The sequence below is a fragment of the Heterodontus francisci genome, chromosome 25 (assembly GCF_036365525.1).
Source record: "Heterodontus francisci isolate sHetFra1 chromosome 25, sHetFra1.hap1, whole genome shotgun sequence".
In the NCBI taxonomy this organism is placed as follows: domain Eukaryota; kingdom Metazoa; phylum Chordata; class Chondrichthyes; order Heterodontiformes; family Heterodontidae; genus Heterodontus; species Heterodontus francisci.
This window is the reverse complement of record NC_090395.1, coordinates 54,697,177-54,813,209: the sequence shown is the minus strand read 5'-3', so window position 1 is coordinate 54,813,209 and position 116,033 is coordinate 54,697,177. Positions and strand designations below refer to the sequence as shown.

Genomic DNA, 116,033 nt, shown 5'->3' with positions numbered 1-116,033 from the left:
GAAAAACATTAGCCCAGATTTTGCAGTGTGATGGAAACCTCACCTGTCAAAAATGAGATACATTAATTTTGTCATGTGGAACATTAATTTTTAAACTCTTACTGGACTGAAATATGGCTGTATCTACATTTTAAAAGGACAGCGGCTGGAAACATTTGCAGTCTGAGACAGTTGCCTGGAGAAGACAATGGAACGGATTCAATTAACCCAAACAGATTTAGATCATCAGACATTGAATGTGTAAAAAGCCAACATTGCATTCTGCCTCTATTGAGGGTGTCTAAGATGAATAATCCACAAACTGCAGGAGTGATTTTTTTTTTCCCAAATAAGGAGCTAGTCACATGACTGGCCTGCTGGCCCAGGTTTGGTTTGAATTGAACCTTTTTTACTTTTGTCTTTTTCTCTCTCAATCCCTACTTTCTTTCACTCTCCTTATTGCACTTTCTGTACATGATTTTACAATGAATTAAACATTCTAATTTATATTTCCTGGTTTAGACCCTCTCAGTGAGGATTCTTCAACCTCATAGAATGTCTTTTTCCTGTTGCTTTTCCTGCTCATACATGCAACAGAACCCCTGCAGAGGGCGCTGAACTGAAATGGATCACTCATAACATAAGTTGTCACTCAAAAGCCCACAAAAATTTGTGGGAAAGAACATAAGAAATAGGAACAGGAGTAGGCCATTCAGCCCTTCAAGTCTGCTCTTCTATTCAATGAGGTCATGGCTGATCTACTTCAACACGATTTTCCTGCACTATCCCCATAACCCTTGATGTTTTAATTATGTAGAAATCTATTGATCTCAGTCTTGAACATACTCAACGACTGAGCCTCCACAGCCCTTTGGGACAGAGAATTTGAAAGATTCACCACCATCTGCGTAAAGAAATTCCACCTCATTTCAGTCCTAAATGGCCTTCCCCTTATTCTGAGACTGTGTCCCCTGGTTCTAGACTCCCCAGCCAGGGGCAACATTCTCCCTGCATGTACCCTGTTGAGCCCTGTTACAACTGACCGCTCCAGTCAAAGCCCTCAATCAAAATCTAGGATTCTGATTGTGCTGGGACCAACGTACTGTTAATTCAATCCTGTCGCTCCACAGGTTGGCTAACATATCGTTTAAACTTTCCAAATTAAAGACCCAGCCAAATTATACAATCTGTTAACCCCCCCGAATGAGGCTAACCAAACCAGGTGTCTCTAAATCAACAAATTAACTCATTAATTAAGAAGAACTAAATTCTTAAACACTATGAAGATATAAACAACATTTAAAATAGAACAAATTAGAGTCCTTGTAAATTTACAGTCCAATGTTGCTTGAAGACCTCACAGAATGTTGCTTGCGATGAATTCCAACAATTAACAACTTGCGAACACTTTCAGTAGAATCAATCTGACTCTAGAGTTTTTGAGGGATAAAAGATTGTCACAGTCTAACTTCCCTTTCTTCAGTTCAAATTACCAGAGATCGCTGTTTTGGCTTGACTTTTCTAGAATTTTGAGAGATAATTAACAGACTAAAATCCTATTCCTTCAACTTAAATGGTTGACAGCTCTTCAGGTGCCAACACCAGCTGTGTCTGTATGTCTCTGTCTGTGTATGTGTTCTGTTAGAACAAACTGTCTTCAACTAAAAACAAGTTCAAAATTGAATTGTGACAAATGTATCACATGAGACTCACTCCCAGTGGCTGTATCTATGGTAACGAGAATACACCCTTTGAATCGCAGTCGCCAAATGGCTGTTTCTAAGGCAATGAAAATGCACCTTACTATAACTCCTGAGGTTTGCTGGTTCTTAAAGCAGTACTGATCCCTTGCAAGCCTTGAAGGCAAACCGCATATTCCTGAAAAATAAACTACAGGACCATGACACTGTATGTACGCTGTTGAGCCCTGTAAGAACTTTGCATATTTGAATGAGATCACCTCTCATTCTTCTATCCTCCAGAGAATAAAGGCCCAGTCTATTTAATCTTTCCTCACAGGACAATCCCTCCATCTCCAGGAATTAGTTTGGTGAACCTTCAATGCCCTCCCTCTATGGGAAGTATATCTTTCCTTGGCTAAGGAGAGCAAAACTGCAAAAAATACTCCAGGTGCAGGCTTACCAAGGCTCTATATAATTGCAGTAAGACATCTTTACTCCTATACTCAAATCTTCTTGTAATAAAGGCCAACATTCTATTCCCTGCCTTAATTGCTTGCTGTACTTGCATGTTATCTTTCAGTATGCATAACAAAATGCCTTTCAACTCATTGGGCCTTGAGCCTGTTCCCTCCGATAGTCCATTTTACATTATCATGAATTTTATTCAACTTATTTAGTCCTCTGAGAGGGCAAGGATAGATCCCAAAACTCAAATTTCTTTCTCAGTCCTGACATGGACATCTGTGACATCTTCAAGATATCAAACTAACACTGCAAGCTGTACATGACCACTTTTATAATCTAATAAATCCCACCAAGTCCAGAATCATAGAATATCATTAATAGTATAACAAAATACACTGCAATGAATATTAAACATCTATGCCTTTACTAACCTCCTTAACCATCAATTCCTTTCTTAATCACATTTGTCCAGCCGTGCATTTATTCTCTATTCATGTTGAAAAGCATGTACAATTAATACATATATAGTGGATTGATTTATATAATAGACAGCACATCAAGGAATTCTGATGACAAAACAGCAAATGTATGTTGAGGATGAATATTACAAACACTAGCCTTGTTTGTTCAACCTAGAAGAAGAGCATGTAACTATGTATTTCTATTCAAGGTTTTTTGTAGCCCTTTTTATTTTCTGCACTCCATCAATTTGACTATAAAATAAATTGAGAAAATGTGATTACTGTGTTTAAGATATTGTTACATGTTTCGCTTTGATGTTCAGTATAACTAAACTTTTAGTTTAGAAGGAATGCAAGAATCACATTAATAAGAAAAGTAATTTACTAATGCAAACAATCCACTAAGGTTAATTTCCATTCTACAGTATACATTAATCTACAAACCATTTACTGAAACACAGCTGGCAAGATTTACTAAAGGAAAAGAAACAACTCTGCTTTTTATAGCATCTTTCATGACCTCAGGATGTCCTAAAGTGCTTCACAGCCAGGAATGTCCTACTTGAAATGCAGCCACTGTTGTAACATAGGGAAATGTGGCAGCCAATTTGTTCACACTAATAAGATAATGAGCAATTCATTTGTTTTAATGATGTTGGTTGTGGTATAAATGTTGGTTCGGATATCAGGAGGACAAATAGTGTGATGTAATCTTTTACACACATGGGAAACAGATGAAGCCAACGTGAAGTTCATTTGGGCAGTGTATCTGATACTGCTAGAAGTTAAAATTACTTCCCCTGTGTGCAACAGGTCAGGAGATTTATAAAGCCATTTCATAAAGATCACAAAGATCATTACACATGAAGGAGGCCATTTGGCCTTTCTAGTTCATCTTTCCATAGAAATCTATAATCATCCCATATTGATATCCAACTGCATCTTGAGTGACTCCAGAGTCTTTGCTTCCTATCTGGAAGACTATTCCAGGTATTAATTGCATTTTGTGTGAAGTGCTGACATTAGTCCTGAATTAGTCTTTTACCACTTGAGACTTATGTTCCATAATACAGACATCATGGCTTAACTTCAAATAGTGCTGAGGATTAACCTATTCTGTTTCACTTATGCATCAGTAAGGTGTACCCTCATGTCCCTCTTTACAAGACTGAAAAGGATATTTATTTCTAGTCTTTCCTCATAATTCATTCAATACCAAGGATTAATTTTGTCCTTTTTGTGCAATGCCAGGATATTGCCTTTAGTGACCAGAATTGGTTGCAGTATTCAAAGTTAGGACTGATTAGAACATCATATTGCTTCAGCATTGTAACAATAGACCTATTGATCCACGTCTTTGTCAGCTCCAGAATTGACTGTTCTGATGCGCTCTTCTGGGTCACCTCCCATAATTAACTCTTTATTCCCCCCACCACCTCCAATTAACTTCAAGTCATGCAATACTCTGTTGCCTGTCCCTTACCTTGCACCAAATCTCCCCTCACCCCTGTGCTCACTGACTTACATTGGCTCTTGCTGCCCCAAAGTGTGAACTTTAAAATTCTCATCCTTGTATTTAAAACCCGTCATGGCTTTGCCCCATCTAATCTCCAACCTCAATCCAGCCCTGCAACCATCTGAGAACTCCGCATTCCTTTAACTCTTGCAAATCCTACACACTTCACTTTGCCATTGGCAGCCATTCCCTCCAGTGTCTTAGCTCGACAAACTATCTACCTTATTCTTGGCTTTTAAGACTCTGTAAAAGCCACCTCTTTGATCAAGCTTATAGCCACCTATTTAAATATTATCTTTAACCTAAAAACAAAGTGCTGGAAATACTCCACAGGTCTGGTAGCATCTGTGGAGAGAGAAGCAGAGTTAACGTTTCAGGTCAGTGACCCTTCTTCAGAATTGGCAAAGGTTAGAAATGTAATAGGTTTTAAGCAAATAAAGTGGGGGTGGGGCAAAAAAGAATAAGGGAAGGTGTTGATAGGGCAAGGGGCCACAGAGAATAACTGACAAGGAGGTCATGGGGCCAAGGCAGAGAGTGTTAGTGCAGAGAGGGTGTTAAATGACAGAATAATGAATGACCTAGCCAAAAGCACAAACATGGGGGGAAAAAACTGTGGGCAGGCACATGGTAGAAAAAATTGAATGATGAATTAAAATAAATAAAAATAAAAAATGGGGGCCAGTCATGCTCTGAAATTATTGAACTCAATGTTCAGTCTGATAGGCTGTAGCATGCCTAATCGGTAAATGAGGTGCTGTTCCTTGAGCTTGCGTTGATGTTCACTGGAACACCGCGGCAAGCCCAGGACAGAGATGTGGGCAAGAGAGCGGGGGGTGGGCATGTTGAAATGGCAAGTGACAGGAAGCTCGGGGTCATGCTTTTGGACTGAGTGGATGTGTTCTGCAAAGAGGTCACCCAATCTAAGTTTGATCTCCCCAATGTAGAGACTGCATTGTGATGAGCGAATACAGTATACTAAATTGAAAGAAGTACAATTAGATTGCTGCTTCACCTGAAAGGAGTGTTTGGGCACCTTGGATAGTGAGGAGAGAGGAGGTAAAGGGACAGCAATTGCATGGGACGGGGACAAGGTGTCCAGGGGTCATGGAGGAGTGAACTAGGGTGTTGCAGAGGGAATGATCCCTTCAGAATGCTGACTGGGGAGGGGAAGATGCATTTGGTAGTGGCATCACGATGGACGTGGCAGAAATGGAGGATGATCCTTTGGATGTAGAGGCTAGTGGGGTGGAAAGTGAGGAAAAGGAGAACCCTGTCACGGTTCTGGGAGAGGAAGGGGTGAGGGCACAGGTGTGTGAAATGGGCCGGAGACTGCTCCATTCCTAGTCAGGCCCCCTCCCCCAACTTTTTTTTTCCGGTACATTGATGACTGTATCGGTACCGTTTCCTGCTCCCGCCCCGAACTGGAAAACTTATCAACCTTGCTTGTAATTTCCACCATTCTCTCACCTTTACATGGCCCATCTCCGACACTTCCCTTCCTCTACTTCTGTCTCCATCTCTGGGGATAGGCTGTCTACTAATATTCATTATAAGCCCACCGACTCCAACAGCTACCACGACTACACTGCTTCACACCCTGCCTCCTGTAAGGACTCCATTCCATTCTCAGTTTCTCTGTCTCCGATGCATCTGCTCTGATGATGCAACCTTCCACAATAGCGCCTCTGATAGGTCTTCGTTTTTCGTCAACCGAAGATACCCCCCTCACTGTGGTTGAGGTCAGTGGCAGTCCTGTGGACAGTCGCTTGATGTTCAGTGGTGGGGCCGTGGTCCGGGGGAGGTAGGAAGAAGTGTCTGAGAGTTGGCGCTCAGCCTCTGCAAGATAGAGGTCAGTACGCCAGACAACAACAGCAACACCCTTATATAAAAGCAAAATACTGTGGATGCTGGAAATCTGAAATAAAAACAAGAAATGCTGAAACCACTCAGCAGGTCTGGCAGCATCTGTGGAAAGAGAAGCAGAGTTAATGTTTCGGGTCAGTGACCCTTCTTCGGAACACCCTTGTCTGCAGGTTTGATGACAATGTCGGGTTTAGACCTGAGAAGTTCAGAGGGGGACAGGTTAGAGTGAGTGAGGGGAGCAGAGAAATTGAGATGTCTCGCTGACAGTTTTCAATGAAAAAAGATCAAGAGTGGGTAAGAGGTCCAGGTGGCAGGAGAATGCTTGAGGCAGGTGAATGGGTCTGCTCGTCGGGGGGGGGGGAGGACTCCTCGTCAAAGAAGTGAGCCCAACGGCAATGGAAGAAGAGCTCAATATCATGCCGAGTGCGAAATTCATTGAGGTGGGGATGTAAGGGGATAAAACTGAGTCCTTTGCTTACAGATCGTCCAGCATCAGAGAGAGGAAGGTCAGAGGGGAGAGTGAATAAACGGCAAGGAGTCAGATCAGAAGGGATCCGGTCAAGGGGAAGAAGGATCTTGAGGGGCATTAGTCCCCATCAGCTGCTGGAGCTTGCATTCCTTAACACCTGAAGAAAACGTTTTGTTAATGTGTTGGATAAGACGCATTATTCTTATTTTATTTTAGTTTGTTTCATCTTTCAACTTTTTTTCACCATGTGTCTGCCCACGGTTTTTTCATGTTTGTGCTTTTGGCTAGGGCATTCATTTTTCTGTCATTTAACACCCTCTCTGCACCAACACTTTGTCTTTCACTACACCATTAACACACCCTTTGCCTTTGCCCCATGACCTCCTTGTCAGTTATTCTGTGACCCTCTGTCTATCAACACCTTCCCTTTTTGTTCTCTCTTGCTCCACTCCTGCTTTATTTCCTTAAAACCTATCACATTTCTAACTTTTGCCAGTTCTGATGAAAGGTCACTGACCTGAAACATTAACTCCTCTTCTCTCTCCACAGATGCTGCCAGACCTGCTGAGTATTTCGAGCACTTTTTGTTTTTATTTCAGATTCCCAGCATCTGTAGTATTTTGCTTTCATCTTTGACCTGATTTTTGTCTGATTTCTGCTTTATTTTCTACATTAAAGGTGCTACATAAATGCAAGTTGTTACTGATAATTTGGCTGTTTATTTTAGAATTCCAACAGCATTACATCCAGTTTCCAACTGCTTTTTTATTCTCTCTTAACTTCTTACTTGCCTCTCATATTTTATAGCCTACAGCAGGAAGGGGAGAGAATAGTATAGTGGTAATGTCACTGGGCTAGTAACCTAGAGCCCCAGGCTAATGCTTTAGCAACATGGGTTCAAATCCCACCACAGAAAATTGTGAAATTTGATTTCAATTAATAAATCGTGTATTTTAAAAACAGCAATGTGGTTGACTCTTAAATGCTCTCTGAAATGGCCTGGCAAGACAATCAGTTCAAGAACAATTCAGGACGGGCTAGTCCTAGTCCGTGACCCCCACATCCCACAAATGAATAAAAAAGAACAGAAATTTACAAAGCAGTTATACAACAAGACTTTTGAATGAAAATGTGATTGATTTGAAAGAAGATTTACTTCAAATAAATGGATTTGTAGAGACGTCTGATTAAGATGATTGCTAAAAAAAAATTATCAGAACAAAATCCTGGCTCAGAGGAGAGAGCTGTATCCCTTCGTGATGTGTTCAGCTCAAGTTCAAACACTTCTCACAAAGAGAAGGTATAGTTTAGGGGCAGTTTAAAGCAGGCAATGTCTGAACATTCTGTCAGTTGTTTAGTTTTACATTTGTGCTCGTTTGGAATCGAAATAGAATTTCAAAGGTGATCAGTTTGGATTCAGTGTCTAGAATGTGAATTATTTAAAATACAGAATGTCGAATTTTTATTTGAAGGATTCAATTGTCATTTCTCTCTTGTCCGCACCTGTAGGACAATATTGGAATGATGTAGTGTAACAATGTTTGACACCGGAGTAAGGCGTTGCAAGGTTATTTCGAAAGTGAAATACACTTTTGCTGCATGTGTTGGATGGTGTGGATCCCGGACAGGGGAGGAGCTCAGTCTCAACATCTATTTCTCCCTGGCTGTATAAGGTGGCGCACCTGCCACTTGTGCTGTGTGTGTGTGTGTGTGTGTGTGTGGGGGGTTCGTCCTCGGTCCTGGCTTTCGGGCATTTCCGTGAGTTTCTGCAAACTGACGAACAGACAGGAGCCGGCGACACCAGTTCATTTCCATCGTATTCGCACTTTTACAAGCCAGAAGCGCGGAGTGACAGCAAGGAGGAAGTGTGTGTGTGAGAGAGCGCCTGGCATCACCCAGTTTCTCTGCATTTAACACCATTGTCCACTGCATTTATCTCTCAGTCTGACTGGCCATGAATGGGAACAGCTTATCTTCTCGCTTGTTTTTTTGTGTATTGCTTTTCGCAACAGGTCTTCTATTACTGCCTCAGCACATAAGCTCACAGGAAGCATCCAGAGACAATCTTCCAATTTGCAAAGAGGTAAGGTGCTTTCGTTATTCCAGATATTCCACAACCTTCGTGACTGCGCATCTTTGACTCAAAATAAAAACAAGCTGTAGAATTTCCTCCCTGTATTTATCATTTTGAATTATTCTGTAAATAGGAATGCATAAGTACCAAGTTGTAAAGACGTGAATTGCGGCGATGCAGAGTTCTGCTATTATTAGGAGCACTTTGATTTTAATTGTCTTTGCCTTAAATGTTATAGTTGTTGTAGTTTGATGTGGACAAATAATTTAAATGATATTTTACTTGTTTTGCACCATTGTGCATTGCGTAGATATTTGTCCATATGGAATATTTAATTTTGATTTAGCAGCTGTCACACGAAACATTAAGGACCTTTAATGAAGACTGTGGACTGTAAAAGCTGTACACTGCAGATTTTATTCTCTGTATATACTGACGATTGCACGGTCTTGTTCAACGAAGGTGTGAAGTGTTTCCCATTAATTGAAAGCCATCATCCTCAGAAGGTGAGGGACGGTTCTTCCAAAAAAAAAAGTTGCGTTCTTCCGACTCCATCGAGTTGCATCCCAGTCTGTCCACATGAGTTGAAAATATTCTCGCCAAAACTACAGTTTGCGAAAAATCTGTTAGTGTACAGACAGACGTCACCACCTTCAGGGTTAAATACAGGTTCCTGTTGGCACCTGTTAAAGTCCGTGTATATTAAAGTCACAAAGTGCCGGAGCAGTGCAGAGTTGATGTAAACCACCAGATGGTGTATTGTATGGAATGCTGTGGCAAGCTACAGCAGTAGAACTGTAGGTTTTACAGTATGAGCAATAGAAGATGGAAAATCTGTACAAAACCTGTTTCAGAAGTTACATTCCCACAATGGAAAACACTTTCCTTGTCGGTATTTAATATAGTAGAGAACAGCAAAACAGTGTAAAATAAGAAATGAGAGATTATGAACTTTGACATTTCAATGAATGAACCAAGCCTTTCCTTCAGGAAAATAAAAACAAGAAATGCTGGAAGCACTCAGCAGGTCTGGCAGCATCTGTGGAAAGAGAAGCAGAGTTAACGTTTCGGTTCAGTTCCGATGAAGGGTCACTGACCCGAAACGTTAACTCTGCTTCTCTTTCTGCAGATGCTGCCAGACCTGCTGAGTGGTTCCAGCATTTCTTGTTTTTATTTCAGATTTCCAGCATCTGCAGTATTTTGCTTTCCTTCAGGATGATCGCTTACAATGTGTTAATTTCTGACTCAACCTATTTGGATGCAAATTATTCATGATATATTTGAATGCAGATTGTTTTTGATCAAATATTTCCTCAATACTTTTAATGTTGAATATTAAAATATATGCAACTGGAGCACACTTCCTCACTTGTCGTGCAAAGTAACAAATGTGTCTTGAATTCAAAAAGGAGTAAAAACTGACAAAATATTACAGACTTTGCCACGGATCTAAAAATGTTGTAACACAAAAGCCTTCCCAGGCTGTTTTGCATATCAAACAAGAGGTGCACCAGTGTGTTTGGCTGTGGAGGCAGTGATGCAGGGGACGGAGCTGTTAAGTCTATTTATCATAATTTTCAAACTTGATCTTAACCTCTGGGAAAATCTATGTTTGCTAAAATGGCAATGGGGCAACAAGTCATTTGAATGCTTTATTGTAAGTTGTGGTGACATTTATTTGACAAAGGTCAGTGGAGTAACAGTTTTTGGCAAATTCCTCCACCTCACCTCCTTTCACATCATGGGGGAGAGGGGGAAGCTTTGATGCAGAGGCATATTATAATGGTGAGAATGTGTTCACCTTGCAGCTTGTGTTCACACAAGAGATCTCTTACACAGGGCAGAATTCCAGAGATTAGAGCGCCGAGACAGCTGTCGATGGAGGAGGGAAGGAAATCAGGGAAATGGAAGAGCGCAGAGACTTTGTTGGGGGGAGGGTGTTGAAGGGCTGGAGGAGGTGACAAAGATAGCGAGGGACAAGACCACAGAGGTATAAACATAAAGATGAGAATTGTAACATTGAGGCAGTGCAAGACCAGGAGCCAATATATGTTTGCAAGCACAGGGATAATGGATGAGCAGAAATTTGGTGTGAGTTAGGAAATGGGCAGCAGAGTTTTGGATGAGCCCAAGTTTATTCAAGAATGGTGTTTGTTGCAACAGGCTCCTTCATCTCTGAATGCATCTTCCCTGACATCCTTCTGTGCTATTCCTCCAGGCAAATCTTTCAAATACACTGCCTCAGACCTCACAGGCACTATGGGATTCATGTTAACACATGAAGATCACAGTCCAAAGCAAGTAAAAATGTTGCAAGCTGTCCATTTAAATGATTTCATATTTTTAAGGGACAACCCAGCAACCCCAGACATCAGATTTACATGGGAAAAAAATTAAATGTTCACTTCTGGTGTAAAGTTCAAAAATGCTATTGAATGCTACATAGTATCACTTCCTGAACCAGGCAGTCAACCTATTGGGAATAAGTATCATGCACATTGTGGGAAGTGATTGAGCACAGCTGATCTCCTTCTGATTGGTTATGCCTGTCCATACTTCTAATTGTATCAATTTGAACATAACCAAACCTGAAAAGCAGCCCAAGTGAGTTTTTGATTTCCAAAAGTTAATCAGAGTAGCATAAAGAGGAAGAGACCAATTCAAATGAAAGGAGAGGGAAATTGGAGGATGAGTACATGTTGGGTTACAGCCTGAGAACAGTTTCCCTCAGTCCTGCCACAGCTTATGCTTACTTAAGCACTTCCAGAATTGCACACTAGCATTTTAATAGTATTTTTGTGCTAGTGTGGATCTGTAAGCAGGTTTACTTGCTCTAAAATGAAAAGTGAAATACTGTTAACATTGAATTTGAATTATATGAATGGGAACACAGACTTAAGTTTTGATATGTGGTCACCCCACACTTGAATGATACGTAAGTAAACAGCCCATAAAGACAAAAGCTTGGGCACCTTGCCCTGAGTGCTGCATTACACAGCACAGTTGTACTTTTCCAGACCAGCCATTATTCCTTAACCGACAGGGTAAGCTTCTTTCAAGACCAGTGTTGCTATATAACTTTGTCTGCTAGTTTTTAATTTTTAATACTGAGGAAACAATGAAGTTCAAACTTGTGGCATGCCATGAAAATCTCCATTGCAAGTGAAATGTATGAATGGAGATTATTTTCTAGTACATCGGTAATTCACTTCCATGGTACTTGAGTTAGAGGTGTATTATATGTGCAGTAAACGTCACATTCCAGCTGCTATGCTGAATCACCTAATATATAAGCAAGTAAAAGGGTGTGTACTAGTTTGCATTAACATAATATTTAACTAAGAACAAATATTTATTTTCAGTTAGGCCCACATGATATTGAAAGGAAAGTTGGTAACGGCAATGGAAGATATAAAAAAAATTACCAGAACCACAGTGTAAAAGACTGTTAAAAATCCAAAATGTGTAGAATGTTCAGAAATCTGTTATGAGCAATGTGTGGTCTCATGTGTTGTATTTTCTGAAACTCTTGTAATCTCCATCGATAGGCTAGCAGAATGGGCAGACAGGTGGCAGATGGAATTTAATATTGAGAAGAGTGAGGTGATACATTTTGCCAGAAGGAATAGGGAGAGGCAATATTTACTTAATGGCACAGTTATAAAGAGTGTGCAGGAACAGAGGGACCTGAGGGTGCATGTGCATTGATCTTTGAAGGTGGCAGGACATATTGAGAGTTGTTAGTAAAGCATATGCGATCTTGGGCTTCATAAATAGAGACATTGGGTTGAATTTTATATATCTGCTGCTGAAAGCAACAGTGGACATAATCTATGGCGGTCTGCTTGTCGTGGAGCCACCGTGATATTGAATGCAGCGGCTCACTTAAATTGCCAGCGCGGACTGCCTGCCCCCCGCCCTGTTGACATGGAGGGGGCGGGCGGTCTGTCCCCGGCAATGGCATCGGGCACCACTGCACGGGCATCAACTGCCATTTTTAAAGGGCTTCCAGCCCTCCATTGCAATTTAAATTTTTAAAGAAAAATGACTTTGAAAAATTAAATAGTTATCCCGACCCCCTCGCACCCCTCCCCCATGACCATCAGATTTATTACTTGCCCTCATTTCCCCTGCAAAAAACTTAACTTCTGCACTGCCTTCGCCCCCCAGTTCAAAAACTTTAACCTTTTACCTCTTCCCACCACCCCCTAGACCAATCAGATATATTTGACCCCACTCTTCACCACCCTTGCCCCATCGCACCCTGAAAACTTACCTGCTCTCCCTCCCCACCAGTGTTCCGCCTTGGATCTCCAGACGGAGATCCGAAGGCGTGGGAGTGCCGGCCACTGGCATGAATATCGCACCAGGACCGACGGCAGGAGTGGGTAAGTAATTAATTCATTGCTTTTAATGAATTAACATATTCAAATTTTGATGCTGAGCGGTGGGGGGGTGGGAGGTGGTGGGGCGGCTCCACGAGGCCTCACTGCCATCGGCAATATGGGGCCGGGCCTTTCCAGCATCAAGGCCCATGGCGGGCCTCTCTCAGAGGCATTCTCTAGCTCCCTCCCCCCCCCCCCCCCCCACCCCACCCACCACCATGACCTGTGATGTTGGCTGGACTGGGGGTCTGTAAAATTCACCCTGTTGAGTAAAAAAGCAGGAAAGCTGTGCTGAACCTTTACAGAGCTCTGGTTCAGCCGCAACTGGAGTATTGCATCCAATTCTGGTCACCACACTTCAGGAAGGATGTGAGGGTCCTTGAGAGGGTGCCCAGGAACATTACCAGAATGGCTCCAGGAATGGGGGATTTTGGATTCATAGTTAGGTTGAAAAAACTGGCATTATTCTCCTTAGAGCAAAGGGGATTGAGGGGAGATTTAATACAAGTGTACGAGATTATGACAAGCTTAAATAAGTTAGACAAGGAAAAACTGTTCCCATTAACTAATGGTACAAACTAGGAGACACAGATTAAAAGTTTTGGGCAAGAGATGCAGGGGAAATATGAGGAAGAAGTTTTTTACGCAGCAGGTGGTAATGACCTGGAACTCATTGCCCACGAGGGCGGTGGAACATAGGAAATAGGAGGATTAGGCCATTCGACCCTTCAAGCCTGCTCCGCCATTCAACTAGCTCATGCTGATCTTCTACCTCAATGTCATTTTTTGTACTATCCCCATTATCAATACCTTCAAAAGGAATTTGGATGGCCACTTGAAGGAAATAAACTTGCAGAGCTACGGTGGAGTGGACCGACTAGATAACTCCATGGAGAGCCGCATGACCTTGATGGGCCAAATGACCTCCTAAATGACTCTCTAACTCCATGTGTAATTGGGAATGCAAAGTGGAGCTGGGCACTGGAGACTTGCAGGGGGAAATGTTAACCTAACCTACTCAGTTAGAGCAGGGCATTTTTGACTTTGCCTACCATCTTACACCACACAATTTTATGCTCCATTCAAGTCAATGAAGGCTAAAATCAGGTGGCATATAAAATGGGTGGCCAATCCTGCTCCTTGCTTGTCAGGCTGATTTTAGATATTACCCTTGTAGTGTCAGAGTGGGAGATTGGAGGTTCATAATGTGCAGGTTATGTTTCTGTAAAATTTACAGTTCTGCGAAACCATGAAACATCCTTATGTTCTCTATTACCGACACCTTCCTCACCTTTCTAGTCAGTTCACTATGACACCGTTAGACATCGTTAAAAATTAAAAGAAGGGGGAAAAATAGCTTGTATACATTATACAACACAGCAGACAGTCAGGATTTAATTTGAAACTAGAACTTAACTGTGGTTATGGAGCCTTGAATAATATGTTTTTATTTGAGGCACTTTGACGCTGAACTCAGACTTTGTGTCAGTCAGGCTTTAAGGATGGCCAATTGGCACCTGTTCAAGGTACTGGTCAGTGAAGACCAGACAGTGAGAGAACCTCACCTGGTGCAGCATTATGCCAATAACAGCCAAAGCAAAAACCACAAATCTACTGTGGGAAGTAAGCGTAGAAAAAGATTTCTTTTGCAATCATGTAAATAACTGAGAGAAAGAGATTATGAGGCAGGTTGCAGAAGAATGAATAAATTATTTGCATCTTAAGCAACTGGATGAGCTAAACCTGCCCTGTTCCCACCAGGTATGTTTGATAAAAATCGGGCCTTACAAAATTACAGCGAGTTTCAGGTGGCATTTTCACAAGCATTAAGCTATGGCTTTGAAACCTGGCTATACCAAGGAATAAGCAGAGCAAATGCAGTTAATTCATACACACGACTGAAGAAGTTCAAAGATTAGATCGAATGAATACATCACTGAATAATTACAATGTGTTTTAATATAATGAAAGTCTGTCTCAAAATATTTTAAAAATTAACTCGATTTATCTGAGGTTTTCATTTTTTGCACAACAATACAGATTAATTTGTTGGAGTTCTGAAGTTGGAAGGTCGAAACCTAGTGAGAAAATTTAATTGCCTCATCCGCCCAAAGCCCTGGAAATGCAACCCAAGAAGCAAAAATTTTTTTTTTTTTGTAGGGCCTAACCCCAGCCTTCCACCTGAGTAAATCTCATGCCTTCAGTGCATATATCTCCCTTCAGGAAAGTTTAATTTAAACATTTTTTTTTGAGGTTGAGCATATAATCATTTTGCCAACTAGCTTAATCAACATTTTTAAAAATGTTCTTCTGTTTTCATCTCCCCCTGCCATCCTCATTAAGAGGATGCAGTATCTTACATTTCTGATGAGCCCAAATACATCTATGAGCGACCTTTCACTCTCCTGCCTATGTTGGTGCTAGTCTTTCCAAACCTTTCAATTGTTAAATTGCTGCCAAGCATGACTTGTCATTAAGTGCTTACTTTTTTAAGGAATGCCCAAAGCTGTATCATTTTGTATAAGTTTCCCTTGATTGCCTTTAACAAGCAGGGTTCCACCCAGTTCACTAACATTTGTTAATCCATTTTTGGAGTCTCAGCTGTCATTATGGAAGCACTAAACGCTGACAAATAAATCTTTCTCCTTAGCTGCTACATTTTTAAGTAAATACATCTATCTTTTCAATAGATTTATCAAATTGAGCAATTTTGGCTGCCTATCTTCTAATAGCTGTGAAAAACAAATCTACACTTCCAAAGGACTACATTGGTCATAAAATGCTTTGAGATGTCCAGTGGTCGTGAAAGGCGCTTTGTAAATGGAGGTCTTTTTTTTGGAGTTGGCTCCCATAATTTGTTCATTTCATATTGACAAATGCAGTATTTCAGTTGTACAAGCTAGTTTTCAGAATTTTTTTCGTGAGAATTTTGATGGTTAGTGATTAAATGTTCCAATGACAGGACATTGCACAAGTTGTTAGTCATCAATCATTAGATCAAAAAAAAGCATTTGCAAGCTAATTGATACTTGCTGCATCTGAATAATTCCAGTGTTTTCTTGAATTTTCTGTTATCTGGAAAACATGCAATGTGGATATTCATATGGATTGTATCCAATTTTTTGGCCTAAAGTGGGGACACCATCCAACCTCAATTTGTATGGAAAAGAATGGAGCAAAGATTTAATAAAACTTTTTGGTGATTGTCCTTTCTCTTTTGTTAAATACCTGATCGACTCAAAATGAAATTAGTTTGAATGTTTAAAAGTTTCCACAAGTATGACACAGTATCCAACGAGTCAATTGATAAAGTGAACCTAAAATGTGGCTTGTTAAGAGCAGTGGTTGAGGATGATTGGATCTGCATGCAAATAAGCTGCAGAACCAAGTAAGCTGAACAATTTATTTGGGATTTTGACCCACTGAAACTTTGCCTTTAATCCTCCGTATCCTATGCACCTGCACTTAAGCATTTTTCCCACAGTTTTCACTTGTGCCCTTGGGTGCATCATTCGTGAGAAAGGGATGTGTGGTTCCTCTACAAAAATATGTTCCCGATTTTTCTTTCTATTGATTATCTTTTTCTAACTTATTTCGAAAGTCAATTAAGATGTCGTAGGTGACATCAGTCAAAATCAAATTAACAAAAGTACTCACTTTTTAAAAAGATGCAACCAATAAACTCCAAATTCTAACTAGATTTGATATTGTTCCTGGTGTTGACTGTGCATTCCAGTCCCTCAAGTGTCCACTGATTGCAGAAGGCCTCAAACATCACATGCTCCCTCCTCAGTGACATCTGGGTGCTGATATGGCTGCCGCAGAAGTGCAGGCAGTCAAGCTGAACAAACCCCTTCGCTGCACGCTGCCTGGACCTGCAGATGGCTACCTTGGCCAGGCCCAAGAGCATTATTATGAGGAGATCCCCTAACTTGCTGCTGCCCTCCACACTGGGTAGCCAAGGATCAGGTGCACGGTCCCTTAGTGGGGGATCCCCATCTCTGCCACATGGTAGGACAGAATGCCAGGATGTGTCCAGATGGAAGATGAGGGTGATGGAATGGAGAGTGTACAGGAGCAGCCTGTAAAAGAATCCCCTCCATGCAGAGTGGAATGGCACAGATGGAATTTTCGAGAGACTGCTTTAGTTGTGAGGTATGGGCTTACGGGGGAGGTTTTGGGTCCTCATGCCGATGAGAAATTCCATCTGAATGTGGTCAGCTTGCATGGGATTGCTCTACACGCTTGAGCCTCCTTAACACACATGGTGGAATTAGGGCCAAGTGTGTTTTAGCACCTGGATGGCTTTGGCTTCAAGATGGAATTCGCACTAGATAATCTTTCTCTATCTAGCCTCAATTATCTTCAGCTTTAGGTAGGGACAATTGATTTCCATTAGGCCAATTAGCTAAATAAGCTTGTAAAATCTGGAAGCAAAACTCCCTTCTGGGACTTAAGTTAAACACTGACTTCCATCACAATTGGGAAGGATTGTTACTTCACATACACATAGCAATCATATTGCAATAGAAGGTTTAGCTCCCTTAGGTAAAGATAGTCAGTTAATAGTGGGTCATTTACTGGCTTAAGGATTTTTTTTTTCAAACAGCTGAAGTTGACCATCTCCCTCAGGAATAGGGGAGCAATGGTCCTGTTTAGTCGTTTCAACAGAGTGCCTTGGGAGTGAGTTCATGTTTCTCAGGTAGTTAGGTTGAGCCTAGAATAGTTTTCTTTTATTGCTTGTAATCCTCAAAGGGAGTTTGGTTAGTTAAAACAGATATTTTAAAAAATAAATCAATTAAAACTTTTTCCTCCAGATATTTATTCACTGCTCCTGGATAAGGGTAGTTCTGAAATATAAAGAAAAATAATTTGGGATTGAAATTCCTTGAGAGTCTTCTGCTATAACTGTGGGAGATTGCAGAATCTCCTGGAAGATGATAGAGGCATAGTTGTGCCTCCTTCCACTCCTTCCTTAGGCATCTACATGTGAGGGACAGGACTGAGGATAAAGACATCCAATGTTGAAAGTTTCCATCATCTGCGCCTACAGGGGGCCTACCATAACAACAGAGGGAGAGGAGCTCCGCAGACTTACAATCCTGGCATATGTCCGTCGTGGTTCTGTGTAGCACTTTTGCCTCCTGAGTCAGATGGTTGTGGTTTCAAGTCCCATTAAAGAGACCTTGAGGTCTCTGAGGAGGATGGATTTTATTCAAACCATAAAGCGGCTGGTGAGAGGAGGCAGAACTTTGGTGGGCTGAAACTTCCATCTAATAGTACTACGTTCATCTCGAGAGATGTGTTAAATCAACCTGTCTCACAGCTAACAGCTGTAGCCACAGCGCCTGCTTCCTGCTGTTCATGGGCTGGGTCTTCAGCAAAAGCAGTGTCATCATTAAGCTCCTCTCAGGCATTCACTGGGACTTTTGCAAAGCTGGGAAGCACACAGAATACTACCACAGTTTGAGACAATATTGGTCAGATATTGTAAGGCATCTGATGGTTCACATTTGGGGCATGCAAAGCCACATGGGTGCCATCAATCAGTGTGACAACTCTGGGGAATCTGGCAATTCAGAAAACTTTGATGGTCCTTTCAGTCATCTATGTGGCAGCACTGTCAGATTGTATAAACTGAGCTATCCTGATAAAGGAAGCATTAATGACCTTTTATCTTTTAGATAAGTGCATAGCAAATTAGTTGATTTGGTAAAGGTCACCTGTCACTCCCTGAAATGAGCCTATGGCATAAAGGTTCAGAGTTATGACCACTTTCTGTAGCAGAGTCAGAGCCGTGTGTGCTGTGGACCTTGGTTGAAGATCAGGCTACTGCAATGAATAGAACTTCTCCAAAGCTTCATTATTGAAGCTTATCTCCTGTGACAGAGCTCTTGGAAAAGGTCTCCGAATATGCCCCAGATTGAGTAGTGCTGGATGTCTGATTAACCTGGCTTCCTTTACAGCCTCCTGCTGCTCCTATTCCAGCACATAGATCATGTAAAGTGCAATTCCTACTGGAAGTCCATTGTGTAGGCCTCAGATCCTAGCTCAATTATTATGTTAAAGTAGAATGCAGAATGTAGGAGAAAGCTTTGAGTATTTTTGCAATATCTGCAGTGAGTCGGACAAAAAGTCTCCACAAACAAACCCAGTTAAACATTGTCCCTTTGACCAAATATTTCCACCATGATGAATAGGTGCTGGTTAACAGCGCCTGTTAAATAGTGCCTTGCATTCTCAAGAGCAGATGGGAAGGCAAAAGCCATGGAATATAGTCTGGATGATATAATCCCATCCGAACTCCATGTGCATGTAGGCAGGTTTTTTTTTAACATGAATGGACTTCATGTTGAGGTATTTCGAGAGTGGAATTGCAGTGTATACTGGCCCTGTCAGAAATCTCGGTTCCACAATCGCAGAATTAATGACTTACTCTCCAAACCCAGAAATTTTGGGGCCATTAGCTTTCTTCCAACAATTTGCACTTATTGAGGAAACTCCTAAATCTGCTTCTAAATCTTAAATTATTCCTCCAAAATGTTTATTTTGCATATTATAAATAAAACTTTAATTATATGATAAGGTATATAAAACTTAGTAAGGAATTGGCTGGAGAAAGTTAGTTTGTTGGGGAGATGTGTTGATCGAAGTGCCACAGGAGCCAGTCTTTGTGCTTTTACTGTTTCTAATCTAAATATAAAGAATCTGGATTCAAGGATACAATGCAGTTTGGTTAGATTTAGAGATGATAAATTGGGAAGAGGGCTGTCAAGGATGGTGTCAACAAATTACAGAGGGATTATCATGGTTCAGAATCATTTGGCTAATTTCCACAGAAATGATTTGAAAAACAAGAGTTGCTTTAAATGTTGTGTGTTAAAAACAAAAATAGAAGGTCATTTTAACTTTTACCGCTGGACGGAAAATGGATGGCAGCGGATCAGTGTTCCTGGTATTCCTTTCTATTGACTTCAGTAGAAAAGAAAACCAGGCTGGTTGTAAAATAGCTAGTTGATCTACCACTACCCATTTTCTGCTCAATGGTAAAAGTCAAAATTACCCCCATAGTGTATTCTTGAGTAAAGAGTCTGCCGTGGTAGATTGGGCAGGAAGTAAGGCGGGCAGCCAGTCCTTTACTAAGCACCTGAAAAGGAGCCTGGCTTTTGCAACAGAGTAGCAGCTGAGGCACAAAGGCCCCAGAACAGGCAGTCTCAAAGTCAAAGTAGAGGAGATTGTTTGTCAAGCAAAATAATCCACTTTTGTGGAATAGCCACATTATTATGATTATTATTATTATTATTAGTAGTATTATTATTTCTGTTATGCAGACATAAGTTATATCAATTGAACTGACTGAATCCGATCCTAACCTGAAGTGATTTATGACTTTAACCCCTTATGGGGACTAAACCAAATCAGGAGTACATCCCTATAAATCTTCTTTAATCAAGTTCAAACCAGACAAATTCTCAGACACTTAATTGGGTCCAAAGAATTGTACTAGCTTTCCCTCAAGGAAAGAAAACCAACAGAGAATATTACCATCTTTCAGATAGCCTATTTTTAATATTTATGGCTAAGTCATAAATATCCCAGATATTATAAGGGTCTGAGAAACTCTGTTCAATATGTATCTCTCCACTTAGAGACACAGAGAGGGGGTTCTTGCAGTTGTATACAGAATATTACACGAGACGATTTATTAACTTTTATAGATTTACTAAAGAATTTAACATGTAATAAACTTCTTAAGTGGCTAAGTATATCACAATATCAAATATTACTGAGATATGTAACACACATTCTTATTTCTAACATAGAATCCAAATGGTTAACCTTACTAATGTTACAGCAAAATTATCTTAGAATATCCAGAATATCCATCAAAATTTAAAGTAAACTTTTACCTTAAATCACCCAAGCAAGGCATGGGATACGAAGTGTTGTTTGAGGATACAACATCCCTAAACTTTGCTTTCAAAACCTCTCATTTTTATACTATTTCTAAGGTGTCATCTGACTTCCAGCATTTATGTGACCTTCCTGTGTGTGTTTAAAATCCATATTTTAAATTACCATTTCCACTTAATGTTTTACTGGAAACCCCCTGTTTTCTGACATCGTAAGCCTTTATCTGGTCAAAATGTTTATAATTGTGTTTACTTGACCTCTTGTTCCCATGAATCCATTTTCTATTTATTGTTAATTGCCCTTTCCATGGTACCCCACAGCAACCTCCGGAGATGATTTTGTCTGCATCAACAACCCCATAAACTACTTAAGTTTATTGCTACCTCTTACTGAGGTCGCACAGGATATTTCAATGTGTGTGTTTATCTTCCAATTCCCTGGCAACAGAAATTCTATTCTAACAGGGACCTTAAAATATTTAACTTTACCTTCTTAAAGGGGAATTTCAGTTAGGTCTGAAAACTGACCATTCATTCAATCTTTTCTTTTAAAAGGCATAATTCACTAACTATTTCCAAATTCTACTTGATTAAGCCTATTATACCTAAATTCCAGCACAAACCATTGCTCTCTGCACTCACCTCATGGTGGATTTAAGAAATTTTAATTATTTGAACCAAGCCATGTCAATGTTAATTAAGTCTGATTTGAGAGATTGAAAAAAAATGTATGAAAGGTTCATTGCAAATCACAAGAGGATACTATTGTAGCCCTGGGTTATGATATCATGCATGTAAAATTAATGCAGTGTGAGCCAACTGCCATAGAAATAAGATGCTTAGAGTGCTTAAGGGTCCAACTGTTGCCACTAAATCCAAGAAAATATCTACAGCAGATCCAAATTAGTAACGGACATGGAAGAAATTAGCAAGTGTGAATCACATGGCCAATTGCATATAGTAGACCATACACTCCATTGCCTGCTACATCTGATTCTCCATACATGTGGTCTGTTTCCATGGAGGTGGACATCAGTGCAAAGGCCTGAGATATCATGGCACTCATGTTTGAGACAAGCTCCTTCAATCACTCACCTAGGGGCCTCTACAAATGCTAACAGAACCTCATGCATTGCTCCTGCTGCTCCGGAATAGTCCTCTTCTTGGATGACCTCCCACTGCCCTGAGGCTCAGCATCTGCATCTGGCTGAGCAAAGCTTAAAGTGTCCTGCACCCTCCGACAGGAATTCTCCATTGCTGCCCCTGTCTCTAACACCTGCTGCTGCTCACTTGTGGTCTGCGTCTCACCATGAGACAACCTAACTATCTCTACTTCAGTACACACCAAGGTATGTATATCTGCTCTGGTGGTGGGTTTGCATGCTCATATGAAAGTGCTTCCTCAGAGTGCGTGACCTCCTCTGAAGACTCCTCAGCTTCCTCTCACTCCAGTTCCTATGTCACACTTGAGGGGCCTGTGGGAAATAACTGACATAGAGAAAGAGTTCAAAGTCATCATAGTGCAGATACTTATATTTCATTTAGTGGTGACAACAATCACACGCATTGAATTGCTATGTGCCATCTGGCAGTGTAATAGGTAATTCTGTCACCAAATATCTGGGAGAACCCCAGCTGTCCATTGCCAAGGGCCATGCACTCTGCCACTCTGCTGATACCCATGACCGCCTCCTGTGCAGTGGTCATGGTGGCTATTACTGGAGGGCCAGCCCTGGCTCTGTGCCTGTCCCTGGAGTTCTGTGCTCTCTTCTCCTGCAAGGAGACAAAGCAGAATTATGAGTGTGAGAAATGGATTGTGGGAAGAGGATGGAATGACAACATTTGTGGAGGGTCAGTGTGAGGGGAGGGTGAGTTTCCATGTTGGCTGTGAGAAGGTGTCTTGTGAGAGGAATGGTCAGGGCTGCAAGGTGTATTGGTCTGAGGAGTGCTATGCAGGAGACTGCTGGGGAAGTCAGAATTTGGGGGTTGGCACCTGAATGCCACTCACCTTTACTGCCCTCATGAGGTCATTGAATCTCAATACAGCTGTCAGGGCCACACTCCTGCTGCTCACTTTGTCAGTCACTTCCATGCACGCCTGTTTGGTTTGAGAAGCTGGCCTCATCCTCTCGTCCACAAGGAACAAGAATTCTCAATAGTTCCTTACAGCCCACAGTATGGCATCCAGGGAAGCATATGCGAACTCGGGAAGGTCGGGGGAAAGCCTTCCCATGTTGTGCATCCATTCTACTAGTTGGTGTATCCTCACTAATTGGTCTCTAATGGAGCCATGCCAGGTCCCTTTAAATAAACAGCTTTTCATTTAAAAGTGTGGGTCATCATGGGGCGGCACAGTGGCACAGTGGTTAGCACTGCAGCCTCACAGCTCCAGCGACCCGGGTTCAATTCTGGGTACTGCCTGTGTGGAGTTTGCAAGTTCTCCCTGTGTCTGCGTGGGTTTCCTCCGGGTGCTCCGGTTTCCTCCCACATGCCAAAGACTTGCAGGTTGATAGGTTAATTGGCCATTATAAATTGCCCCTAGTATAGGTAGGTGGTAGGGAAATATAGGGACAGGTGGGGATGTGGTAGGAATATGGGATTAGTGTAGGATTAGTATAAATGGGTGGTTGATGGTCAGCACAGACTCGGTGGGCCGAAGGGCCTGTTTCAGTGCTGTATCTCTAAACTAAAAACTAAACACACTCTGTGATTGGTGGAGAAACCTGGAAGCAGGAAGTTAATGCTGTAGTTGGGTTTGACAGCTGTGATGAAGCCTGCCCCACTAACAAATAGGTTCCTGACCTGCTGCTGCACCCCCACCACAACCACACCCTACGCCCAGCACGCGCACATGCATACATTTTATTTATACATGTATATAATGCACACACAAACGCACTGCAAGCAGATTTGTTTAATTAAAATTCTGCCCAAAGTGTTAGATTGGGAACAACAGTGCCATGTGCATAATATGTGCAGTTGCGAATTATATCATTAATGTGCATATCACATGAAACCTAGTATTTTATAAAACAAAAGAATAGCTGATATCTAATAAGTCCATTGTATCATCTTTTGTTGATTTTGTAAAACTGCCTGAAAGGGATCAGGGAATTAATGAGGATTTCAACAGAGTAGTTGTCGGATCACATCTTCACGTCAATGACATTGATAAGAGAGACTGCAAACTGAGTTGAATAAAAGCTTTGAGGCATGCTTTTAATTTATTTTCAGTTATATTCTAGTATGATGCAATGCAGCACTTTCTGAATATGTATGGCCTTTAGTAAAGGCAATAACAATTTTATCCACACAAGCTTGCATGGGTAAATGCTTGGCCATTCAAAGTTAATAGATCTTTGTTTCGCTGTAGCATTCACTGGCTGATGTAGAGTTCTGAATTGAATTATTCAATAACAAGTTGCATTTCTCAGATAATGTCCAGATATCTGAGTACTACAATTGCTGGTTTTTATGCACTGATCAGTAAATATTGCAGTATAGAATGTAACATCTTCAATTAAACCAGCTGCTAGTCCATTACTTTTTCCCTTACTCCGATTTACTACATTTTCTAAAATGAAAATGAAAATTAGCAAGAGCACTGCAAAGAGTGACCGGGTGTAGATAATTGGCTACCTTTGTGCAAGTAAACGTGCTGCTGGATTTGAGCGTTTGTGTTGTAATATTAGCAGCTGGCTGCGTTCACATAACAATGTAAAGATCAGAATCATTCTTATTAAGCAGAATTTTTATTTATGCTTTTTCAACTCTACCAGTTATAGGATTATGTACATTTTTCTGCCAGACACAGTAAATGTCAGTCAAGTAGAATTCTTTTGTAAGTAGGATAATTTATCTAGAGTACATACCTCAAATAGCTGTTCCAGGCTAACAAGCAATAATAATGCTGTACATTTATTCATGGTGCACTGAGCATGAAAGAAAATAAGCGATTGCTCCAATTTATGGAGCTGATCTTTACACACCAGTTATATTTTATGCGTTGTGCTACTGATAAAATTCAGAGAATCTGAGTAGGAATAAAAGAATTTACTAAATTGTAGTGTACCTTAAAATATTTTTATAAGGAATTTATCATGTTTTACCTTCTAAGTAAATAGGTAAATGTAAAAGATTTTGGGGTAGTATTTCGCTAGGGTGCAGTTCATTCGAAAGCAGCCAAACCAATGCACAAATTGAGTTTCTGCTATTTTTAAAAGCATTGCTCGGGAATATGGTCCTGCCCACAAAACTGGCCATGTCCCCTAATTGAATTAATCAGCACAATGAGTTTCCTCTCATTGTGCCTGCTTGCAGAAGGATTAGTTATAGCATAACTGCACAAATAGACATGTCTTATCTGCACCCCCTTTAACCTATTGCATGTAGTAGACCATACAATTGGAACTACAAAATTGATTATTCCTTTTTTTTTCATTCATGGGATGTGGGCGTCGCTGGCCAGGCCAGCATTTATTGCTCATCCCTAATTGCCCTTGAGAAGATGGTGGTGAGCTGCCTTCTTGAACCACTGCAGTCCATGTGGGGTAGGTACACCCACAGTGCTGTTAGGAAGGGAGTTCCAGGATTTTGACCCAGCGACAGTGAAAGAACGGCGATATAGTTCCATGTCAGGATGGTGTGTGTCTTGGAGGGGAACTTGCAGGTGGTGGTGTTCCCATATATTTGCTGCCCTTGTCCTTCTAGTTGGTAGAGATCGTGGATTTGGAAGGTGTTGTCTAAGGAGTCTTGGTGCATTGCTGCAGTGCATCTTGTAGATGGTACACACTGCTGCCACTGTGCGTCGGTGGTGGAGGGAGTGAATGTTTGTAGATGGGGTGCCAATCAAGCGGGCTGCTTTGTCCTGGATGGTGTCGAGCTTCTTGAGTGTTGTTGGAGCTGCACCCATCCAGGCAAGTGGAGAGTATTCCATCACACTCCTGACTTGTGCCTTGTAGATGGTGGACAGGCTTTGGGGAGTCAGGAGGTGAGTTACTCGCCTCAGGATTCCTAGCCTCTGACCTGCTCTTGTAGCCATGGTATTTATATGGCTACTCCAGTTCTGAGCTCTTCTTCTCGAACTCTGGGCTGGATTTTACCAGCCCCTCGACGTCGTGGGTTGTGGCGGGGAGGCCTGTAAAATACTTTCGGGAGCGGCCCACCACGATCCATGACGCCGGAAAGACCCTGCCGGATATTAGCGGTGGCGGTGATGCCTTGGTGCGGCCCCCGCCCCCCACCCTGCCACTTGGCGGCAGAATTTTCATTAAAATATTGAAATGAGGTAAATAAAAATGCAAATCAACTTAGCTGCTCCCGGTGGCTGTCCCATGCCGATTTTACGATTTCCGGCCGCAATTTGCACGCCTTCGGAACTCCATATGGAGTTCCGAGGCGAGACACTGGTGGGGAGGGGGGGAGGAATGAAATTGTCGGGGGGGTGGGGGGTGCACAGGAAAAATAATCCTTATTGGCTGTGGGGATGGTGGGAAGAGGTTTAGGGTCAAAGGGAATAAAGTTTGGGGGTGTAAGGTCGTGACTGAGAACACACCTTTATGGGGGGGATAGGGCATAAAACAAAGTATTTATGCATTGTGGGGGATTGGCGCGGGAGGAAGAGGGTATTGCAGGTGTGGACAAATATTTTGAAATTTTTATGGACCGGCACCTTTAAATCTTTAAATCTCTCCCAAAGGGCTTGAAGCCCTTTAAAAATGGCGCGAGTGCCTACGCTGTGGCACCGGACACCGTTGCCGGGGGCGCAGATGTTGCCCCCTCTACGTCATTGGGGGCAGCCGCTCTGCCCCCTTTATTGAAATGAGCTCCTGTGCGAAATATCATGGGGGCTCTGCAGTTGCCGCTCAGTGTGGGCAGGCTACCGATTTCAAACACCATGATATGCGGCACGCTAATAAAATTCATCCCTCTTTATATGAATTGCCTTAACATGAAGCCAAATTTTGGTCACATTCTGAATATTTTATAGGAGTATGTCCTTTAAACTGATTAAAGATTACATTTATAATGGGCTGGGCCCTGACCTCTCAGGTACATCCGGGTGTGCAGGATTGAGTAAATCATAAAAACGTACATTTCCTGTTTGAAGGACAATCATGCCCATAAACCTTGAAGATAGCCAAGTTTACTTCTAGGTGTCTACAATTATGGTCCAAATGTAACTGTGTTGCTGTCATATTTACATGTGATCAGTGACTGCTTAATAAATAATATGCTGATTAAGGAATTACAAAGGTCAATTTTCATCTTCACAACCGTGGTAGCAATCAGGTGGAGCAATCATCTATTCTTTGCAGAACCTAGCTGATTTTCATTCCATTGAAATCAATCGGTTAAAAATCTGGTGGGATCAATCAAGAATGGGAACCCATTCTCTCAGCTAACCACCCATGCAATGATACTGAAAATATGCCCCGTAACTTATGTTCAGAATTAATGAGAACATTAAAATTAAAATTGCTGAGTAGATTTCTTGTTTGTATGCCACGACTGAAGAGAGATTTGAAATGCTAGCAGCAGCTGTTGTACCATATGGATGGGATCAGATAAAGGTGAAGTTGGGTTCAAAAATAAATATTTGAATCTGCAGACTTTGAAGACATAGCAACTTGACTTTTGCCTTTATTTGACTTTTTAAAAAAACTGACAGATTTACTCACCTGAAACATCATAGTTAACAAATAAATTAAGACACAACTAAACTGTTTGGACAATTTGCAAAACAATGCCACATGTTACGAGTGCTTCCATTTTTTGTTTAATTTTGAGGATTTGTGTTTTAAAACTGGAAAGGAGTCCATGGATGTTTTTTTCACAAGGGTCATTGAGAGATCTGGATTGCAAACAGTGCCTTCCATTAACCTGTCTTCAAATAATTATCCAGCAGGGGTTGTTTTCGACTTGGGGAAAGATGTTTACAAAGAAGTGACAGGTCAAGATTTATAAGGGTCAGGAGGCTTGACTCTTTTGACATTGTTTTTGGTTTTGCTTTGGACAGTGAGTTGGGATATGGACAATGGTTTGAAAAGACAGTTGGAGAAAACTTGCCAAGGGAGCAAAACTCCAGATGAGTCTGTTCCCGCTCTTTGAAAAAGCCTGCCAGTTTTCCACCTCTTGAGAAGCTGAGAAGCAAGTGTAAGAAACTGCCTGAAACCTCTGCTGCAGTTTTTCCTGGAAAGCCTTCCCAAACTGATCTTCAACATTGCCTCTCAAGAACTATTCTAGGAAGATCCCAGTGACAGCTGTCTATAGCTATTTGGGACACCAAACAAAAAAGGACATCTGACATCATTTTATATCTTCCCTCTTTTTCTTCAAGTGTTAGCAAGTATTTTAGCCAACATATTCTTCTTTGTGTGTTTTTTTTGTACTTGAGCTCCAAAGAGTAAATCTCTTTTTATCAGTTAACTTTGTGAATGTGTGTGTGTGTCTAAGGTAAAAAAGGAACTTTTATATTTCTATTTATTCTGTTTAAGCTTTGCTTCATTACTGGTTAAGACTTGTTTAATAATAAACTGATAATGTTATTGTTTATTAAAGAAAACCTGGTTGATGTGTTTTATTCTGGGATAAAAATAGATGCTATGATTGACCGTATTGGTAAGTGCGAAAATATTTAAATATATGTGGGGTGGCGCAGTGGTCAGTGCTGCAGCCTCACAGCTCCAGCGACCCGGGTTTGGTTCTGGGTACTGCCTGTGCGGTGTTTGCAAGTGCTCCCTGTGACCGCATGGGTTTCCGTTGGATGCTCCGGTTTCCTCCCACAGCCAAAGACTTGCAGGTTGATAGGTAAATTGGCCATTGTAGATTTCTCCGAGTGTAGGTAGGCGGTAGGAGAATTGAGGGAAGGTGGGGATGTGGTAGGGAATATGGGATTAATGTAGGATTAGTATAAATGGATCGGCATAGACTCGGTGGGCTGAAGGGCCTGTTTCAGTGCTGTATCTCTCTATGACTCTATGTTGTGACCTGTGGAGAAGTGGAACTAGAATAAACAGTGCACTCCTCCTACCTCGGTCATAACAATGTACAATTCTTGTAATCACAGTATAAAGTTCAGTAGTATGTCGATCCATTGTGTATTAATTCTTCAAAATGGGACTTGCACATGTAAGTAAGTAGATTTGTTTAACTAAATCAAGGCAAGTAATGTTTATATTCATACATGCACCCACTCATTTTTATAAAGTAAGAAAGAACTTTTATAGATGCCTTATTATGTTCTGAAGCACCTCACAATGAATGCATTATTTTCTAAGTGCACTTTGTGTAGGCAAATGCAGCAGCTATTTTATGCACTGCAAGGTCCAGTAAGTATATGAACAACAAGGGGCTGAGTTTTATTAGCGCGGCTGTGAAAGTGGCAGCCTTCCGATGCACAAGTGTTGCCGCATAGCCCGCACGATATTAAGAGCAGGGACTGATTTAAATGGAGGGGGCAGAGCAGAGCGGCTGCCCCCGATGACATAGAGGGGGCAGCCGGCGCCACCACGCAGGTGTCAGCACTATTTTTAAAGAGCTTCAAGCCCTTAGCAAAAATTTACATTTTTAAAGGGATATTGGATTTCATTTGCTTTTAATAAATAATTAGAGGATGGAGGCCCTTTTCCAAGCACCCCCCACCCCTCCATGGTCTTTTCATTGCTCTCTATTCAGAAAACCTATTTCATTCCCGACCCGAACATTCCCCCCAAACCTTCTCACATTTGCCCTTCAACCCATTCCTACCATCCCCACAGCCATTAAGTGTTTTCCCTGCTCCCCGACCCCCTCCTGCCCTGATAGTTTTATTACTCCCCCCCCCCACACCCCCACCCCTCCCCACCAGTGTTTCACCTCGGAACTCCAACTGAATGTCTGCCGGTTAGTCGTAAAATCGGCGTGGGATGGCCGCCATCGGCAGGCAAGTTAATTTGAATTTTATGAATGCTCATTTAAATATTTTAATGAAGGCCCCACCGCCAAACAGTGGGGGGGGACACACCGAGGCCTCGGCGCCACCGCTAATATCCATGGGGGCTTCTCAGCACCATGGGTCGTGGTGGGCCGCTCCCGCTAGCATTTTATGGGCCTCTCCACCACGGCGTTGAGGGGCTGGTAAACTTCAACCCAAGGGATCCCAAATGGTGAATGAGGTGAATGACCAGTTAATTTATGTTCTGTGTTGGTTGAGAACTCACTGCTGTTCTTCAAATACTACAAGGAAACTTTTACATCCACAGGAACGGGGGCATGAAAAGACAGCACTTCTCACAATATAGTACTCCCTCAGGACTGCAATGAAGGGCTGAATTTTACCAGCCCCTTGATGCCGCAAGTCATGGCGCGGGTGCCGGTAAGGTAAAAGTCTGCAGGGAGAGGCCCGCCTCGACCCACGACGTTGAGAAGGGCCTGCAGCATATTACCAGCAGCGGGCCCTTCATCTCTATATGTAAATTGACATTAATTATATTCAAATTAACTTGCCTGCAATCCCACAACGATTTTATGGCCTCCATTCAGCCTTTGTGCACCTTCAGAACTCCACAATGAGTTCTGAAGTGAGAACCTGGTGGGGAGAGGGGAATAATAAAAATTTCAGGGCGGGAGGAGCAGGAAAATCAATTTTATTGGATGTGAGGATGGTGGGAAGGGGTTATAGGTCAAATGTTAGATTTTTAGGGGGTAAAGTCCGGGTAAAGAAAAAGGCATGTGTTGGTCATTTCGGGCATTCACATGATCATTGGCGGGGGGGAGAGGAGTAGGGAAGGGCCAGCCACATCTTATTTTTTAATAAAAATTTAATACTATTGCACCTTTAAAAATTAACAGTAATTCTAAGGGCTTAAAGCCCTTTAAAAATGGTGCCTGCATGGTGGCGGTGGACACCGTTGCTGGGGCCGTGGAGTCCTGAATTGGGGTTTGAACCCACTACTTTGTAATGTGCATCGCCAATGGTAAAGCCTTATAAAATTGAGGCAGTAAGTGTGCAGTATTTGTCTCAAACATTTAACCCAACCCTTACCTCCCTTGTAGCTGTTGTAAATCAGCTACTGATTTCCACAGCCAGTCAGCAACATATAACAAGCAGCACTTTTTGATAATTTATTGACATATTGGAGATTTCTTCTCATTTTAATAGTTAAATATGCTCCAACTTCAGGACTTTGCTTGATGGTGATTCAATAAAGGAACTAGTTGATAAAATAGTTAACGACAGATGTGACATTACAGTGACATTGTTAATTCAAAGTAACTACCTTATGCCCACAACATTGACAAGTGTTTACTTTTTGTTACATCCGAATTACTTCAGCGATGTTCTTAACAAGTTTCATGTAACTTTGCATGCAATGTGGTTACCTTATATTGTATCTAACTTTTAGGCATTTCTGATTTGAATGCCACTGAAGGATTGGAGTAGGCCATCAAAGTCAGTGTATGCTATCTATTAATCTGTACGTGTTATTAAGCACTACTACCTGTGTGGTTTTGTTTTGTGCTGTGTGTTTAATGTGGAACATTTCTTATCTATTTCAGTCAGATTACTACTATGAATACACAGAGTGTGACAGTGGCTCCAGGTGGAGAGTAGCTGTGCCTCACACTCCAGGGACCTGCACAGGACTGCCAGACCCAGTCAAGGGCACAGAGTGCTGTAAGCCACTTGTCAAATTCAAATTTTAACTTGCACATTTGTATATTTAAGAAAAATAACCCCCAGGCATTTGCAATATTTTCCATGAAGTGTTGCTAATCCAGCATTTTGTGTTTTACAAAAAAAAACCAAGAACATGACAGAACAATCTGACATTCTGTTCTTCGGTGCATAGAATATGGACATTAATAAGTCTTTTAATACTCAAATAGGTCATAATAAATTGCTGAACTGCTAATTTACTCATGAGAAATATAACTGATAAGATTGATTGTAACATTTTGATCGAGATACTGCCCAAAACACATGCAACCATTGCTCTTTATTCATCTCCAAATGGATCTTGTGGTCTTCACATAGAGCAGATATCACCAATTCAAAGTTTTAAGTATTGACCGTTGCTGCAAAAGGAGTTGTTGGAGTAATGGTACTGTCTTTACACTGTTAGTCAAATGGTGATGATCTGGATTTCAACTTGGCTAAGACATGATTCATGGTGCATTTGATTTAATAATTATAAAGATTGATCTCTACAGGCTTTGGGCTAAAGCGGGATATCTTTTAGAAGTACAAGGTCCTTTCACCTTTTTACTGATTGTCATACTCCAGCAATGGCTTAAGTGGATTTGAACAGTGCTCAATTGGCAATTCTTGTTACTGGTATTCTATTATTTGCACTCCAGCTATAAAGATTTATATACTAGTTGTGTAAGGTGATGGGCTTTTCTTCATTTGTATGTATTAAATTGCTTGCTTTCATTGAACTGGATTAGGAATTTAGTTGGGGAATCATAAACTGTTATATTTAAGCTAATTCTAACTCATTGTACAGTTAACAGGGCTAATTTATAATTAAACAGTAACTATATCCTTTTTCTTTTGATCCATTTTGATGTACATACAAGTTTAAGGTAACTCATCAGTAACAACAAATAACATATGCCAACATTTAACTTTGATCTATTTGATATGAAAAGACCAGATAAATATAATTCTTTAGAGAATTATTTCCCAATAAGTCATGTGTGAATTAATATGTTTGGCATCATACGAACATGGAAACATACGAATTAGGAGCAGGAGTAGGCCAGTTGTCCCTTGAACCTGCTCCACCATTCAACAAGATCATGGTTGATCTGATTGTGGAATTGAGGTTACATTCCTGCCTATCCCCAATAACCTTTCACCCCCTTGCTTATCAAGAACCTATCTACCTCTGCCTTAAAAATATTCACAGACTCTGCTTCCACTGCCTTTTGAGGAAGAGAATTCAAAAAATTTACAATCCTGAGAGAAAAAAAATTCTCCTCATCTCTGTCTTAAATGGGCGACCCCTTTTTTTTAAACAGTGACCCCTAGTTCTAGATTCTCCCACAAGAGGAAACATCCTTTCCACATCCTCCCTTCAGGATCTTGTATGTTTCAATCAAGTCGCCTCCTACTCTTCTAAACTCCAACGGATACAAGCCTAGCCTGTCCAACCTTTCCTCGTAAGACAACCCGCCCATCCCATGTATTAGTCCAGTAAACCTTCTCTGAACTGCTTCTAAAGCATTTACATCCTTCCTTAAATAAGGAGACCAATACTGTACACAGTACTCCAGATGAGGTCTCACCAATACCCTGTATAACTGAAGCATAACACCCCTACTTTTGTATTCAATTCCCCTCACAATAAATAACATTCTGTTAGCTTTCCTAATTACTTGCTGTACCTGCATACTAAACTTTTGTGATTCATGCACTAGGATGCCCAGATCCCTCTGCATTTCACAGCCCTGCAATCTCTCACCATTTAGATAATATGCTTTTTTATTCTTTTGCCAAAATGGACAATTTCACATTTTACCACATTATACTCCATTTGCCAGATATTTGCCCACTCACTTAACCTATCTATACCCCTTTGCAGCCTCCTTAAGTCCTCTTCACAACTTGTTTTCCTACCTATCTTTGTGTCGTCAACAAATTTAGCAACCATACCTTCAGTCCCTTCATCCAAGTCATTTATATCAATTGTAAAAAGTTGAAGCTGTGGGACACCACTTGTTACATCTTGCCAACCAGAAAATGACCCATTTATGCCTGCTCTCTGTTTCCTGTTAGCTAGCCAATCTTCTATCCATGCCAAAATGTTACCCCCTACAGCTTGAGCTTTTATTTTCTGCAATCATTTTTGATGTGGCACCTCATCAAATGCCTTCTGGAAATCTAAATACAGTACAACCACCAGTTCCCCTTTATCCACAGCACATGTTACTTCTTCAAAGAACTCCAATAAATTAGGTAAACATGATTTCCCGTTCACAAAACCATGTTAGCTCTGCCTGATGTACCTCAAATTTTTCTAAGTGCCCTGCTATGACATCTTTAATAATAGCTTTTAACATTTTCCCTATGACAGATGTTAAGCTAACTATAGTTTCCTGCTTTCTGTCTCCCTCCCTTTTTTCTGGTCCTTTCATTTTATCTTCCAAAGATACTCGTCAATACTGGCACAGGACATGTGGAGAAATTGTGTGAAGGGAAGGATTTTTAAAACAGTAGTAAGCTACAAAAAAGTTACATTTCAATGCAGCAAAATCACTGAATTATCATTCACTGTATCAGGTTTTAAAACTCAGTTGTCAACTGTATAACTTTATAAACTAATACATATATCCCCAGGGTTTCTTTTTAAACCTCTTCAAGGGTTTATGTCTATTACCTTTTAATAACCTTTATTAGAGAGAAAAACGTTTAAGTACAATGTAATCGTAAGAAGTTGTGAATGATGTATGTGCTATAGACCTCCAGTGATAACGGTAATGTAACTTCTTTATTTTATAAATGCCTTAATTTCTTTTCCATAATTGATTGAAAGTTGCAGTTTTGCCATGTGCTTTGATGAAACTAGAGTAAGAAAATCACTGAAGCTAAAGAGAAACTATGTTTGAGACTATGGTCATCTTATTATTCTGAAATTACTTGGCAAGAAGGTGAATTGACTATTTTGGCTAGGTAATTGATTTCAATGAGTCATTGGCATGAGATGCAAGAAGACTTTAGAAATAATCATGTTGAGGTTTGCAATTTCTATTTCCCTTTTTATGTGTGCAAATTACTTTGTTCCAAATTTGTAGGAAGATTTTCATTTGTTGCTTTACTTGTTGATTATGATATTGTAGTTCATGTGATCAACTCCAAAAACGTTTAGGCTGGTGCAGTGCTATGTAAATGATCGGCAAAGGATTTCAAGAGATATACTTTGGGTGTGGAGCAAACGATCAAAGACATTCATTTATGGCAATGTTTCAGTGTAAAACAACTCTTGCACCGTAGTTATGCTGAAGCATTCCAGGCCAACGTAACTGTCAAATTACACCAAAATCTATCCCATTTTTGGTACTTGTGCCAAAATTTCTTGCTGCTTTCCATTACCACGTCAGAATATAACATCCAACATAAACCGACAGAAATCAGCGTAAACAATCTAAGGGCCTAAGGAAAGTGCAAATTTATGCAATACTCTTTCTCTAAGTATCACTTTATGTATGAAAATTAAAGTTTGAAGCCATAAAACTATTATAAATAGGCCCAACACCTTTTAAGAAAATGTAATTGGGTGCTTTTCAATTTTTAATGTCTCACATTTTGGTCCCATAAAGTGCATTCAAAGAAATGCAGTGCAGACCTCAGTTCGGAGAAATAATAATCAAAGCACCGGTATAAATATAGGAAATTTGCATTCTCTGGCCTTTTGCAAGGATCCATGTTAAGTGGCAGAGGGTTTTGGCAGGCATTTTGCTGAATCAACACAAAAGATCAAGAAAATTTGGGTGCACTTGCATGCAAATTTTCTCAATGCTTTGCACTGAAAATTGGCAGTCCCATGCATTTATGCCAGTGTTTTGGTATACATTTCCAGATTATTCCAAACCTAATGGATGAATGTGCAAAAGCTGTAATATTAGTCATTTTTTTTAACTGTGAAAATTGAATAGTAACTCTGACAGATAAATACAAGTCAGTTGAAAATGTGTAATTCTTTTGCATGGGTTTTGATTATATTAGCAAATTTTGCCCAAATTTCTAATATTGACTTTGTCCATTTATACAGCTTTTTCCTGTGGAGCTGGTCAGTTCTTAAACATGAGGGACCAATCATGCAAAGAATGTGCTGTTGGGACTTACTCACTTGGCACTGGCATTGAATTCAATGAGTGGGATGGGCTGCCATCAGGATTTGTTAACACAGGAACAGCTCAAATCACGTCAGACAACGACTCAACTGAGAATTGCACTGCGTAGGTACATCTTGGTGTAAACCAACAACAGCCTTTAGCCAGTCACTGGGACAACTGTTAGTTCCCTCTTGAACTGTTTAATATTTATTTATTACAATCTTTAGTTATATTGTCATACATTGCATTGTTGCGGTTTAGTGTACAGTACACAAGGCGATTTGTGCTTGTTACCGTGTGATAACAAGTGAGTCTTGAGGTGTGTTAGACTAATTGATTGGATTTTTAAAAATTTAAGTTTCAGTGGGCTTGATGTTCGATCACTTGTTACACTTAAAAGGAGCAGTTTTCTGAATGCATTCTTCCAGCATGGAGCTTCAGCTACTGGGGACACATATTGGAAAACCATAGACACAAGCCCAATGATTTTCCATCGGTTAAATGTTTCCACTCGTTCTTGGTGTATTTTACTCCTGTGTAACCCTAGGGAAATATGGAAAATCCACAGAAGAAAAGGGGAAAAATTAATAATCTATAGAAAAAGTTTCAACATGATCTGGGAGTACGACATGATGCCCTTTGGTAAATGTTACCAGCAATGACTTAGAGATCAAACTGATATTCAAAAGACTTTGACCAGTGTTCGCATAGATCACACTTAGAAAAATTAGGGAAGAGAATCGTAAACAAAATATGCAGGGGGTGAAAGTTTCTCCTGGCTCATCCACTCTAACCTTGGCAGAAGAACAGCAGGAACATGGAAAACGGTGTAAACTGCATTTATTCAACTTTTCTAGGGTTTCTGTGGTCTTCAACTGAAGTTACAGCGCACTATCAGGAAACCCCTGCAAAAATTCACCCATTGTAATGTACTGAGACACAAACAAATAGATGCAAAATGACAGAAAAAAATAAAAACTATTGCATTTGCTCAGACTGTGTTTTTAGTTTAACCTGCACCATTGAATAAATCCCTGATAGATCATAGATGCAAGGCTTTTTGTGACCTACTGCAGCTATTGCTTAAACAAAAGTACAGCTTATTCCTGAAAAAAAAAACATCTTGTCAAGAAGTGTTACGGCTAAGCTGAAAACTGAATGCATTGTAACCATTTTGATTATTCTGTTCGTAAGTGCATTTAAATTAAAAAAGAAAAGCATTTTTTAAACCAAGTGAATACAAAAATGTTTTAAATGACCTGATTATTTCTATAAATAGAAATGTGCTTTCTCGGTGGGAGAGGACAGGACCTTATCTTTGTCTAGTGCAACAGCATTCAAATCTAGATAGCTGCAATCATTGACCATGTAAGAAACAGTTGATTTCTGTATGTATATATATTCCGAGGAAGTAGGCTAATCATCCACCCCCTTCACTCAGCTGAGTTCCCAATCTCAACCACATTTTGTGAGGAGGCATTCTGGGGAAGCAAAGTGTCTTTATCCAAGGAGAAGAAAGTTGTATGATGTCTCCACAGAGTAATTCTCACAGCTCTGCTCATTGTCGGCTATGAGTGGCTGAACCATGCAGACTTTGATGTTTAATCCCATAACTGATCTCAACTGGTGCAGTGGTGGACACGTTACAACAGGTAGCCCTGGGTTAGAAAGGTGAAAATCAGCCTGGGGAATAATAGTCCTGACCTTTGTTGGAATACATGAGTTTGGATATTAGATTTGGGTGGTGATGCTATGTACAGTTGAATAGCCAGCCACATTGTTAAAGCTGACTCATGACTAGTGACCATTCCAGTAAGGTACTGAAGGGTGACTATCACTGGTGGAATCATACCCAGCAAGGGTCAACATCTTTACTGGGGTAGAGGAAGGAAGAAGACTGATGAGAAAAGGGGAACAAATATTTTTTAAACAGTGGGTGCCTTTCAATACACTCAAAATAATCCATTAAGTATAGCACATGGAGCACTGTATTTCCAAGCAGAGAGACAAGGGCAGACGATAAAGTTAGACCTGACTTAGGAATAGGTGCTCCTGTTAGTTTTCTTATTTGCTCCTTTTATCCTTCGCTATAGTTGCCATTTATGACAATCACTTTAGTATTAACAGCATTACATCAGTATTTGACATCAAGTATCAGTACCTTTTCATTTGATTGCACAGATATTGCAGGTCAAAGATTTGTCAATTGCTAATTCCTTTTGGCATACTACAGGATTGTACTATGTTAAACTAGCAATGTACTTTTCTATGCATTTTTGATAGGTCAAAATGGACTCCTCAAGGTGATTTCATAGCCTCTAACAGCGATGAGTGCACAGCTACCCTGATGTATGCAGTGAACCTGAAACAATCAGGCACCGTCTCGTTTGAATATCTGTATCCAGACACCAGCATATACTTTGAATTTTTTGTAAGTAATACCAGCCATTTGTTGAGTATTGTGGGCTTTTATTTTGTGGAGAATTGATTTCTTTGACTCTATATAGTTACCTTAGGAGCTGAAAATTAATGTCAGCGGTCTCAGAAATCTGGAAACTCTGCAACTCTGTAATGAAAGGGCACTTTCATTACCCTTCAGAAGAAAATAAAAGGAGACACACAAGAAAATATACAAGAAATAACCTTGGCCAACAAATGCAAGTCCCATAAAAATGCGAACATGAAAGGAGATTGTATTTTTAATTCAAAATTTACTTCATTTGGAAAGCAAATTTGCGGCATTTAAAAGGACATTGTTGTCCTAGTAACATAATACCCAATGGTGCTATTAATTATGTAAGAACTGTCAAGGATGGGCAAAACCTATTTGACCCATCAAAGCTTGTCCCAATATTATTTTAATTCTCCCAACCCAGCATCCAATTGCAATTTGAAAAAACGCCACACAAAAATCAGGTATATGCTATTGAAGATATAATGTTCACATCTTTCTGGACAGTGCATCAGTGTAGCACCAAGGAATCCAAGTTTAAAAATGAAGTCAATGGAGAACAGGGGTAAAATTCCATTGGCTGAGTCATGATTAGCACAAAGGAACATGGTTGTGGTTGTTGGAGGCCAATCATTTCAGCCCTGGGATATCACTGCTGGAGTTGCCCATGGCATGCTTCTATGTCCATCATAATTGATGAATACTAATAATTTTACAATGTGACTGTCCACTGAGACTAAGAAGATGCCACAAATGCCTCCAAAGTCAACCGAGCTAATTATAGTTTGTAATTCCCAGTTTCTAAGCCATTACACTCATTCATTTTGACACTTATTAATTATATATTTAATTTTAATATTTGCATGGTCTGTTTTGATCGGTAGGCAGTATTTATCCTACTTTATCTCCTATCAGTTATTACAATTTGAGCTAATTCCCAACACTCTTTGTGCTTGGAAAAGTTAGCTTCCATAGGCAAACCTACTGTTCCTGTCAACTGAAATCTGATTTCATGTGCTCAATATCTGGGGCAGTGTTGCTGCAGGGTAAACACTGAATCATTCCCAATGCTTATGCAGGCACAAAATGATTGGTTTGGGATATGCACCTGAAATAAAATGGCTTAACTACCAAAGACTTGTGGGTTGACAGGTAAATTGGCCATTGTAAAAATTACCCCTAGTGTAGGTAGGTGGTAGGAGAATGGAGGGAAGGTGGGGATGTGAGAGGGAAAAATGGGATTAATGTAGGATTAGTATAAATGGGTGGTTGGTCGGCTCGATGAGCCGAAGGGCCTGTTTCGGTGCTGTATCTCTCTATGACTCTATGACTCTACCAGGTGAACTGGTAAGACTCTGCATTAGCAGAAATTAAATGATAAACTGCCAAATTATATTTATTAAAAATTAAGATTTTCCAGAGGCAAGAATGAAGTAGCTTATAAACATAACAAATACTGCACTGAACAAAGCCATTGGTTCCCAAACAACAGAAGTGCTAAGAGGTTTAGTAAATTTCTGTAGAAGTTTGAATATAAATCCACAGTGAAAAGCTTTACATGAGAAATGAATCTCATTGAACCGCTATGTAGCCAACTTGTATAGTGGCACAGTGAAGCAGGATACTGAAGAATGTGAGATACCAGTCTGGTTATATGTCTTTTTTTATATCGAAACTGGTACGAGGATAAAAATATATATTGCACAATTAATCAAAACTGTCATTCAAAATAGATTTCAACTGCTCAAGTTATCCAAAAACACCCCAAACCAGGAAATTACTTCTTTAAATATGTACAATGTAATTAACAGTGCAATTTTTGTTCCATTAGATTGTTTCTGGAAATTCCAAATATTTTGTTTGATCATCGAATATGGGTACAGTAACAGAGTGGTATTGTTGCTGAACTAATAATCTAGAGGCCATGGTGAGATTTGAACACATTTCTCCAAGTTATTATTCCAGGCCTCTGGATTACTAGTTCAGTGTTCCAGAGGCCATGCTCACCCTGGCAGAGATGATGTAGGAATCTATCCATTTCATGAGTGCTGCCATGTCTCTGGTGTGTCTGCGCTTGGCTTCCTCCAGCAAGAGATTGGTGACCCTAATGGAGAGCCATATCCAGCAAACCACCCAGTGGATGCTGGAGGTGCAAGCAGACCTGCATGCCATCCCAACTCCATGAGCGTTGTGCATCAATGGCTGGGCGAGAGGGGGCAAGGTGCCTGGACTCACCGCCAGGTCCTCGCGCTCCTCTGGCGAGTAGGGAGGTCTGGTTGTGCCTTGAAAGGATTGAGGAGTGGCAGCTTGATGCAATTGAGGCTCCTCTCAGGACACTTCTGGTGTGGGCAGTGGCTTCTCAGCCTCTCCATCAATGACATAAAAGCCACACTAAGCTGCAATGACAGAGGAGGCTCCTGCATGTGCAGGAGGCCCTTGATATGCTGGGGAGCTTCAGCCAAAGGATGACTGCCAAGGTCATCAAAAGCCATGTTGCAGCAACTTCAGTAGTCTACTTCCACCTCAGCTGACAGGGCAGGGTGAGTGGGCACAACATAGAAGCACACCTGAGAGATTTAAGAAGAGCACCGAGCTGTACTCTGAGTTCACGGGTTAATATTTTGTTAGAGCATGCTGCCTTGGAAATTTTTTGTTTGCCTGTAAATGTGTGATCTGGAAAGATAAGAGAAGTCCTTGTATCTCTTGCAGGCCACTGGGACTTCAGGAGTTCCCTGGCTCCATCAAAGGGGGTGATGGGTGGAACCACATCGTGTGAGGTCAAAGCTTTCCCCATGCTGCAGTGTCAGGTCTTACTGCATGCAGGTTAATGCAAGGTCAACGAAAGAAGGGCAACAGTGCTACAGAATGCTGAAGTTTTATTGGATTGCCTGGATGTCATTAAGGATCATGTGAAACGTGCTTGTATTGGCACATCCTGAGCATCCCTTGCATGTATCTCATGGCACCTTGCCTGTGGCCCCTGGGGTTCTTCAGCATCCAATGTCTGGTCAGCATCTTCCTCCACTTCCTTATCATCGGAGGGGGCATCTCACTCCTCGATATCCTCATTGTTCAAATGCTGTCGTCTTTGTAGTGCCAGATTGTGCAGAGGACAGCACACGACCGAAATCTGTGACACCCTTGCTGGGGTATACTGAAGGCCTCCACTAGATCTATCCAGGCATCTGAACAGCATCTTCAGAAACACTATGGTCTGCTTGATGGTTGTACAAGTTGCCCCATGGCAGATGTTGTACCTCTCCTCTGCAGCAGTGCTAGGGTTCCTCATAGGCGTCCGTGGATAGCCCTTGTCACCAAGTATCCATTCTTGAAGGCGCATAGGGAGTCTGAAAATGGTGGGCAAATGAGACTGCCTTAGTATGTAGGTGGCATGGCTGCATCTCTGGAACCATGCACACAATTGCAGGAAGCGCTTGTGGTGGTCGCAGACCAGTTGTACATTGAGAAAGTCGAAGCCCTCCCTGTTGATGAAGGCTGAACAGTGGGAGCCTTGATAGCCACGTGCCTGCTGTTGATGACACCCTGCACCTGGGGGAATCCAGCAACAGTCCCAAACCCCATGACCCTCTCAGTCTGACTGTCCAGATCAATGTGAAAGCATCAAGAGGCCGGCCCTCTTGAAGATGGCATTCGTGACCACGTTAATGCAGCGAGGGTCTGCAGATCCATTCGTGGGTTCCAATTTGTAAACCTCTGCTTTTTTTTTAAAAAAAAGTGTAAATAGAAAGACAAGTCTACATATTCATTCGCTCACAAAAGAATGTATAATAGTGAAAAGAAATGAATTAAATTTGGGATAATGACAAGAAGATCGTTCAAAAATCCCCCAAACCAATGCAACCCACCAAAACCTATTCGGAATGAGCATCTCTGCAGATACCAAATGAGGTTATTACCAGCTTAATACTACTCCTGTTAGTATGAGCATCCTTTCCCTCTTAATAACTTACAGTATTTGAAAAAAAAATTGCTATTGAGAAATAATAAGGTTGATTCTGTACTGTACGGCCATAGCTAAATGCAATAAACCTTTCTCCGCAGGTTCAGAATGATCAGTGTCAAGCAATGGATAGTGAATCAAAATGGATAAGAAGAACAGAAAGAAATGAATGGGATCATCATACAGTAGGTGTAGAGATTTGAAACTTGTGCTGAACTATTTTCAACACCTGTTCTTTAGCCCTCCCTGTGGCTTTTCAATTTTTGCAACTATTTCTTGGGTATTGAAATTCTGCACAGTATTCTGACACAAACAGGCTGAGTTGCAGCAGTGAAGCAGTAATTTTGGTTGAATTATGATGTGGCAGCCTACCTGCAGCACATTTGATTTATATATCTGCTTATTTACTATATTACTCCCTTACGTCTACGGCTGTTGATTGATTGCAACAATAAAAGGAAAACATCTATTAATATTATGGAACATCATCCCCTGCATTAAAAATGTGGGAACTTTTGTGTTCCTCCAACTCTGGCCTTTTGTGCATTCCCCACTTTCTTTGCCTCAACATTGGCAACGATGCCTTCAGCCATCTTGGCCCTAAGCTTTGAATTCCTCCCCCAAGCCTTCTTGCCTTTCTACCTTTCTATCCTCCTTTTAAAATGCTGCTAAAAATCTACTTCCTTGATCGACATTTGCGGCCACCTGTCCTGATGTCTCCTTTGGATCGGTGTCAATTTCTTTTGTGTCCTGCATGCTGTGGTCATATAATTTGAGTGACAAATTTCTGGCTAGCCCTATCATGGCAGTTTTCCTGAGGTATGAAAACAGTTTTGTCATTTGCTCCCATAACTTATGGAAATGTTCATTGATTCTGCCACCTTCACCCAGGTACTTCTTACAGTGCAGCTAATAGGAAGTGCCCTTGAGCTCTGAAGATGGCAATCCTCCTCCTTCACTTTCTGCAGCAGCATCCTCAAATGGACAGATCTGTTCTCTATTGCCCACCAAGCAGTTTTGTATTTTGCAATGATTTATTGCAGTTCCCTTTTAAGTGTAAGCAGCCTCACTTAAGTGCGACTGTTTTGCCAAGTATCCCATTCCTGGAATCAGTGGATCTGCTGTGCCTGAGCCAGTTTCCAGAGAAGGAATGAGGATAAGTTAACCCAGTGAAATGGCAGAAATTCAATTCTGTAGGCAAATTATGTAAATATGTGTAGCACATGACTAACTGTCATATGGTGCTCCCTGCACTGAATCAAGACCAGAACATGTACCCTCCTGTTACCATGGTTCCCATTTAGCATTCTATTTGTGCAACTGGTTCAAAGATTTCTGATCTTTTCCTTTTTAAAAGGCAAACTGTGCTGGGGGTAATTTTGCAAAGAAGCGAGGAGCACAGATGGAAAATGGCATGTTGTGAAGGTGCAGTACTTTTTAAATTGTAGGGTGAATGTGCAGCACAGAAAAATAAACCTCTCCCATGCTGTTGACATTTTACTCTATTTGGTTTGAGACATAAAGGTATTACTCGACATTGTACATTATTTTTCTTATCTCGCTGAAAGACAGAAGTTTAAATAAATGGAAATGTCTCCACACCAGTCTGGACAAACAGGTTTTAAACACAAGAGGAAGTTTCAGTGCATGAGCTGCTACCCACATTGCTCTTCATTTTGACTCTAAGCAGGGTGTTACTGATTGACAGCTCATTACCAAAGGATGTCTCAGAGCTGTTACAGGACATTCTAAAGGGGGAGGGTAAACAGCCAGTGGTTGTGGTACACATCGGTACAAATGAACAAAAGACTGTAAGGGGAATAAGAAAAGTGATAGGCAGAGAAATCAAGGGCCAGAATCAAACAGGGCCACAGTGAAAAATAGTGGGAAGGGAACCAGTAATGTTAAAAAGACAAGCCTTAAGGCTTTGTACCTTAACGTGCGGAGCATTTGCAATAAAGTGGATGAATTAATTGCTCAAATAAATGTAAACGGGTATGATAGTCGGGATTACAGAGACATGGCTGCAGGGTGACCAGGGATGGGAAATCAACATCCAGGGATGTTCAGTATTTAGGAAGGACAGACAAAAAGCAAAAGGCGGTGGAGTTGCTTTGCTGGTTAAAGAGGAAATTAATGCAATAGTAAGGAAGGATATTAGCTCTGATAATGTGGAATCTGTATGGGTAGAGCTGAGAAACACTAAGGGGCAAAAAAACATTAATGGGGGTTGTATACAGACCCCCAAACTGTAGTGGTGATGTTGGGAATGGCATTACACAGGAAATTAGAGACGCATGCGATAAAGCAACATCTGTAATTATGGGTGACTTTAATCTGCATATAGATTGCGCAAATCAAATTAGTCACATCACCATAGAGGAGGAATTCTTGGAGTGTATATGGGATGGTTTTCTGGACCAATGTGTTGAGGAACCAACTCGAGAACAGGCCATCCTAGGCTGGGTATTGTGTAAGGAGGGAGGAATAATTGACAGTCTAGTTGTGCGAGACCCCTTGGAGATGAGCAACCATAATATGATAGAATTCTTCATCAAGATGGAGAATGACGTAATTGATTCTGAGATTAGGGTCCTGAATCTTAATAAAGGAAACTACGAAGGTATGAGGCGCGAGTTGGCTATGATGGATTGGGAAACGTTACTTAAAGGGATGATGGTGGATAGGCAATGGTAAACATTCAAAGAGCGCATGGATGAACTGCAATAATTGTTTATTCCTGTCTGGCACAAAAGTAAAATGGGAAAGGTAGCCAAACCATGGCTTACAAGGGAAATTAGAGATAGCATTAAATCCAAGGAAGAGGCATATAAATTTGCCAGAAAAAACAACAGACCTGAGGATTGGGAGTAGTTTAGAATTCAGCAAAGGAGGACCAAGGGATTGATTAAGAAGGGGAAAATCGAGTATGAGAGCATGCTTGTAGGGAACATTAAAAACTGACTGTAAAAGTTTCTATAGGTATGTGAAGAGAAAAAGATTGATGAAGACAAATGTAGATCCCTTACAGTCAGAAACAAGGGAATTTATTATGGTGAACAAAGAAATGGCTGACCAACTAAATGCATACGTTGGTTCTATCTTCACAAAGGAGGACACAAATATCATACCAGAAATGTTGGGGAACACAGGATTTAGTGAGAGGGAGGAACTGAAGGAAATCAGTATTAGTAGAGAAATGGTGTTGGGGAAATTGATGGGATTGAAGGCCAATAAATCCCCAGGGCCTGATAATCGACATCCCAGAGCATTTAAGGAAGTGGCCCTGGAAATAGTGGATGCATTGATGGTCATCTTCCAAGATTCTATAGACTCTGGAACAGTTCCTACAGATTGGAAGGTAGCTAATGTAACCCCACTGTTTAAAAAGGGAGGTAGAGAAAAAACAGGGAATTATAGACCAGTCAGCCTGATGCCAGTAGTGGGGAAAATTCTAGAATCCATTATCAAAGATTTTATATCAAAGAACTTGGAGAACAGTGGTAGAATCGGATAGAGTTAGCATGGATTTACGTAAGGGAAATCATGCTTGACAAATCTACTAGAATTTTTCGAGGATGTAACTAGTAGAGTTGATGAAGGATAGTTAGTGGCTGTGGTTTATTTGGACTCTGAGAAGGCGTTCGACAAAGTCCCACATAAGAGATTAGCGTGTAAAATTAAAGCGCATGGGATTGGGTGTAGTGTATTGCAATGGATAGAAAATTGATTGGCGGACAGGAAACAGAGTAGGAATAAGCTCCACGAAGTCTCACTTCATTCTACTTCTATATCAGGTCAGCCTTGACACCAGACGTCCGCTGCAAGTTTAGCATGGGAGAAAATCACATTTTCTTTGCGCCAAACCCATGCCTGCAGGGAAATTGCATCCCATGATTTTCAACTTGCCACACAAGAGTAGAACTGGCCCTGTGAATTGGCCAAAATCATTGGGAATGAAAATCGGGTGGTTTTTATAACTTGAGGCTGATCACACGCCAAGTTTTATACCCAGGAGGCACATTGAAAACCTGCCCCTATGGCTCTTCAGTCACAGTGTCCATGGTATTCCTATTTAGCTTGTATAAATCATATCTTTTATATTTTCAGGATCGTGCGCTGTTATTCATTCCAGATTTTGTAACGTGGTCTTTTTCTTAAAAGGTGCAGTTGAATCGTGGCAATAATGTCTTATACTGGCGAACAACAGGGTTTTCATTGAGTATGAAAGTGCCAAAGCCTGCTCTCATCAGAAACATTTTTATCACAGGTACATTGAAAGCTAGACTGAACCAATGAAATAGCCTATTTAAAAATCAATGTTTCCTGATGCAAACAATTCCTTCAGATTGATTGTTATGTGGTTCTGTGAGATAATTCCTGAATTATGTCATCTGGGAAGGAGATGGCCAGAAATAATATGGCAGAATGCAATCTGACTTGCTTCAAACTGTTTGTTCTGGTTATCTGAATGCCTCAATTGTGTTTGCTGTGTTTAATTCCCTTCCCTCTTGGGAATCCATTAATATTCATTTGAATATAAATGGTGTACAATAGTACAGTGATTATAATAATGGGCTAGAAACCCACAAGCTGTGAATTCTACATTGAATTCAATCAATTTGCTAATTTATGGGTTTGCACCAGGAAAAGAAAATGACCATGAAAAGTGTCAGATTGTTCTGATAAAAAAACACAACTGGTTAACTAATGCCTTTCAGGTAAGTGAACCTGCCTCTTCCTTCCAGGCTCGGCCTACATCCCAAAATATGGGGTTAAATTCAACTTCGCCCGTGCAATTTTCCTTTGAATAGATGTCAATGGAAAGGAAAATTGAATGGATTCTATAAAGGGCAGTTGATCTGCTACTGCTCATTGTGTGCTGTCTTCGATACAGTCTTTTACTTCCTAACTTATTGACACTAAAGGAGAGATATTCCTGGAAGTGCTGGATCACCTGGGCACTGGAAATATCGGACAATTGGGCAGGTTGGAGTAAAGATCTATAAAGGAACCCCTCTGATTTTTAAATTTTTGCCACAGCCAAGCAATCCGGTAGGCCTTGATGCAGTCCCAGGAAACTCTCCCCTTTTTTGTCTTCTGAAGTGGTCTCAAAAGCCTCTCTCTTGTTAAAAACACTTGCAGCTCAATTATCACCACCACCTTCTCAGGGAAATTGGAGATGGGCTACGAAGACGGCCTTACCAGCATTTCCCACATCCTCAGTATTATTTGACTTTAAAGAGAGACAAATAAAACATTGGATATGTGAAGTTACTCTACTGATTGGAGAGATTGTTGAAGTTTGTGAGCAGTAATGTCCATCTTCTACTCTGTTCGTGAATTTGATCAAGCACTATGGAAAATGCAAAGGAAAATTGGGCAGGCGTTTCCCCCCCCCCCCCCCCCCCCATTTTGTGCCCATGTCGAAGTTGAATTTAACCCCATAATTTGGGCTGTAGTCCAGGCCTGGAAGGAAGAGGCATGTTCACTTACCTTCCTTGACATTATATGATTGTGTTGTGTGTGGGTTTACTGGTACAGGACCATACTTTTCAGTCCAGCAATGGCCATTTTTTTTAAGGATATAGTTATTGTGCACTGATCCCTCATATCGTATTTCAGTGGCTGAGTAAGGATTTTAATTTCCAGTAACGAGAGTTTTATTATGTTTGAAACTAAACATGGTGCCCTTTTTCCATAAACAATATGGCCATCATCAGTATGACCTAGGTTCGCAATAAAAGCCTTGCATGCAGGTGTGTTTGACATATGAGATCCTGTGACTCGCAAAAGGATTTTTTGCAGTATTACTGGGTCACCCTGTTTCTTATTTAGAACAACAGATTACTGATTTTGTGATGTGTCTAAAACTGACATGGGGGAGGATTAAATGACTGGCAAATGTTTTTGAAACATAAAATCCTCCTTTGTTTGAAAGGTTTTAAAAGCGTTTTATTAATCTTCTTAACAGCTGGTTCCTGTATTTTATGTTGTGATTGTGAAATATGGTATTTGCCTGTAGCAATTTTCAAACTTTCTGAATGACCAAGTAGAATTTTGTTGGAATGACAATGTATTTTTGAGCAGTGTTTCATTTCTGATCACCATTTTTGTATGGTGCTACCCTTGCACAGCCATTTTGTATTCCTTCACATGGGAAAATTATTAGTGTCACACTGAGTTGTTTCATCCAAAAGAGTTTTTTGTAACACAATTGCTGATTATTCTATGCACGATTCTCCTTGATGCAATTTTGTAATATTCGTAATAACATACATCTTTTTGCAGTAACATACATCTTTTTGCAGTCTAGCATTCTCAATCATGATGGAATAGAACTTAATAAAGCAAAGCTAATTGAATGTGATAAATGAGTTATTAAATATATACAACCAAAAAACTCTCACTTATATTGGAATATTTTTCTACACAGCCAGCATCTATTTTTTAAATGCAGCACAATTTTAAAATGCATGGAACATGATTTAACTCTCAAGCCATTAGCAAGAATATTTGGAACATAACTATGTACACTGATCTTCAAACAAACTGGCCTTATGAATTTGCACACTAGTAATAGAATAAATTATAAATATTGCAGTTATGTCAAGCACAGTTCAGCCACAGTTGTTTCCATACTTTTGAGTTTTAGATACAAGGGCATCCCAAGAGCTAAAGGTTCATCCCTCTATTGATTTTCTTTTCTCTTTTAACTATCTTATTTTCCTTCAATCTGTCCTTTAATTTTCTCCCCTTAGCCTTTCTGTCTTGAAGGCAGTGACTTATGCTAGAATATGTTTCTATGGGTGGTGATAGACTTCTGAGACTTAACCCAAATGGCCATTTTTCATCTGTGAGCCAAGATGGTGTGTGTTAGCATATTATTAAACTATGGTGCCGTCATAATAGAAACTGATTCTGTCCTCACCAAGCAGTTACACATTTACATTTCAAAAAGCAATCAAAGGTTAGTGATCAGGAGCAGGAAGCCTGGCTTCCTGTCATCAAGGGTTACAAAAACCAATTGCAGCTGCCGTACATCAGTGTCTTAGATTGGTCAACTTAGCAGTGACTTAGAATCAGACCTGGGACCTTCCTGGCCTTTCTAATTTAGTGTGTACAAAATGTGTGTACAATATTTAAACAAGCGTTGATCAAGTTTTTCATCACAATCAATACTTGGACTCCTGTTTAGAGAAAGTTGCATATTCATTTGTTCAGAATTTTTAACCTGTCCACACCGCACTTTATTTTGACAGCAGTCAAAGAAAACTTAGCCACTGAGTGTAAACTTGTATGTTAGATTGGCTTAGTTGGTAGCAACTTTTCTTCTGCGCCAGAAGGATGTGGTTGGAGCCCAAATTCAGTGCATAGTCTAGGCTGACATTCCAGTGTACCATTGATGGAGGTGCTCAACTTGGGATAAAATGTTCAACTTTAGCTGGATCTTAAAGATCCCATAATGTGGGTCGAAGAAGAGAAGTAAGTGTCTTGATGTCCTGCACAACAGTACTCTCAGTTGATACCCTGTACAAACAGATTGACTGATTATTCATCACATTGCTGTGCATGTGATGTTGTAACAATAGAAGACTTGTCCTGTTTTATTACATTGGTCTTCCAAAGTACTTGTGCAAAGCACTTTGAGTCAAGTTGATAAGAAAGACACAAAATAAATCCAGGTATATTATTATGGCAAACATTTTTGAGATTGGGAACATTAATTGGGTGCAGATGGCTGTTTTGATAAATTGGTGCAGGAGAAAGTACTCTGAAGGGAGGGAGAGAAAACAGGGAACTACAGCCCTGTTAGCCTTATATCAGTCATAGGGAAAATGCTGGAATCTTTTCTAAAGGATGTGATAAATGGACACTTGGATAATAATGATCTGATTGGGCATCGTCAACATGGGTATATGAATGGGAAATCATGTTTGATGAACCTGTAGGATTTTTTTGAGGATGTTACTGACAGAATTGATAAAGGGGAGTTGGTGGACATTGTGTACTTGGATTTCCAAAAGTCTTTTGATAAAGTCCCTGCAGGAGGTTAGTTAGCAAAATTAAAGCATATGGGATAGAAGGTAATATACTGGAATGGATTAAGGATTGGTTAACAGGCAGAAAACAGAGAGTAGGAATAAATGGGTCATTCTCATGTTGCAGGGTGGGGTACCGCAAGGATCAGAACTTGGGCCCCAGCTGTTCACAATATATACCAATGATTTGGATGTGGGGATCAAATGTAATATTTCTAAGTTTGCGGATGACACAAAACTAAATGGGAATGTGTGTTGTGAGGAAGATGCAAAGTGGCTTCAAGGGGATTTGGACAGACTTAGTGAGTGGGCAAGAACATGACAGATGGAATATAATGTGGAAAAATGTGAGGTTATCCACTTTGATAGGAGAAACAGAGGTGCAGAGTATTTCTTAAATGGTAAGTGATTAGAAAGTGTAGATGTATAAACGGACTTGGTGTCCTCATCAATAAGTCACTGAAAGCTAACATGCAGGTTCCACAAGCAATTAAGAAGTCTTTATCGCAAGAGGATTTCAGTACAGGAGTAGTGAAGTCTTGTTTCAGTTGTACAGAACCTTAGTTAGACCACACCTGAAGTACTGTGTGCAATTCTGGTCCCCTTACCTTAGGAAGGATATTATTGCCATAGAGGGGGGTGCAATGAAGGTTCACTCTTGTTCCTGGGATGGTGGGACTGTCCTTTGAAGAGAGATTGGGGGAAACTGGGCCTGTATTCTCTAGAGTTTCGAAGAATGAGAGGTGATCTCATTGAAACCTACAAAATATTTAAAGTGATAGGGTAAATACAGGCAAGATGTTTTCCTGGGTTGGAGAGTCTAGAACCAGGGGACACAATTTCAAAATAAGGGGGAAGCCACTTAGGACTGAGATGAGGAGAAATTTCTTTACTCAGACGATTGTGAATCTTTGGAGTTCTGTACCCCAGAGGACTGTGGAAGCTCAGTCATTGAGTATGTTTAAAGCAGAGATTGACAAATTTCAAAATACCAATGACATGAAGGGATCGGGGCATAATGTGGGAAAGAGCATTGAAGTGGATGATCAGCCATGATCGTATCGAATGGCGGAGCAGGCTCGATGGGCTGAATGGCCTACTCTTGCTCCTATGTTTCTATGTTCCTATAAGGATACCATGATTCTGTTTTGAGTCCAGCCTCATTTCTGCGCTGAAGAAAAAATTAGCCCATAAAACTTGTGACTACGCTACTAGATATAGAAGAGATGGACATCTTGCTTAATTAATCAGTCAACCCTCAGTCAACCCTTTGTCTTCCTTTATCAACAGTTCTTTTTTTTTATTAAGGAGTGGCCTATACATCGGAATGTTTTCCTTGTAAACCAGGCACTTTCAATGTAAAACCTGGATCCTCCCACTGTGACTTATGTCCAAGAAACACTTATTCTCCAAGGGGAGCGACTTCATGCCTAAAATGTGATAAAGATCAGTATTCAGGTAACGTAGCACTGAAGCAGTAAGTGAACTCATTATTAATTGTACCATATCCTCATTACATTCGTATATTACTTTGGCAACTAAGCACTCATACCACCATCAGCAAAGGAAAACAATGTTCCTGCAAAGATTCTAATGCACAAACATTTAAAGTAGTCATCTAGAATTGCCCTCTCCAGTGAAGGTGATGGTCAATTTATTTTAAATAGGCTAATGGATCTGTTAAAATGGCAAAGAGAAATTTCACACACACAGATTGGGTGGAATTTTATGCTCTCCCCCTCGGTGGGTTTGGAGGCGGGGTGTGCATAAAATCTGATGGGATGGTGGCAGGGTCACCTCCACCACAATTTAGTCCGGGGTGGCATGGCCTGTGAGCGGCCTTCCTGTCCCGCCGCCAATTGAGGCCCTTAACTGGATAATTAAACTCTAATTAAGGGCCTCTTCCCACCACAGCCGCAATTATAGAACATAGAACATACAACAATACAGCACAGTACAGGCCCTTCGGCCCACGATGTTGTGCCGTACCTTTAACCTACTCTAAGATCAAACTAACTACCTACCCTTCATTCTACTATCATCCCATGTACCTATCCAAAAGTCGCTTAAATGCCCCTAATGTATCTGCTTCTACTACCACCGTTGGAAGTGCATTCCACGCACCCACCACTCTCTGTGTCAAGAACCTACCTCTGACATCTCCCCGAAACCTTCCTCCAATCACCTTAAAATTATGCCCCCTGGTGATAGCCCTTTCCACCCTGGGAAAAAGTCTCTGGCTATCCACTCTATCTATGCCTCTCATCATCTTGTACCCCTCTATCAAGTCACCTCTCATCCTTCTTCGCTCCAATGAGAAAAGCCCTAGCTCCCTCAATCTTTCTTCGTAGGACATGCCCTCCAGTCCAGACAGCATCCTGGTAAATCTCCTCTGCACCCTCTCTAAAGCTTCCACATCCTTCCTATAATGAGGCCACCAGAACTGAACACAATATTCCAAGTGTGGTCGAACCAGGGCCTTATAGAGCTGCAGCACAACCTCGCGGCTCTTAAACTCAATCCCCCTGTTAATGAAAGCCAACACACCATACGCCTTCTTAACAACCCTATCAACTTGGGTGGCAACTCTGAGCGATCTATGGACATGGACCCCAAGATCCCTCTGTTCCTCTACACTGCCAAGAATCCTGTCTTTAAGCCTGTATTCCGCATTCAAATTTGACCTTCCAAAATGAATCACTTCACATTTTTCCAGGTTGAACTCCATCTGCCACTTCTTAGCTCAGCTCTGCATCCTGTCAATGTCCCGTTGCAAACTACAACAGCCTTCCACACTATCCCCAACTCCAGCAACCTTCGTGTCATCGGCAAACTTGCTAACCCAGCCTTCCACTTCCTCATCCAAGTCATTTATAAAAATCACAAAGAGCAGAGGTCCCAGAACAGATCCTTGTGGAACACCACTGGTCACCGAGCTCCATGCTGAATACTTTCCATTTACTACCACCCTCTGACTTCTATGGGCCAGCCAATTTTGTATCCAGACTGCCAACTTTCCCTGAATCCCATGCCTCCTTACTTTCTGAATGAGCCTACCATGGGGAACCTTATCAAACGCCTTGCTAAAATCCATATACACCACATCCACTGCTCTTCCTTCATCAATGTGTTTTGTCACATCTTCAAAGCATTCAATAAGGCTTGTGAGGCATGACCTGCCCCTCACAAAGCCATGCTGACTGTCTCTAATCAAGCCATGCTTTTCCAAATAATCATAAATCCTGTCTCTCAGAATCCTCTCCAATAATTTGACCACTACCGACGTAAGACTGACTGGTCTATAATTCCCAGGGTTATCCCTATTCCCTTTCCTGAACAAGGGAATAACATTTGCCACCCTCCAATCATCTAGTACTACTCCAGTGGACAGTGAAGACGCAGAGATCATCGCCAAAGGTGCAGCAATCTCTTCCCTCGCTTCCTGTAATATCCTTGGGTATATCCCGTCTGGCCCCGGGGACTTATCTGTCCTCATATCATTCAAAATTTCCAGCACATCCTCCCTCTTAACCTCAACCTGTTCGAGCATTTCAGCCTGTTCCACGCTGTCCTCACAAACGACCAGGTCCCTCACACTAGTGAATACTGAAGCAAAGTATTCATTTAGGACCTCCCCTACCTCCTCCAACTCCAGGCACAAGTTCCCTCCATTATCTGTGTGGCGGGCAGCTCAGTCGCCGCACGGGAAGCGTGGCATGAAAAACCCATGTGGGCTGCTTCCAGGAATGGGGGTGGGGGTCCCTCATTCAAAGGTACTTAGTGCCTGAATGAGGGACCCAGCATTGGGAAGGGAGGGTCCTGCTGAGGGCCACCCGCCTGCCTTTGCTGCTGACTTACCTTAAGCCAGGTTCCAGTGCCACTCCTCGATATCTGGTCACTGCAACTACAGCAGCAGCCACTGAGTCCGCGGTTGCACTGCAGCTGCCGACGTTTGATTAGCCGGCAGCTCTCCAAGGCCGGGGTTTTTGGTGATGAGTTCTTAAATCCTATGGAAGGCCAGCTAAGTACCCGATTGGCACTAAATTCGGCGGGACTTCGAGAAGAGGCAATGTGGGGATCTCCGCGTCAGTTCCCCAGACCCCTGCCACTAGCATAAAATTCCACCCATTAAGTGTTAAACAAATATTCCACAGCGAAATATCAGGCCCTTGGCCTTTTGTTCATATGATGTGAAAAGAGGGAAATGAAGGATGTTACTTTATATGTACAAGGAGATTTATCCATTGAATGTCTTTGTCCTTCTGCCGTATACTATTTTGGGGTTTACAAATATTGATAAAGAAGGGCTTAGGTTTTTCCATCTTCCTCCTTTTTTATTTCATTAATGTTCTCACATTTCCACTTTCTCTCCTAGATGTGTGTAGTTTTGCTGGAGCACAATTTCTTGGGACTGGAGTGCTCTATAGGACTTCATCCAGGTGGAACTTCGGCATTTATAAGTCTAGTGTGTGAGAGCTGGCAGGTTACTTGACCACCCATCACAATTAGTCTGATCCTGTCCTTATCTGACATTCACACAACCCTCATGTAATCTCTGTTGCAAGTCCTTGCGTTTCTAACTAGTAGGTCAATAATCCAAAGACTTGACACCCTGAGCCATAGTTGTTTGAATTCGCCAGCAGTTTTCATGAAACTGTGCCCCTTATTACTGTAAGACAGTCACATTAACCAAGAAGGCAACAAAACAAATGGTTGTATCTGCTGTGAATATTTGCAGTTTCTTTGTAATGTTTTTCCCATGTGTCATGTGAACTAATGCTCCTGCTGTTACTGTTCTAAATTTAAACCCAAAGTGTGATGAATAAAATGGTTCAAAATTATCTCTGTATTTGCTTGCTCGCTTTTCAAGTATATTTGTACCAAAAATAATCTGATCTGTTCTAGATTGTAATTTTTTTGGGGGGTTATTTGTCAAGATTAGATTCTACGACATTTATCTATTTTTGTCTTTTTTGATTCAGAGCCTGGTTCAGGAACATGCAAAACACGACATCCATGCTCAGAGAAGGACTACTTCTCCACACATACACCATGTGATTTTGAAGGAAAGGTAATTCTCTTACATAGAATTTGTGGGTTTAAACAGACCTTACAAAATTTTCCACATCAAGCAACCTTGCATAAATACTACAACTTACTTAAATGTACTAAATTTTTAAAAAGCCTTTAAAAGTTACTCTCTTAGGAATATGCATTGATAACGTCAGACTGATAATTCGATGTGCTTGTTTCACTGATGTGCATCAAGCACTGGCTCTCCGAATTATCAAATGTGATGGCCTAAGGCTTACCACATGCCCAATCTGCATCGCAAACTCCAATGTGACTGGACAGTGCAGAGCCTGTGTAAAAAATGGGGCAGACTGGTGGTTTAATGACTCTTCCCTTTTGTTTTCGGAGGACCAGGGGACTGCTGGGTAAGGAAAAGGGTATATATTTGTGTGGTTTAGAATCTCTTTCTTTTAGTTTCGGTGACTGCAGCGTTGATAGCAACAGAGGTGCGTGAACGGGCTTACAGCTGAGAAGTCAATTTCAGCGTAAGTTTAAAAGTGAATTCCCTTTTGTTTTCGGAGGACCAGGGGACTGCTGGGTAAGGAAAAGGGTATATATTTGTGTGGTTTAGAATCTCTTTCTTTTAGTTTCGGTGACTGCAGCGTTGATAGCAACAGAGGTGCGTGAACGGGCTTACAGCTGAGAAGTCAATTTCAGCGTAAGTTTAAAAGTGAATTCCCTTTTGTTTTCGGAGGACCAGGGGACTGCTGGGTAAGGAAAAGGGTATATATTTGTGTGGTTTAGAATCTCTTTCTTTTAGTTTCGGTGACTGCAGCGTTGATAGCAACGGAGGTGCGTGAACGGGCTTACAGCTGAGAAGTCAATTTCAGCTTAAGTTTAAAAGTGAATTCCCTTTTGTTTTCGGAGGACCAGGGGACTGCTGGGTAAGGAAAAGGGTATATATATTTGTGTGGTTTAGAATCTCTTTCTTTTAGTTTCGGTGACTGCAGCGTTGATAGCAACAGAGGTGCGTGAACGGGCTTACAGCTGAGAAGTCAATTTCAGCGTAAGTTTAAAAGTGAATTCCCTTTTGTTTTCGGAGGACCAGGGGACTGCTGGGTAAGGAAAAGGGTATATATTTGTGTGGTTTAGAATCTCTTTCTTTTAGTTTCGGTGACTGCAGCGTTGATAGCAACGGAGGTGCATGAACGGGCTTACAGCTGAGAAGTCAATTTCAGCTTAAGTTTAAAAGTGAATTCCCTTTTGTTTTCGGAGGACCAGGGGACTGCTGGGTAAGGAAAAGGGTATATATTTGTGTGGTGGCTGTACCCGAGACACTACACGTGTAGTGTCTCCCACCCACCCTCCTCCTCTAACCAAAAAAAAAGGACTCTGGTGTGTTGATAAGGTAAACTTTTTATTTGGGAAGTTCTGTCCGTTGGATTGATAACCTAACAAGTTTTGACTTTTTGTTTTTTTGGTTCTTCAGTAGATTTTTTGGGAATTTGGAATAGTGGGAATGGAGATTAAGGCAGTTGTATGTTCCTCCTGCAGAATGTGGGAGGTAAGGGTCGCCAAGAGTGTCCCTGCTGACTGCATCTGTGGGAAGTGCACCCAACTCCAGCTCCTCGAGAACCGCGTTAGGGAACTGGAGCTGGAGCTGGATGAACTTCGGATCATTCGGGAGGCGGAGGAGGTTATTGAGAGGAGTGATGGGGACGTAGTCACACCTCAGGTAAAAGAAGTAGGTAGATGGGTTACCGTCAGGGGAAGGAGAGGAAACCAGCAGGCAGTGCAGGGATCCCCTGTGGCTGTTTCCCTCAACAACAGGTATACCGTTTTGGATACTGTTGCGGGGGACGACTTACCAGGGGTAAGCAATGGGGTACAGATATCTGGCACAGAGTCTGTCCCTGTTGCTCAGAAGGGAAGGGGGAAGAGGAGCAGAATATTAGTCATTGGGGACTCCATAGTTAGGGGAACAGATAGGAGGTTCTGTGGGAACGAGAGAGACTCACGGTTGGTATGTTGCCTCCCAGGTGCCAGGGTTCGTGATGTCTCGGATCGTGTTTTTGGGATCCTTAATGGGGAGGGGGAGCAGCCCCAAGTCGTGGTCCACATAGACACCAACGACATAGGTAGGAAGAGAGATGGGGATTTAAGACAGAAATTTAGGGAGCTAGGGTGGAAGCTTAGAGCAAGAACAAACAGAATTGTTATCTCTGGGTTGTTGCCCGTGCCACGTGATAGCGAAGCGAGGAATAGGGAGAGAGAGGAGTTGAACACGTGGCTGCAGGGATGGTGCAGGAGGGAGGGATTTGGTTTCCTGGATAATTGGGGCTCTTTCTGGGGTAGGTGGGACCTCTACAAACAGGATGGTCTTCACCTGAACCAGAGGGGTACCAATATCCTGGGGGGGAGGTTTGCTAGTGCTCTTCGGGGGGGTTTAAACTAATTCAGCAGGGGAATGGGAACCCAAATTGTAGTGCCAGTGTACAGGATGTTGAGAGTAGTGAGGTCAGGGATATGGTTACAAGGAAGCAAGAGGGCACTGGCAAGCAAGAACCTGGTTTAAAGTGTGTCTATTTCAACGCCAGGAGCATCCGGAATAAGGTGGGTGAGCTTGCAGCATGGGTTGGTACCTGGGATCTCGATGTAGTGGCCATTTCGGAGACATGGGTAGAGCAGGGGCAGGAATGGATGTTGCAGATTCCGGGATTTAGATGTTTCAGTAAGAACAGAGAAGATGGTAAAAGAGTGGGGGGTGTGGCATTGTTAATCAAGGAGAGTATTACAGCGACAGAAAGGACGTATGAGGACTCGTCTACTGAGGTAGTATGGGCTGAGGTTAGAAACAGTAGAGGTGAGGTTACCCTGTTGGGAGTCTTTTATAGACCTCCGAATAGTTCCAGAGATGTAGAGGAAAGGATAGCGAAGATGATTCTCGACAGGGGTGAGAGTAACAGGGTAGTTGTTATGGGGGACTTTAACTTTCCAAATATCGACTGGAAATACTATAGTTCGAGTACTTTAGATGGGTCAGTTTTTGTCCAGTGTGTGCAGGAGGGTTTTCTGACACAGTATGTAGACAGGCCAACCAGGGGCGATGCCACATTGGATTTGGTACTGGGAAATGAACCCGGCCAGGTGTTAGATTTAGATGTAGGTGAGCACTTTGGTGACAGTGATCACAATTCGGTTAGGTTTACCTTAGCGATGGGCAGGGACAGGTATATACCGCAGGGCAAGAATTATAACTGGGGGAAAGGAAATTATGATGCGATTAGGCAAGATTTAGGATGCGTAGGATGGGGAAGGAAACTGCAGGGGATGGGAACAATCGAAATGTGGAGCTTATTCAAGGAGCAGCTACTGCGTGTCCTTGATAAGTATGTACCTGTGAGGCAGGGAGGAAGTTGTCGTGCGAGGGAGCCGTGGTTTACTAAAGAAGTTGAAGCGCTTGTCAAGAGGAAGAAGAAGGCTTATGTTAGGATGAGACGTGAAGGCTCAGTTAGGGCGCTTGAGAGCTACAAGCTAGCCAGGAAGGATCTAAAGGGAGAGCTAAGAAGAGCAAGGAGAGGACACGAGAGGTCATTGGTGGATCGGATCAGGGAAAACCCTAAGGCTTTCTATAGGTATATCAGGAATAAAAGAATGACTAGAGTTAGATTAGGGCCAATCAAGGATAGTAGTGGGAAGTTGTGTGTGGAATCAGAGGAGATAGGGGAAGTGTTAAATGAATATTTTGCGTCAGTATTTACAGTAGAGAAAGAAAATGTTGTTGAGAATACTGAGATTCAGGCTACGAAGCTAGATGGGATTGAGGTTCACAAGGAGGAGGTGTTAGCAATTTTGGAAAGTGGGAAAATAGATAAGTCCCCTGGGCCAGATGGGATTTATCCTAGGATTCTCTGGGAAGCTAGGGAGGAGATTGCAGAGCCTTTGTCCTTGATCTTCATGTCGTCATTGTCGACAGGAATAGTGCCGGAAGACTGGAGGATTGCAAATGTTGTCCCCTTGTTCAAGAAGGGGAGTAGAGACAGCCCTGGTAATTATAGACCTGTGAGCCTCACTTCGGTTGTGGGTAAAATGTTGGAAAAGGTTATAAGAGACAGGATTTATAATCATCTTGAAAAGAATAAGTACACTAGAGATAGTCAGCACGGTTTTGTGACGGGTAGGTCGTGCCTCACAAACCTTATTGAGTTTTTCGAGAAGGTGACCAAACAGGTGGATGAGGGTAAAGCAGTGGATGTGGTGTATATGGATTTCAGTAAGGCGTTTGATAAGGTTCCCCACGGTAGGCTATTGCAGAAAATACGGAAGTATGGGGTTGAATGTGATTTAGAGCTTTGGATCAGAAATTGGCTAGCTGAAAGAAGACAGAGGGTGGTGGTTGATGGCAAATGTTCATCCTGGAGTTTAGTTACTAGTGGTGTACCGCAAGGATCTGTTTTGGGGCCATTGCTGTTTGTCATTTTTATAAATGACCTGGAAGAGGGTGTAGAAGGGTGGGTTAGTAAATTTGCAGATGACACTAAGGTCGGTGGAGTTGTGGATAGTGCCGAAGGATGTTGCAGGGTACAGAGAGACATAGATAGGCTGCAGAGCTGGGCTGAGAGATGGCAAATGGAGTTTAATGCGGAAAAGTGTGAGGTGATTCACTTTGGAAGGAGTAACAGGAATGCAGAGTACTGGGCTAATGGGAAGATTCTTGTTAGTGTAGATGAGCAGAGAGATCTTGGTGTCCAGGTGCATAAATCCCTGAAGGTTGCTAACCAGGTTAATAGGGCTGTCAAGAAGGCATATGGTGTGTTAGCTTTTATTAGTAGGGGGGTCGAGTTTCGGAGCCACGAGGTCATGCTGCAGCTGTACAAGACTCTGGTGAGACCGCACCTGGAGTATTGCGTGCAGTTCTGGTCACCGCATTATAGAAAGGATGTGGAAGCTATGGAAAGGGTGCAGAGGAGATTTACTAGGATGTTGCCTGGTATGGAGGGAAGGTCTTACGAAGAAAGGCTGAGGGACTTGAGGTTGTTTTCGTTGGAGAGAAGGAGGAGGAGAGGTGACTTAATAGAGACATATAAGATAATCAGAGGGTTAGATAGGGTGGATAGTGAGCGTCTTTTTCCTCGGATGGTGATGGCAAACACGAGGGGACATAGCTTCAAGTTGAGGGGTGATAGATATAGGACAGATGTGAGAGGTAGTTTCTTTACTCAGAGAGTAGTAAGGGCGTGGAATGCCCTGCCTGCAGCAGTAGTAGATTCTCCAACTTTAAGGGCATTTAAGTGGACATTGGATAGACACATGGATGAAAATGGAATAGTGTAGGTCAGATGGTTTCACAGCTCGGCGCAACATCGAGGGCCGAAGGGCCTGTACTGCGCTGTAATATTCTAATTCTAATTCTAATTCAGACACTCTCAACCCTCCACGAAAGTGTCAGCCGAGACTATATGATCAAGTCCTGGCTTGAACCCACAAGTTTCTGATTCAGAGAGCCAGATTGCTACTGCTGAGCTGAGACTGATACATTGGCCCTGCTATTTATAGGGAGGTGGGGAGAGAGTTGTGATGAATGTTAGTGACCAGGATACCCAAATATTTGAGAAATGTTCCCCCAGCACAATCTCTCTTGAATTTTTTTTACTCCGTTTCCCATACAACAACCAGTCGGATTGAAAGGCTGAAACAAAAACAAGAAATGCTGGAATCACTCAGCAGGTCTGGCAGCATCTGTGGAAAGAGAAGCACAGTTAACGTTTCGGGTCAGTGACCCTTCTTCGGACCTGAAAGGATTGAAAGGCTGGCTGGCTGCTGGGCATGATAGCCAGCTGTGCAATACCGCAGCCAGGGACTGAATAGGAGGGAGAGAGGTCACATGGGGTGAGACAATGTACCACGAGGGAATCGGTTGATCTTGGGGATGAGGCATTTGATGGGGAGGGTTGGGGGTGGGGGGGGGGGGGGGGGGGCACCCGATAATTGAAGTGAGAGATTAGATTGCGGAGGTTTGGGGCTGGCTGATCTGAGAGGGAGGTAGATCAGAGTAGGTGAGATCAGGGGGCCGAGGGGAAGCATTCCTTCTCCTTCTAGCCCACAAACAGTACTGAAAAAGCATTTACTTGCCTGATCTGGCAGTTCTCACCTCCCTTCAGCTGCCAGATTTTCCAAGCCCTGGGAAAACTTGCTCATGGCCATTAAGTATGCATGGCTGCTAGAATCTGAGCAGATTGTTTCACCAACCCCCAGCCAGTCCCTGTTAAACTGGAAGTTGGTGTGTTTGCGATGGGTTGGGGTTGTGTTTCCCATTTTCAAGCATTTAACCCCCTGCCCCTCTCCTGCCCATCCTGGAGGGGAGAGGGCTAAAACTCCCTCCATTAGATTTACTTTCCCTTCACTTTCTGCCCATTCCTTTTCAGTCTTGGCTGTACGAATTTTGCCTCTCAACGCAGTACCTTTCCTTTAAATTTTGCTTCCACCACAATTTTATAATACCTTCCCCAAACCCAGCATTTGACTAGCTCCATACACCAAGCAAAAGCTGTGGTGGGAGATGATTGAGAAAAAAGATCTGAATAGATTTGCACTAGAATTTAGCCAAACTGAAATAAACCAGGACCTATAAATCTATTCTAGTGTATGAATGTTTGTGTGAAAGAGAGAGAGAAAAAATGTGTAAATAGTTCACATCCAGAGTAAATAAAGAAAGACATCTCTTTTCAATGTCAACCTAAATTTACTATTCAAGATATCCAAACAGTGGCATTGATTTTAACTTCTGTGTGACCAACTGGCAGAGTGCATCCCTCATTCACCCACATTCGAAGCGATGAAATGGTTGCAATTTTAAAGCCCTGGAATCATCTACATTAGGCTGATGAACTGCATGTTCTATTCCAGAAAGCCAGTTGGTGAAGGATAGTACTGCAGTTAATTTTTACTCATTCTTACATTTATTTACCAAGTGAAACATTATAAGCATACACCTCCTAACTCAACCACACCACAGTTTCAATAAGTGCCTCCTATATGTGCTCAAGTGAAACCCCAATTATTGCCCCCCAACTGCATATAATTAAACCCAATTGATATACAATTAATACTGTGGGGTGTCAAATGGGCCTCCTCATCCACAGCAAAGAAAGTTCTGGGGAGGGGCAAGATTACAATTGTGGGACAATCTTGCAGTGGCAAAGGTTCAGATTAATTTTGTGGTGCCCAGAGTAGGTTGGGTCTCTTCAGCTTCCTCACTCATTGAACTGATCAGAATCTGTACAGTACAGGCTCAACATAAAATGGCAATCAGAGCTCCATTTACATCATTGGACTCAGGTTTGCGTACTTGAAGAAACAGGTAGGAACTTTGGACACCCAGCAGACGGCCCCTTCCAAAATGGTGGTGTATGCTTGTAATGCTTCACTCTGTAAATAAATGTAAGAATGAGTAAAAGTTAACGGCAGTACTATCCTTCACCAACTGGCTTTCTGGAATAGAACACGCAGTTCATCAGCCTAATGTAGACGATGCCAGGGCCTTAAAATTGCGATCATTTCATCGCTTTGAATGTGGGCGAATGGGGGATGCACTCTGCCAGTTGGTCACACAGAAGTTAAAATCAATGCCACTGTTTGGATATTTTGAATAGTAAACTTAGATTGACATCAAAAAGAGATGTCTTTATTTACTCCAGATGTGAACTATGCACACTTTTTTAGATTAACAGAGCAACAATGCAACTGACCCCATTTTAAGGCGATTAATACTTTGTGAAGCAGTTGAAAAATTGATTCCAGTATCTTTCAGGGGCTTTCCAAAGTTGGTTTCCACCTCACTGCTGCTTCTTTAGGTCCATCTCCATGGCAACCCCACTTTAAATTTACTTTGACCAAGAATTCAAATCCAGCCTGGACGAATATAGTGAAAATCCCTTCCCTCTGCCTGCTACAAAGATTTTATATGAATTAGCATGTCTACCTAACTTCTGAAGGGCTGGGGGAAACCACAACACAAAAGCACCTACAAATTAACAATGCTGCTCAGAAAGGCCTGAAGGACAGTTAGTAGTTAAGAGGGATAACAATGATTGGATTACCACACCCAGGTGGAATACAGGGAGCTTTATTCTAAATCTGGGCTGCAGGTACCAGATTTGGGAATGTTTAATGAGTACTAATATTGGAAAGGCATTCCATTTGCAGCATTAATGCACTTTGATAACTACAACCATTTAGCAAAAATAAAACCCTTTATCTCAAAATGCAAATTGCTGAACATTAACAACAACTCGAGAAGCAAACATTTGAACAAAACAAAAGAAACAATATTATATCTTCCACACATCTTTGTGTTCCGAAGAAGGGTCACTGACCCGAAACGTTAACTCTGCTTCTCTTTCCACAGATGCTGCCAGACCTGCTGAGTGATTCCAGCATTTCTTGTTTTTGTTTCAGATTTCCAGCATCCGCAGTATTTTGCTTTTATAATATTATATCTTCCGTTTACTTTAAGTTTTTTGTTTAGGTTGATTAGATTTAAGGCCCGAGATACTAAAGCTAACTTTCTTCCTTCTCTGTTGTTTGATCTTCCAGACTCAGATCATGTACAAATGGATTGAACCCAAACTCTGCAGTGAAGATTCAAAGGGAGCAGTGAAACTTCCTGCTTCAGGAGCCAGGAAACCATGTCAGCCTTGTAACCCAGGTTTTGTCCAGGTCAATGGTACTGGCTGTCAGCCTTGTGAATATGGCTTTTACTCAGATGGATCTAATGGTAAAATTAATGCATTCTTTTCTGAGATATATTTTAGTCAAGGATGCATGAAATGTACCTTGTGCAAAAGGCCTTGTGACATTACAAAGCTTCCTAAAGAGTGTGATGCAGTTAGCATAATTTTACCTGTTAGAAGTAAAGGACTGAATTGAGTTAAAAATCCATGCAAGCTGACCGCATTATGATTTAGGAATTTACTACTTAAGAAAATAAATTGGATCCATGAGTAATTGGCTCAGATACTGTTTGAGAACCTTTGCCTCGACTCCACGCTCTGTAATTCTCTTCCTAAACCCCTCTGCCATGCCACCTCCCTCTCCTCTCCCTCCTTTAAGATACTCCTTAAAACCCACCTCTTTGACAAAACTTTTGTCATTTCTCTTATTACCTCCTTCTTTGACAGCATTTGTGTGTTTTTTTTGCTTGTGCCTCTGGGTAGTGTTAGAGAAATCTCCAAGCCTGTTTGTGAAGAAGACACTGAGACTAGGATGCTTTGGTGAACCTCGTTTTTTCTACATTAAAGGTTCTGTACAAATGCAAGGTTCTTGTTCTTCATTATCAGATAAAAACTAGCTGGACACATCTGAAACAAAGTACAATAACATTTTAATAGCAAAATACTGCGGATGCTGGAAATCTGAAACAAAAACAAGAAATGCTGGAATCACTCAGCAGGTCTGGCAGCATCTGTGGAAAGAGAAGCAGAGTTAACGTTTCGGGTCAGTGACCCTTCTTCGGAACTCGAGTTCCGAAGAAGGGTCACTGACCCGAAACGTTAACTCTGCTTCTCTTTCCACAGATGCTGCCAGACCTGCTGAGTGATTCCAGCATTTCTTGTTTTTGTTACAATAACATTTTAATTCCCTCACTTGTATGTAAGTGGCTAGTGGTTTTGGATCAATACTTTCCCTTGGCGACTGTCTATTTTGTGTGTTGTAGTACCTAATTGTGCTGCTTCTATGTGCTACGCTTTGCTGACTGCTGATGGGGGTTGAGATGAGCTTCCTTGTGTTGGGTCACGAGATGACCCCGCAACCTACTTTGCTGTGGTTACCTGCTTGGTCCTGGCTGCTTTCTTGAGCAAGTACTACCAGTTGAGTTGGGTGAGCAGAATGTAGCATCAGTCCATCAGGCAGCAGCCTTATCTGCACTTGCTCCATCCATGCCCCATTTGCTGGGCACAGCCTTGGCTTATACTGTGTAGAAGCAGACCTGCAGGCAGAGATGAGGACAGTGAGGCCATCTCCATCTGATCTCCAGCATATTAAACCTTGATCAAACAGCCTTTTGGTGACTAGATCTCAAGGCCTCCATAGCACAGTCATGGAACATTCAGCAGAGATCCTTCTACTATGGAAAGATCCCAAATGGTGGGCATGGCATTTCCTGCCTTTTCCAAAAAACAACATTGATTTTGTCACAAACACTATTAGGTTATCTTTTTCTCTGCAGTCAAATAGGGTTCAATTATTCCCCAGCATAAGACCAAAGACTATTGAGGTGCAGCAGTGCAGGAGTTTAGCTCTGCTGTACACTTAAGCCAAAATTGTCAATTAAGTTATCTGCTTCTAATATAGTGGCAAAAATAAATTTGAGTACAATGACTATTAGTCATTACTTCAAGCCTTCAACTTGAAAGGAATTCTATGGGTTTTCTCATTGGTATTTTGAAAGTAATTATATGAGGGGAAATCCATTAGGAACAGAAAAAGCTAGGCAGAAAATTGTTCTATTCTATTACCTAGGAAGAAATTAGATTGCAGTTATACTACAGTACAGCATGCAGCTGGCAGACCATAACTGAACTTGTGTTGAGCTCAGTGAATGCTGCTTGGGAACATGTACAACACTTTCTTCCCTGGGCAGCTCATTTTGTTCAAAGAACAATTGGAGGCAACACTTCTCTCACACCTTGAAAATGAGTCAAAAATAAGTTTATAAAGTTCCCATAGCATCCATTGGATCATCTGGGCACTGTTGGCTGTGGATGCTGTGCCAATTGAAATTTTCAAGACTGAGATAGATTTTTTTTTTGGGTAAGGGTACCAAGGAAAATGAAACAGAGACCGGCACAGATCAGCCATGATCTAATTGAAGAGCGGAGCAGTATTGCAGGGCTGAAACGCCTACTTCTGTTCCTGTGTTCCTTTGTGTTCCTTTGTTTTGCTGCAGTTATATTACACCTGCTGCAACCTCCAAGCAACAGGATGCTATCTGCTGACATTGGTCTCATAACTCATTCTTTGAGTATTCTCTGATCTGAATTCTCAGTTATGCAGGTCCAGACGATTTTTGCATCTGCAGCCTTACTTTCCAGCAGTAATGAGCTGAAAAAAAAAGCTTGCACATAATGTCTGTTTGTACACCTCTCGATCTTTTCTCCTTCATTACTGCTTTTCTTTCTCATGACACTAAATCTTTAGTAGTTTGAACAAGAGGCAGTGCTTCAGCCCTTAGTACTAAACCCTGAACTTCTATATTGCAAACAATTCCGCTGTGAGTCACTATTATTTTAATAATTTCCTTCAAGTATTAAGCTTCAGCATGTTGAGTAAGCAGGGAAATTTACATTGGCCATAGTAAAATTATACAGTGACTGGTGCCAAAAACACTTGCACAATGTCAAAATGTGGGTATGTTTACAATACACAAGTACCAAAATAACTCATACCATGTTTGATTGTTGAAACTATTTTCGTATGCCTTAAAGATTTGGGGCTGCATTTTCCTTCTTCACTAATTTTAGCAAAGCAGTAGAAAGCAGAGATCACCCCTTTATACTCACAGCTACTTTTTCTTGCAAGATTAGTGGCTGAATAAAAATTAATCACACTTTGTTATCAATTAGGAAGGGGCACTGTTATGACCAGGTGAGAAAGAGGTCTTGGGTTCCCTTTCAGCCTTCACCTGGTCTTGCTGTAACAGGGTTTTTATTTTTAAACATAGTGTTTTTAGCTCCCCTTGGTGAATCCTTGTTCACTGCTTTTCAATTATAAGGTAAAGAAACGAGCACAAACAGGCTTTCTTAGGTTTAAAGAAGAAAAGCGAAATTTTATTAAAACTTAATCTTAAACCCCAGGATAGCATTTTTGGTCAGCTCATTATTTGAACTTTCATCTGGCAACAGGGAATAAACCTCATGGGCTTTTCCAGTTAGCTTGCTTTGTAGTAAGTGAGACCAGGTCTCAGCTGGCCATCTTAGTTGTCTTGCCAGTTTCTCAAAAGACACAAAAAATGCCTCTACATTTTCCTCATTGAATTTTGGAATTAGTTGAGTGAGTTTTAGCAATTTTGTACCCAGCCCTGAATTATTTATTTATTTTTTTATTCATTCATGGGGTGTGGGCGTCACTGGCTATGCCAGCATTTATTGCCCATTCCTAATTGCCCTTGAGAAGGTGGTGGTGAGATGCCTTCTTGAACTGCTGCAGTCCATTTGGGGTAGGTATATTCACAATGCTGTTAGGTAGGGAGTTCCAGGATTTTAACCCAGCGACAGTGAAGGAACGGCGATATAGTTCCAAGTCAGGATGGTGTGTGACTTGGAGGGGAACTTGCAGGTGGTGGTGTTCCCACGCATTTGCTGCCCTTGTCCTTCGCGGTGGTAGAGGTCGCGGGTTTGGAAGGTGCTGTCTAAGGAGCCTTGGTGCATTGCTGCAGTGCATCTTGTAGATGGTACACACTGCTGCCACTGTGCGTCGGTGGTGGAGGGAGTGAATGTTTGTAGATGGGGTGCCAATCAATCGTCCTGGATGGTGTCGTGTTCTTGAGTGTTGTTGGAGAGCTGCACCCATCCAGGCAAGTGGAGAGTATTCCATCACACTCCTGACTTGTGTCTTGTAGATGGTGGACAGGCTTTGGGGAGTCAGGAGGTGAGTTACTCGCCTCACGATTCCTAGCCTCTGACCTGCTCTTGTAGCCACGGTATTTATATGGCTACTCTAGTTCAGTTTCTGGTCAATGGTAGCCAGTAGGATGTTGATAGTGGGGGATTCAGCGATGGTAATGCCGTTGAATGTCAAGGGGAGATGGTTAGATTCTGTCTTGTTGGAGATGGTCATTGCCTGACACTTGTGTGGCGCAAATGTTACTTGCCACTAATCAGCCCAAGCCTGGATATTGTCCAGGTCTTGCTGCATTTCTACACGGACTGATTCAGTATTTGAGGAGTCGCGAATGGTGCTGAACATTGTGCATCATCAGCGAACATCCCCACTTCTGACCTTATGATTGACGGAAGGTCATTGATGAAGCAGCTGAAGATGGTTGGGCCGAGGAGATTACCCTGAGGAACTCCTGCAGTGATGTCCTGGAGCTCAGATGATTGACCTCCAACAACCACAACTATCTTCCTTTGTGCTAGGTTTGACTCCAGCCAGCGGAGGGTTTTCCCCTGATTCCCATTGACCTCAGTTTTGCTCTGGCTCCTTGATGTCATACTCAGTCAAATGCTGCCTTGATGTCAAGGGCAGTCACTCTCACCTCACCTCTTGAGTTCAGCTCTTTTGTCCATGTTTGAACCAAGGCTGTAATGAGGTCCGGAGCTGAGTGGCCCTGGCGGAACCCAAACTGAGCGTCACTGAGCAGGTTATTGCTAAGCAAGTGCCGCTTGATGGCACTGTTGATGACACCTTCCATCACTTTACTGATGATTGAGAGTAGGCTGATGGGGCGGTAATTGGCTGGATTGGACTTGTCCTGCTTTCTGTGTACAGGACATACCTGGGCAATTTTCCACATTGCAGGGTCGATGCCAGTGTTGTAGCTGTACTGGAATAGCTTGGCTAGGGGCGCGGCAAGTTCTGGAGCACAGGTCTTCATTACTATTGCCGGAATATTGTCAGGGCCCATAGCTTTTTCAGTATCCAGTGCCTTCAGTCATTTCTTTATCACGCGGAGTGAATCGATATGCTCCTCCATATTGGTCATGCTTTCACTGGAGTTACTCTGTCGCAACCTAGTTAACTCAAGCCGCATCAACTCTTTCTTGACATTCTTTCCAGAATATTCTCTCTCTCTCTTTCTTTCTCTTGTCTTTTTCTTCACATTCCCTCTGAAAGGCTGTCTCTTTTTCCTTTTCTCTCTCCTCAAATTCAAGTTTTCCCTGTTCTAATTGTATCTTTGCTAACAATACCCTGTCGGATTCTGCCTCTAACCCTGTTTCTGCTTTAGATTCAAGGGAAAAATGGTTAACCACAAGACTTAGGAGTTCAGACTTCCTAGCCTTGCCATGTACAGTGATCCCACACTGCTCAGCCATTTTCCTCAACTCCTCCATGGACAGTGCTTTTAACTTATCCCAAGTTACTTCACCCTGGTTTGGAGAGCTACCAGCTTCAGTTGCAGATATGTTAGAATTAAATCACACACGACCACAAGAAAACCTGTACCAATCTTGCTCTTTTTTGATTGGGAACAATTTGGCTTCCCACTTCCAATTTCTGTCATTTGTCTGTGGGTCAATCTGGATACTAGCACCCAAATTTCTGTTACAACCAGCTTAGAAGGAGGTTTAGGGTTTCTTTTCAGCCTTCGCCTGGTCTTATTGTAACAGGGTTTTTATTTTTAAACACCGTTTTGAGCTCCCACTTGGTGAATCCTTGTTCACCGCTGTCCAATTATAAGGTAAAGAAACCAGCACAAACAGGCTTTCTTAGGTTTAAAGAAGGGGAAATTTTATTAAAATTTAAACTTAAACTCTAATTCGGTTGGCGCCTACGGATACATGACGTGCCCACGCTAGCATGCATACGCGATACACATATGCAAATAACGACAAAAAAGAGCAGAAGAAAAATAAAGTGGAAAAGTTTGAGGCAATATCTGAAGAGTTTGTTACGGTTCTTCAAGCTCACTGTGGAGTCCTTTTGTAGGTTCATCTTGCTTTTCATTGGGGCCCAATATTCTTCTTAAACCTTATTCACTGTAGGAGACATTTCTCTCTTGGGGTTGGTGTGTCTTCAATGGGTTTCAGTTCCATGAGAAAGAGATGGAGGCAGACGGGAGGTCTTCTTCAGTCCAGGAGCATTCTGCTTTCTCTGCCAGTTCAGACACTGTTTCTCCAATTCAAAACTCTCAGTTCAAACTTTGCAACTGCCAGTTAGCCATGTGACTAACTGGTCTGACCACGCCTGTTTGTGGATTGAATTGGAACAGGGAGTGGCTCCTTTGGCTACAAGCCTGTGTGTTAATATGCAAAAATGTCTTTCCAGCCAAGGGGCCTGGCAACCCCTTGTATCAGGCCTTCTCTTCTTCCCAGCAAAAATTTTAAAATTAATGTCTGTGTGGCAAATTTAAAATGCCTCATTCTTGGCAGGTGGGGGCCTTCATGACAGGCACCATAATCTTTGATACATGAAGATAAATGCTAGCTGTTTCTTAAACTATTACTGTGAATGTCACTTTGTTGAGATGCAAATTGCCTTTAATTCCACATAGTACTGTGGTTTGTAGATGTGGCTGTGTATAACAAAATATTCAAAACTAGTGATACTACTCCTGCAATCAATTGATGCGGAAATGTTATGAAACACAACAATTCACAATATGTCTATTCATAGGGAATAGGACTGACACTAATCTACATTAGCTACCAGTGATGATACTTTAGCATTTTTAAATACTAATGTGCGACTACTTTTGTTTAATCTGTTATCCGTTCTGAATGAATGTTGCAGAATTCCATCAAGAAAAAAGACTTATAAAAGAGCGAAACTTTTATCTGCAATTTTCAGATGATCAAACCACAGTTCTTTTTAATTCTCATGCTGGGACAGCTTTTCACAATTTTTCCATTTCATGTAGGAAAATCATAAATGACAACATCTCTTGTTGGCTTTTAAAGAACAATTTCATGTGCCTGTGCTGTGGGGAGCCTCACTCAGCAGCAGTATATATCGGAAATTCAGATGCATACTGCCTGTGATGCTCCAACCATGAATAGCCAAAAATGCATGCTCAGCGGGCACCAGAGTTTCTGATGTGCACCTGCTGACAGGCAAGGTACCTTTAGTGCAGACTTGTAAAATGATTCCTTTGACATCAATAACATTGTGAGAAAAGGGTACATTCTTGGAGATTCCGCTCCTGGAATGGAAAATCAAGCAGAGACATCAGTGCTCCTGATTTTTCCAATAATGCTGGGGATACAAGACCTTGGATAAATTGATTGTCACCCAGGTGTGTCCCCCAAAGAAGTGGAGTATGATCAGACAATTGTAGGTAATTTTATAATGCACAGCTCTTAGCACTGAAGAAAAATGTAACGGATACGTCTGGTTGATTAAATAATTTGTTTTTGTTCAGAATGTACTAAGTGTCCTGTTGGAACAGAGCCAGTACTCGGCTTTGAATACAAATGGTGGAATACTTTGCCAAAAAATATGTTCAGCTCATGTTTCAGTAGGATGAATCAAGATTGTGAAGAAATATCAGGTAAGCAGAATGAAAATAGTATATAACATAATATATTATTTGTCAGTCATTAGACAAATAGCCTGTCCAAACCATTTACATAATATTTGCCTCTGTACTAGGTTTTGCTTTTCCATTCAATATGTACAATTATTACACTTTGAACTTTTGCTTAGAATCTCTTGATCGACCACAAACATTTAAACTGTAAAAACAAATCCAAGGACATTTCCCTTAGTTACTGCACTGATCACCTGTATCAAATTAGATTTATTTGTAACTAATCAATGTTTCCTACTGTCTCCTTATATGGTTTGGTGTCATATTTTGCTTTATAATGCTCCTGTGAAGTGCCTTGGGAAGTTTTATTACATTAAAGGTGCGATAGAAATTGTTGCCGGATCTAATCCTATTAATTTCCTCCTGCCTAAATTTGTGATTCCTCACCTATGATTCCAGTCTTTGTGAGTTAAGCCACTTGACCAGTGCTGACAGTGAAGGCATGTTATGCCCCCATGGCCTTGCTCGCTTATGCTTTCATATCTTCTGATCTAAGGGGACCGGGCATAAAGCCAACTGTCAACTTCTGGCACCTCTCTGGGCATGTGCCCTGGTACTGACAACAAAATTAGGCAGAAAGCCCCTCACCTCGTATGCAAAGCTGCCCTTTGATTGTGACGAGTTCAGGTCGAAGCACTCCCACTCCCCTTTCCTCAGCAGGATCTCCAGGGCATTGCAAAGGGGGTAGAAGCTTGGCATCATGAGTCTCCTTTGCTCTTTGCTGCACATTGAAACTGAGGAGAGGAATTTTGATGCCTATAGCATGAATGCACTTTTTTGAGTGTTTAACTAAAAACTATGTTGGAAGGAGAAACTGGCATTTTGCAAGATGTCAATTGGTTATTCTGAGGAGAATCAGCTGCAGTTCCGTTAAAGAGAAACCTTTTATTTCAGCATGGGAGGTGGCTGGAGACCATATACATAGTTCGATGGCAAGCGCTGACAATAATTACTTGATGCTGATGATGCACATTCCTGGATTTAGGTAAGAAAAAATCTTTATACCATATTACTTGCATGGCATAAACAGGGCTTAATGAAGCTGCAGGATATCTTTTATAATGGTTTTTAAATAATTACGAAGTAGATTTTTTAAATATATGTGTATTTCTAGTCTCCCTTTTCTCCTTTGTGTTCTCCTCAGCAAGCCAAAGACAAACTTAAATAAATACTATCACCACTAACACTATGGGGCGGCACAGTGGCGCAGTGGTTAGCACCGCAGCCTCACAGCTCCAGCGACCCGGGTTCAATTCTGGGTACTGCCTGTGTGGAGTTTGCAAGTTCTCCCTGTGTCTGCGTGGGTTTCCTCCGGGTGCTCCGGTTTCCTCCCATATGCCAAAGACTTGCAGGTTGATAGGTAACTTGGCCATTATAAATTGCCCCTAGTATAGGTAGGTGGTAGGGAAATATAGGGACAGGTGGGGATGTGGTAGGAATATGGAATTAGTGTAGGATTAGTATAAATGGGTGGTTGGTGGTCGGCACAGACTCGGTGGGCCGAAGGGCCTGTTTCAGTGCTGTATCTCTAAACTAAAAACCTTAATGCAAAATGGTTCAATGCACAGATATTTCCAGACACACCATTAGTGCTGCTTCTTGGTCTACGCACCAGAAGGTGAGCAATGTTGGAGAATCCGCCCTTGGTGATTAGTCTCTGCGACACACATTTTGCTTAAGTCTGGTAAAAGAGCATTTGTAGCCGATATAAGTGTTTGGTGAGGTTAGGTTTCAGAATTAGGCTTCCTAGCTGACTGTCTGTGGAAGTAACGTTGTAGCTGTGAGGGCAGTGTATCATCTGCAACAGTTTAAAAACAGTCTCCTTTAAATGAAAGTTCAGTTGTAACAGCAAACTTATTTATGTTTGGATCCAAATGCTGAAAATATATTTATTTCATTTCCTTCAACTTAATTATATCTCAAAAGGAAAATGTGTTGAAAGGAATATGAATACATATTACTTTTTTTTTAAGTACGACTGCTGTTACAACCGGGTGAGAAAGGTGTCGAGGGGTCTTTTACTGTCTTCGCCTGGTCTTATTGGGACAGTATTTAATTTTTAAACACACTGTGTTTGAGCTCCCCTTTGAATCCTTGTTCACCACTTTCCAATTATAAAGCAAAAGAAATGAGCATAAGCAGGCTTTCTTCGGTTTAAAGAAGAAAAGTGAAATTTATTAAACCTTAAACTTAAACTCTAATATGGTTAATGCCTAAGGATACAGAACGTGTCCACGCTAGTATGCACACGCGATACACACATGCACAAAAGTCCGAGTGTATCAGGCCTGTGTCCTCAGTACCTTGCTCTACGGCAGCGAGGCCTGGACAACGTATGCCAGCCAAGAGCGACGTCTCAATTCATTCCATCTTCGCTGCCTTCGGAGAATACTTGGCATCAGGTGGCAGGACTATATCTCCAACACAGAAGTCCTTGAAGCGGCCAACACCCCCAGCTTATACACACTACTGAGTCAGCGGCGCTTGAGATGGCTTGGCCATGTGAGCCGCATGGAAGATGGCAGGATCCCCAAAGACACATTGTACAGCGAGCTCGCCACTGGTATCAGACCCACCGGCCGTCCATGTCTCCGTTATAAAGACGTCTGCAAACGTGACATGAAATCGTGTGACATTGATCACAAGTCGTGGGAGTCAGTTGCCAGCATTCGCCAGAGCTGGCGGGCAGCCATAAAGACAGGGCTAAATTGTGGCGAGTCGAAGAGACTTAGTAGTTGGCAGGAAAAAAGACAGAGGCGCAAGGGGAGAGCCAACTGTGCAACAGCCCCAACAAACAAATTTCTCTGCAGCACCTGTGGAAGAGCCTGTCACTCCAGAATTGGCCTTTATAGCCACTCCAGGCGCTGCTTCACAAACCACTGACCACCTCCAGGCGCGTATCCATTGTCTCTCGAGATAAGGAGGCCCAAAAGAAAGAAAAAGAAACACACATGCAAATAGGGACAGAAAAGAGCAGAAGAAAAATACAATGGATAGGTTTGAGGCAATATCTGAAGAGTTTCTTGTTTACTGTGCTTCGAGCTCACTGTATTCCTTTTGTAAGTAGTCTTGCTTTTCATTGGGGCCCAGTATTCCTCTTAAACCTTGTTCACTGTCGGAGGCCTTTCTCACTTGGGGTTCATGTATCTTCAGTGGTTTCCGAAACTGCTGAGAGCAAGATGAGAGCAGACAGGAGACAGATGTTCTCAGTCCAGGAGAAAACAGCCTTCTGAGTTCAAAATCCCTTTTGGAAGTTCAAATTCAAAAAACTCCAACAGTCAGCCAGTCATGTGACCAAACTGGTCCAACCACGTCTGTTTGTGTGCTTGGCCATCTTAGCAGTTAACCTGGAATGCTAGCCTTTCCACCTTCAACGTCTGGTAATCAAACGTCCATTGTGGATTAAATTGGAGTAGGGATTTGCTCCTTTGTCCTTTGAAGTACTGTATGCTGATATGCTAATGTCTCAATTGTTTTTTTAAAGCAAGATCTTTCTTCAACAGTTTAAAATCAATTTCATGTGGCAAAATTAATTTTCCTCATTCTTGGCAGGTGGGGGGGCTTGCCTGACATTGCATAAAATAGAGATAAACATATATTTTTAAATAAACTATCTTATGAACCCCTTTATCTTCCTTTTCTTTGTCTAATGTTTGATATGTTGCACAGGCCACCACAGTCAATGGTACAGAATTTAGACAACCCAGAAGTTGCTCGGATCACTTTTATATTTGAGACAGTGTGCTCTGCTAACTGCGAGTTATATTTCTTGGTGGTAAGCAATGCTGCATTATTTTTACACTAAGGTGAAAGGCTTCAGTGGGTGGAGCTTTATGTAAAGTGTTGAGTGAGATAAAGCTATTTCATCTGGGAGCTTTGAATGAATTTGAGCTTTGTCTTGTGTACAATATTGATATTAAATGGCACAGCTGTGTTAAAAGATTACATTTTAATGATGTATTTGACTCATAAATGTGCTATGTAGGTCATCGATAGCATGGCACTATAAAAGTACACACTTTGAATGAATACTTCATTCATGCCATAGAAACATTTTGAACACACTTAAGTGACATCAGTTGAATGCAATGCATGGGGAAATATCACTGAATGGGGAATGTGGTGCCCCGTGTTGTGCTTAAAGTCCTTAGTTAAAGCCATTATATCAGGTAATATTACAAAAGACAGTGGTGAGGGGTATCATGAACCAAACTACATGCGAAGATTAAAAATTGAAGAAGAAAATCAAGTGTAATAAATTTAAGGGGCAATTCTGTGATTCTGGATTGCCCGTAGGAGCTGTGCTCACAGGAAGCATGATCGGAGATAGGGTTATGAAATTGTAACCCTGATTTTCTGCATTTCCTGTGAACTGAGCTTTGCACATGCCAGGCCTGAATCATAGAACCATACATATAGACAATAAATTGAAAGCAGTGGGGCATTCACAGCAAAAGCTCAGTGTTGTGTATTGAGCCAGCAAGAATTTCATCTTGTCATTGATGACTGGGGCTGGTATTCTCATGCTTTCTTTGTAGTTGTTATACTAACATGCCAGTGAAAACATTAACTTCTATTTCATTGACATTTCAATGCTGAAAATGTGCAGGGTGTCACATCTCCTCTTAAATGCTGAGATGTGCCTACCCTGGACATCCACCAACGTTGGTGGGGGTTAGAAGAGGTCCCTTCATTTGTCTTGATGTTTCACCACATTCCAAAAAGCTAATTAAGCTATAGAATAGGGAGAGACATATTGGGCTGTTGGCTTCAAGAAGTAGGTCATTGTTAATGCCAACTCAGCGCAGATTTCTTTCTTTAATTCATCGGGATATTAGCAGAGGCCGCTTGAAAATCAAATTATGGATTGTAGGTAGATTTCTCCAATCATATTTTTGTTGGTCAGAGCCTCATGCTGTCACATCTCAAGACATTCTACACACAATGTCAGCTCTTGTGTCACCTCCAACTGTCACATCTATTCAGCTGTTTGTGGCCAGTGCAGATCTGATCCTCAGTATGGAATCAGTCCAAGCTACTTCTCTTTAAAGCAGACAGATGTAGAGATTTATAAATCAAAGCTTAGTCTCGTCTTTACTCCCTAAGACAATACACTAACAAGCAGCTCGAAAGCGTAAAGCAGGGCAAAAAGGGGCAATTTATGGTGACAATGAGCATTTATTATAATTCAGATCATGGGACAGTTCAGTAAAATACAGTAGCTTGTTTGGACAATTCTTCTTATAATTCCTAAAATAATATGCAAATTTTTCAGGGACCTACTAAAGAAAGTACAAGATCGGTGGAAGTCTGGAATGGCTCCAGAGAAAAACAGCCCTACACGTATATTATTGAAAGAAACATATCACTTGCTTTTGTGTGGGCATTCCAACGCACTACTTCATTTGAACAGGTATACTGTTGTACTGGAACCTGCATTGTATTTTGGCACGAAATGTAATACATTCGCAATTGCATTCTCTTAAATATGTTGTGCTTAATGTGCAGAAATTATGGTTTGATGGCTTAAAACTTCAATTTTCACAGCATCAATAAGATAAAGAGGGTCTTAAAGAAGGAAAATGTTATATGTTCCATGCTTTCCTCAGGCCTTGATTATTTACCCTGATTTCTGATTGTTTCGTGCCAGTTTTAACATTCTGGCATATGTTAATGAGATTCTAGGGAAATCTCGGCATAAGTTAACATGGGCAAGATTGGTGTAGAAACTGGTGTAAATTTCAGCTGAAGTCAGATTGAGGGAATTCTAGCCCATTGTTTCTATTTGTGCTATGTTTTGGAACTCTCATTACCTTCTTGGAAACTTTCACGTATGAGAGGTAAGCTCTCCATCTGTTTGCTAAATGAAACTTTGGGCTGCATTTTATTCCAAAAATGGGGGTCCCGGTGGTGCACGAGAAGGCAAAAGGAGAACCCGCCTCAGCCCTCAGTCAGGCCCCAGTAGCTATTTAATGGCGGGCTGCTAATTAACTGCCCGCCGTTGGGGAGGCCATCCCTTTAAGGGACGAGCGCCCGCCTCCAAGAGCTGCCGGCCAATCGGAAGGCAGCAGTTCTGCAGTACCAGCAGCGCCACTAGGAGCAGTAGCCACTGCCGGTACTGCAAAGAGACCCTGCAGTACCAATGAGAGGAGGAAACCCCAGGAGAGGTGAGTGGGGTTAGGATCGCCAGGGCCATTCAGGCAGGCCCCAGAGATGGGGTGGGGGGTACAGTTGCATGAGGTTGGTGAGGCTGGGGGGGGTGGTGGTCTTCCCGGGGGGTGGTAACCACCGCTGGGGGGACCCTCTAGGGGCCCTGGAATGCCCCCAAAGGAAAGTACCCCCGGACCCCACTAGGAGGATGCCAGGCTTTACCGAGTGGCACCTTCCCATGGCAGCGGGACCCTCCACTTTCAACAAAATTGAAGTGGAGGTGGGAAGAGACCCTTAAACGGCCATTAATTGGACACTTAAGGACCTCACTTGGCCTGCGGCGGGAAGGCCACCCTCAGCCTTCCCTGCCCAGGACAAATGTCAGGGGGCCTAGACAACCTCGGAGATGGCACCCCCTGCCATTTTTGCCCACCCCCCATCGCTGTACCCACATTCAAGGGCAGAATAAAATCCTGCCTCACATTTTTATAAATTTTTGAATCAGTAATTACAATGATACTCTTCAAGGATGTTTTTTGCTAACATAACAGCAACTGTTAAGACTGTTGTTGGAGCCCTTCAAGATGATTGACTAATTTTCAAAAGCCCAAGGCACAGCTTCTGTGAGTCATCCTCCTTTGTGACAATTCCAACAGCTTTGCTCCCAGACCTGCAAAGTTTTATTCTAAACGCTCACATCATAAAAAAAAAATCAGGATGTCTTGTGAAAAGAACCGTAGAGAAACTTGGAATTGAATATACAGCTCAACTTTTCATTGGTTACTCTGGATTTTAAGAAGGTGGGGTAGCATGCTACCTCAGGGACATTGCTTCTCTATGCCTCCATGTGCATGATAATCCATCATTGCCTCATTCAACATTCATCTCCAAGTTAGGACTGTTTCCTAACTCGCAGCAGAGCCAGGACTTTGGTAATGGTCTGGCATATTTGACATACTGGCTGGAATTTTACTGGCATGTCTGTCCCTCCATCAGGACCAAATGAGGGTCCCAAGCTCGTGCAGAAAAACAGCAGGACTGTGGAGGGGATTTTACATGTGATGGCCAATTAAGAGGCCGCCACCAGGACCACCCTCCAATTAAGGACGGCAGTCTGCCTCTCCAAGCTGTCGGCTCAGTCAGAGGCCTGGCAGCACTGCAGCTTCGGTAGCGCTACCGATGGGGATGGCCGCTGCTGAGGTTGCAGGGAGAAGGAGAGGGCGCCTCCATGTTGAGGTTCCCTTGAGTGACTGATAAGAATTTGTTTTTAATGTGCCGGCGCCAGGTAGGCAGGCCCCGGCAATTGGAGGGGTGAAGCCTCCAGTGGCAGCGTCAGAGCTGCGGGGGGCAGCCATTGCTGCCGGGGGGCCCCTCCATGAGACATGGAGTTTCCGGGAGGGAAGCCACCCCCCCCCCCCCCGGGAAGCTGCAGGGAGGCTGCCTCGATGTGTCTGGCAATCTGCTCACATGGCAGGAGGCCATTCGAACACAAGTAAAATCCTGGTGTCACGGTAAAATAGCTGTTAATAGGCCAATTAGTTGGATTAATTGGCTGCCTGCCTGCCTCCAGTCAGCAGGCAGCTGAGCTGCTGTTATTCCTACCTTTGGAAATATTCTGTGGCAGCGGGAAGATGTCGTGCTTCTCTCCCAATGTCTTCCCCTGTCATTTTACTCCCTGCCCGCCTCCCAGCCCATCTCCAAAATACCAGCCACTGGATTGTTTCAAAGTGCATTCCTGTGCAGCAAGCGTGTACATTGGCATCATCCCTCTTTAAGAACTATTATCCAATATCAAAGTTTAATTGAGTGTGACTGAGTTTGCCATTTGTTTTTAATAAATGCTATTTGCTTGGAATTGCTGACATTATCTTCCATAGGTGGTGCAGACAGCTACCATAGAGTCCCAAGCAATTCAGTTTAAATAGTTTGAGACTTTGCCACTTAGCCTTGTCATCCATCATGGCCTCATAGTTCCATGTAAATGTCCATTGGAGAAAAACATCCATAGTTTATGAAGACATGCTCCCGAGGGGCATGGGCAGATAACAGACTCAGATGCTGGAATTCTGTGGATGTTCCACTGCTGGGCCCGAGAGCAGGCTTCAGTGGGCAGTGGAACCCGGGGCATGCCAGCAGCAGGGGGTTGGCAGCTCAGCAACCTTAGCAGCACCACCGGGATAGATGGCCATTGCTGGGGCTGCACCTGGAGGATGAGGGTGCATCGATGGCCTTGTGCCCTCAAGGTCAGGTGAGTGGTGTCTGGGGGTGCTGGGACCTGTCAGGGAGCCCCAGAGATTGGGCGGGGTGGGGGGCAAGGGGTGGTGGTGGTCACTGAGGACAGCAGGCACCATTGCCACAGGGTGATCATAGCCATTGGGCGGGGGGCCCTCCATGGGCCAAAGGGTGCCCAAAAAAGAGGTCGTCCCCACCACCGCCCCCCCACCCCCCAACGAGCCCACTGGGAAGCCACCAGGATTTACCTGGCAGTCTCCCCACACAGCGGCATGGTCCCCCTCCGCCACTGGCAATATGCTAATAGAGGCGGGAAGAGGCCCTTAATTGGCCATTTAAGTGGCTCCATTGGATTCCAAATGGGCGGACTGTCAGGCACCTTTACTGCTGCTGTCAAAATGGCATGGCGGTAGGAGAACATCAGGTGTTTTTCCCCCAGGAGGCCTTTCTGTGCCATGTTGCCAGCCTTCCCACCTCCAGCCTATCTTCAAAGAGCTGGTAAAAATCAGCCCAGAGTCCATATCCAATCTATAATAAAAGATCCTACTTTCAGCTGGAACTTACATTGTTGGGAGGAGCTGAAAGAAGGGGTACTTAGTACTACTTAGATAATTTTTATTGCTTTTCTCTTTTGTGACTCATTTTTGCCTACACATTGCAAAATCAGTTGTCAGTACATGTACTGATGTATGAGGGCAATTTTAACCTTACCTGGCAATTAAAATCAACCAGGAGATTTACCCACCGCTGTCCCATTCCTTTCCCGTAGTCTTCTGTTTTAACCTACTCTTCTGAGCAGACTTGCAGGACACCTGGTGGAAACCAGAGAGGTCCTTTTATAAGCATGGAGATCAGGCTCCAATGATGTCAGAAGAAGAGGGTGTCAGTCTGAGTGACTCTCACCCACAGCTGGAACCCAGTTAGTGATTTTGACAGACTCCTAGGAACGGGTAACTTGCTTGACATTTCAGCTGGGAAATGGGGAAGAAAGTTTGTGGGATATAAAGTAGGCAAAGATCATTTACATAATTGGCATTAAATGTTGTTTTATGGAAGAACTAGAAGGTTACTTACCTGAAATGCCCAAGATCCAGAACAAAGGCTGTAAAGGTGAGTCATCTGCTGATGAGCATTTCATGAAACATTGGAGGTAATTTTGTGAATATTAAATTTTTTGCATTGCTCCTATTTTGGATTCCTTCCATCTTGCTTTCACTCTGGCTGAAAGAGCAGACAGTTGCCATGCTCTGGGATCTTTCATGAAGCAACCTTTTAACGAAGTAGTGTATAAAAGTCATCCTAACTCACTAAATACCTGTGGCTTCATTTCCCTTACCACAGGTATCACTTTTGCATTGGGCCTCCCCTTCAGGGCTTGACCAAAATCAGGATCCCACTGTTTGGAGAGCCACTAGTGCAAAGCCATCTCTCTGTGGTAACCTATGTTGGTGATTGAATGAGATATCTGGAGCAAGAAGGAACAGCTGTAACTTCAGCTACTATGTCATTTACTGCCCATGACACATCACAATCAATGCAATCTGAATAAATGAAGCACAATATATCCAATGAATTCACATTTTGTGACTGCCTATATGCATAGCAGCTTTGTGTGTATTTGTGTAAACTACTGTTGAATGAACCAGAATTACTATAGCACTAATTTGTGAAAACCCTTTCAAGGAAATGAAAATCCATGAGTACTACAATGGGTATCCAATCCAATTTGCCAGATTATCGCCCAGATTGTGAAGGTTAAAAATGACCCCCTTTAGGTTTTTAAGTTATTTGCAAAAAGGTCCAATATGTAGAAGTTATTGCACAGCAGCAAAGTATTACCTTGTGTTCCATTTTTAATAAAAGCATCACTGGTAGATATTTAAGTTATGGCTTCTATGTTTCAGAATCGAATATATTCCTCTGATGTTGCTAAAATTTACTCCATCAACGTGACCAATGCATTAGGAGGGGTTTCATCGTACTGCGCACCGTGCGCACTGGAGTCAACCTCCTCAGGATCATCTTGTGTGTCATGTGCACCAGGACAGTACATAGACAAGGAGTCCAGTAAATGCCAGCCGTGTCCACCAAATACACACCTCAAAGCTCATCATCACTATGGAAAGGACTCTTGTATCCCATGTGGACCAGGCACCCAAAATAATTTGGTAATCTTCGTTATTTATATTTTTGGGTGAATTTAAGTGAGGAGTGTCATTGCCGATGAATATAATAATATCCAATGTCAGAATCAAGCACTCAAAAGTCTGGTATTGCACAGGACAGCTAAAAAGGAAACCTCTGGCCAAGAAATGTGCCATAAATCATCTCTCAGAAGAGCATCTCCACTGTCAAATTAGTACCAAAATACAGACAGTTTTGTGCTGTATGATCATATACTTTTGTGTTGTCAGTTCTGAAACTCATACAGCATCCACATAGAAAGCACAGAAGGGAAAAAATAATGTGTTTCATTCAGTGCGATACTTGGGACCTGAAGCCTGTGCTTTGGGCGTGGGAGTACCAGATTATTAGGTGTGGCGACTTGAGGCCGATTATCCACCAAATACATTCAGTGCTTACCTATGGCGTCAGATAGCTCATAGACCAGGAATCGACATGCAAGTTGTGTAAGGTGCACTAAAGCCCCAGTGTTTGAGTTGAATAGGAGGCCTGCTTAAGAAAAATTCAAATTTCTGTCCTGGCTGGCTTCTCCTTCTCATACAGGCACCTTTATTTTGTTCCCCCTCCTCACTTTTTTCAAAACCTTCAATGGCCAATTTTTCAATGGGGACAAATGTTTCACTTTCTGGTTTCCAAGTTACATATGTATCTAATGGTTGGTGCAGTGCAATAAATATAACCCCAACGTAAAACATGTTTCTGTACTGAACTGCTGTAACATTTAATGATAGCGTATTCTCTACCCTAGTCATTTACGACACAAAAAGAAGCCATTCGGCCCATCGAGTCCAAGCTGGCTCTCCACTGAACAATCCAGTCAGTCCCATTCGTCTGCTTGATCCCTGTAGCCTGGCAAGTTTATTTCCTTCAAGTGTCCGTCCAGTTTCCTTTTGAAATCATTGATTGTCTCTGCTTCCACCACACTTGTGGACAGCGCGTTCCAGGTCATTACCACTCGCTGTGTAAAAAAGTTCATCCTTATATTACTCCTGTATCTCTTGCCCAAAACCTTCAGTCTGTGTCCCCTAGTCTTTAATTAATGGGAATAGTTTTTTTTTCTTGTCTAACTTATCTATACCTTTCATAATCTTCCGTCAATCTCCTTTGCAGTAAGGAGACCAATCCCAGCTTTTCCAACCTAACCTTGTGACTAAAATCCTCCATCCCAGGAATCATTCCAGTAAATCTCCTCTGCACCCTCTCAAGGACCCTTATATCCTTACTACAGTCTGATGACCAGAACTGGATGCAATACTCCAGTTAGAGCTTAGCCAGAGCTTCAAAAAGGTCCATCATAACTTGCCTGCTTTTGTACCAATTCCTCTGTTTATGAAGCCCAAGATGCCATATGCTTTGCTAAGCACTCTCAAAATGTCCTGCCACCTTCAAACATCGATGCACATACGAACATACCTAAGTCCCTCTGTTCCTACACACTCTTTAGAACTGTGCCATTAGGGATATATTGCCTCTCCCTATTCCTTCAACCAAAATGCATTGCCTCGTACTGTCAGTATTAAAAATCCATCTGCCACCTATCTGCCCATTCTGCTAGCCTGTTGCAAGTGGTTCATATCATCCTCATTGTTTGCCACACCTCCAAGTTTGGTGTCATCGTCAAGTTTTGAAATTCTACTCTGTATTCTAGGATCTAAGTCATTTATATATAGCCAAAAAAAGCAGTGGGTCCAGCACTGACCCTTGGGGAACGCCACTGTCTACTATCCTCCAGTCTGAAAAACGATGATTTATTATGACTCGCTGTTTTCTGTCCTTAACCCAATTTTTTATGCAATTGGACACTGCCCCTCTTATTTCATGGGCCTCAATTTTGTTAACCAGCCTTTTATGTGGTACTTTATCCAACACTTTCTTCAAATCCATATAGGCAACATCTACCACATTCCCTTCATCAGCCTTCTCTGTTACTGCATCAAAAAATTTAATTCCATTAGTTAAGCAGTCTGCCTTTTACAAATCCATGCTGGCTGTCCTTAATTAAATCAAACCTCTCCAAGTGTCTGTTGATTTTTTTCCCCCCCCTGATTATTGTTTCTAAAACCTTACCCACCACTGATGTTAAACTAACAAGCCTATAGTTGCTAGGACTGTCCTTACACTATTTCTTGAATAAGGGTTCACATTTTCCACTCTCCAATCCTCTGGCACTTCCCCAGTAACTAGGGAAGATTGGAAGATTAAGGAAAGCCCTTCTGCTATCTCCACCCCAACCTGAGATGCAAGCCATCTGGACCAGTTGACTTATCTACCCTAAGCATAGCCAGCCTTTTTTGTACCTCCCCTCTCTCAATTTTCATCCTATCCATTGCCTCTACTCTCTCCGCTTCTATTGCTATTTTGTCAGATTCCTCTTCCTTAGTGAACACTGACGCAAAGTACTCATTACGTATATTAGCCTTGCCCTGCACCTCTTACTATTTACATGCCGATAGAAGATTTTGGGTTTCCTTTTATGTTGTCTGCCATTCTATTTTCATGTTCTCTCCTTGCCTGTCTTATTTTCCTCTTCACCTCCCCACTCAACTTACTATATATGGCCTGGTTCTCACTTGAAGAATTCACCTGAAATGCTGTTCACCCCTGTTGGAATGTACCCAGCCTGCACCTGCAGCATCTCTTCCTCAAAGATAACCCATTGTTCTGATCCAGATTTTCCTGTCAGTCTTTGGTTCCATTTTACCCTGGCTAGATCCCTTCTGACCGCGTTAACATTAGCCCTCTTCCAATCTAGAGGTTCTACCTTCTTTTGTTCCTTGCTTTTCTGCATTATTAGTCTAAACTTTATGACACAATGATCACTTACACCAGTGCGCCCCGACAGACACTTGGTCCACTTGGCCCACCTCATTTCCCAGCATCAGATCCAGCAATGCCTCCTTTCTAGTTGGGCTGAGAACATACTGATCAAGGAAGTTCTCTGGAACACATTTCAGAAATTCCTCCCCCTCCTTACTCTTTACTCTAATGTTATCAGGAAACTGAGAGTGAGGGGACACCCATTCCTGAGGGAGGGTGGGGAATTTGAACATTCATCTGTGTCTCAAAGCAGTCAACAGATGCCCAAGAACAAGTTGGCTGTCTGCCTTCACAGTTAGTGAGTAAGAGTGGGAGTGTATTGGGGACATGAGCATCTAAAATTGAGAATGAAACAGAGATAAACATATATTGTGGTAACAAGATAAATTAACATTTTTAGCCAACATTTTATTCATATGCTAATTCTTGAAGATCAAAAATATTGGGACTGATTTTTGTGCTACAGTATGAAGTAGCAACTGCCAAAAAGACACAGCTGTACTGTCCCTGCTGTTTCAAATACTTAAGAATTCGATATCTAAACCATTTGTTCAAAAAAATTAAACCAAAGTGAATGCCCTAGGTTAAAGTGATTAAAGGAGAAAATTAGATGAATTAGTAGATAATGATTAGATAATACATGCCTTGGGTTTTAATAGCCTGCAAATTTCAAAAGGTAGCAAAGACTGAAGGAAAGGAGACATGCTAGAGTTTTGAAGTCTTGGGAAATTACGAGAGGGGGATCTGCAATGAGTCACGATTTTAGCACTATGGAGATTTAAACAGTCAGAAGAAGTTGTTGGATTGTACATTTGGAGCTTAGAACAAATACAAGAGGAAAGCTCAGAGGAAATAAAAGAATTTGCATTTATAGTGCCTTTTCACATCCTTGGGATGTCTTGAAGTGCTTCTAAGCTAATGAGTTGCTTTTCCAGTGTAGTCAGTGTTGCCTTCTGTTTGCTGATATTGTTAAGGGTTGCCTTTCCTCAGGTACAGTCCACCTTCCCTTCAGATCTGCCGTCATCACCCCCAATAATATAAACACCTTTGACCCCTCTGTCCTTGCAAACTATAGCCCCATCTCCAACCTCCCCTTCCTCTCCAAAGTCCTTGAATCTGTTGTTGCCTCCCAAATCCGTGGCTAGTTTTCTTGCTAATCCATGTTTGAATCCTTCAGTAAGAGAGAATTTATTTTTATTTGTTCATGGTATGTGAATGTTGCTGACAAGGCCAGCATTTATTGCCCATTCCTAATTGCCCTTGAAGCTATATGTAAGTGAGGGGCCATCTATCAGATGACAAGGCTCTCTTTGTGTGTTGTCCTGGGCTATATCCCAATAAAGTTCCACAGGTTTTAAACTTTTATTTTTCCCAGTAAAGAACACAAGTCATTTTGCTTCTCTATGACTAGAAGGTACATATGGAGTGGTGTAAAAGGTCAGGGAAGGTATCACAGTTCAAATTTCATCACATAAATTCTATTATTACAACATCCTCTTCATCCTAGTTCCCATGAAAAAATGCTTACAAGTTCCATAAACAAAGTAGTCTACTGATGTGAAATTTGCTGTGGGGTATCTTACATCTGGGAACTACCAACAAGGTTAAGTGGTTTTCTTGAAGTCATTAATTTGTAGGTTCAAGCTCCAGTCTGGGGATTTGAGAACATGTCTGAGCTGGCAAATTAGTACAGTAGTGAGGGAATACTGTATTGTCAGAAATAAAGGAGGGAATCTTAACATGTGTGTTACCAGCTACCAGGAGAGCCGGTAACATACAGGAAACCTGGAAGTCGGGGTTTCCCTGCATGCTGCGGGGTTTTAACTCTGGTCGTGGTCAGGGATCAGAGGTCTGAGGGATTTGAGGCCAGGGAGGAGGGGGCTGGGAGCTGGAGGCCTCGGGGAGGGGGTGGGTGGGGGGGGTGGTGGTGGTTGGTCAGAGGCATTGGGTGGAAGATAGAAGGGTGTCCAATTGTGGGGGCTTTTATGAGGCAGTTACGCTGAATCTAGCAGGTAAGTGGAAAGGCACATACCTCTTGGATCCAGCAGTCCTTGCCTCCTTTTAGCAAGTGGGTTTCCTGAGGCCCAGGAAAACCAGCTGGCTAGAGTTAAATTTGAAATGGTGGGTAAATATGAGGCATGCAACCATGATTATAGTATTTAAATTGTCAACCCATCTCCTGGGCATGGACTGGTCACCTGCCTCCCTTCCCCAACCCCTGGTCCCGCCTCCATTAAAGCCAGAAGTGGGAGGTTAAATCAGGATTCAGATTTTTAACACTTTAACCTCCCACCTGGCCCAAACTCACTCACTCTTTGCAAATAAAATTCAACCCCCCCCCCCCCCCCACCCCACCACCACCACCACCACCACCCACCCTCGCTACCTCCCCCCACTGTCTTTGAAATGAGACATGAGACTGAGGATCTGTCTCCCTGTTTGGGACAATGTAGACAATCCCATGCCATTATTAGAAGAAGAGCAGTGTTATTCTCGTTAAATTCTGGCAGTTATCAACCAACCAATAACACCAAAGCAAATTACACAATTTATCTGTTTGTATGTTTCTTTTTAGGTTGCCTGCTCCATTTGCCTGTATAAAAACCTGACTACTGTGAAGATTTATTTTAAAAATAGGTTCAAAGCTTTTAAACAAAAATGATTTGGTTGAAATATCTATGTTGATGTTTTGTATGTGTTTCTTCTACAGAACCACACTCTTTGTTACAACGACTGCAGATTTCTATATCACAAAGAACATAGGGCTTGGCAGTATGACTTCAGCCTTCTCAACAACTCCATTTCTGTTACAAGCAACCCTCGTTTCACTCCAAAAGGAGTGCGGTACTTTCACCACTTTAATATCGGCCTATGTGGAAATCAGGTAGGGAGCAAACCCCTTGATACCGATAATTATTTTGCTTCCTCACTTATATAAAACAAGTAATTACAGTTCATTAATTAAATATTTACACTGTTTTTCAAAAGGGAAGAAAATTGGCCTCTTGTGTGGATAATGTAACAGTTGAAGGTGTCATTGATCGTGATGAAGGCTTTGCCAGAGCTGTCACATCTTATATCTGCCAGTCTACACTTGTTCCATCAGATGTGACAGGATACAGGACTATTATATCATCCCATCCCATCAATTTAGCAGATCATTTGATCGGTAAGTGTTTTATAAAAGGCTACAATTATATAGTGAATGTACATCACAATGCCCTGCCAGAATGGATGTGTTAATAGGATCATAAAGCTTTTGAAAATTTTGCAGTTCAGTTTAGTAGGCCCCTGTCTGTTTGAATCACAGATAAAATGAAAAATAACAATAAGCTGTCGCTACATCCAGATGTGTAGAAGGATAAGAAAAAAGGCTTTGCTGTTTAAACTGAATAGGGGTGATTTTATTTGCATTTGATTTAAAACCTATTTTACTCTAGTATACTGGAGAAGAGGCCATATTTTGACACAGAGTCATCTACAAGAGGTAAAGATGTTAAATTACACTCTGCAGGTATTCGCATGTGAGAACTTAAACACATACTAACATATGGATGTGAAATCTCTTTATCTGTTATCTTAATGTCAAAGCCGAAATGGCTGTTATCTTGAAATGCATGCCCTCTTTAAATCTCAAGTCAAATACCATAAATATTGAAAAATATGGTTAAATATGTATCAGATTTTCTGGCACCTTGTGATTTTTATTATAATTCTGTTGTGAGCCAACGTCCATACAGCTGATTATGACAATTTAAATATCCAAAATATTTAACTGAAAAATATTGTCTACCTCCCCATCACACCTTACACAACCACTGTAACATTGCACAGCTGCCACATGAAGTACAAAAGAAGGAAGTTTCCCAGCTTTCTATGTTCTGAAATCAATATATTCATAAATCAAGTATAAGCTTTGATTTAGGAGCAGTATTTTTAATAAAACAATAATCATTTTTAGTATTTTTCATTTAATCAGGGAATATTTCAATTTTAAAAGAATAATGAGGCATCTTTGCAAGAAGGGGACGGTGTGATTAATATGTCCCAGAGTTTGGCCAAGCTAACTTGGAGTTGTATTTATTTTAAAGAATACAAACCTTTTTCTTCCATTGATGGATGCTATGGATGACCAATCCATCGTATCCAGTCTTCAACACCTGGTCCTAAAACTAACATTTTTTTAAAAGACATTTTCTTTCATATTTTCAGGAGTGACCACTGAAACAACAATAGATAATATCACTGCTGACGCTGACCTGTTTCCTATCAAAAAAGACAAAACATTGCCTGATATAATCTTCTTTTACAGGTAAGTAATTTATGTTTGACTACGCAAAGAATAGTTAAATTCTTGAGTGTCATAGAAATAATGGGGGTGAAATTGGACCTCATCAATTTTGGTATCCAATCTCCCACATTCGAATGTTGCCTGTTGGTTCAGGCATTATTGAGGCCACCCTAGTAGTTGCTTAAAACAAGGATCAGATCCCTTGAATATACAAATAAGGGGCCTCCTGCCTGTTTTAGTATGCAAACCAGAAATTATTATTTCCTGAATGCAACAAGCATTGGGCCCGTGCGTTCAGGATTACCTAATCTATATGCAGCCTAACCAGCAATCCTTAGAGGGGCTGTTGGAGGCTGCTACCAAAAAGGTAAGTTTAAAAAAATACCTTAATGTGGAGCCAGGAGGAGCAAGAGTGCTGGTTGTGGTTCATGCAGGTGAACAAGAGCTATCCTGTTTTGTTGGTCTATAGAGAATCAGAAAGTCACATCGTGCTGAGGTTCTATCTGTCCCCTGTGTTGCAGAGGATGGGTCTGGTCACATTGCCACGGAACACTCCATCCGGTTGGACCGTGCCATTTCACCTATCCTTCGTGGGAATGTTTGTGCAGAAAAACACTTTTGACCACCAATCCATCAGGCAGTTGTCTGCACGGAATGTCCTCAAGGCCCTATGGGAAAAGGAGATGATAGATCCTGTCGGATGGTTTCCCGAGCAGACTGCCAAAGTGATTTGGCAGAATGCCTCATCACCAGAACTTTCAAACAAGCACCAAGACGTAGCTTGGCAGATGGTGAGAAGGGTCCCCCCCCCCCCCCCCACCGTCAGATCCTTCCTGCACGCCCGGAGTCTCACCCCGTCCGCACACTGCCCTCGAGGTGGCTGTGGTGGGGAAGAGACAGTTGCCCACCTCCTTCTGGAATGTGTCTTTGCAAAGCAGGTGTGGAAAGAGATGCAGTGGTTTTTGTCGAGGTTCATCGCAAGCAGCTCTGTAACACAGGAGTCTGTGCTCTGCGGGCTGTTCCCAGGGACGCACACCAAGATAAACATCAACTACTGCTGGAGGACCATCAATTCGGTGAAAGACACTCCTTGGTCTGCCCGAAACTTGCTGGTCTTCCAGCACAAATAGTTGTCCACAACCGAGTGTTGCAGACTGGCACATTCCAAGGTCCAGGACTACTTGCTGAGGGACGCACTAAAGCTTGGGGCAGCAGCTGCAAAGGCTCAATGGGGAAAGACCACAGTGTAAGATCCCCCCACCAAAGTGAACTGAGGGGCAGGACCCATGGGAAACCCCTCGGGCTGTATACACCAATTATGAGTTTGCTGTAAAATGTACATGGCATGTAAAAGGGAATGGAAGGGTTGTGAGGCAACTCAATCTTGTATTAAAGAAAACTGATTTCCTTTGCACTTTTTGGAATGTCAACTTGGTGCTGTTTTGAACTATATTGTCATGTATTTTTTACAGATTTTTATGAATATAGTATATTTTTGGGGAAAAAGGTATAATGGCTTTGAATGTTTAATCTGTTGCTAGCCAAAGAACATGGATGTTTCCACTTCAGGTGACACGCTTTTTAATCTGTGTTGCAATATGAGCAGGCTGTAACATCAGAAGTCCAAGGAAAATCATCTTCTTTGAGCAAAACTTACAGAGGAAGCAGAGAATCAAAGCATTTTACAGAACAGAAGGAAGGCATTCAGGCCACCATGCCTTTGCCAGCTCTCTGAAAGTGCTATCAACTTGGTCAAGCCCCCATCCAATATTTCTTAAAGACTTTTTTATATACTTATTCACTTCCCTTTTAGATGCTGTTATGGTTTCTGCTTCCAACAATGTTTCTAGTGGGGAATTCCATGTCCCAAGAAAAGTTAGGGATTACTTAATAGAAGCCTTTAAAATTCTGAAAACATTTTATTTTATTTAGAGATACAGCACTGAAACAGGCCCTTCGGCCCACCTAGTCTGTGTCGACCATCAACCACCCATTTATACTAATCCTACACTAATTCCATATTCCTACCATATCCCCACCTTCCCTATATTCCCCTACCACCTACCTATACTAGGGGCAATTTATAATGGCCAATTTACCTATCAACCTGCAAGTCTTTGGCTGTGGGAGGAAACTGGAACACCCGGCGAAAACCCACACGGTCACAGGGAGAACTTGCAAACTCCACACAGGCAGTACCCAGAATTGAACCCAGGTCGCTGGAGCTGTGAGGCTGCGGTGCTAACCACTGTGCCGCCCCTAACAGGGGTAGACATGGAATGATGTTTCCAGGTGTGGGAGTGTCCAAAACTAGGGATCATAAGTATTTGATTGATGTTAATAAATCCAATTGGGAATTTGGGACAAACTTCTTTATCCAGAGAGTGGCTAGAATGTGGAACTTGCTGGCATATGGAGTAGTTAAGGTAAATAGCATAGATGCATTTTAGGGGTAACTAGTTAGGTACATGAAGGAGAAAGGAATAGAAGATTATGCTGATAGTTAGATGAAGAGGGGTGGGAAGGAACTTGGGTAGAGCATAAATAATGGCCTGTCGGGCTGAATGGCTTGTTTCTGTGATGTACATTCTAATATAATTCTGTATAAAAAATCATTCTGTTATTTCTTACTTATATCTTTCTTATTCCTCTCATCCTTCTGGTAATGATCTTAAATTTATGCCCTCTAATTGCCAGCTCATCAACCAGTGCTACTACAACTCTATCTGCTTTGCCTTAAGTCTCTGAACGTGTACTTTATATACCAATCACCTTTGGTTTTCTGCTCATTTCCTGTCAATATTCCCCTGTGGCTATGTACATGTCTGAATATGTTGGGATGAGCAGTCCATATTATACTGTGTAAGCTCTCCACCAACTCCCATTCCAATTGTTAACTTACCGTTGCCACTGGTTCACTTCACATTCTCAAATGATTGCTCAATTTAAGCTCATCATTAACATTTTACAGAACAGATTGAATTGGATGAGACTTTGTTTATATTATGCAGGTCTACTGAATCAACACAGACTTGTAAAAATGGGAGAGCATCCACAGTAAGATTGAGATGCAGTCTTGCAAAGGTCGGCTCAGGAGTCATTTCTGTGCCAAGGTAGTGCCTCTGTTTCTTAAATATTTTTAAGGCTGTTGCCTACATCCTAACCCCCAAAATTAGACTGTTTATTATAATACTGTGCACGTTTATAAATGTATCTCTCGATCGCATTGAATTTAAAAACACCATCAATAAACAGACAGTTCTCAGCTGTCCAGGTACTGATGTGTGAAAAGCATCTTTTGTGCATGAGGAATCATTCATATGTAAAAAGCAGTGTACCATTTGCTGCTCTGTATCATAGCAACTGAAGTGCTTTCTTCAAATCACAGTGAAACAGGGTTGTATCCAGGTGGTGGATGATGGTCTATCAGCCGACAATATTCATGATGAATCTGTGAATGCTCACTTAGATGTTTCGCCATGGGGAAAACTGGTACATCTCCATTGTCACGTTATAGCCTTAATGATTGGCAACAAGAGCAGAAAATTGAACAAAGCATAGGAAAAGGACAAAGTACAAAATAAATTTGAAGCATATGTTTCATTCATTTGAAAGTTTGTCTTCCACCATTCAGTGGCGCCACATTTTTAGCATTAGTGCAATGGAAATAACCGATAAAGTATAATTTATGAGTATAGCACTTCAAAAAAAGTTTTAAACAGCAGCTTGAGACAGTTACAGGCTTAAATTAAAGTGACCTCTAGTGGCAACTTCAGTCTGAACAGGAATTGTTGCATTCTGACCCAGATTGCCAGGTACCAGGGATACAAGTTCTGTAAGTCAAACGTGTCAACTTCAAGGAAATGTTCGGAATGAGATTTATGAACAAAAAGAAATGGGACAAAATACAGATCTGCTTAAATATATGGAATTTATTTATTTATCTTAGAAGTGATATATATGAAAGTAGGTCACACTTCAAAACCAAACTGAGAGCCTGGGGTAGATCTTCAATGGAAGTGGAAACTGGGTGGTTTCTATATTGGACGGCGATCTGCAATTCCAGTTTATGCCTGTGCAGCAGATTGAAAAATCCACCCAAATAGCCAGGCAGTGAATAATGGAACTGGAGCCTAGTCTTTATGCACTTATAAACTCTTCTTTTTACAGAGACACATTACATATTGTGCACCTCCAATCCAACAATCAAAGTTTCAGGCTGCACTGAAATATATGAGCACAGGTGAATCCCCAGTTAATGCCCATGACCTGAATACAATTAAACAGCCAATTGATATAAATTCACAACGTGTTGTCAGCTCTGGTGGAGTCGTTAAATAATCTAGTTTTTTGTGGGTGAAAATCATCTCAATTCGCTTTTATAAAAAATTTCTGTATTGTTTACTCTAATGATTTTATTATGTTGACAGAAAATGCCAAGAAGGAACATGTGACGGTTGTACCTTTCACTTCCTGTGGGAAACAGCAGAGGCCTGTCCTCTTTGTTCAACGAGTGATTACCACGAGATAGTGGGAGCATGTATTAATGGAATTCAGGTATCAAAGTGGAACTGCTCTGTCATTGTGGATGAGTTGAAATGCCAGTTACTAACTGGTGGACTGTGAATTTCTCATGGGACCACATCTTAGAGTAGATTGTCTGATTGGTGGTGTCCAATTAATGGATGTCAGCCATAGGAAAATAGACTGAAATCCATTTTTGCCAGGTTTGCTCCCATTCAATATCTGTTTGAGGTTTGTAATCGGAAAAGAAGTATCTGTCTTTTTGCAGCTCATTATATTATAATTAGACCATCTGGCATCTACACATTTTCTCAATTTTGAGCATTCAGTCATCTACCTCCCACCTCCCATATAAAATGGGCATCCAGAGAAGCTGCTGTTAATGGAAATACATTTGAAGAGCCCTGTGCTAAAATTTGTAGCAGCATTTTGAAGTCATTTCAGAATGATTTTTTTGCTTGCTTTTCCTATTTAGTTGATCAGGAAGCTTTGCATCAAGTGTTTGTCACTGTCATATTTTTGCTCTCCACAATACTGGGATAATGAATTTACCAGAGGGAATCTTTAGAACTGGAAGAGCAGGCAAATCTGGCTACACTCCCTATCAGAACATTCCCACCCACATTTGCAGGCAGTGGCATGCCTACTTGGAAGTGACCTGTTGAACTGGCTACACTGACTCTGGGTGAGCAGATGCCAAATGCAGAGTAGTTCCACCTTCACTGTCAAGCTGTAATTGTAAGTGAGGTGATCTTCACCCCCCTGTCCTAAAGTGGAAGCTCAATGTTACTGCAACACCTCCACTTACCTGCAGGAGCAGACGGCCATTGTGATTGGTGGCGAGGTCCATAGACTCAGCTTAGATGCCCTTTTATACTGTGAATGGTGACTGACCAAACTGGTGCACTCTCCAAGGCAATGCCTCTACCAATCAGAGTCCACTTGCCAACCAATCAACACTGTCTTCTCATACAGTATAAAATTGTTGTTTTCCCTTACATTGATATTCTTGCGGATCGTCCTGATGAGTCCAAGACAAAAAACTTCGACAACATGTCTCTATTTTCAGCAATACTCAATTTCTGTGCTACCAAATGACAATCCCTATGATTCCTAGTGTATACAGCCTCAATTCAGCCTTGAAAGCAAATATTTTACTATTTGAAGGGCAGGAGACAACTCTCGTTCAAGGCAGCAAATGCCAACAGGACTAAAAGGACTTGGCAGTGGCATTGCTTGAATGAGAGAATATCCACTGTAATCTCAGGTTCAACATTCTCTAGCTGCTCATCAATGCAGTGATTAAGTTAGCCATGCCAGATTGGGAATTTTGAAACATTCATTTACCACCATTTCAGTTCTTCCTGGTCCTAATCTCAGGTTGAATCTGTTTGCAATGTTAGTATCTTATTCAACTCCAAGTTGACCCTACCTCAGCCCATTTGCTGCTAAAATTCCCCTTCGTATCTTTGCACCTCCAGATTCAATTATTGCAGTGGTGTCCTGGCTGGTCTTCGACCCTCCACTCTCTGTAAACTACATCTCATTAAAAAATATTGCTTCCTGTATCCTATGGTATGACCGTGGTGGGAGCAACACACTATCAATTCAGTCCCGTAACTCCATAGGTCACTGCATGTTAAAGTTTTCTGCATCCAACTGGAAAACAGCCAAATTAAACACTCTAGTAACCCCCAGAATAAAACAGACAACTATAAATTAACTGTTTATTAAAAACTAAATCCTAAACACTATTAAGATAAACCTATGTTTAAAGACCTTATAGCTTCTTATTTTAACCTAACTTCCCCATTCACAAACATATGCTCAAAAATAACAGTAGTCAACCGGTTTTAAAAGTGGTGTTTTTAAAAATTAGCTGTTTCTTAAGAATAAATAAATAAGTAAGTCATTGTGGGTTATGTTCCTGATGGATGAGGTATTCTAATATGAATATAATTAAATGCTACTCGAAGTCTTCACTTAGATTTGATGAAGCAGTCTGTTTTTGATAGGCTTTTAAACTTTTCAGCTGCAGCAGGCATCAACAGTTCCTTCAGCAATACCAAATGGTCTGTTGAAAGAAAGGGCTTTTTTTCCTCCTTAACAGGCAATCAACTCGGCTGGTAGCTTCCTGTAGAAGTTTTGCTGAGAGAAAATAAAAAGCTCTTCAGTAGCATGCCTCACTGGAGAGTCTCCAAACAAAACTGGTTCAGACCAGTTTTTGCCAGTTTTACACACAGTCAAATAGAAACATTATACCATGTGACCTCTCTCACCTGCTGTGGCCAAGGGTAACAAAATGCAGCTGTGGCACACTGTGTCCCAGAAATCCAAAACTTCTCTCCCTGTCCTAAAGGCACACTGTTATTAACAGAGTCTTAAAAGCACACTGTTTTAATCTGAGGAGATAAATAATACAAGTCCATGACACCTTTGCCCTTGGCAAAAAGAAAAGCCATTCTTAAAAATGCATTTCATTACAATGCAAAAAAAATAGAAACAGAAAAAAGACTAACATTTTATCGCATTCACGCACCATTCACTCTATTGATAATTTGCAGCATTTTCTTTATCCCATTGCCATCCATATAAGTTAACGTGATTAAATTCGTGACAAAGCGTCGGCGATGAAATTGTACAATTTTCAAATGATAAGGCTGTAACAACAAACTCCATCTAAATATTCTAGCATTTCAGTTTTTAAATTTTTCCACAAACATTAATGGGTTATGGTCAGTGTATATTAGTATTTCTTTATAGTCTTGGCGGACATATACTTAAAAATTTTTGAGTGCCAGCAAAAGTCCTAATGTTTTTCCACAGTGAATACTTGTTTTGATGACAATTTAGTTTTCTTGAAAAGTACTCTACTGGCTTCTCTATGCCCGATTCGTCATCCTGCAATTGGACTGCACCAACCCCCAGATCGTTACCATCGATTGTTATTTTAAAGGGTTTAGCAAAATTTGGAGCAGCCAACACTGGTTCATTAGTTAAGATTGTCTTTAGGTTTTCAAAAGCTGCCTGGCATTCATCTACTTTGTTTTCCTTTTTTTGTAGCAACTAAGTTATTGGAGCAGCCACAGTACTAAAATTCCATACAAATTTCCTGTAAAAAAAACGCACATCCCTAAAAACCTAATGATTTGCCATTTAGATTTAGAGATAGGGAACTCTACTAACGCTTGTACCTTGCCCCACTATGTGGCTGAGGTAAGTTACTCTTGCTTTTCTGAAGTAGCTTTTTTCCAGATTTATCACTAAGTCCACTGCTTGTTTTTTAAACAGAATTTTTAGCTGCTTTAATCAAGTAATCTACCTTACCCACTCTTTTGATCACTCTATATGGGCCACTGAACCGTGCTTTTAATGGTTCTCCCTGTAATGGTAACAACACCAATACTTCATCCCCTGGTTGAAAATTGCAGGATTTTGCATTCTTGTGTGCCCATTTTTTTCATATTGGCTTGGGATGCTTTAAGGTGTTCCTGAGCCACACAAAACTGCTTTACGTCGTTTGTAAGGCCTGGCCTTCCCATACTTCCTGCCTCTTTCCTCTCCCATCCCCTTCTGCTGCTTGACTTCTGCACTTCCTGCAGAGGGAGTTGCCTGTCATTATCACTGGTCCCAAAATCTGAGAGTTGTGCCCCCATTGCCAGCTGGAACCTTCCTTCTGGCCAAGTCACTGCCCAATTGTGCTTGGCAGCCTTGCTCGCTGCTGTTCTCCCCCCATGATGCCGGGGGGGGGTGGGGGATGGTTTCTGACCCTGTTCAATGCCCGGGTGCTGAGTGCGCCCTCTCTCTGCCAGCTGTGCAGTGCCAAGAGCACTCCCTTACCAATTGCTGAGATCCCCTTTGCACCACTGACCCTCTTCTGGGGCCCCACTCGGTACCATCCTCCCTTCAGCTGATCTGTTTTTCAAGGCGCATATAACCCGTGCGATCCTTTAAAAATCTCACCCACCATCCTTGACCAGCTCTTAACGAGCTTTTAAACTGCATTAATTGGTCTCAACTGGGGAGATAGTGTGATTCCTGTCTCTCCCTTCCCCCACACCCTCCCCTCCCGCCCCCCCCCCACCAACCACTATGGCCCAGGTGAACATTTCTGGTGCCGGGAACGGCGCCTGCAACTGTCACGCCAGCCAGTGCCAGTATTTCCGGGACCCCCTGCCTCTGTTCCCACCTTCAGGGGCCCTGAAAATTTAACCCCTAGAGGCAGATACTGACACTCAGTGGCTATCAACCTCACTTACTCATTCCACTGGGAAAACATTTGGAAGAAGCACATGGTGGAAAGTAGAAAACATGCACCATACACTGCCACTGAAAGAAATCACTTGGATATAACACACTGAACACAGCTACATAGTTTGACTAAATTAAATTTGACTTAATTAATACTCTTAACGTGCTGTGAGATTCCATTTGGAATGGGACAGAATAATTTAGTTGGGAGAAACGCTAAGGCACTCGGGGTCCAGATGCATTGGCAGTTGTGGTTTAGTTAGCTAGGGTATTGGCCAATACTGTGCATGATTCCACGAGTGTGGCCACCAACAACTTGCACAGTCATGGAGTGGAACACCTTTGTGTTCATTAAAGGAGTGGCCTTGGGGATCGTCGTCCTGACTAACGCTCTGCACTTTGGGAAAACAGCAAAACAGTAAATGTGCAGGGTTCTTTTCTATTGCTGCCTGCTTTCCGTGATCTTCATGAACACAGAGGAACAGGTAAAATCATCTGTGACCTGCATGATGTAGCTGTGAGATTTCACACCTATCTTTTCTGGTTGAATGGCAGGGCCTGGAACATAAAAAGACAAAGGAACAGTTACCTTGATAGTCACTGACAAAGCTTCCCCCATTCTGGAAATGGCTTCACTATTTCACTGCAGGACAGTGGAAAGTTTTGTCAGGGCCTCCTTGGAGAATGGTGGTCTTCATGTGCAAATATTGTCAGGTATACCTATTGCCCTGGCTTGTATACATGAGTGGGAGCATGCATGCTTCTCCTCCTTCAGAACCTGCAAATAAAGAGGTTTATCTGGGCCAATTGCAATGGCTCTTATAAACAATGACAGTTCCCTGGTCAAACATTAGACAATAGATGGGGTGCAGCTTTAAGAAGTTGGAAACACAGATTAACGAAGCACCCAAAAGAAAACAGAGCCCCTATTCACTACGAGTAAAAACATGATGAATGCATCATGAAGCACCCAACAAGCCACCCACAAAGGGCCCATTTCATATGGTCACTGAATGTCTGGTGTTCCCTCCAAACACTTAGACTGCAGTATCATATCAGAAATTAACATTTTAAAGAGGTGATGCAGTGGGTTAGACACAGGCCTTTCACCTCTGGGATTAGGATTCAAATCATTTGTCAACTGATCAGACAGCAGGTTGAAAGAAGCCCACATGAAATGAGTTTGAACACTTCAATCCAGCTCCTAGTTGTCATACGCAAAAATCTGTGCCACATATGGCATGTCTTGGCACAATTACCAATATCATTCAAAGACCCCTACGATATGTGAACTAGAAAATGCTATGCAGGTGCAATAGAGAATGCTGTCCTGAAGTGGAAAACACTATTGAAACCTATTTAATAAAAACTTAAATTGGTAAGTTATTGAGGTTGAGAAGATAGCATAAACACTATTTATAGTGCTTTTGCTTGTTATTTCTGCTGACAGAAAACTACTTATGTGTGGTGGAAGCCGAAATTCTGCAAAGAAGGTGTTGCATTGCCAGACCAAAAAGTGACAACATGCAAGACAGTCGACTTCTTCTTGAAGATTGGAATAATCACAGGGACAATTACGGCCTGCTTATTAATCACTACAACATGTTACTTTTATAAGAAAAATCAGAAGTGAGTAAATAAATATTACTTAATAGGAATCTTCAGTTAAAAGTTTTCAGATAAAATAGTATTGGAGTTAAGGAATGTGAAGAGAAAGGAACGATTCTCAGTGTGTATCACAGGCTGCCAAACAATGGAGATGAGCTAGAGGGGGAGATTTGTTCAGAGTGCTAGGCCAGAACAACAGGCAAGTAACATTGGGTAGTTTTGATTATCTCAAGGTAGGCTTGGATAAAGGGAATGTATATGGTCAAAATGTGGAATACTTTTTAGAAGCAAGGCTGCATCCTGGATCATTTTATTTCTAGTCAACAAGTCCATATTTAATTATGGGAAATTATGTGGGATAAAGAACTGCTATGAAAGTAGGGGAGAAATTGAGAACTAGTGATCACCGCATAGCCAGGTTCATTGTGAAAATAGAACAGGCTAATGAAAAGTCTATGATAAAGGCGCTAGATGGGAAGAAGGGCAAAGTTCGATGAGATAAGAAAAGAGATGGTCAAATTAACTGGATTGAAAATTTACCAACAGGATTTACCAACAGATTTGCAGTGGGGAATCTTCAAATTTGAAATGGATAAAGTACAAAATATTAGCCTTATTCCTACAAGGCTAAATAGAAATACATCAAAGGGTAGAGTTGAAAAGGAAAAATGAGGAATAGGATTATATTCTCAATGGAAGGGTGTGGAGTGTTACGACCAGGAAAGGTGTCTAAAGGTTCCTCTCAGCCTTCACCTGGTCTTACTGTAGCAGGATTTTATTTTTTAAACACACCATGTTTTGAGCTCCCCCTTGGTGAATCCTTGTTCACTGCTTTCCAATTATAAGGTAAAGAAATGAGCGCAAACAGGCTTTCTTAGGTTTAAAGAAGAAAGGTGAAATTTATTAAATTTAAACTCTGATTCGGTTAACACCTACGGATACAAGACGTTCCCACGCTAGCATGCATACGTAATACACATATGCTGATAGGGACAGAAAAGAGCAGAAGAAAAAATAAGTGGAAAGGTTTGAGGCAATATCTGAAGAGTTGTTAAGATTTTTCGAGCTCACTGTAGAATCCTTGCTTGGAAGTAATTCTTGCTTTTTATTGGGGCCCAGTATTCTTCTTAAACCTTGTTCACTGTAGGAGACTTGTCTCTCTTGCGGTTCATGTGTCTTCAATGGATTCCGAAGCCGGTGAGAAAGAGTTGGGGGCAGACAAGAGAGAGATGTTCTCAATCCAGGAGTCAGGAGCTTTCTGTCTTCACACACTTTTTCTCCATTTTAAAACTCAGTTCAAATTTTGCAACAGCCATGTGACTAAACTGGTCCGACCACGTCTGTTCTGTGTAATGGGAGCAGGGACTGGTCCTTTGTTCCAAGCAGTGTCTGTTACTATGCAAAAAATGTCCTTCTGGCAAGGGGCCTGGCAATTCCTTGCAACAGGCCTTCGCTTCTTCCCAGCAACAATTTGAAATTTAATGTCAATGTGGCGAAATGAATGTGCCTCATTCTTGGCAGGTGGGGACCTGCATGACAGGAGGTATAGATAGAGCTGGCAGTGAAAATACTTTTCTTTGAAAATGTGAGTGCAGGCAGATTAAGACATAAAAGTCCAATTGTGTTTTATAAATAGGGGCAAAGAGTACAAGAGCAATAAGGTAATAAGTGTGTACCAGGCAATCGATAGGACACAGTTACAGTACCATGTGCAGTTTTGGATGCCCCATTATAGAAAGGACTTTAAAGCCTTAGAATGTATACAGTGTCAATTCACCAGAATAATACCAAAGATTGGAAACTACAGTGATAAGAAGAGACTTGAGATACTGAGACTAATTCTACTGGAGCAAAGAAGACTAATGGGTTATTTAATTGAAGGTTTTAAAATTATTAAAAGTTTTGATAAGACTGAATAGAGAAAAAATACTTCCTTTGACTGGAGAGCCAGTGATGAAAGGTCATCAATTTAAAATGATCACTGAGCGGGAAAAGAGATTACGAGAAATTTCATTATAAAGGAAGTTGATGGAGTATCGAAAGCTTTGTCAGAGTGATTGGTTTCAGCAGAACCTATTGCAATTGCAAACATTACACCCTTGTTCAAAAAGGTTGTAAAGATAAGCCCAGCAACTACAGGCCAGTCAGTTTAACTTCGGTGGTGGGGAAAATTCTAGAAAAAATAATTCAGGACAATATCAATAGTTACATGATCAAATGTAAGTTAATTAAGGAAAGCCAGCTTGGATTTTTTTTATTATTTAGAGATACAGCACTGAAACAGGCCCTTCGGCCCACCGATTCTGTGCCGACCAACAACCACCCATTTATACTAATCCTACAGTAATCCCATATTCCTTATCACCTACCTACACTAGGGGCAATTTACAGCGGCCAATTGACCTATCACCTGCAAGTCTTTTGGCTGTGGGAGGAAACCGGAGCACCCGGGGAAAACCCACGCAGACACAGGGAGAACTTGCAAACTCCACACAGGCAGTACCCAGAATCGAACCCGGGTCCCTGGAGCTGTGAGGCTGCGGTGCTAACCACTGCGCCACCCTTTCTTAAGGGAAAATCATGTTCAACTAATTTGCTGGAGTTTTTTGAGGAGGTAACAGAGAGGGTTGATGAGGGCAATGCTGTGGATGCGGTGTACATGGACTTTCAAAAGACGTTTGATACAGTGCCACACAACAGACTTATGAGCAAACTTGTAGCTCATGGAATAAAAGGGATGGTAGCAACATGGATACAAAATTGGCTGAATGACAGGAAACAAAGCATAGTGGTTAATGGATGTTTTTCGGGCTGGAGGAAGGTTTGTAGTGGAGTTGCCCAGGGGTCAGTGTTGGGACCCTTGCTTTACCTGATCTATAGTAACGACCTAGACCTTGGTGTACAGGGCACAATTTCAAAGTTTGCAGATGATACAAAACTTGGAAGCATTGTGAACTGTGAGGACAGTGTAGAAATTCAAAAGGACATAGATAAGTTGGTGAAATGGGCAGACAGGTGGCAGATGAAGTTCAATGCATAGAAATGTGAAGTGATTCATTTTGGTAGGAAGAACATGGAAAGACAATATAGAATAAAGGGTACAATTCTAAAGAGGGTACAGGAGCAAAGGAACCTAGGTGTGTATGTGCATAAGTCATTGAGGGTGGCAGGACAGGTTGAGAGAGCAGTTAATAAAGCATACAGCATCCTGGGCTTATTAATAGGGGCTTAGAGCACAAGAGCAAGGAAGTTATGTTGAACTTGTATAAGACACTAGTTCGACCTCAGCCGGAGTATTGTGTCCAATTCTGGGCTCCACACTTGAGGAAAGACATGAGGGCATTGGCGAGAGTATAGAAAAGATTCATGAGAACGGTTCCGGGGATGAAGAATTTCAGTTATGAAGATAGATTGGAGAAGTCAGGACTGTTTTCCTTGGAGAAGAGAAGGCTGAGAGGTGATTTTATAGAGGTATTCAAAATCATGAGAGGTCTGGACAGAGTAGTCATTAGAGAGGTACAGCACTGAAACAGGCCATTCGGCCCACCGAGTCTGCGCCGACCATCAACCACCCATTTATACTAATCCTACATTAATCCCATTTTTTTCTCTCTCATCCTCACCTTCCCTCAATTCTCCTACCACCTACCTACACTAGGGGCAATTTTTTTTTTACAATGGCGAATTTACCTATCAACCCGCAGGTCTTTGGCATGTGGGAGGAAACCGGAGCACCTGGAGGAAACCCACGCGGTCACAAGGAGAATTTGCAAACTCCGCACAGGCAGTACCCAGAACCGAACACGGGTCTCTGGAGCTGTGAGGCTGCGGTGCTGGCCACTGCACTGCCCCGTAGATAGAGAGAAACTGTTCCCACTTGTGAAAGGATCAAGAATGAGAGGGCATAGATTTAAAGTATTTGGTAGGAGAAGAAAAAGTGACATGAGGAAAAACTTTTTTCATGCAGCGAGTGGTTAAGGTCTGGAATGCACTACCTGAGAATGTGGTGGAGGCAGGTTCAATTGAAGCATTCAAAAGGGAATTGGACAGTTATATGAAAAAGGAAGAATGTGCAGGGTTATGGGGAGAAGGGAGGGGAATGGAACTGAGGGTGTTGCCCTTTCAGAGACCCAGTGCAGACATGATGGGCTGAATGGGCTCCTTCTGCACTGCATCAAATCTGTGATTCTATGAATTTTTAAAGGAAAATTGGATAAATAGTTGAAGCACAGGGAGATATAAGGCTGGGGAAAGTGCAGAATTAGTTTTGGAGGGCTTTAACAAAAAGTCAGTAATAATGTGTTGGGCTAAATAGCTTCCTTCTGTGCTGTAAATCTTTGGGCTTTTATTTGGGAACTGCTCCATGAATGAGTCCTTAATTCAGATATTCAAAAAAATGTCCTGAACCCACATCTCACACAGCATTTTAATAACATTAAATGTGCACATAATCTGAATAGAAATTGGTCTGATTTGACTAAAGTAATGCATGGAACATTACAAGAAAGTGCTGCAGAAATCAACTAATGGAAAAAACAAAATTGAATAATTTACATAAATATTCATTGGTGTGGAAATCCTGCCCTTGGAGACAGGAACGGAGGTGGGGTGAGGGGAGGGGAGGGGGTGGAGATAAACAAAATGGCAAGGGGCGGCATGCCCGACATTGTCCTATCCCCCTGCCTTTTTGTCTGGGGCAGGGAAGGCTGAGGAGGGGCAGGGAAGGCTGAGGATGGCCAAGCCACCCCAGGCTAATTAAGGGCAGCCTCCCGCCTCCACTCCAATTTTGTGGAAGACAGAAGGGCCTGCTGCTGCACGGTAAATGCCATCAGGTGAGATCTGGCGGCCTCCTAGTGGGGCTGGGGGGGGTGACAGGACCCTCCTTTGGGGGCAATTCATGGCTCCTGGAGGGCTGCCCTGGTGGTGAAGTCTTCCCCCACCCCAGACAAGAACCCCCCACCCTCACCAACACCCTCCCCCACCCATTCGCCGGGGTCTGCTTGACTGGCCCTGGCAACCCTGATCCCACTCACCTGAATCCCAGGATCTCCATCTTTGGCACTGCAGGCCTCCTGCAGTATCAGCAGTGGCCACGGTTCCCCGTGAGCTACTGCCGGTACTGCAGAGCTGTCGGCCCTCCGATTGGCTAGCAGCTCTGGAGGTGGGAGCTCGTCACTTAAAGGGACTGCGTCCACGATGGCGGGCAGTTAGTTGGCTGCCTGCCATTAACTTGCAACGGGGGTCTGATGGCGAGCGTTTTCCCCATGCCTTCCAGCCCGCCACCGGGACCCCCGTCACTGGAATGAAATCTGGCCCATAGACTACAGAACAAAGTGCATGCCAGGGGTATCAAACACTAAATATTAAATGATTTGAACAGTTAAGTCACTCTGTTGAGTTAGGTCACTTGTATATTAAATGCCTGTAAACAGTTATTTAAACATAGCAGACTTCAATAAATAAATATTATTCAATGCACAGATTCTAAGTAGGATACCAGAACGATAGCATGGTGTTTGCCATTCCCTTAATTATATAAAATATTTGTCTCAAATGTTATTAGAAGACACTAATCAGAAATTTCCGATTTCCAATATGATTGGATGTTAAACATTCTAGATGGTATAAGTTTTAAAAGCCATATAAAGTAAGATTTTTATGTACACTTAATGTTGTACTTGCATTGTGTTTAGGTTAGAGTACAAATACTCCAAACTGGTAATGAATGGTGCTAAGGATGGTGAACTGCCAGGAGTGGATAGCTGTGCTATAATGGAAGGTGAAGACCTGGAAGATGATCTGATTTTCATGAACAAAAGATCATTGTTTGGAAAGATAAAGTCAATCACGACTAAGGTATGTTGCCATTTGATGACTTAACTGCACTGACAAGTATTTGGTTAGTAATACGAGCTATTATACATTTTCTTTATTTTATACTTAAGTACTGTTCGATAATTAAATTGTTGTTTAACACAATGTAATCAAGCAACATTTTTTCATTTATTTAATATCTATATTTTTATTTCTTTCATTGAAATTTCCTATCATTGGGTCAAAATATAACTCAGCCAAGTTTTGGAAGTGCTCTGAATTAATAGGGTGAAATTCTTGTTTCTAACTGTGATGTAGAAAATGATGGGACTTCGACAACACAAGACAAAAACAAACAAGATTAGATTCACCATAAATCTGAAGCCTGAAACTAGTTTAGTGCCTTAAATGCGGCTACCTGTATCTGTTAGGATGTGGAATGTACTCACAGGCCGGACATTTACCAAAAGCCTTTGGCAACAGGCTGGGAGGTGGAAAGGCTAGCAAAATGGCACGTGAATGTGTTGGGGAGGTGCCCGATGTCTTCCCACCACCATACTATTTTGCCAGCAGTGGGAAAGGTGGCAGATTGGCCACCCGTCAGGAGCCCAATTGAGCCACCTAAGTGGCCAATCAGGCCTACTTTCTGCCTCCACGGCCATCTTGCTCATATCAGGGGGGCCCTGCAAAACAGTTTAATAGGGATGAAATGCTTGTCCAGTATCTTGTCCAACAGGCTATTCTTCATGTGTAGTTTCAAAAACATAGGCCAGCAGGTTGTTTGACTGTGCAGTGTATCATAATTGATACTAATCCTGACCTGATGTCCACATTCGCACATTTATGAAAAAGAGCCATTGGACAGCAGCCATGAGCAGGCTTGACATTGTCCCCTCCCTAGCTCAGGAACACTGAGGGCAATGGTAACATCCTTATTGTCATGCTGGTTGAGGTTAGCTAATTCAACATAGACCAGGACTTGAAAGTGGGATCTTTCTGATTGTCTGTCTGGCTCATGTGCACCCTTAGCAGAAAATGCTCCAAATTGAACCAATTGTGAACTTTATCTTGTCACAATTACAGGAAAATTGGCAAAGTTTTAGAAAGGGAGGGGTGGCATTGGCCTGAGGGTGCATTGAATCATGTGGTAGGGCCTGCAGTATTGCCATTTATTTTGTCGCCTTTATTAATGACACAGATCATTGTAAATATCTCTTAGAATATTATGTACTTGTGGAAATAATTTAGTCATGCACTTGGGTAGAAGGAATACTTATCTTTCCATTGTGTTGACTGTCTAACAATTAGCTTTGGACTATGAAATTAAGTGATGTTACTAACCCTTAATGATGTGTCTTCTGATATACTTCTGTCTGCTCCTATTTCTTGTGGTAAGTGCATATTTTTACATTTGGACTGTCTGCATTTCTTTTTAGTCTTCCTATGTTCATGATCCTGGTATAGAAGAATGTTTTGCCCTAGGAACACAGTCTTAGACTGAAGCTCAGTGTCCTCCACTTAGATAGCAATGGATGAGGAAAGAAACAAATAAATCAGATGGTAAAATCAAGCTAATGATTGATGGAAATTGATCATGTGCAGTGACAATGGGGAGGGGTAAACCAACAGATTTTCTTTGATTCTATCAGTAATTGTAACATTATAATGTTTAGAACAATAGTAAATTCTAACACAATTAGTTTTGATTACTTTTCAATCCCATGAACATGTACATGTCAAGTTCACTTCTCACTGTTACGTGCATAAGCTGCTTGCATATCGTATCCTTAAGTTAGAAAATCCTGTTAACATGCTTCACAAAGGAGAAAAGGTCTAGGCTTTACTAAGCCTTTATGGGAGTGCTAGGAGGGATGACCATTTTGGCTGAAGAGCCATGTTTTGAGAAGGCTTTTAAGTTGGCGAGGGAGGTATTGAGTCAGAGACTTTGGAGAGGAGTTACAAAGAATAATGCACTGATTGGCTGAAGGTCTTGCCACTAAAAACAGAGTGGCAGGAGAGGGAGATGCACAGGATGCTGGAGTTAGAGGATCATGGGGTTGCAGAAGTAGCATAAGCTCTGGCCTTGGAGGGATTTGTAGATAACTAAAAATTAAATTTTGATTCACTGAGGGATGTGCAGCCAATAATAGGTCTTCACAGACCACACACATACATTGCAATTATCTCATATAAACAACTGAAGTCAAATATTTATCATTGCCTCTATGGATAGTTTATTGTACTAATATAAACGGATACCCGTACTTAAAAGTACAGTGAATGCTCATTGTAAACTCTTCGTTCCTTCCCTGGTTCTAACATGACTCTTTTATAAGATCCTGAGGGGTCTCGACAGGGTGGATGTGGAAAGGATGTTTCCCCTTGTGGGAGAATCTAGAACTAGGGGTCACTATTTAATAATAAGGAATCACCCATTTAAGACAGAGACGCGGAGAAGTTTTTTCTCTGGGGGGTTGTGAGTCTTTGGAACTCTCTTCCTCAAAAGGCAGTGGAAGCAGAGTCTTTAAATATTTTTAAGGCAGAGGTAGATAGATTCTTGATAAGCAAGGAAGTGCAAGGTTATTGGGGGTAGGCGGGAATGTGGAGTTGAAGTTACAATCAGATTAGCCATGATATTATTGAATGGCGAAGCAAGCTCGAGGGCCCAAGTGGCCTACTCCTGTTCCTAACTGATATTTATTTAGATTTATTTTATTTAGAGATACAGCACTGAAACAGGCCCTTCGGCCCACTGAGTCTGTGCTGACCATCAACCACCCATTTATACTAATCCTACACTAATCCCGTATCCCTCTACCACCTACCTATACTAGGGGCAATTTATAATGGCCAATTTACCTATCACCTGCAAGTCTTCAGCTGTGGGAGGAAACCGGAGCACCCGGCGAAAACCCACGCAGTCACAGGGGGAACTTGCAAACTCCGCACAGGCAGTACCCAGAAGTGAACCCAGGTCGCTGGAGATGTGAGGCTGCGGTGCTAACCACTGCGCCACTGTGCCGTCCTTGTATATGTTGTATATATGTTCGTTAGTTCACAATTCATATTCCAGAGCTTTTATAAACAGCGGTTAAAAAAATTACATCTTAATTGCTTCATTAGTTAAAACTATTTCAGTAAAATAAATTCGTTATTGATTGTGTGAAATTGATATAGTTCTTGCCAGTTCCTTGGAGTTGTGGGCCTTCCTTCTCCTATGACAGGGCAGACAAATGACCTGCTACAAACTCTATGCCAGTCAGAAATGCAGGAGCAGCCTTTTTCAATTTGCTTTCCACCACTACACCACCAACCGCCCCCCCCACCGCCAGCCCCCGCCCCCCACCCCACCTCCCCTGCCACCCACCCCACCTCCCCTGCCACCCCAGGCTGTATTTCCCATAGCAATACAGGTGAAATTTGAAATTCAGCCAAATGAGGGACTGATCTTCTTGTGTTGGTAATCCTACTGTTAAGGACAGGTGGTAAGTGGCGTGGGTGGCTTCCACTTTCCACCTCCCAACTGACCGCAATCATGGTTTGTTAAAAAATGCTGCATTAGTCCCTGAGTGTTTTGGGTCAAGTAAACAGACAAATGACAGGTTTTCTTATGGGTGTAAAAAAAAAAGGAAAATAATTATTTCTTTTTAAACAATTCTCAATGTTCGCAACCTTCACCCATTCACATATTCCCACACACATGCATACACAAGAATAGATAGAGAGAAAAGGATAGGGCGCATTTTGATGTCCAAGGTGATATAAGAGTTTACTGTTTACAGAATACTGTTGAGTCTACTCGGGCGGAAAGTCTTTTTAAAGTTGTAGGCTTGGATGTTTGGAGTCTTGAACTTGCTGTGTAGCCTATCCCCACTACTGGTCCTGGTCTGGAGGTTTACTCTGGGTATCAACAACTCAAGACTACCAAATTAATTATCACACATAGCACGTTTATTCAGCATTTCAAAATCTTATCTTCAACAGAGATTATACTCACGCGTCCACGTAAGCTAGGTTACTTAGGTTCATTCGAGAGTCGGAACGGAGCAGGCGATCAGTCCTCCCCTTCCGATTCTCCAAGTAGTTGATCAGACTACTTAGTCCTGAGCTAGCAAGCTAGCTAGCACTTCGGAGCATGCTTTCCTATACCCTGTTTCATGCAGGTTACCTGTGTGATCAGCTCAGGATGGGCCGGACCTGACTACCTGATGTACAGTGATCAGTCAATCAACTGTTGCTAACGCCGTGGGCGCGTTACGTCAGCCACAGTCGGTCAACCTTTCACCAGTTTTGACATCTACTTCTTTTTGGTAGCCTCATCCCTCAAGTTCTCACCACATTGCATAGCTAGTTCTCCATTCTCCCGCCCTTGTCTGATAACAAGACATTACTTTACTCCGCCGACCCCCAGTCTCCAAGCAACCAGCTCTCATGGCGCGTCTGTTACAAATTTAGCAGTGAGTTTAAACATGCTTTCATCAAACCTCGCAGGTGTTAATACATCCACTTCCCCTTTACAGTTCAGTTACACCACATAGCTGTCTCAGCACATCCTTACTTCCCTGCTGTGGGCTTGTTTACATGTTTAGCCGCACACATTATTGCCCTACGAAACAGGTCACATGCAGTTCACAGGTTGGATAGTGGTCGCCTGCAGCTGAGGTGTTGTAGAGTTCTAGTGGATAAAACTCAGCCCAAAGTTGGTTGTGAATTTGGTTTACCTTCGTGAATGGAGAGTTTCAAAGTCACTTTGTAATTTCTCTGCTGTAGTGCTTGTTCAGTTCTTGTTCAGCAGGGTTCTTCTGCTTTGCTGGATCTCCTTCACAGCCTATGGATGGAAACTGGCTTTCTGTGGTCTTGGCTTGATCTCCCTCTCTCTCTTTCTTTTTCTCTCTCTCTCTCTCCCCCACAGTGAGTTACCCTTTTAAGGTAAAAATCCATCACATTTAAGTTTCTGGTAGGTGACACATGGCCCTCTCCCCTGGTGTGATCACACAATGGATCAGGATATAGAGACCATGTTGATGTCTGAATGAGGATCATTCTGTTATAATGGTGCTACTTCAATCCTATTTATTCTGGTTTGGGCTGTGAGTAAGTCTGTCTCCAGAACCTTTTGTTAGTTCCTTCATGTAGATCAGAGTCATCAATATGCAACGGTGCTTCTTTTAATTTCAGTGGGTTCTCCCCAGAGCTATTTCAGATGAGGTTAGTGAGTTTCATCTTCAACAGACGGAGATGTACATTGTCAATACAAGAGGGGGTCATATGACCGCTATTCCATTTTTGTCTAATGTACAAGTGTCCATGTTCTTGTGGTTCAGTTTAACAATTGACTTTTTATTTTCATAATTCCCCCAATTCATTGTTTATTTTATCACAGCTCCTTCCGAGCATGACACTAAAGGCCTGCTCAGGTCGGGGAAAAAGAACCCGACCCAAACCTGACCAAACCACAGCAGACCCAAGCCCGACCAGGCCTGAGTCCCTCCAATTTTCCCTGCGCCTGACCCAACCATCCCTTTACTTACCCTCCGACTCGGAACCTCCAGGAAGCTGCAGCATGTGCGTGATGACGTCATAGAGACATTACTCGCTCACTGCGCAGACTCCATTTCCCTGCTTGACGTCCCGGACTCCCAGCTCAGGTAAGGTTTTTTTCTCGTTTTAATACTTAACAGCAGAGCACTTACCATGTGTGTCCGGCCAGACCCAGAAGAGGGGCCCGACCCAAACCCGACACATGTCGTTGGGTCCCATCGGGTTCTGGTCGGGTAGCGGGCCTTTACATGACACTGCCACATTGCCTTCACAAAAAATGTTGTTCTTGCTATGGGCCATCTTCAAATCTTTCCAGTGAAATATGGAAAATACAAATCCTGATTTCAATATTGCAACACCAAACTTTATTTTTTAACATCTGAGTTCCATACCATGACTTAAATCTTGTTCTGATTTTTCTGGCATCTACCTTCTTGTTCTAATTGCCTTTTTCCTATGTTTCTTGGTTTTCATGTCTGAGCTTCAATCTCTGTCATTCATGAGCTAACTTTTTTTATACATTCTGCCAAGTCAGATGGCTTTCAATTTCTGAGATACTTGTTCATTTCTGCCTCTTCTCTTCCTCTTGTGTTCATACATTGTATGTTATCACCTGCCTATCTCTTCCAAAGCTCAGTTCCTTTTGTCATACCCATCAACAATGTGAAATTACATTTCTTATCTTCCATTGAAGATAAAGCCATGTAAAGATGTATTGTTACTACAGCATTTCAATGTTTGGATTTAATTTCTTGTTGATCAAAAACTGGCAAAATATAGACCTTGCAAATGTCAGTAGAGGTATTTAATTTTTAGCTGCAGTGGAAATAAGAAAAAAACTTAGAAAATCTTTCTGCATGTACAAAAATGAAGAGGGTATAATATCACTATCACTCAAGAGGTTGGCATAGATAAGAGGATTTTGGGAGGTTTGTAAACAACTATTACAGTTGAGCAGTTGCAAATTAATCTGAAGCCTTTCTGAAGCAGAGTGTTTATCTTATTTCTAAATAAACCCTATTTGACAAAGCATTGTGAATAGTATTCAAAGTTGTAATCCTTATTGCATGCTTTTTACTTGCTTAGAACAATCATGCCATAAATCATGTCAGTCTCTGCGTTTGCAAATCCCCTATGAGATACTGGATTTCTCTTTTCTAATTAATGTGGTAGTGTTTCAGTCCATTTGTATAACTCTAAAGGAAGCTGTAATATTTTAGCTATCGAAATGCTGAACTATTCAGAATTATACCATAATATCCAGAATTCAACCTAAATGTATCCTATAGTTATCCTTCAGTTTTCCAGCATTTACCATATTTGGAGGCAATACATACACACAGTGGGCTGAATTTTAAAAGAATAGCGGCCTGCATGTGCAGGCTGTGTGCCGCCATGCCACGCCCCCAATCACGTGGCTGAGGTGGCCTCAGCGATGCCATCAACGGTGTCACCTGTTTCTGTACAGGCGCTGGCACCATTTTTAAAGGGCTGCCAGGCCTGCATTGACAGATCAAAGTTGACCCCCATCTCCCCTCCCCAACTGCAACAAAAAATAAAGTTTGACCCTGCCCCTCCCCCACAATATACCAGAAAAGCCCAGATTACCCTTTTTCCATCCCAACTGCACTAACTGCAGAGTTGACCCCTTTCATCCCCCAACTGACCTAAGTACAGATTTCAACCCTCCCACCCCCCAACACCACCACCCGCCCCCCCGCTACTACACTGACAATGCAGAGTTGATCCCTTTACCTCCCAACATTCCCCCCCCCCCCCTCAACTTCACTACAGATGCACAGATTCCACCTTCCTCACCTCGGTGGTGCCAGCTTTCCCTGGATGGGAAAGTGAAGGCGTGGGAGTGCCGCACATCGTGTGGAAGATCCAGAACTGCCGGTAAGATCACTCCGGTTTCTACTTAAATGTATTTGAATAGGTGATTTGGATATTGAAATCTGGGTCCCACTGCAGAGCAGTGGATGTGCTGCCATGGAGCTTCCCTGCATCCGGGAAAATCGGGTCTGGCATTCCCAGCCTCAGGCTCCGTGGTGGTCCGCTGCGGCTGTGATCTTTCAGCACCCCCTCCCACCATGGAGCCCAAGTCAGGTGCTCAACAAAATCCAGCCCGGAGATTTTATGCGTTGCTCACGCAAATTGAGAGTGGCTGATTAAATATTGCCTGCAGCATGTGAGAGGCTTCATCAAGAATTAATTTAGAATTAACATCATCCTTGGCTCAGTAGTAGCACTCTCACCTCCTGAGATAGGAGTTTGTGGGTTCAAGTACCACTCCAGAGCCTCAAGTATTGAAAATTAAAGCAAAATACTGCAGATGCTACAACGAGGCTGACTCTTCAGTGTAGTACTGAGGGAGTGCTGCATTGTCCAAGGTGCTGTCTTGTATATAAGACAGTAAAACGAGACCCTATCTATGCTTTAAGGTGGACTTAAAAGATCCCATGATACTATTCAAAGAAGAGCAGAGGAATTCACTTCAGTGTCCTGGCCAGTATTTATCTCTCGACCAACATTACAAGAGAAGGATTATCTGGTCACTATCTCATTGCTGTTTGTGGAACATTTATCTTTCTTTCATTAGGCTTTGGTTTCTTTTTTTTTTGCTATTTGCAGTTCTTTCTTAAAGGTTCCTTCCTCTACTTAATTTCCTTTTTTCCCCCTTCCTTACAGTGTGGGAGGAGAGAATATACAAAGTGACAGGTGAAGAATCTCAATAATGTGGGCAGTAAAAGGGAAGCATAAACCTGGGAGGCAAAAAACTAAAAATCAGGACAGCAAAAGAATGATTTTTTTTAATATAACACTATTCGGGTTCAGCCCATACTAACATTCAAGAGTATAATTATAAAAGCAGACCTGTTTGTTGCAAAACATCTATGAATACAGTGTCACTTAAGTAATATGCATTGGATTATTTTTATGCATGCTCTTAAAAGTCATTTTTCAAAATAATTTTCAGGTGAGTAATCTGGTCTTTTTTCCTCCCATAGCAAGCAATTTTTAAAGATTTTATTCAAAATAGAGTTCTGTAATAGTTGATTGCATTGAGTAACACATGAGGGTAGATTTTCCAAGTCCTTGCCCCAACAAGATGCTTTTACCACTGGAAGCATCTACTGGAAAAACACAGGCTGAATGCCTGAATTAGGTGAGGATTCAGAAAATCTATTATGTGGTGTATTTTGAATGGTGTTGGAAGCTATTTAGATATAGTGGGCTTGTAATCTCAGCTGGTTTTATGTGGGGCTGTATTTTCTATGCATTAGGGCCACAGTCCATTAAGTTTTGCTTTTATCTGCAATAATACTGTAACTATTTACAGAAGAATGGCAGAAAATTGCAGTTTGAGTTCAGTGCCTTTGTGAATAGGGGTCAAAGATGGGTAAATAATCAGTTTTACAAAACTCCTGTCATGTTCGCAATTGCAACGCCTTTGTCTCAATGTCAAATTTTGCAATTTTTTTCTAATTTCAGAGAACACCAGATGGTTTTGATTGTGTTCCACTGAAATCTTCCTCAGGATCAGCAGACATGGACATGTAACATGATCTTTTACATGCACTACATTGTTAACTAGCTCGCTGAAGTGGCCTTTATGAGACATATTTGAACTAAGAACAGTTTATTTAAAAACGAGCTTTCATAATGTAAAATATAAATGAGAATCGTTTTGTATGAATGGTATAAAAATTGCCTCGTAATGGCCTTACTACTGTATGATCTATGTACTACAAAGATTTCAAAAGGAGTAATTTATGTTCAAATCTTTAAAGGGACTGGAGATTAATGACAATCATAATTATACATTATGGGACCACTTAAGATCAATTCTTGTTTGTCCCAGATTCAAGAATTAGGCAGGACTTGATTTTAATACAGCTCTCAGCTATTCATAAAGTAATGAAACTTAAAGATCCATCAGCTCCAAGACGTCACTAGTCCATTTTGAAAATACTGCACTGTAAAGTATTTTTAATTTGTTGAAGGCAGCCAATGAGTCAAATATCATTTTGCTTTTAATTTGATCACAATCTGAATAGGGTTTGATGACAAGAGTTGATAATTCTCTTCCTTAGCCTTCAGCAAACCTTTTAATGTGAACCACCTTACTTAGGCACACCGGTGCACCCTATCTGAATTATATGTGCTCTGCGTCAATCAATGTACACCGCACATGCTTCCAGTGAAACAAAACCCAAATGCCACAACAGTAGCACTGCAGCTGCATTAAAATCGAAAATATCCAGGAGTAGCAGATCCTTTCCCATTTCCCCACTTCCCAAGAGGTTTGGCTGCCTCATAATGTGAAATGTCTGGAGTTTAATGATTTTGAACATCAGTAAACATGCATCAGTAAAGCAGTCAGTTGCTTTCCTGATAAGATTTTCAGAACGTTATTGTTTGGTGCTGAATAATTCTACTTTCTCATGATATAAAATGAGTCCTCGCTGTTCTCAAAGTTTTTAACACTGCCATCCCTTATAAAGAAACTGGCATTTCACAGAAGGGGTCAGTTTGAAAACTTGCATGCTCACGTGGTGCACTACGCCTGAAGACTCTGGTTCTGTCTTTTGCAGGAACCCAGAGGTGAAGAGCAGATTTTTGCAGTTTGAATACAGCAATAATGCACTTGTAAAGCACCTTTAACATAGTAAAATGCCCCAAGCTGCATCACAGGAGAATTATCAGACAATATTTGACACTAGGCCACAAAAGGCGATATGAGGACAAGTGACCAAAAGCTTGGTTCAGGAGAAATGTCTTAAAGAGTGGAGAGGTTTAGCGAGGGAATTACAAAGCTGAAGGCCTAGTCAGCTAAAGGCATGGCCACCAAACAGAAATCTTTCGGAAACTAATCACTGTAAAACCTGAAGCATCTTTATAATAGATAACACCAGGAATTTTAACGGGCCAACTTCTGAAACTCCCACCTACAGGTTTTGTGGTAGCACAGTATGGGCTTGATAACATTTTCCCTGTTGAATTGAGTAACGTTAAAACCTCCAGCATTAGGTTTGTTTCAATCATTGCTTTTGTTGTTGTGATGCATATGCTAAAAAGCCAGCATAAGCATTTGCAGGAAGCAGGCAGGCTGTTTTAAGAAAGCAGGACAGAGACTGTGCAACTACTTAGCAGGGCACTTTCCCTATCCCAGCATGTGCATATGGGCAAGTGAATTGTATTTATTGAAATAAATGAAGGAGTTCAATAGGGACGCTTGCTGGTCTATCTTAGTGAAGGTTGTACATATTGTTC

The 116,033-nt window shown here is 41.9% G+C and overlaps 1 protein-coding gene across 1 annotated transcript; it reads left to right on the top strand.

Moving 5' to 3' along the window:
- Positions 1-8,424: 8,424 nt before the first annotated feature.
- On the top strand, positions 8,425-114,320 carry elapor1 (endosome-lysosome associated apoptosis and autophagy regulator 1). The gene is made up of 22 exons (XM_068057700.1): positions 8,425-8,518; positions 31,347-31,464; positions 35,564-35,750; positions 37,911-38,058; positions 42,142-42,225; positions 46,205-46,310; positions 51,391-51,540; positions 55,065-55,153; positions 63,691-63,871; positions 71,177-71,305; positions 72,239-72,329; positions 75,014-75,119; positions 76,620-76,757; positions 81,631-81,894; positions 87,438-87,611; positions 87,716-87,896; positions 88,940-89,039; positions 92,030-92,131; positions 93,449-93,575; positions 99,244-99,422; positions 105,095-105,257; positions 114,252-114,320. Exons 3-22 carry the CDS (start codon positions 35,596-35,598, stop codon positions 114,318-114,320), a joined length of 2,736 nt encoding a protein of 911 aa, XP_067913801.1. The 5' UTR covers positions 8,425-8,518; positions 31,347-31,464; positions 35,564-35,595.
- The last annotated feature ends 1,713 nt before the right edge of the window (positions 114,321-116,033 follow it).

What these genes read in the sequence shown, in the direction of transcription:
- elapor1 (XM_068057700.1), top strand. Translation starts at nt 35,596, where the DNA reads ATGAGGGACCAATCATGCAAAGAATGTGCTGTTGGGACTTACTCACTT. An exon ending in AGATTGTGAAGAAATATCAG is followed by an intron (nt 71,306 to 72,238) that starts GTAAGCAGAATG and finishes CTTTTATTTCAG; the next exon opens with CATGGGAGGTGGCTGGAGAC. An exon ending in GCACTACTTCATTTGAACAG is followed by an intron (nt 76,758 to 81,630) that starts GTATACTGTTGT and finishes TCTATGTTTCAG; the next exon opens with AATCGAATATATTCCTCTGA.